The sequence below is a fragment of the Microtus pennsylvanicus genome, chromosome 1 (assembly GCF_037038515.1).
Source record: "Microtus pennsylvanicus isolate mMicPen1 chromosome 1, mMicPen1.hap1, whole genome shotgun sequence".
NCBI lineage: Eukaryota > Metazoa > Chordata > Mammalia > Rodentia > Cricetidae > Microtus > Microtus pennsylvanicus.
In genome coordinates, this window is record NC_134579.1 from 86,720,355 (window position 1) to 86,864,087 (window position 143,733).

The following is a 143,733-nucleotide window of genomic DNA, read 5'->3' on the forward strand; positions in this document are numbered from 1 at the left end:
TTTTTTTTAAAGTTTATTTTGGCATACCTAGGAAACATTTTACATTCTTACCATGGGAGACAGTTCTCTTCATGGAGAACGTATGGCTGGGTTTTGTCTCTGGCAGGCAGAAGAATAGGCACGGTGTGAGGCAGAGCACAATTTTCATTTTGATTGGATAAGGCAGAAATGCAGGAACGAGGCGTTGGGCTGTGCATTCCTTCCTCTTGTCTGTTCTTCTCATAATGGCCACAAGAAGCCGTAGTGCTGGAGACAAAGCTGCCATTGTAGACATCTCCTTGGTGCATTGTGGGGTGGGTGTGGAGGTCTGAGGAAAGCTTTCAGGAGGCGGCACTCTCCTTCCGCCTTGCTTTGAGGCAGGACCTCTCTTGCTCCTGCTGTTGTGTGGCGCACACAACCTTCTGGTAGATTTTCCCAGCGCCACCTTCTGTCTGGCTACGGGAGTGCTGGGATTACAGGCATACACCACTGTGTCCAGCTTTTTGATATGGATACCAGGAACTGAAAAAGCACCTTTTCCCCCCGAGTCAGCCCCTGGCCCTCCTTAGCATTTGAAGTCCATCTCCTGCATCCATCATGTCTCCTCCCCCCCCCCCCGCACTCACCCCCCCCCCGGGTGCCTGGCTTTCCTGGTTTTCTTCTTTGTTCTATTCTTCCTATCCGAAGAGTCAGGATGCTGAGTGTAACACGAGTGAGGCAAGTCAGGCTCCACAAGAGTCTCAGAGTTAGTCCAGGCTGGACCACACCTGGGGTCCAACGGTGTTGGATTATCACAGGACTGGGTCTCATTTGTCATAAATCTGAAGTCTAAAGTGGTCCCCCATGCCAGTTATGGCCCCCTGTCTGTCTAAGACACGCTCCATACTGTGTTGGAACTGCTTAGACCATTTGGTCTCATGGCATAGAAGAAACCAGAGGATTTTAATAGAGAATTTTGTGTAAGGAGTTGAGTGAACATGGAAGCTTTGGAAAGGAAGCTAGCTGTATGTAATAATCTCAAGAGGCAGCTGCAGCCTCCAAGGTTGCAGAACCAAGACTGGGAAGGAGGCTGGGTCATCAGAGCACAGAAGCTTGGAGGAGGGGACGAGGCTATGGGAGTGGACTGTAGAAAGGGACACTGCCTGGTTGAGCTGATAGCTTGGGGCCAAGGGTGGAGATAAATGATTGTGCTGCAGCTAGGAGACCTGCCACCAGGTTCCCAGGCCCGCCTGGTGGGGTGATGCACACTGCTCCCACACCCAGGACCTGCTCTACCAATGGGGAGGGGGTTTGAAGAGGAAAGTACCAAATGGCCCTGTAACCTTTGAGGATGTGCTCTGCACCTTCATCGCACGTCTTTCTGTTTAACTTTACCATGTTTGCAACGTTTGAACTATTAAGATGCTGGGACAGTTGCACATGCTTGTAATCCCATTCTTCATGGAGACGGAGGCAGGAGGACCACAAGTTTGAGGCTAGTCTGGTTCACATAGTTCCAGGCCAGCTACATGAGCTCCATCACATTGATGATCTGTGAGCCATGGGCAGGCCATGTCCCAGTGAGGAAACTGCTCCAGCATGGGAAGACACGAAGCTCCAGCATGGGATGCTTCTTCCTACTGCCTCCTCTCACAGAAACTTGACTTGCCAGGGACCCCTCTGCTGAATGCATGTGGGGACCTATGTCTCCAAGCTCCAGGGATATTTATATTAAAAGGTCACTGATGTTTTGAATACAGTTAGTTCCATTTATTCCTGAGTTTGCTTTCTTACATACAGTCAACAAAGGTTCACAATGTTAAGTGGAAAATTCCAGAGACAAAAAAGGGGGGGGGCGGTATCTCACTATGTAACCCTAGCTTTCCTGGAACTCACTCTGTGGACCAGGCTGGTCTCAAAGGCATAGAGATCTGCCTGCTTCTGCCTCCTAAGGATTAATGGTGTGGCTCACCAAACCCCATATCATTTCTAAGTTTTAGGTAACTTCATTACAATACCATTATTCTAGTCTATACTTATGGTTAACCTCTTTGCATGGCTAATTTATCATCACACTGTGTCTTTGGGGAAAGACAGCACACATGATTCATCACTATCCACTGACGGCCTTTGCACACAATCTTCCACAAACAAAGGGAACTGTCATAATCCCAGGGGAAGGTAGTAGAGGAAAAGTGAGGGACCATGGGTAAAAATATCCATTGATAAAATGTTTGCTGAACAAGCACAAAGATACAGTTTGAGGTCCCAGAACCCAATAAAGAAAGCTGGGCCTGGTGGTATCCTTGTGATCAGTTCTAAGAGGCAGAGACAAGCAGATCTCTGGGGCTCACAGGCTAGCCAGTCCAAACTGCTTGATGAGTTCCAGGCCAGTGAGAGACAAGAGACCCTGCCACAAATAAACAAGGTGTATGGTACCTGAGGAATGATACTTGAGGGTGAATTTTGGCCCTCTATATGCATGTATGCACATGTGCACCCCAATACATGTCATCTATCTGTCTATCTATCTATCTATCTATCTATCTATCTATCTATCTATCATCTATCTACCTACCTGCCCATCTCTGATGGCATTGGGGAATACCTAGAAATACACAGAAAAATATGAAATATAGCAGGAAGAAAGTACAAAAGCCAATCGATAAGAAAGAGATGAGCTATCACCAGACAGCAGGTTTTTTGATAGGTGAGCGAGTGGCGGGAGATACTGTGAGTAGAGAGAAGGGGGAGATGATTAGGAACAGAAGTGATACCTGGGAAGAGTTCCTGGGAAGCCCCAGTTAACGTTTGCAGGACAGGTAGGAGGCCAATGGTGGCCACACAGGTGAACAGAAGCAAAAGAATCCATCATGGATGCACAAGGCCTGCTTGGTGGGACCCTGAGAGTTGGGTGTTAGAATCAGAAAGAGAAATCTGTGCGGCCGCTAGAGTTGGGAGGTGAAACCCTGGGAATGGGATGGGTGTGGAGATGAGACCTTTGGAACTGGTAGAGGAGTTGGAGAATAATACAATGGGAAGATAGGAAGCTCGGAAGAGGACAAGGGTCATGGGTCACCACAATGGGTGACTAGCAACATCAAACATCAGAGGCCAAGAAGACCAAGACCCCAAGGGAAACACAGGACTGCATCAGACATGTTATATCTCCTTGTAAGAGTGTTAGATTAATTAACATTAACTTTCCAACTCCAGTTTGGGGTTTGGTTTTGTACAATGTTAATTATCACTTTAATGACACAGACTGTGGTGGTTTGAATGAAAACGGCCTTCATAGGCTCAGATATTTGAATAGTTGGTTCCCAGTTGGTGGAACTGTTTGGGAAGGATTAGGAGGTGTGGCTGCTATGCTTCTAGTGGTGATGATCATGAACTAGTAGCCCCTGAAGCTGTAAGCAAGCCTCCAGTTAAATGTTTTCTTTTATAAGTAACCTTGGTCATGGCATCTCTTCACAGCAATAGAATAGTAACTGAGACATAAAATATCCAGGGAAAATATGAAAAAGTTTCTTGTTGGTTGTTGTTCCTCCAAAGCTCTTTGGGGCCCTTGAGGGTGCTTTTGGCTAAGCCTCAGTGGCGAAGGGGCTTCATGATCACCCACCCTAGTCCACATGAGCAGCTGTCTGCTGTCTCTGCTGTCACCTGTTCTCAAATGGCTTGTCCCACTAAGCCAATTTTTCTGGGATGCTGGCACCAAAAATCAAGGCACCAGGCATCAGAATCTTGTCTTTGGTGTCCTTTTCATGGCTGCAGGTTGCACTACAACCCTGGCCAGCTGCCTTGCAGAGACAAGTGACGGTCATAAGGAAAATTATATGAGGGATGGATGGATCAAGTGACCCTCAGTCTTACTACAAAACCATGTGTTCAGCTGGAAGCAGATCAGTATCACTTTCTCTAGTAAAAAGAATACACATGCTCATTGCATATGCAGAGCCGTGGAGAAAATGTGACAGGTGACAGGTTCAAGTGCTGCTCTCTAAAGATGTCATTCTGCTTCAGATTCTGTCCTGGATTTTATGAATTAATGTTGTCACTTCTCCTCTACAAGCTAAACATGTACAGAGTTCTGATTTCATTTCTTTCTCTTTAGAATATATTCTAGTTATTTTCATCTGCTTTCACACTTTTTAAAAATAATTTTTATGTACATTGGTGTTTTGCTGCACATATGTCTGTGTGAGGGTGTCGGATTCCCTGGAACAGAAGTTACAGTTGTGAGCTACCATATATGTGCTGGGAATTGAACCCAGGTCCTCTGCAAGAGCAATTAGTGCTCTTAACCGTTGAGCCATCTCTCCAGGCCGACTTCACACTTTGATTAGATAAAGCACTCTCACAGATATTGTAAAAGTATTAATAATTGGAACCACTCTGAAGATAGATAGGTCATATGCATATGGACTAAATCAAACCAATAGGGGGATAAAGACTATGAGGTGAAAACACGGTGTGCATGTGTGCATGTGTGTGTGTGTGCACGTGTGTGCGTGTGTGTGTGTGTACAAATGCATATGGAGGCCAGAGGTACCAAAACTGCTGCGGCCCAGAACTCACCGAGTAGGCTAGGCTTGGCCTCCCCTGTGCTGGGATTACAAATTACATTGCCACACCTGGCTTTTTTCTGCCCTATTGTCTGGGTATTGAATTGAAGACTTTGTCTTGTGTTGTCAAGACAAACACTTTATGGACTGTGCCATCTCCACAGCCCCTGGGGGCAGAGGGAGAAAAACCCTGTAATTCCTGGCACTAGAGTTCCTTTGGGGAGGGAATTTTCTCTGTGTAGGAAAATACTTTGGTAAGCAGGTTAGCCATGGTAGGTGGTCATGAAAACACTGGCTGGGAGATGGAAAAATACCGCATAGAGAGAGGACACGGATTTCTTCAGAAACGGTACTACATAAATGGGGGACAAGGGCAAGTTGTGGCTTCTGCTGAAGGGCTAGGAGTTGGTGGATGAAAATGTCATGGGAGGAAACAAAGGACCTTTAAGGGGAAGGATTTCTAATTTTATGTGTGTGTGTGTTTCATTAAAAACTACCTACTCCAGACCTTCAGAAAAATGTGCTTTGCCAATAAGCAAAGAGAGGAGATTGATTTTCAAGAGGAAGGGGAAGAGAGAGAGAGAGAGAGAGAGAGAAGGGGGGGGTAAGATGCGAGGAAGCTTTAAGTGCTCAGAGAAAGAACTCTGAACTAGAGGTGACCCCGAGACTGTGTACCCCATGGACAGTACAGTCTTAGACTGGGTGTCCCCACAGAGGTGGGCAACGGACTTGAACCAGTTTTAACAAGGCCTCTGTGACAGGCGACTCTGACAAACAGTATTGTGTTTTTTCAACCCCCCCCCCTTTCCTTCCTCACCTTTTTGAGACAGTCTCACTTTGTCGTCCAGGTTGACCTCAAATTTGAGGTCGGCCTCCTCCCCCAGTCTCCCAAACTCTGAGATCACAGGGAGTTGTGAGCCACTACGCCCAGGTCCACCATGATTTATCTGTCATTTTCTCTCTGTCACAGGCTCTCACACATGCTAAGCTGGCCTTTAGCTCTGTGCAGTTGAGGTTGATCCTGAACAGCTGTCCTCCCGCCTCCAGCCTTCTGAGTGCCGGGGTTACAGGCATGTGCCACCATGCTCGGTTCTTGTGGTGCTGGGGATCAAACCCAGATTCGCGCACATTAGATAAGGGCTCTAACAAATGAGCCACACCCAGCCCTAATTTCCCAAAAGATATTATGAGAAAACATCAAGGCCAGTTATTCGTTTCCCCCTTTTATTAATTTCTTAATTTCTGCATCTATAAAAGCTGGAGACTGGGCCTAGAATACCCTACGATTTCTACCAGAGCTGTCTCGTTACATTCCCTTTGAGGTAAACTTGAGTGCCATAAAATGTGCAGATCTGAACTGTTCCATTCCATGAGTTCTGACAACTACACACACTTCCCTGACTACATCGCTAGCAAGATAAAGCACTTTTTAATCAGTGCAGGACAACTACGTCCTCGGCCAACCCACATTCAATGGCTAGCCATGTATTTTGACTGGATTAACTAGTATCTAAAAGCTACTAGTGATATGCCAGACCTTGATACTGCTTCATCAGCATTAAAGTTTCTCACAGGAACAGAGGGATATCTCCGTTTTGCAGATTACACGTCGGAGCAGATAGGTAAGGGGCCACAGTCATCAGTTACCAAGCAGTTAGCCAGGATGCTGTGTGAGAAGCCCAGGTTATTAGGCCCACACTACAGTGACGATCGTGGTGAGTGGGCAAAGGACTGCCCAAGACACGTTATAGCTTTGAATTAGATGGGTGGGGATCAGGACCATTTACGAGTTACAAACGAGTCCCGAGTATTCCTGCAGGCTGTGTGCACACGCCATCTTTTGCAAAGGCTCGCTCCAACCCCACTACTTGGAAAACGGCAGGAGAGGGCTGCGAGCGGTCCACAAGGCTGGCTCTCAGCGAGGTCGTGTCCTTAGACCGAGGAGCCGCTCGAACGGCCCCCGCACACGTCCGGTGAGAATGTGGTAGGTGCAGCACGCCCTGCACCGGGTCTCCGGGCTCGTCATCTTGCCAGGTGAGGTCTCTGTGCTCGCAACACCGGCCCCTGAGCATCCTTCCCCACAGCCCGTCTTCCCAGGCTCCTCCCAGAGCTGACTCAGCCACACGCCCTTCCCGCAGCGCTGCCACCGCTGCCATGGCAACCGTGAGCCGTCGCCTCTCCGCCCAGGCAGCGAACTAACGGACTCCGGTTGGCAGCTGGCTGGGTACCGCCCCGCCCCACCCCTTTTGACAGCCCTGACCTGCAGGATTTAGGTGGTGAGCCTGAGGGGCCGGCGTAACCGGGAGAGCAGGGCTGCGGCGCCCAGGTGGGCTGTCCCTATCCGCATCCCTTTGGTGGCCCTACACTAGGCCGCTCCTCCGAGGAAAAGTCCTGAGAGTCGCGGGGACAGTGGTCCCTATCGCAGGGCATCATGGGACTTGTAGTTCGATGGCTTCTCAGGCTCGCCGCCTGGGTTGGGTGACTCGGTCCCGAGAACTACAAAGCCCAGCGGTTCTGAGCGCGGTGACCGACTGCTAAACTGGGAGCGGACCCGAGAGCGTTAATGGGGCTCTTTGTCTGCAGGGGGTTTCGGGGTGGTCGCTGAACCGGACGGGGTGCGTTGTGCTGGGGAAGCTCAGGTGAGCCGCGGGCCTCAGTGCTGCGCTCGGGCTAGGCAGCCACAGCACTCGCGGCCCCGCCCCATCGCCACCGTGCGGGGCCTGGGCCTCCTAGGGCGCTGCCCCTTGGTGCAGAACTGTGTACGGCACAAGGTCTTTGAGAGACCCGACGAACCCGTCATTAAAAGGCCTTTTGCCTTTCCCGTGAATCTCTAGGTATTTCTGCTTATTTTCAAGTAGCTCAGAGCTGTTGGCATATTAAACCCATTCATTAGTGTGCGTTCAGAGGACAGTAATATTTAAAAGGATAAGCGTGAGAGCGGATGAACGATGATACTGTTATCTGGCGGTGTCTTTTTTTTTTTAAAACCGTTTTGCATTATAAGGTTCAGTATTGTGGAATAACGACCGCCCCTTCCCCCCCTCTGCTCCCCATTCATCAGCCTGAACGTTTGTACTTTGAAGTCTAGTTAAACTTTAAATGATTAGTTAACTTTTAAAGCAAATAGTTAAAATTTTAAAGACCATATGTGGTATTATTTTCCTTAGTTATCCTAAATATTTTTTTCCTAGAATTTCCGAGGGCCATGTTTTTAAAATAAAACATGCTATGCCACATCTTTTTAAAAAGTATTACTGTTTTAAATGTCGTGCTGTGGAATACAGCTCAGCCACAAGAACCGAGTCAAAGGCCTAGTGGGAAGAAAGCTGACAGATCTGGAAAGTGGCCCTCAGCGCATCCTTTAAATTAAGGTTTTTACTAGATAGATAACCTCACATTTGCTATTATATGGGGTAAGTTGGGACGTTCTTGACACTGTTGTAGACTTATTATTATTTTTTTGTATGTATATTTTTGTATGTTAGAAATAACAGCAAAAATAAGACCAGGAGCACTAAACTTATTTTCTCTCAATTGTGCTGACATACTTACATTTTAAAGTAGTGGGTTTTTTTCTTTTCTTTTGTTTTTTGGATAAGGAGGTAAATAGTAAGGCTGTAGGGGTGGAGGAGAGGTCTTATATAGTGTAGAGATTTGAGGTATTATATATTTATTCATTAAAATACATGTAAGACTATTCTTACTGCTAGCTAATATGTTAAGTGGTGGAGCTAAGGAGGTGACTAGAAGGTGACCATCTCGTCCGTGGCATGCATTCATTTCCTCACGGGTGTGCGATGGGAACAGTAATTTCAAGAATGATCCCGTTTAGTGAATGCTTATACACAGTGGTTTGTATTGAGGTCCTTATTTAAGCCCTACAAAGAAAATGGGAAGCAGTTTTTGTTACTTAGCGATGACGAAAGGGGTTTAGAGAGCTTGTCCAAAGTCGTGAACTGGAGACTTCAACCAAGTGTGTCTAACTCATAATCCAACCACTGGTGTGCTTTCCACAACCTCTTAGAAGAGCTTGGTCTCCATGGAGACCAGGGGAGACCTTTGGTATACAGTGCAGAACTGGCTCAAATGTAAACATTTTGTATCCACAATCATGAGGAATAGTGGCATGGAGTTTTCTTATGTCTGGTTTTAGAATCGATGACAGTCTTCAAACATGAGTTGAAAATATTTTTGCCTCTTTCTGGAGAGTGTCTTTTGCTGTGGAATATTAGTTGAAGATGTGTTACATTCATTTATGCGGTGGAACATTTGTTTAATGCTGCAAAGATGTGTTGCATTCTTTTATGCTGTGTTTGTTTAACCCTATGAAACTGTGTTACTTTGCCTGTCTAAAACACCTGATTGCCGTAATAAATGGCTAAATGGCCAATAGCTAGGCAGGAGAGAGAAATAGGTGGGGCTGACTGGCAGAGAGAATATATGGGGGCGGGGGAGCAAGAGGGATCAAGGAAGGAGGCCAACCAGTCAGCCACTCATGGAGTAAGAGTGAAAGGAAGATACAGAGGAGAAAAGGAAAAAGCCCAGGGGCAAAAGGTAGCTGGTATAATTTGGGAAAAGCTGACTAGAAACAAGCCAAGCAAGACTGGGCATCCATAAGAAAAACTAATGATCTGTTTGGGTTCTGGGTGGCAGGCCCCCCAGAGAACAAAGAGCAAAGAGTGAAAACAACCACCTGTAGGACTCTCTAGGGCTTGCGTGTAGCTGCTGGGTCTGGAGTGGTTTGAGGAGGTCTTAACAGACTCTGTTTCCCCGACTGATACAGGATAGGTGAGGTTACGCTCAGGTTCTCTGGAGTGGGTTTGGTGCGTTGTGACCTCACAGATTTGTCTATTTCAGTAAGCTGTCTGGTGAAGTTTGCAATGCTAGCCCTCCCTCAGTTCCGATTGGTAATGTTTCTCCCTTTTCCTAGCTAGTTTCACTAGAAGCTGACGAATTTTATTGAACTTTCTGAAAAATATTCTTTTGGCCACACTGAAGTGTTTTGTATTTTTTTCTGTTTTTTTTAAAGTTTTGATTGATATATTCACATTTTATTTTAAAGACAGGGTCTCACTCCAGCTTTGGCTAGCTAGAACCCACTGTGTAGATCAGGCTGTCCTTGAGACCCAGCTGCTTTAGCCTCAGACGCTGGGATTAAAGTCATTACCCAGCTCCTTTGGCACAATTCCGTCTCTTTATTATGTTTTCCCTTTCTGCCTCTTTGGGGTTTAACCCCTTCTGCCCTAAAATGAAAGATGGGTTGCTCTGAGCAGGCACCAGCAAACTGCATTCCAGGGGCCAGTACCCAGCAGGCTATTCTTGAATGACCCAAGAACTAGGGATCACTTTTGCCCTTTTCTAGTAGTTGAAGGAAAAAAATGATATATTGATCACTCATAGAAATGGAAGGAAATTCAGATTTCAGTATCTATACAGAAGACCCTGCACTGCGATGCAGCCCCACTCCGCTGTTTATGTACCACTTATGGCTGCCTTTCTCTGCAATGGCAGAGTTGAGTCCTTGTGTCAGAGATCAAGTGGTATTTGCACAGGCCTGATACAAGTACTTGATAGGCTGCCAGCCGAGTCTTGGTGCTGAACTGGACACCTAAATTATTAGTGCATACTCATTTCAGAACAAGGAAAGGTGGAAAAATGCACTCGGAACATTTAGATGGCAGCGAGTCAGAGGACGAAGCAGTCTGCTTATGCAGTGACCCGGGGGCCATCAGTACACAGCACTGTCACTAGAGTAAGCCAGCCCAACATAGCCAAGCTGCATAAGATAGCCAAGGCCGGTCAAACCAGCAGGCTTTCACACGGGTGCCCGCTTCCAGGAGAATCTCTTTGCGGAATTGCAAAGTGGAAATGAAGCCGCGCTGCCGGTCATTTACAAATGGCGCATTTGTTAGCCAAGTAAGAAAATCAGGGACCATTGGGGAGCTGGATTGCAGTAGGCATAGAATTGTGTCTGGAGAAAATAAACTTGTTTAAAATGATTAGCCTTTTGGCATGAACGGTTGCTCGAAGCATTGAGGGCACCATTAATCAATTAAAAACCCAAGGAAATGATTTTGAGTGGTTTTCCTTGGCTCTTGATGAGATGGCAGATGTTAGCAATATTGCTCCATTGTTTATTTTGGAAGTCAACACTGAACTTGAAGTGATTAAAAAGTGAGTTTACACAAACGTTGTGTGTTGGGGGGCATCGAGGACACATACAGAGTTTTCAAGACATCAAAACATTTCCATACAACCTGGATCTTTGAAGATACATTATTGGAAGGGTGATTGTGAACAGCTGTGTCGAATGGCGATGAACTCAGGTGGACATGGTTATGAGGCAGGAAAATGTGCGCTAGATTAAGCTTGTGGTCATCTGTCATTCATTCTTTGGTGTTTCACAGATAATATTTATATCTTCCCATAGTCAAGGTCCATGCAGGGTCAGTATTTGGAATTCCATTATGGAATTAGCTGTTGTCCTTAAGTTTGTGTCAAGAGTAGGAGCAACACCTTCCCTTGCCTTAGCCGCACAGCCGCCTGCTGGCTTAGCAATAGTTAGGTTTTGAGCTTTGGGTGGAGGTGGGAAGTTGTCAGAATGAGAGGGACTACCCTCAGCCATCTTACTGAATGCCAAGTGGCTTGCTTTTTGCCATAAATTCAGTAATATTTCTTAGTGAGTTCACCCTACACGTTCTAAGACAGAGCAGGTGCTTATATTAAAACCAAGACCGCAATAAAAATTATTGCTGTGCCAGTTAGTGTTTCTGCACTCTCTCCGTGTTGTTCAGCTCTCCATATAGTCAGAAGACAAACAAGTACAGCTCCGTTCTGCTCTCCTACCCCAAGTTTCTCCCTGTAGTTTTGGCTGTCCTGGAACTCTCTCAGTAGACCAGGGGGCTGGCCTTGAACTCAGAGATCCATCTGCCTCCACCTCCTGAGTGTTGGGATAAAGGCATGTGCCACCACTGCCCAGCTGACATCTCCATTCTTACAGTGGCTGTCAGTATTCTTCTGAGCTCAGACGGGTTTTAGCATCGTTTTCCAGACTGAGGCAAATTTTCATATTAGATATCCATTTAACTATGATATTGAAGTTCCTTTCAGCTTCCTCTTTAATCGGTCTTGAATAATCTGCAGAATGCATTGTTTAAATACTCTCTGAACAGTGCCTGTGCTGACTGGAAGTCACGTGACTGCAGTTGCTAGCGCGATGTGGGAGGACCACGCTGTCTTCCACCGAGTCGTTTAAGAACAGATGAAACACACGCAGCAGTATTAAAAACCGGTGCTAGTGGCATGCTGCTTGTGATTGATGGCGGGGAGCACTAACTCGGTTCTAAGCTTTGAAGACGGTTGATCCTTTTCATTAGGAGGCCTGCTTTACAGAGTCACTGCTATCTATAGGTTTTAGTTTTATCACCAGAGAATATAGAAAGTTTTACCTTATAATTCTTTGCATAGTGTCCTCTATTTTGCTTGCTAGTCCTTAGAACTTAAATGCTTGTTTGAACCTTTACAAAAAGGGATGCCAGGCCTTTTGTTATATCAAAATGTTTTCCCTACAAAATGGTATGTCTGTACATATTAGCAGAAATAATATAATTTGCCAGACAGCAACCTTAGAAGATCATAATTTATGGAGGACTTTCTGTGTACAGGTTTATTCACTGAGGCTAAGCTAGCCATAAAGCAAGAGTCTAGACTGTTGTGACGGATAGGAGTGACTCATAGCCAAAAAGAAGAAGCCTCTGTTTGACTCTCATGGTTTTGGAGTTCGGTCAATGGTAGGCTGGCTCCATGCTTCCGGTCCTTCTTGAGGTAGTTAGTGAATTAGGGCCGAGGGGCATGGTGACAGAGCTGTGGCACCCAGAGAGCAAAGAGAAGACGTGTGATTTTCTGTCTGGGTCCCCAGCCTATGAGATGCTGCTACCCACATTCTGAGCAGGCCTTATTTCCAAGGATGATTTTTCTTTGGAAGCATTCTCCTGGATAGACGGAGAGAAGTAATTTACTGATCTTCTGGAACTTCTTAAGTTTTTTTTAAATGTATGTATGTGGTGTGTATGCATGTTTGTGGGTGCGCATGTGTGTGTCGGTGCACTGGCATGGCTGTGAACAAATCGTCGTGGTCAGAGAGTGACATCAAGTTTCCCCTCCTTTGCTTTTTATCTTAAATGTTGAGGCATGGTCTCTCACTTGGGCCCAGAGCTTGCTGATTCCACTGTCAACTTTGGGAAAGTCAGGCTACCCAAACCAAAGCGTAATTTCCTAGGAAGGCAAGAAGAAATATTTCTATTTCCGCTATTAGACATTTAATTCGCTTGCTGTTCCAGAGATAATAGGGTAATTTGTACTCTTTCTAGGGCCCCTCCTCTGTCTTTCAGGAGTTTCTGTGCTTATGGTCTTGAGTAGAAAGTGTCTTTGCTAAGAAGCCTTGGGTGACTAGGAGACTTTGGGAAAGTCTAGAGAAAAGCCAGCATTGCTGAGGTGAAGGACTGGCCTAGAAACCAGAGGCTCAGAGGTCATTCCCAGCATCCGAAGGATGGACCTAATAGGATAGCATCAAACAGGATGGAGAGACGGCTCAATGGTGCAAGTAGAGTCAACTCATGAAAGTTATCTGGCCTCCTCTTCCTTATACAAAACAGACACACGTTGAAGGAGAAGGACAGATTGAGATGCAGAAATCTCTCACAGTTTAATTTATACCTTGCTCTGTTGAGCGACACAGTCACGGCACCCGGATGATGATGGACTTCATAGGCTGTCCTCCGAAGTATAACCCAAAGTGGGGCTCTTTCCTCCTGGGGGCCGAGGGTCTCAGCAAAACAGCAAAAGTTAAGCTACTTCACAGTATTCACATACATTATAAAGAAGTAGTGGGCAGAAGAGAATCTCATGGATATATGGGACTGAGTTGGTGGCAGTTAGGAATGAGCTAGGAGCAGCACCCAGGTCCTCATCTCCAGTTGTCTGTCACCTCGGTGGTGCTCCCTGTTATCCCCTGGATGTTCTGTGGCCTCCTGAGTACTTAGAGAACTGGAAATGTAGTGCAGTCTCAAGACTGTTTGACTCTGAACCAGTTTGGTGCACATGTTACAAAATTGATAACTGTTTTAAAACTTTAAAAAACGCATTGCATTTTATTGTTCAGGTATCTGAAGGAAGATGAATTTGGCAGAGATCTGCGACAATGCCAAGAAAGGGCGTGAGTACGCGCTTCTGGGAAATTACGACTCTTCGATGGTGTACTACCAGGGGGTGATCCAGCAGATCCAGAGACACTGCCAGTCAGTGAGAGACCCGGCCGTCAAAGGGAAGTGGCATCAGGTAGGACGGCGCGCGACTGTTCCCTGCGCCATGGCGGCCGTGTTAAGTTGAGGCAGCAGAGTTGGGAAATTACCAGAGAATTCACACGTTCTTTTCTTGGTCTGAATACTGAACTACATCTCCCATATAATTCTATGTGCAGTTCTGATATCTACTCAATAGTCTGTGTGTTTCTGACCACGCATTTTAATCTTTGTAGCTGAAGGTTTTCTTTTTTTGAAAATGTTTGTGCTCAATTGTATCTGCCAGCAAATTTTTAGAAGTAGGTGTTTCTTGTTGCTGTCTATCCTTTCATTTTTTTTCTTTGTAGTTTTGACCTATTTCATAAAAGTTTTCCTTGAAAGTGCCCTTACAAACACAAATGAGTTGGTAATCTAATCAAGGCATTAACATCGTTTCTGTCTTTTTGACTGTACAACTTGATTATATAATAGTACAGTTAATGCAAACTTGAATTATAATTTCCCCAATTACTGTTGTAACTTAAAATCCTTTTAAAATTAAAAGTACAAAGTCTGACAGCACTTTGAAGTTTCCATTTCCTTTGGTGTGTTTCCAGGGCCTCCCCTCATTTCTCTACCCGTCAGAAGTTAGTGCTCCCTAAGTTTTGAGGGAAAATGGGCTTGTTTTCCAACAGAAGATTCACCAGTTGCATTGAGTAAGAACGCCACACTAGCTGTGACTTGGGCTGAAATTCTTGGGTCTCAGGTTTTCTTGCCTCTCCCAGGCAGGGTGCTTGTGTTTTGTGGTGGGGAGTGTTTCCCTGGAGATTTCCGTGTGCACTTTATGCGGGTCCAGCATGTAATGTCCTGTATGTGGTGTCTTATGGCCACACATGCTGGTGGTCCCCTCCACTCGGGGTCTGCCTTTGTTCTGCAGCTCCTCGTGGCTCTTTGCAGTATACTGTTCCAGGGAATTTTTTTCTGCTCCGCTTTGGAGTTAAGTGTGCTTTCTGGTTAAAAATTGCTCTAATTGTTAAAAAGGAGTTTATCGGTACAACTTTTCCAGTCGTTTGCTCTTGACGGTTAGCATGGGTGCCAAGTTTGAAGACAGGACTTTCCACATGGTAGGTACTTAGTTATGTTTTTCAAATGTAGGGAAAGTCTTAAGATCAACTTTATCCAGGACTCAGAAGAGGTGAGGCCAAAAGAGGCTGAGGTGGAGGGGGTCATAAATAAGAGTAGGTGCTGTGTGGTCCTTAGCAGTGTCCCCTAGAGACCAGTCTCTCGGGGCAAGCATTTCATACTTGGTGACAGTGGCGATGGCGAGTGGGGGTGACAATTTTGACCAATTTTATTTTAGTCTCTAAGAATATTGAAAGATTTAGCATAGTATCTTCAATGTCTGGGGTGAAGAACTTGTTCCTGATACAAATGCTCGATTTAAGTTATATTAATAATCAGCACATGCTTTACTAGACAGTCTTCCCTTCTGTGAAGGGGTGCGCAGTGCAGCCTCGGCTCTCACCGCGCTCTGCGCCTGCCACTCTGAATAGCTGTTTATAAGGTATCTGTGACTCATTTGCACACTTTGACTAGCGCTAAGGAAGTTTACCTCTGCAGTAATTTATTTGCACTTTATGTGAACTTTGAACGGCTTCTAATGTAACGGCTCCTTTCTTAAGGTCCGGCAGGAACTGTTGGAAGAATACGAACAAGTTAAGAGTATTGTCAGCACGTTAGAAAGCTTTAAAGTCGACAAGCCCCCGGACTTCCCTGTGTCTTGTCAAGATGAGCCATTTAGAGATCCAGCAGTTTGGCCACCCCCTGTCCCTGCAGAACACAGGTAAGTGAGACTCGGTCTATAGGAGCTTCTAGATAACCATGCTCAGAGTGAAGCTTTATTTGAACAGTTTTGCAGAAGCATTTTGGGGGCTTATAGACTTAATATGCTTATCATGTTTGTTCCTTGTAGGGGTCCAGAGTTTGTGTTGGTAAAAGAAGAGGCAAATCCGTGTCATGCCCTTGCTTTCCATGGCCTTACGGTTGTCACTGTAACAGGTGCCTGACAGCGGTTAAGAGACGTCTTTTAGATTAGCACCACACCTTGGTGTTTGTTTGAGAGGATTGACCCCTTCCAGTGAGTGTGGGAAGACTGGATTCATCTGGTTTGACTGCCAGAGTCTTAGTGTGGATGGGACACCTGTAATTTTCAGTGGCCTATCATTGCTTAAAGTTCAGACTCCTCAGGGTGGCAAGGAAGGCTTCTGTTCCCACCAAAAGTTTTGTTTTGCTTCTCTGACCCTCTCCATCTGATTGCTCTCCTCCTCCTGTCTCCTGTCTGCTGTCTCTGTGTGGGTTCTTTCTCCAAGGAACCCAGTAATTCACACCTCTAAGCTGCTCCTGGTCCTCAGGGCCCTGTCAACTGGCTGCAGCATGGGCTTGCAGCTGTCATGTTGCATTTGCTTGTCTCCTCAGGATTAGAGAGCAAGTGATGGAAGGCAAGGGCCAAGACTGCGTTTGCTTCAAAACCACACAGCAAATGTCCTTTGCTAACACAGAGGCTTGCCCATGGTAGGAGTTCAACGCTGGCTGAGGAACTCCATTAAGTTCAGCAGTTAGGAGACTGAGCCCTGGGGAACTGGATGTGTGAGTTAGGTTAGATGGGGATCTGAGATCAGGTTTTGGGCTTTCCTTCTGTCTCTTGCCTTGTGACATGGTTCTGTGGGCAAAGTGTTGTTCTATAGGAAACACATCTTCCTTTTGCTGGTAGCTGGGGTCATCTGTTCAACTAACTGCTCTCTTGAAGTTTTCTAAAACGTTTAAAGGATTCTGAAAAATGGCTAATATTTTGTTGTTTTGTTTTAAGACAAATATTTTGTTGTTTTGCTACGTAGACCAGGCTGTCCTAGAACTTGTCATGTAGCCCAGGCCGTCCTCTATCTGTGAATCTTTTGAATTAACCTCCCAAGTGCCAGGATTGCATTCTGCACCATCTCAACCACCTAAATTCTTCTAGAATTTCTTCTACTGAGTTCCGGGTGTTTGTGATTTCCCTAGTAAAGGCAGGCACTAGATGAAAATTTATTTTTCAGGACAGTGATGCATTTTTGGCTTAGGTAGCCCTCACCCCTCAGAGCGCACCATTTGAGGAGTCATGACTGTTCTCTGGGAAACTCCAGAGTAAATACTGAAAAGAAAGGAGGGAAGGAAAGGAAGGAAGGAAGGAAGGAAGGAAAGAAGGGAGGAAACAAGGGAGGAAAGAAGGAAGGGACGGTCGTCTGTCAGAGCATCACATTGTTCCTGTACGTGCAGTTAATGGAATGCTTCATTTTTTTTTCCTGGAAATCATTAATTCCAAAATCTACTTCTGGCTTAAAGCTAAGAATTATTAGTAAATTGATATTTTAGAGCGCATGTTCTGAATTGTTAGATTGCCTTCATTAATTTCAGGAGGCAACTCTAATATTTGTGACTCAAATGATGAAAATTGTGGCTAACATTCTCCCGTTGATGATTGCCGGCCTGGAAACCGTCACTTATTACTGGCTCCTCACTCAGCTTTCTCCTGCTGTTTGTCCTTCTGACATGCCTATGACTTAGACTGCATTTATGTCTATACTTATTTTCAATCCTATTTTTTAAATGATGAAAGTAAAAGATAAACACACAGCAGACTTTCTCCACACTAAATTAATTTTTTTTCCTATGTGGGTGCTGGAGAGATGGCTCAGTGGGTGCTGTCTTGCCGAGGACCCAGCTGGTGCCCAACATCCACACTGAGCGACTCACAGTCACTTCTAAACTGCAGCTCCAGGGGATCTTTTGGCCTCTCTGGCACATGCACACATAAAGGAAAACGAAGTCTAAAGCAGTTCCGCCACGTATAGCCCTTGTTCGTGGCATGTGCTCTGCTTCTCTGTGGATTAGAGACAGTGAATATGAACGTGATAATTGGAGCATGCGTGCCACCTGGGAGAGAGGCTCTCGTTTCCACATTGTGAAAGACCCTCAGAGTGGTCCTTCCCTCAGGAGGAGACCCCTAACCCAAGGAACAGTCGAGACCACTGGCTGCAACTGCAAGAGGTTAGTTATTGAGCGATGCACGATGCACAGGTACCTGCGGGCGTCAGAGTCTCTTTGGAAGACTTGCACGCCCTCAGGCTGGGCAGGGGGTCTTTTATATGGAAACAGGCGGGTGGATGGGGTGATGGGTTCACTTGGGGACAAGCTCCTCGGGGACATGAAGATATGATAATAGCTGACTTGGCTCTATCTAGGACACATGTAGTTTTTCCCAGAACTGTCCGTTCCCCTCCTAGGCCTGGTGTCTGACCACAGATATCCTGTTTTGGCCACCTAGGAGTACCGACTTTACCTTGAACTTACATTGGTTTGTGTGAAAGCTTTGCAAAATGGCATTACAGCAGCTAAGCTGGGGTCTTTCAGTTGTATTACTTTTGTGTCAGTACAAGTACCTGATGGGAACAGTGAAGAAAGGCTCAGTGCTCAGGGCTTCGGGGGCTGGAGTCCAAGACCCCTGGGCACTGTGTTTTGGGCAGAAGGCCTGTGTGAAGGAAGCACCTGGCTTGAGACAGGAAGCAGAGGGGCAGCAGAGGCGCCAGGGGCAAGATCACAGTACACACTCCAAGATCACAGTACACACTCCAAGATCACAGTACACGCTCCAAGATCACAGTACACGCTCCAAGATCACAGTACACGCTCCAAGATCACAGTACACGCTCCAAGATCACAGTACACGCTCCAAGATCACAGTACATGCTGGCCCTACTGGTGAAGGGTCCACATGGCCCTGTCCCTGGGACCCAGTGTATAACACATGAACCCGTGGGGATATTTCACGTTCAGACCTTTATCACACCTGTCAGTGACCACGGGAAAACACGGGACAACTCAAGAGGTTGTATGGTGAGGTTGGAGGTTGGGGGTGTGGAATGTCTAATTCCTAAGTACTAATGCGGGTCATAGTTTAAGACTGCCTGTAAACAAGTGGCAGTGACCTGCCACGGTGGAGAATGCTTTAGTGACACACACGCAAGGCACACGTTACTGAACCAACTCAGTCTGGTGCATTGAACGTGTGCAAAGATGACCAGGTCATCGTGTGCTCTCAGTTACAGGCCGTGGGAAGCTGGAATTGAACACCATTTTACTACTTTAAACCTTGTGTTTCTTCTGCAAGTCATGAAACAAAAACTCCACCTGGAGATGATGGCTGCCTGGCAAGGTTCTTTACAAAGACAGCTGCCGTCCCCACCTGGGTCTGAGCGGCGTGACTGATGCCCACCTGCTCTGGCGCCATAGCTATTTTAACTCTGGACATTGACTTCAGCCTCTTCTATAGCGGAGTCTCTCCCTCGCGGGATCAAATAAGAGAACTCAGTGATGATGACCAAGAGGTATAGTTAAAATCAATGGTCAGCTTTGGAAAAAGGAGCTACGGTATTCTTTCAGATAAATAATAAAAGAATGATGTAATTAACAATTATCTCATTCAGAAAAACTTCTAGTAATTATATTTTCTCCTTGAAAATTCTGCATAAATCTTTAGTTTCTGGACCATGTTGGATAACGCCAGCAGAGAACATGCTGGGCTTTCACTGTTGACCCATGAAGTTGGTGTTCATTTTCAGGGGACTGTGTCTACTAAGTAAGCACTGGCCACTTGTATCTCTAAGTGGTCTATGATTTAAGTCCTCCAGCGACCCCACCACATATGGACTGTTCTAGCATGTTCAATTAATGCTGAGACCCTGATGTCCAGACAATGATAGTGATGCTAAGCTTGTTATTTTTCCAGAGTCGGGATTTGAACCTAGACTCTCCCAATGCCAGCGGTCATATTTGTATCCATTTTGCTCTGTGATTTTAGCACACACATCCAGTGGCATTTGTGGCTACATTTTGATATATAGTCTGTGCCCTAATGTCTACTTGTTAAATTCTTACTAGTAGTGCTAGAATGAAGAAATTGAAAATGCTTAATGAAATAAAAATTAATAATTTAAATGTAATTAAAACATGTCCCTGTGGGAGCACCACACTGAAATAATTATTTTAGTCAATAGAGAAATATAATTTACTGTTTTCCTACAAAGCCTTTCAGAGTTGAAGTTGATGAGCTTGGCCTTGGCTGCTAAGCTGGCCAGCCGGTCTGACTTGGGTCTGGTTCAGTTTATGAACTGCAGTCCAGAACTCCTCTCCGCTTCCAGTTTCGCGTCACAGTCGTGCGCACACGGCAGCTTCTGTCGGTGGTTTTACCATGTTTTCTGCAGTTAGACGCTATGTGTCATGGATTTGCTGAGATTAATCATGATCATGTTTTAACTCACCGGCAGCTGCTTAGATAAATCAAAGCAGTCTTTTGAATAAATTAGATACATGGCCTTAAATCTGAGAAAATTGAGTTGAGAAAGTAGGGTCATGATGGGAGGTCAAAGCAATGGTAGAGTTGAACTCTAAAAAAGAGAAGCCTTCAGATTATGTCCTTTGTAAGTAAGTTTCTTATATTAGTGAAATGATTCCAATAACATTTTACATCTAGGCTTAGTGAGTGCATCCTCTTTAAAAAGGTTTTCTCTTCTTGTGAGGCCTTAGACTGAGGTTGTCTGTAGCTAGGACTGATATAGTCAGTAAAATACATTTTATTTCTTTTTGTGTATATGTCCATGTGTGTGAGTGAATATGCATGCGTATGTCCGTGTGTGTGTGTGTGTGTGTGTGTGTGTGCGTGAATGTGTGTGTGAGTGTGTGTATGAGAATGTGTGTGTGAGTGTGTGTATGTGAGTGTGTGTGTGTGAATGTGTGTGCCCATGTCTGTATGAGTGCAGGTATAGTGTGTGTGTATGTGTGTGTGTGTGAATGTGTGTGCCCATGTCTGTATGAGTGCAGGTATAGTGTGTGTGTGTGTGAATGTGTGTGCCCATGTCTGTATGAGTGCAGGCATAGAGGTGAGACAAGGACACTGCTCCCCCACTCTGCCTTACTCCTGTGAGACAAGGTCTTTCACTGAAGCTGGAGCTGGGCTGGGGGCCAGCGAGCCCCAGTGATGCTCCTGCCTCTGTTACATGACTACAGTTGCAGGCACACACAGAACCTCCATGGGGTTCAAACTCAGGTCCTCTTGCTTACATAGCAGATGTTCCCCTCAGACCCACTGCTCTAGCCCTTAAATATTCTCTATTCATCTTAAAAAGTGAATATGGCAGATCTTCCTCCCAGCCTACCTGAAGCAGAATTTGTATTTATTTATAATGATTGGATTCCATTGTGAAAACTGACCATAGTTAACCTCACCTCACTTCACCTCACATAATTTGCCTTTCCCCCCCCTTTTTGTAGTGAGAACACAAGGCTCTGCCTTAGCAGAATTCAAGTATGTAGTACAGATGGCTGGCTGTGGTCACCTTCATATATGCTAACTGTCCAGAATTGATTCTCGTGTGACTGGAACTTGGCACAGTGTCAGCTGTGCTGTGGTCTGGGCATCTTCCAGAGCTCGTGTGTTGGCAGCGTATTCCCCAGGGCAGCATACTGGGAGGCTGGATCCCTGAGGAGGGATTGGGTCCTGAGGTGGGGCCCCGGGGTGGAAGGTGGAGTGCCCCCCTGGCACGGCCGCTCATGCTGCACCTTCCTTCAGGGAGCCATGCCACGCGAATGTCCTTGCAGGTGTGGGCCGCTCAGACTTAGCCTCTCAGCGCCCAGCTATGGAGAAAGCCATGTCTGCTCATTCTGAATTATCCAGTCTTAGACATTCTGTCAAGTGGAACCTACTGGGCTGAGAAACCGTCTCCCTGTCCTTCAGCCCCCGGAGCCGCCATTCTCTTCCGCAGTCCTGTGATCTGACTGTTTTAGATGGCGTATGTGCATGAGATCCCACACTTGTCTTTCTGCACAACGTCCTCTAAGTTCATCTATGTTTTTGCAAATAAAAGAACGCTCTGTTTTTATTAAATTTTTTCATTTGCTTTACATACCAATGGTAGTTTCCTGTTCCCCTTTTCTCTTCTGTCCCCCTACCTCCCATCCATCTCCCCTGGCCTCTCCTCCTCCTCCTCCTCCTCCCCAGTCCTCTCTTTGTTAAAGCTGGATAACAGTCCACCGTTTGCTCAGCACGTTTCCTGACCATCCCTCTGAGCTGTGTGCGTGTCCTGCTGCTATGAGGAGGGTTGAGGCAGACACAGGACTTCATGTCCCTTCAACGCCCCCATCCAGTTTCCTTAGATACAGGCTCACAAGTGGGACTCTTTGGTCATACAGTAGTTCTAGTTTTAATTTTTAAAATTTTAATTTTATTGTTTGTGTGTAGATGTTTTGTGCTGTAGGAAGACCTGCAGCTTGTAAGTACCCGCCTTTTGGGGTGTGGCCCCTTATACTACATATGCAGATGCAAAATCTGCGTCTGTCCCTTTTTTCCTTTCTCCTTTTCGCCGGATGCTCATTTTGGATTGCAGGATTCAACTGGTCAAAAGGAGGATTGTGATTTGTGAGTTTACCCCCAAATAAATAACTATCTATTTCTCAATTCTGAGCTAGTGTGGGATTTCTGTTCATGGCTTCACTTGGTGGGTTCCCCGTGACACCTGGAGCCCACGTGGGTTTAAACTCCACACCCACTGGGTGAACGGCTTGGTCCTTCCACGGCCCAGACAGGCTTGTGGTTGTCTAAGCAGGTTTTGTAAAATCCCTGTCACAGCGGCGTTTGTAGCCATTCTATTTTACCAATTAAAACATTTGGCAGTTTGATGTCTCCTCAGTACTTTGGAAATTGCTTCTCCTACCCAAGATTCAGCATTGTAGTCAAATGTCTCAGCATTCATTGTATGCAGAATCCATTCATCTATAGGTGCTGATCTAAACCTTAAAAGCCCAGTTATCTTTTTGCATTCTAAGTTTGCATTTTCAAAAGCCAAAGATTCAAGAATTATTCGTCTAGCTTCTGGGTCTGCTACTCCCCTTGATCACATATGCAGTGCCCGCAGAAGTCAAAAGAGGGTGCTGGATTCTCTGGAACTAGAGTTAAAGACAATTGTGAGCCACATGTCAATGCTGGGACTCAAACCCAGTCCTCTACAATACCTGCCAGTGCTTTTAACAGCTGAGCCATCTCCAGCCACTATTTTTAATTTTTGAGTGTCTATTGGTGTTGTTTATGATGGAATACAGATTATACGTCCATGTGGTAGATTTTAACCAGCCATGCCTTGTGGGGGAAGGGCAAATGACATTGTATATGTGACTCTGAAGTTACTGAGTCAGTTTGTTCTGTATAGTAGCCCTAGTAGACCTTCTAATGCTATTTCCTCAAGACCTGGAGGGAGGGGCTGGGAAGAGAGCTATGTGTAAAGTGCTTGCTTTGTAAGGATGGCAACATGAGATTGGATCCCCAGCTCCTACCTAAGACCTGGGTTCAGAGGAAGTACCCACAATCCAGTGCTGGGAGCAGAGGTAGAAGAGCCAGCTGGCCTAGCTCAGTCAGTGAGCCACTGCGGAATCCGCTGGACCCCTGGTGTGTGTGTGTGTGTGTGTGTGTGTGTGTGTGTGTGTGTGTGTGTGTGTGCATGAGCTTGGGGAGACGGCACAATATGTCTCCATGCACACTTAGGAGACTAGTTTTCTTTAAGTCCCTGCCCGAGTTCTTACAGATTTAATGTCAAGGCTGTTAGCACGTTCCCCTGGGTTCCCTGCTAGCTTAAGTAATTGTCAGCATTCAAAACAAAAGAAAAGAAAAAGCCCAGTTAATAATGGAAAGGCTCCGCTAAGGCCACAGTCAAGAACTGAGAGGAAACTGCTGTTTCCTGTTGGCAAGTCCTTTGCCTCTGCTCTGACTCAGTTGTTTTCCTGGCATGGGGTGGAAGAGGCAGTTTGCTGTAGCACTGATCCGGTCATCCTCCAAGCTCGCCCAGTGTGAGGGGTGTATCGCAGTGAGCACGCTCTGCAGCCCTGCATCAAACCTCGGGAAGGAGAGGGCTGCAGGAGCCATCTGCCACGAGCTTTGTAAACGTCCCTTGTTTGCCAGACATTTATCTTTGGCCTGCAGGCAGTATAGTGGCGATTGCTAACTCTCAGAGCCTGGCCTCAGGGAGGCTGGCATCTGCAGCAGGGCTGCACCAGGCCCTGTGCACACCGGATGGAATGCGCGAGTGGGTATGGCTCCTGCCCTGGAAGCATTTGGTCTTGTAGGTGGGTGTAGAGCATGCTTGGTAAAATGGTGACTGAGGTGACGGGGAGAATGAGAGCAAATGGACTCTATAATTGAGGGTCCAGGCAAGGCTATTGACTAGGAGCTAGAGGGAAGAACAGACCATGGGAGAAGAATGGCGGTTACCCGAGAGTGTCAGCCAAGGTGAACACAGACAATTTAAGGTTGTTCTTCATATGATGAAGTAGGTTATTGCCTAACGCTGGGCCCAGCCTGGGATGGAGTTACACTATCGGCTGGAATATGGGACAACCCCTGATTTCAGATTGTGAGGAGAATGTAGGGAGCAGGGTGATTTGTCTCTGTAATAAATGGCATTTACTGAGTTCTTTCCCTGGCTTAGAACTTAGTCTTCACAACCTCCCATGACCGCAGCCACTGTAAGACAAGGGCTGGGAGTCAGATGGAATTTACCAGCAGGAGCTCACCTGTGGCTTAGCGCACAGCTTCAAAAACACATATCCTAAAATGTTATTTGGATAGCTGAAGCAGGCTCTGCTCTGGAGCCTGGGATGATCTCAAGCTCGTGGCCTGTCAGGCTCGGTTTTCCAGGCCTGAGACTTCAGCTTGTCCCACTGCTGCACGGTAAGAGTAGACCGGCAGAGAGTGAGAGACAGGGCCCAGGAGGGAGACAGCGGATGTCCCTCTCTCAGGGGAGCGGCAATGAGTGGTGGTTGGGGGAAGCCCTAGAGTATTTGCAGAGGGCAGAGGGCAGATGCCTGGGCTGCCTGCAGCGTTGTGCTGGAGGTTGTGTGGACAGACGATGCTTGGCTGAGAAGCACTGCTGCAGGGCCAGTGTTGGGTCTCAGGAGCAGTGGCGTTGGTGCAGTGGTGGGGACAGAAAGCTCAGTGGGAGCAGGCTGGCAGGTGTTGAAAAAGGGTTCCCTCCTGCGGGTACTGTGGTCACTTCACGGGAAGGGAGCACCTAGGAAGGCTGTGTGAATGTGAGGGGCCAGGTGTCTTAAGGGGGAGGGCATTCTGTTGGGCTTTGTTCTTGATTTTTAGAGTTTCATTCTTCCTCTTATATATATAAGCGCTCTGTAGAAAACATCTGTCTCTTGCTACAAAATACAGTGGTCACCTGAATTTTGAATTTTGGAATTCCAGGTATTTACTACAGTGACTGTCTAAAATATTTATATCAAGATTTATTGTAGAGATAGATATGGGGGTTTAACCTGAAGGTCAGAAAAGTAAAACAGCCAGCCACTGGCTCTTACCTCTACCTCAGTCTGAAATGGTGATCCTACCTCCAGGAATCTCAGAATGAGTGTGTGTGTGTGTGAGAGCTGTCTCCTCCCGTTTTATATTCCTCTCTAGTACTGGGATTAAAGGCGTGTACCACTACCACCCAGTTTCTATGGCAAACTAGTGTGGCTAGTGGGATTAAAGGTGTGTGCACCACCACCACTCGGTTTCTATGGCAAACTAGTGTGGCTAGTGGGATTAAAGGTGTATGTCACCATTGCCTGGTCTATAAGGCTGATCAGTGCGACTGCTTTATTCTCTGAACTTATTTATTAAAATACAAATGAAATATCACTGCAATTTATTTTATGTGTGTGAATGCTTTGCCTACTTGTATGTCTGTGTACCACATGCATGCCTCTTGCCTGTGGTGGCCAGAAGAGGGCATCAGATCTCCTGAAACTGGAGTTACAGATGGTTGCAGGCTGCCTTGTGTGCTGGGAACTGAACCCAGGTCCTCTGCAAGAGCAGCTGTTCTCTTAACCACTCGCTGAGCCATCTCTCCAGCCCCCCAAACTTGGTATTTCTATGTTTTAGAAAAGGCAGCTGAAAGTGGACACTGCACTTTCTTAGAGACCAATGAAGGCTTGAAGACAAGATGGCAGTGTCAGAACGAAACCATAACACATTTACACTTGGGCTGAAAAACCTTTGTCTTGCTGTCCTTTTCCTGGCAAGCTGCTGTCTGCTGTAGAGTGTAACCATCTCCCCTTCTCCTTAGTTACCACATCCCAGTCAGTGCAGCGCTGGGGCTGAACTCTCCACTGCTGTGAGCAGCCCACCCGTGTGATAATGCCATCTGCCCCTTCTAGACTCACTCCTCCCGCTTTGTGACACTTACTGCTTACCATTTCTGTTGGGACTCTTCCCCTCTTCTAGCGCCTGTGACTTTTACACTGCCCCGCCCTTCTCCCTAGTTCGTCTCTAGTCCCCAGTTCCTGTGCCCCCGATGCAGTTCTCTTGACCGCACTGGTACCCTCTGGAAGCTGACAAGCAAGACTGGCTCCTTGCCTTGCAGCATCTTCAGCTCTAGGAAGGCTGCTCCCTTTGCAGAGACCGGTTGCCAGCTCTGGGGGAGAGGGTGTTTCCTCTCAGCTCTGCCACCCAGTGGCCCCAGGGAAGCTAGCAGCTTCCTCCTCATTTTCCTTCCCTGTAATTGAGATCAGTGTGGCAGTTGCCTCTTGTGGTACTTGTGAGATTGAAGCCTAGTAGTTGTATGGAGAGTATGTAGAGCAGCTTGGCCCTGCAGGGTGTGCGGCCAGGTTTGCAGCTTCCACCTGACTCCAGTGACTGACCCTTACCTGTCTTTATCGCGTGACTCCGAGAGGCCAACCTTGGACTTTATCCGCTTGTACTTACTGCTACCAGACTGCACACCTGCTTATTGTTCACGGCCCCAGGTCATGTGATCTGAAGAACTGGGGCCTTGGACTTGATCAGTGCCACACCCCCAGCACCAAGAAGAACGTGTGCAGTGTAGGTGTTCCAGAAGCGTTTCTTGAAGGAATGAACAGACCCCTGCTTACACCTCTCTGTTCCCTGTTCGTCTTTCTGCTTCACTTTCATCCTGGCTGATGTGTATTTAGTGGGTCTCACAGTGAAGGTCCCTTTAGTGGTAAGCTGCCAGATTTTATTTTAGAACATCTGTCTCTTCCTGACGCTCTTAAATGGTAGTCCAGGGCAGAATAGCCAGCTGGTATTTAGTCACTGTGCTCTGATGACTAGCTAGCTGCTCCCCGCGTTTGTACAGCTGTATATGAGCACAGTGTAAGTCTCTGTTTGACCGTCAGGGCCAAGGGCAGTGGTGCTGCGCGCCCCACTGAAGTCTCGTGAGCTTGCTGCTCACACAGCCTGGAAGCTGTCACAGCCCCCACAGTGAAGCATGACATTGTGCAGTGATGTGACAGCGGACAAAGAAGCACAGAGCAGAATCAAGGCTGTCCTCGGGGACACCAACAGAGTCTGCTACACATGTCCTATCCAGCTGCAGTGAGGTGGAACTGAAGACGGAGAGCACAGGCCTCCTTCCCAAAGGCCATCTCCAGCTTGTTGAGCACTTCATTCAGTTCCTCTAGGAGCCCATCTGAATAGTGCGCAGCAGGATGAGCTGGGAGCAGCCCCGGAATGCAGCCTGCGAGCCAGCTTAGAAGGAATCCTATGACATAGTCACCAAGCCAGATGTGTGCACGGAGTGGACTGCGGTAGGGCGAGAGCCGGTGCTGAGTAGCAAGTTGAGGGTCAGGACTGTCTCAGGATTCATGGCCAGGCCTCACGGGCGAGTCTGGCGATTGCTGAGGGCCTGCGCACAGCTGTAAGGGCTAGCCTTGGGGATGGTGAGCAGAGGCCTCCTGCTGGAGTAGAGACTGAAAAGCTGGACCACGATGACAGTCATCTAAATAGCAAGCACAGCTGCTAGCAACAGGAGAAACTCGATGTGTGCTAAGCGGAGAGGTAGTCTCAACTCATTTTCTCCGCCTGTGCCCTTGACTGCTGCAGGAAAGACATTTCTGCACGCACAAACACACAAATCGATAAAGCAGAACTGCGCTCAACCACTGTCTGTTTCTTCCTCAAAACAGAAACCTAAGTAAAACAGACCTGCCCTGTCCCAACAACGGCAGAAGCACTGCACTGGGAGACTAAAGGTTTGAGCTTTTATCTTCTGTGCTAGATAGTGGACCCAGGTCTTGGAGAGTGCTGGGAAAGTGGTCTACTACTGAGCCGCGGCCCCAGACCTGTGTGCTCTAGACAGCAATTGACCGTGTTAGTGCTATTCTTCACTGTCTCTTCATGTTTTTATTTCATGAACGTTTAAATGACTAAGAATGCCCTAGAACCAATAATGTGATAAAACCAGTTTCCAAAGTGTCTGCTGGTCATTTTGCAGTGATCTCTCTTCCTCAGTTCCTTTCCCGTGGACCCCTGTCCCACTATTGTTTGCTTCTCTCTGTCTTCTCCTGGGGCCGGTGTTGTCATTAGCTGTATGCTAAAAATGGCTGCTCAGTGACTGCTGAGCTGGACCACACTCTGAGGATGAAGATGTGCGTCTGAGAAGCCGACAGACTGCTGTGCGGCTCTAGCAGCCGTTCCTCGTCCTAGCAGGTCCCACAATGTGAATATGCTGTATGCAGCGGCCGCTCTTCTCGCGGCTGTGACAGAATCCTGATGAGGAAGGCCTGATTTTGACTCAGTGATGTCACTCCATCATGAAAGTAAAACGTGGCAGCGGGAGGGGAAGAGGTAGGCAGACGTACGAGGTGGCTGCTCATTTGGCTGAACAAGAAGCAGAGATGGCACAGGGCTGGGCTCTACCCCATCAAACCACTGCGTCAGCCAGACCTCACTTCTTAAAGGTCCACAACCTTCCGAAACTGAACCGCCAACCAGAGACTGAGTGAGACGGCAACCCGTGGGTGTCATTTTACATCAAACCACAGCACTAGAGTGGAACTACAACATCACAGGATTCCACTGTTTCCCCGAGTGTATGGATCCTCAGCCGTTTTCCTATCTTGCCAAATTCGCTATTATTGCTAGCCTCTATGGTACCAGGAAGGAAACTCTGGTGAGCAGGTGAATTCAAACCCCAAGCCTGCAGGGTACATTGCAGACGAAAGGTAGGAAGGTAGGAAGAATGCGAGAGCTGAAGGGAGGACGGGAGCCCTGTGGAATGCTCACTTCCAGGTGTGGCGTGTGCCCGTGAACTCATAGCATCCGTGATTCTGTGCACAAGATCTTCACAAAGTTGACCCTGTGGCACCTTGTCATGAAAGGGGGTGCTCATAGGGCTCCACATTTTCCTGAGTTGATGGGGGACAAAGAGGCCTTTTCAGTGGTGTTAACAGGCGGATGCAGGCTGTGTTGCCCGCTGTTGGTGGTTAATAGTTACCTTCGTCAGAGTAATGGCTCTGAATGTGTCGCCTGTATTGAATAATTGTACCAGCCATTACACATTAGGGAAAACGGTGGCAACTTCTTGAGTAAGATGGTATTGAACTACTTGTCTTTGATTAGTTCTTGTTTTCCTGTCTTTCTGTTGTCAGAGCTCCACCTCAGATCAGACGTCCCAACCGAGAAGTGAGGCCTCTGAGGAAAGACATGGGAGCCGGAGCCCGAGGACTTATGGGCCGAGCACACCCGATATCCAAGAGCGACAAGCCTGCAAGTAGGGACAAGGACTGTAGAGCCCGAGGGAGAGATGACAAGGCAAGGCTGCGATTCGTGCGCTCAGTTGAGGCTTTGGCGGATGTTGTAATTGGTGTTGAGTTTGCAGGGTTCCTTAGGGTTTTTATATTCCGAAAGCCAGGTGTAGTAAATGTACACAAACACATACACACACACACACACACACACACACGCACACACATAGACACACACGCGCAGGGAGGGTGGTATAGACGCATTAGTAAATTAGACCTTATACAGTTGCACCAAAGAAAGGAACACCAGGAGTAACCCGAGCTGTGGGTTACTGGAAGGCTCTAGGCACCTACTCCCCTTTTCAAAGTAAGAACCTAAGGGACAGGGCGCTTCAGTTCTCTCAGGGTAAAGGGTGGCATCTGAAGGCCTCCCCTTCCCCTACCCCACTCACCATTAAAGTCTGGATTTGATTTGAGGAAAAAACCCACAGCTGAATAAATCTCAGGTTGGAAACGTGAGGACACCGTGATCAAGCCACAGTTGTCAGACATCCACCCTGCTCCCCCAGATGTTATATATGGCTTTTCATCTGCAGCGTTTCTGAGTAACTGCCTAAGTCTTACCCTGCCACTGACATGCTAAGTACTCAGCCTATCCCTGAAGCGCTAGCCTTTCTCATTTCTGTGCTTGGTGAGGAGGTGGAAGAGAGACTCCGAGTCTCTGCCGAAGTAAAAGGAACTACTGTTTGTTAAAGAGACAAATATGAACGTGTCAGGATAGCTCTCAGTTGTCTCTGACCCGATCGCCATGCCGTGCAAGCTTTAGCAGAGACGAGTTCTCTGGACTAAGGCTGACTTGACAGTGGTGACAGAGGATCACTAGGGTATTTAGACTCCTTTGGAAAACATTTGGTTGGTGTATTGCAACATGCTTGGAAAAAAAAAGAAATAAAGTAGTTCAGAAAAATCAGACTGTATGCCCATAATAAAGGTAGTAATTATCTTGAAAATATTTAGTTAAGTAAGTGTATAAGCATTCAGTTAGAGGCGTTCCTATTTGGCAAGGAGACTGGCCTTGTGACCTGATGAGGTGTCTTATGACAAAGCTGTTTAAAGAACTTGTAACGAGGAGGTGAAGGGCCCAGAGTGTATCTGCTTTTTGTTCCTTTGTGTTGGTTCCTACCTATCTCTCCATTAATATCCCAGTTTTAGGCTCAGTGTGGTGGCACACACCTTTGGTCCGGCACTCGGGAGGCAGAGGCAGGCAGATCTCTATGAGTTCAAGGCCAGCCTCATCTACATAGTAACTTGAGACTCTGCCACAAAAATAAAATTATTTATAAATATGTGCTTGTGCGTTCTCATAATCTAGTAGATTTATTACTTTGTGTATAGAATTCTGAAAGCCTTTTATATCCCAGACTTCATTGATATAAAAAATGAGAATAAGAGGAATTTATTTGGGGCCCATGAAATGGCTCAGCAGCTAAAGGAATTTGTAATAAAGGCTTGGCAAGGGTTCCTAGTGTATTTGCCTTTTAGCTTTGTGTGTAGGACTGAGGGATGGACAGCACATAGCAGTAGGAGAAACAGTGCTCTCCCTGAGTGCCGGGAGCTTTGTTGTTGCCTCTGATGCCTTTGCAGCCTGTGTTGGTTTCTTCGATCCTGTCTGAGTATAGCCCCACCTCCTGCTCAGTCTGAAGGTGTGTGGGACTGGGCTGCAGAGGCTCAGGACTGTGCACCCGAGCTTTAAATCATGATGTGAACAGTGTCGAAGTCTTCCTTATTTTTAAAAATTTTTAATTAATTTTTCTGTAATAAGAAAACACTTTATAAAAAAATTCTGGTAAAATTTGTCAGAGACTACACCCCCCCCCCCCATCTCTTTTAAAGCTGATAGGCTTCAGACTAGGTCTGAGTTTAAAATGCTGGTTTTAAGCAAGCACCAATGATTTTGCATAATAATTTGTTGTTGAGGCTGTGTTTCTTTTTAATCCTGAAGGTCATTGGTTTGGATGGCAGCGTGTACCTTACTTTATTTAGTACACCTTTACTAGGTATGTGCTTTGTGTTAGCCATAAATATAAACTAATAAAGTGTACCTGCTATAATGCTGACACTCAGGAGGTTGAGACAGGATAGTCACGAGTTTGGTGCCATCGGGCTTCATAGTGAGAGTTTGTCTTAAAAAAAAAGGACCCCTGACATCTGGCTATTTCTCATTGCTGACAGGAATGGCAGGAACAGCTAAGCCATGCTGTTGACATTATTTAAATGTACCAGGTGTCAGTCTGTTTGGGATGCCGTCCCAAACACCAGGTCATTTTCTCGACAGTGGAACCTCAGGCAGTGTCTGGTGAAGGCATCTCCAAGGCCCCACCTCTTAATGGCAGTATACCCGGGCCTGGCTTTTGATGTGACGTTGGGAGGAACCCATGTGTTCAGACTATAGCCCATGAAAAATGGAATTTACTACTTTGCCATTTAAGCATAGAGTCAGTATAGAAATGTGCTGAGAAACATAAGCTGCCCTGCTCTAACCTGAATTCTGTTGGAAAGGATGTGTAGCGTTAGTCATGAGACAGGAACACTGGTCTCCAAGAGCTAACTAACCATACTCGAGAACTAGAGGTTTATGTAGAAATAATAAGTGCTTTTTAAAAAAAAATTAGAGAGGATATACTGAAAGTAAATATGAGGGAGTATAAGGAATGGTTTTATATTATAATAAAAATAAGTTTAAGTCAGAAAATGACGATTCTCAAATGTGTTAGGCTACCTGTGTTGGCTTAACTAATTTGTGGTTAATGAGCAGTTTCTGCATGACCCCTTTATTCTGGCTACATGTGATTCTAAATAGAGGGCAGGTTCTACTCCTGAACTCACTGCTCAGTTCTCCAGCCTGAGTGCTTTGTCTCATTCCACATAGTAAATGGCCGTGGCGAATGCTGTCCTCATGGTTAGCCCAGACGCAGGAATGCAGAGGTGTGGGAAGGAGGACTGGGATATTCTGCTGATGCCTGTGGCCGATGACTGCACAGATGAGCAGGGACTTCAGAGAGTGCATAAATCATAATGGAGTTGTATTACGAATGATAATCTCACATGGGATACTGATGTGTGCTTAAGAATCCCTTTTCCGGAAAAATATATGTTCACATGTAATTCATGCACATGGGCAGATTTGAATATCAACATAAGGCATGCTCATAATTTAGAAATAACAATTCTCCAATGCTCCTTATAGACTTCGTAGAACGCTTCCGCCAATTCGGGCCCACTCTCTTCTGTTTGGCCTGTGATTGCACCGATGGAGGAATGCACTGTAGACGTGAATGGTGGTTGATAATTGTTTCCATTAGTAAGACAGTAGTAAGACCGTGAAAAATAAAACATTGTGGAATTTTACTAATTTGCCCATGACTTGTGTGACATTGACAAAGGATAATTTTCAAATATTGGAAGAATATTCACTTTTTGTGTTTTTATAATGTAAAACAACAGAAATGACATATGTGTAAGCGTGCATGTATGTGTATGATGTATGCACATATATACATACACATGTGTTTGTCTAGGTGTGTGTGCCTATGCACGTTTGCACCAGTGCATGCATGTATGGAGGCTAGAGGTTGACAGCAGGTGTCTCTGTCATTCTTCACCTTATCTTTTGAGACAGGCTTGTGTGGAATATTACTTTATGGAAAGATGTATTTCCAGCACGCAGAGGTTTGATTTTTAGTATTAAATGTGTTTCACAACTGACTTATAAAGTTCTTGAAAATTTAATAATTGTCTATCATAAGCCAAAAAGGAGCAGTTTCTGTAGTGACCCTTGTAGCTTCCTCGCCATGAGTGTGTCCATCCCAGGTCAGGAAGGAACACTGGCCCCTCGGAAGTCAGATGTTGTGGTCCTTCTCTCTCAGTCTCTGACACTCCCCCATTCCTCAGAGGAACCAGCATTCTGCCTTAGGATGCCCATTTAGTAGCTCCTTGTTTGCAGCCACCTGTTCTTTTGAATGGGATTTTTGTTTTTAGCCTCCTTCCTTCCTTCCTTCCTTCCTTCCTTCCTTCCTTCCTTCCTTCCTTCCTTCCTTCCTTCCTTCCTTCCTTCCTCTCTCTCTCTCTTCCTTCCTTCCTCTCTCTCTCTTCCTTCCTTCCTCTCTCTTTCTTCCTTCCTTCCTCTCTCTCTCTTCCTTCCTTCTTTCCTCTCTCTTTCTCTTTCTCCTTCCTTCCCTCCCTCCCTCCCTCCTTCCCTCCCTCCTTCCCTTACTTATTCTTTTCTTCCTCTGATTAATGTATGTTTGTGGGATTCCCCCATGTTTTTGCAGATACTGGAAGTTATTCTCATAGTTACATGCCATTGTGTACAGTTAAATATGTTTCCTTATAAGTAGATTTTTGGGCTATCTAGTCGGGAATTGTTGAATAGTGCCAGTCTGGGTAGATTTTCTTTGTCTTCTTTGTGTATGGGCATCCGTTTTTAATGAGTGCACACTGGGGATGGAGGGTGGGCTCATAGGAGATTGTAGGTTAGACATTGGGAGGTCATGTCAGATAGTTTTGCAAGCAGGTGTTAGCAGTTTGCACTGTAATTGGCAGAATGGGAATTGCAGGTCTCCACTGGTGCCTGTACTCAGCGTGGCTGGTCTCTTGAAGGTGTGTTGTATAAATACTTTGCAACTTTGGAGACCAAATCCGTTCTTATGTGTATTGGCTACATTTTGGTCAGTGATAAGTTCTTATTATATAACTGTCTTATTCTAGCTGTCAGATATTAAACCATCCATCCATTTTTCAGTCTCACATCAGCTAATATGTAGTGCTGTAGAGTTTCATTTTTGTAATCTTGCAACATTTTTATCTGTATAACTGTGACTGAATTGCACATATGTAGGAATTGGTGCTATCTTTTTTAAATCCACAGTGGTTTTCTTTACCCATTTGTTATCATCTTAGTCTATGAGAGATGAGCCCTTACAGTATGGGAAGGGTGTATCTCATCAGTGGGCTTTCCTCAGGGTGAGTTCATTTCTGTACTTCAGCCTTGAATGTGTGCATTCTTATTGAGCTAAATTTTTCTCAGTGTCAAGGCCATCAAGTTGCCAAGGTTTGTGAGCTCTTGTTTAAATGTGGTATTTTATAAATAGGAAAATTGAATGTGGAATCTTAGTAACCATACTTATTTTTTTCCTCCTTTGTCAGAGACCCCTACTCAGGCTACCCGTTCTGTACACTACAGAAAGTGTAAGCCAGAACCAGGGAAGCTATTGCTCCTGGTCTGTTGGTCCTCAGCAGTCCAGGACACAGCTCATATTATGTTCTCTGCTCAAAACCTTCCACTGACTTCCTCCCTTAGATTAGCAGCCAGTGTCCTTCTCCCAGCGCATACAAGCCCCGGACGACCTGACTGCTGTTAGGACCTCTGTGACGTGTCCTCAGCCTACTGCATACCATGCTTCTGTCTGCCCCTGTTCTTGGACTTTGTGAACACAACCCTTGCCCATCTTCTGTGAATGTTCTAGCCCTAAATACTTAACTATGTTCGTGTCCTGTATTCTTTGTGCCCAGAATCGAGTCTGGCACACTAAACATTGTAGTATGAGGAGTGGGCTGCTTCCCGCCGCCAGGCTGGCTTATACCCGGGCTGGCAGGCTGCTTGTCGTCCTGGCCACCTGGCTAGCTTATGCCCGAAATAATCACACGGAGGTCTGTATTAATTAAATTACTGCCTGGCCCATTATTTCTAGCCTCTTATTGGCTAACTCTCACATCTTGATTAACCCATTTCTATTAATTTGTATTTCACCACGATGTTGTGGTTTACCAAGAAAGATTCAGCATGTCTGACCTGGCGGCTGGCTCCATGGCGGCTCTCTCTGACTCTGCTTTCTTCTTTCCAGAATTCTGTTCTGTTTACTCCGCCCACATAATTTTCTGCCCTATCAAAAGGCCAAGGCAGTCTCTTTATTTAACCAATGAAAGTAACATATAGATAGAAGACCCTCCTACACCAAAACATGCTCATGAATATCATGTAAAGAAATGAATATTGGTAAGCCTACAGCTTGCTGTGGATTTATTGTTATGATCTTAGTGTCCTGATAGCACAGGCAGGGCACAGTGAGTGCTATTTTGCATTTATCTGCCTGCCTTACTTTGTGGAACAGTAGGGCTGGGTGGGCTGCAGCTTGGGGGACTTGTCTAACATTTCCTGTGTTTGCTTCTGCTGCGGGCTGCAAGCAGCCCCCATGTGCAGCAGCATGCCCGGTGAACAAAGTGACACAAGCACTGGCCTGCAGCTGGAGTGCCCAGGCTGCTGTTCACGTGTAGACAGGCTACCGATTCTGTTTCTCAGCTTTCTTATCTGGGAGACGGAAGAAAGAATACTTCATACTTCTTTCGGAATGAATATGCCGATCTGTGCTAAGTCCCCAGGACACTGACACAGAGAACAGAGGCTGGCTGTTAAGTTAACACGACAGTGGTAGGCTAGAAACGACACGAAAAAGATTGTACAACATTCGTATTTTATAGAAGAGATACAGGGCTGAGAGATGACTCAGTGGCTAAGAACACATATTACTCTCCTAAAGGACTTGGGTTTGGGAACTTCAACTCGAAGAGGATCTGATGCCTCTGGCTTCCTCGAGCATCCATGCACCTGCGCACCACATTTAAAAATAAAAATTTATAATTTAAAAATAAAAATATATAGTTGGCTGGGCAATAGTGGCACACACCTTTAATCCCAGCCTTTGGAGGCAGAGGCAGGCATATTGCTGTGACTTCGAGGCCAACCTGGTCTACAGAATGAGTGCCAGGACAAGCTTCAAAACTACACAGAGGAACACTGTCTTGAAAAAAAAACCAATATGTATGTATGTATGTATATATGTATGTATATATTTGATATATCGAGACTGAGACTATAGTTCTGTGTTAGGAGTGCTTGCCCAGCATTTATAAGGCCATGGATTTGACCCTCAGATCCAAAAGAAAGAGGGAGGGAGAGAGGGGGAAGGAAGAAAGGAAAAAAGGAAAGAAGGAAAGGAATAATGAAGTATTCAAGAAATTCTGCACCTGTTTTTTACCCTTGGAGCCAGGCAGTTGAGCAGGGTAAACTGGACATGGGATCAATCATAACATTACAGAACGAACCACAGGCCATCTACAGCCCAACTAAGATGTCCTCTGACTGTATGTCGTTCACTGCTTGACAAAATGTCAGTGTCTTTGTTGAACAGGACCCATTGTTAGAAACTCCTGTGCTGGTCTGAAATCCACCTCCCCCATGGCTCCATGCTGGTCCTGGCTTCTTGCCTGCAGAACAGCTGGTGGGTGGTATTGCTCCAGTAGCGTCTCCTCAGATTACGTGGCACACGTTTCCTGGATCCTCCATACGGCATGACGTGCGAGGCATTTATCATCTGGTCTTCGTTCAGTGTGTCTCTGTAAAACAGCACAGACGCGTGACCTCAGTCTCTTAGTCCCACAGCGTGAGGCGCTGCAAAGGCCAAAGCAGGCACTGTTTGCGTTTGAGGACGGCGGCATCAGTCACTGACTGTGAGCTATGAATACTTGATTCATCACCTGGAGCCTTGTTTTCTTCAGATGGAATGACGAGGCATTGCTCAGAAAAATCCTCAAGGAAGTTGTCTTGATATGAATAATGTAGAAATCAGTAAAAAGAAGCCGTTTTGCTTATTGAAAAAAATGTGTATGCCAGCCTCCACACTGTCAGTCTTGTTAATTCTGAGCTTAACGACGAGTGTGCACGTCTAAGGAAGAGTTCAGAGCCCGCCCTGTGACAGTCCAGCCTAGTAGTCCGCATAAGTCACAACATCCCAAGTGATGCACCGTCCATTTCATTAAAGTAGGGCAGTTAATTGGCTACTCCTACTCAGGCACACAGTGTTTATATTGCCTACCCTATTCGAATTCATGTTTGTTATGTGGACAGTTGTCCGCTTTTCCAGGTGATTGCATTGTGGCTTCACTAGGTTTCCCTTTCTCTCACTTCAGCATCTTGACTTGATTCGGTCCTCACTGGGGGAGCTGATCTCTGTGGTCCTCCCTGGGGGAGTCGATCTCTGTGGTCCTCCCTGGAGGAGTTGATCTCTGTGCTCCTCACTGGGGAGTCAATCTCTGTGGTCCTCCCTGGGGAGTCGATCCCTGTGGTCCTCCCTGGGAGCTGATCTCTGTGGTCCTCCCTGGGGAGTCGATCTCTGTGGTCCTCCCTGGGGAGTCGATCCCTGTGGTCCTCCCTGGGGAGCTGATCTCTGTGGTCCTCCCTGGGGAGTCGATCTCTGTGGTCCTCACTGGAGGAGTCAATCCCTGTGGTCCTCCCTGGGGAGTCGATTTCTGTGGTCCTCCCCGGGCAGTCGATCTCTGTGGGGATGTGCCGGGCAGGTCCTTCTGTGTCTCATACCCATGCTTCCTCCTCTGTAGTGGAAGGCATTTACCTCCATGGCTCCTTTCCTCTACCCCAGCATTCTTCCCCACAGTAGCAGGTAGGGTCATCTAAAATGCGGGCCATATTATGCTATCCCATGCTTTTTTTTTAAAATATAAAAACCAAACTCACTGCTGGTCATTTTTCCAGCCTCTTCATTCAGTCACATTGATGACTTATCCCCCCTCCCCTGGCCTAGAGGCTCAGTGAGGGCAACACGTGCATCTTCATCCGTGCCCTGAAGCCACACTGCTCAGAGCTCCTTTCTTAGGATTCTGCTATTCCTGTTTCTTTGGGACAGTGATGGGACATTCCCTTGCTTGTGTGTGTGTGTGTGTGTGTGTGTGTGTGTGTGAAGTCTCCCTGTCATGTGGACACTCATGTGAAATTAAAATTTGAACTGAATTTTAATTTGGCAAGTCTTAAATACAAAGGCTTGTGAAGGTTTGGTGGGAGCCAGATAGGTTGGTTTCTGTTGATGCCTGTTGCTGATTTGTTTCTAGAATACTCTGAAATGATCAGAGAGTTCCTGGGGATTGGCTTGAATGTGGCTTGTAGCTGTGGCCTAGCTGTGTCGTAAAATGTGATCTGAGACAGAGCTTGTTTGAAAGTCGTTGAGGTTGTTTGCTGTGTCGGTATGCCAGAAGTTTGCTCATTCTCAGAGGCAGTTTTAACACATGCCATTTGAACTGCAGGGATATTACTAAGATTCATCCTAGCCTTGCTGTTAGACTGCCCAAGTAAGTAAATCTTTGTGATCAGGTCACCAGAACACTGTTTGGCTGTTTACCTAGTGGCTGAAAGGCCAGAGCATCTGCCAAAGGAGCCATTTGGTTCCCTTTTGGTACTGACTGTGCCTTTCTGTTTTTCTCTGAAGTGGAATCTGAGAAGTCCATCATGTTCTGTTGTCTCCTCACCATGACCCTTCGCCTTTCATTTCTAGATCAGATGGAAAGGGGTATGGCTCTACTTGTTAAAGCTGTTCTTGTGGGTGAAGTTTGAGAAATGAGAGCATTTCCACATTCACCTCCTCAGCAGCTGGCAGAGCCCAGTAGAGCTCTAACCTGGAATTCTTACTTTTTTTTTTTAAGCTACAACATTAGTAAAAGAATTTAAGATAGATCAAACATTTTCTTAGGTCTCAATACTATGATCGAAATGGGTCCTCTGGGCAGTGTGTCTGATAGGTACTGAGCAGGAGGAAGAGGCAGAGAGATGAGAGGGAGTTCGGATGTTGTAACAGTGTGGGGTGCCTTGGTGAGTAATTCTGTGACAGGGCCAAGAGAGCTGTACTGAAGGAGACCATCGAGTCCTGAGTGGCGACCTACAGTGACCAGGGAAAGCTCTGGAAGCGCAAAAGCCCCAGGTCCATCTTGCCTGGCCCCTCTGTCCTGGCTGCTTGGGGATCAGCACTGACGTGTTAAGCTGCTCAGTCAACTGTGAGATGGGAGAGCCATGGAAAGGCATTGTTGTAGGGAGACAGGAAGGCTTGAGCTGCGCTTCCTTTCCCCACATTTGCTGGTAAATTGAGTCTGACTTAACCTTTACACTTAACTAGCCAAAAGGCCGAGACACATTTAACTACTTGGCTTTTCTGAGGCCCATTTTCCTTATCCATAAAAAAGGAAAAGCAGTCTGTGATGTGGGGCTGGTACATCCAGTGAGATACTGTGTGAGATATTCTATCATAAGGCAAGCTCGCTAATTAATTCTCTTCTTGCAAATCAGTTATCTGTTTTCTAGCAGAGGGGCAAATCCTTTGTATCCAGTAAGTCAAAGGCAGGCTTCTCCAGACCGCCGGATCCAGTAAGGGTTAGCGGAGTCTTCCCTGCAGCTGTCCCTCAAGAACGGAGATGTGAGGGTGGCCACATAGGTTGACCAGTTGATCTGCTTCTGGTGAATTAATTAGGGTAGGATGGCATCCAATCAACCAGAAGATATGGCTTTAAATAGTAAGATATGTATGTATGTGTGTATGTATGTATGTATGTATGTATAAGACAGAGTTTCTCTATATAATAGCCCTGGCTCTGCTGGAACTCGCTCAGTAGACCAGGCTGGCCTTGAACTCACAGAGATCTGCCTGCCTCTGCTTCCTGAGTGCCGGGATTATAAGTGTGCACCACCCTGCCCTTCATAAGAAAATATTTTAAAAGAGATTACTCTGGACTGGGAAGATAGCTCAGTCCTAAGGTGCTTGCCCAGCATGTATAGGTTCTGAATTTCATCCCTGCTTCCTGCTCTATGCTTATATAGACACCTAAACACATGGACACACGTGCACATGTGCATATACACATATACACACATATACACGTGTACACACAGACAATTCTATGTTGACAACTTAATGATATCAATTAAAGTTGTTTTGTTGCTAACCATCTTTTTTTTATTCATACCTCCAGGGAAGGAAAAATGTGCAGGATAGTGCGAGTGATGGTGAGATCCCCAAATTTGATGGCGCTGGATACGATAAGGATCTGGTGGAAGCCCTGGAGAGGGACATTGTGTCTAGGAACCCTAGCATTCACTGGTGAGAGTCTTGAATTATAGTAGAGAAGAAAAGAAATCATAAGAGCGGGTTACTATGATTTGTCTCACCCTGCCCCTATTTCCCGATAATGCCTTTGTCTGCAATAACAGCTCTGTCAGAATATAACAAAGGAAACTTTACATGTTAATTTATTGTTGACATGCTGACAAAGTTTGCTAACCGCATAGCATGTCCAAATTAATAGCCCAGTATGCTTTCACTGGTCATTTTTAATAGTAAGTATTAGAATACAGTTTTAATATAAAAATAATTTTGTAAGTAAATGAATTTGAAGTAATTTAGCTTTGACCATAAATCAGAGGTGTCCCTCGAGTAATCATGCAACTGTTCTCTTCTCTCAAAGGGATGATATAGCAGATCTGGAGGAAGCTAAGAAATTGCTCCGGGAAGCTGTTGTCCTTCCTATGTGGATGCCTGACTTTTTCAAGGGGATTAGAAGGCCATGGAAGGTGAGTTGTCTGACAGACTTGAAGTAGGGATGCTTGCGTACCAAAGGGCAGCTCTGCTGTGGATCAGTGTGCATTGGACAGCTCACATTCCCCTCCACTCCTGGGTGTGAATTTGTGTTAAGATGCGCTGCAGCCACATGGAAAGAGAGATGGGCTTAGAGCTGCCACACTGCCACCTTCAAAGTCCTGCTTCAGGTGCTGAGCTCGAGGTTAATTTTAAGAACTTTTGGATGTATCTTTCTGTAAATAAGTTAAGCAAATTGTCTCTCTCTCTCTCTCTCTCTCTCTCTCTCTCTCTCTCTCTGTGTGTGTGTGTGTGTGTGTGTGTGTACAGGTATGTGCATGTGAGTGCAGGTGCTTCTAGAGGTCAGAAGAGGCACTGGATCCCCTGGAGCTGGAGATAAAGGGGGTTGTGAGATGCCCTCTGTGGACGCTGGGAACTGAGCTCAGGTCCTCTGCAAGAGTACCACATTCTCTTTATCACTGAGCCATCTTCCCAACCCAGAAGGGTCACTCCACAGAATTACAAGAATGGCTCCCGTTGGGTTCAAGAAAGGCTCTTTCTGAATGTATGAGAAGGCTCTTTGCTGCCAGGGCAATCATTTTCTCCTCCCTTTCTTCCTTCTCCTTCTTCCTTGTTCCTTACCTTTTGTTTTAGCAGACAGTGTCTTCTCTGTCGTCCAAGCTAGTCTCCAACTGTGCACACTGCCCATGTGCCAGGATTATGGGCGTGAGCCACCGTAGCTGCTCAGCCTGTCTTTCATGAGCTTATCTCTGGCCACTGCTGACCTGAAACACCTGGAGAAATCATTTTCATCATTTTCTTGTTCCTCTTGCTAAGTGCACTGATCTCACCATGACAACTGAGTTTATATTTTAGGGGTATCCTTGTGTACAGCTGCATTGACAGTTGATGCTAGTTATTGGGAAACATTTAAATCTAGTATGTTGCTTACTTTGCCTTTGGATTTTCAGGGTGTGCTGATGGTTGGACCTCCAGGGACTGGGAAGACTATGCTAGCCAAAGCAGTTGCCACTGAATGTGGGACAACCTTTTTCAACGTCTCCTCCTCTACCCTGACATCTAAATATAGAGGCGAATCAGAGAAGTTGGTCCGTCTGTTGTTTGAAATGGTAAATATATCATGTTTTGATTTCCAAATGCTGTTTGTCCGTCTGGGCCTATGATTCCTCATAGCCAGGTCTTTGCACCTTGTGATCTGAATGAGCAGTGTGGGTATTGTACTGGCTGGGATCCTTGGTGTGTCTTCAACATAGCTTTCTCTATGAGATGAAAACAGGCCCTTTGGTACCCTGTCCAGGGAAGGTGATTGGCAGTTTGGATGTCTAGTGTACTGATGGGATAGAAGACTTGAAGAAACCTAGCTAGAGACAGATCTGACATTAGATACTGATTTATTTAAAATTGCTTCCAATAAAGACCACACACCCCCGTGAAAATTTCTAATCATAAAACTAGAAAGAATAGTCAGGTGTGGTAGTGTATGCCTTGGGAGGCAGACAGGTGGATCACTTGAGCTTGAGGCCAGTCTGGTCTATATTGCTAGTTCCAGGTCAGTCAGGGCTACATAGTGAAATCTGTCTCAAAATAATAATAAATAAAAAGTAGAAAAAGCAATAACTATCTATGTATCTTTCACCCAGCATCACCAGCTATGTGAATTTTATCTTTGGACTGCCTTTCCCTGAAATGTTTGTCAGCAATAAGATTGTGGGAACAATTTGATGGACAAAAATTGCTGTTTTCATTTGCCATTGTCTTAGAATACAACAGTTTCTTTAAAAATACAGAGTGCTTTATGAGCTCGCTGAATGATCACTTTAAAATGTTTCCACCAAGGCTAGGTTCTACGCCCCCACCACGATCTTCATTGATGAAATAGATTCCATCTGCAGTCGAAGAGGAACGTCTGACGAGCATGAAGCGAGTCGCAGAGTCAAGTCTGAGCTCCTCGTCCAGATGGATGGTAACTGACATTAAGGACTGTCCCCACTGTCACCCCCTTTCAGCCATGGATGACTCAGTGAGCCAGCAGGAGGCAGCTGGGGTTTATCTTTAATCACTTGCTTTTCACCCACTTGTTCGTGCTTCTTAAGGACTCGTTAACTGTGCACCAGTCCAGGTTCTAGGTTATGGAGCAAAGGACTACTCTGGCCACCAAGGAGTTTGCTGGTAGAGTCCCTGGGCCTTTAGACCACTGGAGGGCTCTACAAGGGCCACACAGTTTCAACAATAACAAGGCATATTTACTGGTTTTTGCTTTAATTTTCTCACAAGTATGTAGTAGGGCCCACAAGCCCTGGGAGAATGCAGATATTCTCTTATCTACTCATTTACTTACTTATAAGTCTTCTAGGCCAGGCAGTAGTGGCCCACGTCTTGAATCCCAGTACTCAGGAGGCAGAGGCAAGCGGATCTCTGAGTTTGCCAGTCTGGTCTGTAAAGTGAATTCTAGGACAGCCAGGGCTACACAGAGAAACCGTGTCCAGAAGAACCAAAACAAAAGTCTTCTAACTAAGACTTGGGAGGTTTTGAAAACTATGCTTATTTTTTCATTAAGCAAATCATTTATCTTAATTTGATGAGTCATGGAGTCTTATGTTTACAATGAATTAATACTTTAAACATTCTGTCTACCGATATATCTACTTATGGTGCTGAGACCAGAACTTGGAGCCTTGTGTCTGATAGATGAGCACAGCTGAGCCAATATCCCGGCCTTTCTGTGTTTTGATTTCTAATGGAAAACGCTGATGGACATACTGCACACAATGATGGCTCTTTAGAGTTCCAGGAATTTCTAAGAGCATCAAAGGTCTTGAGACCAAAACCTTTGAGATCAGCTGCTACACCAGAGGCAGAGTGCTGACCAGAAGTCACACAGTGGTCCTTCTGCAGCAGATGGTCCTTCTGCAGCAGAAGGGAACTGTGGGTGTGGAGTCACAGTGGTCAAGGTGGGAGAGCTGCAAAGATGGAGGCAGAGAGGCTTGGACACATGGCTAGAATTGCCCAGACAAAGAGGAAAAGCATTTGGGAAGCCATGAAGAAGAGTTAGGGGCCAGCTCAGTCTGGTATTTGTGTGGCAGACAACAGGCAATTTAAGCAATCCACAGGAGAAGATAAAAATGTATCTAAAATGTCCAGCAAGTGTTGTTTCTTATCATTTACCAGCTATGGACTCAGTGGCTTAGTCACTGTTCTGTTGCTGCGAAGAGACACCACTATCAAGGCAACTTACAGAAGAAAGCATCTGACTGTGGGCTTGCTTACAGTGCCACAGGGCTAATCAGTATCATCATGGTGGGGAATCTGACAGACATAGTGCTGGGGAAACAGAGAGGGAGAGAGAGAGAGAGAGAGAGAGAGAGAGAGAGAGAGAGAGAGAGAGAGAGAGAGAGAGAGAGAAGGGAGGGAGGGAGGGAGGGAGGGAGGGAGTTATTGTAGGGGGAAGGCTAGCTTACACCCAAAATAACCACACAGAAACTGTATAAATTAAAACACTGCTTGGCCATTAGCTCTAACTTCTTATTGGCTAACTCTTACAGATTAGTTTAACCTGTCTCCATTAATCTGTGTATCGCCACGTGGCTGTGGCTTACCGGCAAGATTCTAACTGGTGTCCTCCTGAGGCAGAGGAAGATCCATGGCTTCTCTGACTCTGCTTTTCTTCCTCCCAGCATTCAGTTCTCTTTTCTCCGCCTACCTATGTTCTGCCCTATCAACTAGGCCAAAGCAGTTTCTTTATTCATTAACCAATGAAAGCAACACACAGAAGGAACTCCTACACCAGGGAGTGGCTGAGACTGCCTGGGGTGGGCTTTGGAAACCTCAAAGCCCACCCCCAGTGACACATCTTCTCTAGCAAGGACACACCTCCTAATCCTTCCCCAAAAATTCCACTAACTGAGACCCAAGCATTCAAACATAGGAGCTTATGGGGGCCATTTTCATTCAAAGCACTACACTTAGGATAGGTCCTTAACATCACATGGTGCACAATGCTAGGCACTGAGAGACCAATAATGGCACTGTGTGCGAGGAGACCTGTCCCTCAGTCGGTGCACCATTTCATCTCTCACTTATATATGAAAGGAAGGAATATGTATTACTTGGGAGGAAAGCACAGCACACAACATTAAGTGTTTAAAATTGGGGCCAGGGCATCACTAAATACACATTCAGCCAGCAGGAGTTCATTGAACAGTATCATGACTGCTTGTTAGTTGGACAGCTTTATTCCTCCTAAGAATGATTTAAAAAGGCATTTAGTAATGATTTATTTATTATGCATGTGAACTGGGTTGCTCAAATTATGCTACTTTGATAGCCAATCATGTTTGTGAGCTCATGCATCAATGATATTTCACGGTGTATTGCCCAGAGCCAGTTACACACTCTCAAAGGTTTTGTTGTCATTGTTTTGCTTTTTTGAGACAGGTTCTCTTTATTTTGTAATTCCTGCTGTTCTTGAGCTCATTACATGGATCAGGCTAGCCTTGAACTCACAGTGATTCACCCGCCCCTGCCCACCACGTGCTAGGATTAAAAGTGTGCACCATCATGCCCAGATACAGTTTTTAATCTTTTTAATCCTATCATTTTCATTGTGAAGAAGCAAAACACTACAGTGTGCCAGCTGGCCTCACTTCCTCAGAAAGCCAACTAAGTTAAACCCAAAACTAAGAGGAAGAAAACAGCAGAGGCAGTTTACGGTGGGAACATCAACAGACTAAGTGGACTGCAGTCTAAATTTCAGAAGCAATGTGCACTCTGTCCTTACATAAAGATGGGAAGATCCCTGCCCTAGGTTGTCAAATTTCTAGCTCCTCTGTTTTCTTCTGTGTTGCTGTCTGGGTTTACCACTCCATCAAGGTTGCAGAGATGGTGAAGTTGCTTGAGTGAGGTCCATCAAGAGCTGTGGCTGATACTTCGAGAGGCTGACTGAGGGAAAGGATCGAAGTGTCCATCACAGCACTGACAACCTGTTCCCTGCTCCTTGTGCCCAGGAGTTGGAGGAGCCTTAGAAAATGATGATCCGTCCAAAATGGTGATGGTTCTGGCGGCCACTAACTTCCCGTGGGACATCGATGAAGCTTTGCGAAGGAGACTAGAGAAGAGGATCTACATCCCCCTCCCGACAGGTAAGATGTCCTCCCTTTACTGAACCCTGAACTCTGTCATTTCCTGTTAACCCTTTCCTATTTATTTATCTCTGTCTCACTGTCGCTTTGTTTGAAGGGCTCAGTGGCATTAGGAGGCCAAGCTGAGTGATGGAGGTAGAGGCCTTGCGAAGTCCTTTGCATTTCAGAGAAACCTTTAGCCCAGAGTAGTATCTGTGCTAAGTTTGGTGGTGCTTGGGTTCTTACTCTAAAAACTGCATTTCATAATCCCTGTTTTAAAAATTATGATTTTTCACATGAGTGTTGAGATTCTCTTAAGTTGTTTTCATCTTTTTCCTTTGAGATGAATGTATACGTAGTGAGAGGTGTGTATGTCGAGTATATTTTGACTGGATGAGTTCTCTGAAGTGTGAGGATCAGTGTAGTATCCTAGACAGGATGTGGGAACTTTCTGCCACCTCAGAAGGCTTCTGGGTGCCTTAGCAGTTCATCAAAATCTCTACTGCGTAAGTGATTTGCCTGGTTCTCCACCACCACAGACCAGTTTTCTCTCCTGCTAAGCTTTGTGTAAACAGCACTGTGACAGTATAGAGTCAGTGTCTGGTGACGCTCGCCCTGCAGAATGTCTTTCTCCATGCGATGAGGTGACTGTGCGTTGATGCCCCTGCTGATGGGGACAGGAGTTGCTTCTAGTTTTGGGCTACTATAAGTAGAGCTATATGCCTTATAAATATTTTTATAGTTGATGTTGTTATGTCTTTAGCTAGTATGAATAGGATAGATAGGGAAGGTATGTGTTTAACTTTATGAGTCTGATACTCTGCCCACTTCTAACAAGGCACCTGTACTTAACTTTATAAGAAATACTCACTGTCTTCCTGAGTGGTTGTACATGTTATATTGTCACCGTCACCATCAATAAATGGGAAGACCAACGCAGCAGACTTGCCTATAGTTGCTGTTGTCAGTGTTTCCATCTTACTTGCTCTGGTTGGAGTGAAATGACATCTCATTATGGTTAATCTGCTTTCCTCTGATGACTTCTATCTTGAGCACCTTTTCATGAACTTATGTAGTATGTCCCTCACTTTGTAATATTTAATGTTTTATTAATGCTGTATATAAACTCTCTTTACTTACATTTTTATAATTTTTCCTTCCAGTTTGTAGTTTAGTTTTCAATTTCCTTACTGTTCTTTCTTGATAGTCAGAGTATTTTAAGTTGTAAAGAGCTTTTCCCCAGGTTTTTTTTTTTCTTGGTAGGAGTTCCTGTATCTTAGGAAATATCTGCTTACCCCTAGGCTGTAAGGCTTTTTCTTCTGTTTACTTTTAGGAACTCTATTTAGCTCTGTGATTTTCCTTGAATTAATTGTATGCATGGTAGTGGGGTGGGCTTTTATTTTTCCCATATGTATATTCAGTTCTAGCACCATTTGCTGAAAGGAATTTTCTTCATTCAATAAAAATGTTAAGGGGCTGGAGAAATGGCTCAGTGGTTAAGAGCACTGACTGCTCTTCCAGAGCACCCGGGTTCAATTCCCAGCACCCACATGGCAGCTCACAACTGTCTGAAGATCCAGTTGCAGGGGATCTGACACCTTCACACCAATGCACATAAAATAAAGTTAAATAAACCATAAAAAATAAAAAAATGTTAAAACCTGGCATCTTGCAGAATATATTCTTGATAGTAATGGAATTGAGTTAGGAACCAACAATGCGGTATCTAGACCATCTCCAATATTTTGCTACTAAACAAATTAACTCTGAATAACAGAAGGGCCAAAGAAAATTGGAAAAATTAAAAATATTTTTATCCTGGTAGAGAAATATGTCACACTAAATATTGTGATATGAAGCAAACATAGTGTTTTAAGGTACATAGTGTTTTGTGTACATTAAAAAGACTTGAGTAGCTACTATTTTAGCTTTTGAAACAGAAATTAGTCTCAGTATGTAGGGGAAATAAATTAGGAAACAAGTGAAATATGAAATAGAATATTAATAAGGAAATATTTGTTTTTTAAATTAATATAACCAAGAACAGGAGATAAATTACCAATATTAGGAATGAAGGAGTGACCACTACAGCTCCTACAGACAGTAAAGGAAGATGAAGCGTGTAACTCTAGAGGACCTCAACTAGGTGAAGTGGAGTCTCCCTAAATTTTCTTCATTGCAAATTTCTGATCAGTGCAAACCATGGAAGTCATTGTGTGTTAGATATTCACAGCTGCTAACATTTGCACTTAAAAGGGAAGAAAGGCCTCAACTCGGTCCTCTGTCTCTCCTTTCAGAAAAGGAGAAAGTTAAACTCAAAGGATAAACTTTATCTGCACCACAGTCTAGTGAGCTGGACATTAGTGCCCCAGGCAGTTTTCCTGAGTGCCAGAGTGTTAGACACAGACACTTGCTCCACTTTCCTCTTTCCTCCCAGGGGAATCGCTGGACACTTTCTCCAGCCCTGAGGGGTGGGCAAGCTTTTATTCAAGGTGCCATAGGTTCTGGCGCAGGAGCTGCTGCTGAGATCTGTTCCTGGCAGCCCTCAGGCCAAGGTGTGCTGATTGGTCCTCTGTGCTTGGAGTCTGAGCCAGCAGAGTCAAGTCCCTTGGCAGTGCTATAGAAGCTGGAATGTTGGGCACATGCCTCCCTCTTCTCATTCCCTCCCAAGGGGAAGCTACTAGTTGGCCTTTTCCTGCCGGTCTCTAGGAGCTGTGTCAACTTGGCAAAGAAGTGACTACAGAGCCAGGCAGCTTTTCTTACCCATTTCCACGAAGTTCACAGGATGAGCATACCTGCTTCTGTGACTTGCTAGGGGACTTCTGAGCCATGGTGAGGTTACACCATTGTCTTCCCACCACCAGGAGGAACAGCATCAGGGGCCTCCTACTCCCTGTGCTGCTGCCGCCACTCTGAGCCTCTCTTTTATGTGATGTCATCTGTCATTAATATCATTGTCCCCTTGTGTGTTGAGGTATGTCCTCTCTGGTTAATTCTTTGTTTTTAAAATCAGTTTTGCTGAGGAATAACTTAGACACAATAAACTTCGTCCATGTAAGAGTCTGAGCTCTGGCAGCTGTATAGCACCGTGAGACCACACACCAAGAAGCAAACATACATTTTCCTCCTGAAGAGGCTTCTGGAGTGCCTTGCCAGTCTGTCCCCCACACCTGAGCTGATTTGTTGTTTGTTTGTTTATTTGATTGTGTGAACATGTCACAGACTGTTTCTCCACTCCCCATTGGTTGTTATTAGACTGTTTCTAGTTTAAGGCCATTGTGGATGAGGCTGCTCTGAGCACTGATGGTGGTTTGTGTGGCAGATGCTCCAGTGTCTCCTGCATCAATGCTGAAAAGTGACATGGTGACATATGTTTAGCTATAGTGTCTGGCTAGTCACTGACTTCCCTGTTGTTTTTAAGATGGTGCACTTTGGCTGTCACGTGGGGTTCCCCTTTTTTATTCTGCGTGCGTGTTGGACATCTTGGTCCTACTGTAACCATCACCGGGGTGCTATTCACTCCATCTATCCCTTTTTCCTGATAGGCATCATCTGTCTTTGTTCACTGACCCCTGCCTCTGCCATCTCTTTTCTGCTTTATATCTGTCCTGTGAGTTTTCATTTTAGGTCTGTTTTGCAAATCTGTCATTTCCAGTTTTCAAATAGTTTCAATGAGTTGCTTCTAGAATGACTGGTGTAGCCCTGGAGTACAATCTCATGAGATGCTTTCTGCCTACTTAGCTTCACCTGTCAACTTGACACAGCCTAGAGGTGCCTGAGAAGGGAGTCTTTATTTATTATTGTTTTTATTGAGCTATATATTTTTCTTTACCCCTCCTCCCTCCCCATTCTCCTATTATCCCCACGTTCCCAATTTACTCAGGAGATCTTGTCTTTTTCTACTTCCCATGTAGATTAGATCCATCTATGTCTCTCTTAGGGTTCTCTTTGTTGTCTTTGTTTGATGGAGGAAGTCCTTCTGTATATATGTGTTGCTTTTATTGGTGCTCCATCATGTGCTTGCTAAATCCACATAAAACCTGAGAGAGTTTGAAAAGGAATTCTAGACACAAAAAAGCTCAGAGTTTAAAACAGCTTCTTGCTGTTTGCTGGTAGCATGCTGCAGCTCCTTTAAGAGAGGTTCTCCTGATTCAGTGGTAGCAGAAAAAAGCCATGTGGTTTTGAAACGGCAGTTTTCTGGGCTATGCTGCCAGCGCAAACTGGCTCCTTCAGGAGGTGGGACATTTAAATGGGGTTTCCGGGCAGCATGCTGCAAGTTACTTAGTGGCAGGTTGGGCCAACTGGTTATCAGAGTTGAGGTGGTGAGGAGGCTTCCACCCGGCAGTCTCAGAGGCAGTGAATGGACTTCCTCCATGTTGGACTGGGTGGAGCAGGCAGGCAGGACCATATTTGCTCTAGCAGTGCTGCAGCTTAGGTTTTTAAGAAGTGCTTAGCACTTTAAGAAGAGCTCCTGGATAGAAGATAATTACAGATACATACACAATAAAGACAGATTCAGATTTTTTTTAAAAAAAAAAACCTCTAAATTGTTGGATAAATGTACATAGACTTGGGAGAGAAAAGAAAAAGAGTATAGAGAGTTATAAAAAGAAGTAAATGGTTTAAAAAAAGGCAAAGTCTTTAAAGAGAGTACAGACAGCCACAGATTAGCCTGGATTATGTATATTATTGTGTTTTCTTTGAAGTTTTTGACTGTGAAGGAGCTAAGTAACCAACATATATACTTTAAAGGTATCTTGTCTTCAAAATTTGGATCTAAGGACATGTTGCTTTGGAAAAGAGCTTCTGCTTTTGTTTCCACAGAAGATGAGAACCTGTGAATTAATTCTAGACTAATGTGGTTTGATGGACCAAGATCCCTCAAAAGGTTGCCGTGAACACCCCCTAAAAATTACTTTGCCCAACAAAACGCAGGAAGCAATTTGGAGAAAACTATGTTCAAATTCCCTAAAAGATTGTTTATAAATGTTTGTTTACATTTAAAGGGGGATATGCTATAGAGATTTGCATTGGTTTGGATATTGGTTTATTGATACAAATTATATGTATATATATATATTCCTGCTCTTGATTAAGGTATTGGGTTTGTACAGCTCATTTAAAAAATGTAATGTATAATTAAGAAATATAGGTTAATAAAGAGTCATCTATAATAGTCAAGCTCGTAGTCATTTTAATTAGATTTTCTAGATGTACATAGATGTATTTCAGATGGATAGGCATTCTTCAAACCTTTCAAAGACTACAGAATATGGCATTTAAAATGTTTAAGAACTTAGAACTTTTCATGACATGAGACACATCTGCTCCTGGCAGCACCAAGCTACTTCAAGAGGAAGGTGGGCATTGAAAAGGCTCCTCATGAAGTTTGTTAGCCATTTGGGCAAGAAACTGCTCTTGCTTGGACTGCTTGATATTATGCTGAGTAAACTGGATATGCAGGACCCACAGAGAAATGACTGCTGAAGTTACCTAAAGAAGGTGAAACAGTCTTTCAGGGTTCCTGCTTCATGAAAGAGCCTGCCAGATATTCTGCAGGACACAGAAGAAAATGACTGACAAACTATCATTATAGGCAGAACTGTCTTTGAAATTTCCTGCTTCATGAAAAGGTCTGCTGGATACTATGGGCCTGTAGGCTGAAGGTGGATGCTCCAATGATACAGAAGAACCTTGGGTGACTGTCCAGACAGTGAGATGTTTCTGTCAACTGTAGAGTTTTGGAATTTGCTTACAGTGCACTTCCTGTTTACTTAGGAAATATTATATCCTTCTGTAGTCTTTGATGAAGTTGAAGAATAGATACTTATAATTATAGTTCTCCTTAGTTATGATAAAAGATAACGTAGATGTAAATATTGTAACTATAATTCTTGCTTGATACCTGTTTTGTTATATGTAATTTTTCTGTGTTAAAGTTAAAACCTTACTTTTGTATATGTGTTGCTTTTATTGGTTAATGAATAAAGAAACTGGATTGGCCTGATAGGGAAAACTAAACTGAATGCTGGGAGAAAGAAGGCAGAGTCAGAGAGAAGCCATGTAGCCCTGTTGGAGACATATGCTGGAACTTTACCCGCTAAGCCACAGCCTCATGGTGATACACAGATTAATGGAGATGGGTTAATTTACGATATGAGTTAGCCAAAAATAACGCTTAAGCTATTGGCCAAACAGTATTGCAAATAATATAGTTTCTGTGTGATTATTTCAGGGCTGAGCAGCCATGAACAAACAAGCACCTCCTACAACATAGGTTCTCTGGGGTTATGAATTGTAGGCTTGTTTTCTTTGCTTTATGTCTAAAAGCCACTTGTGAGTGAGTACATGTTATATTTGTCTTTCTGGGTCTGGGTTACCTCACTCAATATGATTTTTTTTCTGGATCCATCCATTTGCCCACAGATTTCAAGATGTCATTGTTTTTTTCTGCTGTGCAGTACTCCATTGTGTAAATGTACCTCATTTTCTATATCCATTCTTCAGTTGAGGGGCATTTATATTGTTTTCAGGTTATGGCTATAAAAAATAATGCTGTTATGAACATAGTTGAGCACATGCCCTTGTGATATGATGAGCATCCTTTGGGTATATACCCAAAAGTGGTATTCCTGGGCCTTGAGGTAGGTTGTTTCCTAATTTTCTGAGAAATCGCCATACTGATTTCCAAAGTGGCTGTACCAGTTTGTATTACCACCAACAATGAAGGAGTGTTCTCTTTACCTCACATCCTCTCCAGCATAAGCTGTCATCAGTGTTTTTGATCTTGGCCATTCTGACAGGTGTAAGATAGAATCTCAGAGTTATTTTGATTTGCATTTGACAAGGGAGTCTTAATGGATGCCTACATCAGATTGGCCCATGAGCATGTCCATGGAGAATTGTCTTATTAGTTGATGTGGAGGGGGCAGTCTACTGTGCGTAGCATCATCCTATTTATTTGGGCCTGAACTATATAGGAAAGCTAGCTAAGCAGGAGTCTGTGAGCCAGCAAGCAGCATCCTCCATCTACTGCTCTACTTCCTCGGCTGTGAGTGAGTTCACAGGTTAGAGGTGGAGTCACAGAGGTGCATGGAGTGGCCAGCAGTCCTGCCTGCAGGTTCCTGCTTGAGTTCCTGCTTTGACTTTCCTCAGTGATGGATGTGAGCCAAATAAACCCATCATCCTGATAAGTCACTTCGGCCAGATTATGTTATCACAGCAGCAGAAAGAAACCAAGTCATCTTCTATTAGGGCTGGACAGAGAGAAAGAACCTTTAGAGTACATCTGTCTGTGTGTGTGTGGTGGAGGCACGAAAGGAGAAAGAAGAGGAGACAGGAAGAGAGAGAGATACTGATGGATGGAATAATTTCAGGGTATGGCTCCTGTAACCACGGAGGCTGGCAAGTCATGGTGTGCAGGGTTAGCTGCCACGGTAGAGACCCAGGAGGAACTGATGTCACAGGCAGTTAAGTCAGACAGCTGCCGGCCTCCAGGTTCCCTTTTCCTGGGGGAGGCTCAGCCACATCGTGGGGCAGCTGGTCTGCTGTCCTCAAAGTCCACCAGTTTAAATACTGAGCTCCAGGATATAGTTGGACATAAAATTTGGGCACCGTGTTCCAGCCAAGTTGAACAAATGAATTAGCCAGCGAGACCCCAAGCCAGAACTCTCTAGATAAGCTGCTTCCAGATTTTGATTCTCAGAAACTGTGGGACTAAAACATTACTTTAAGCCTCTGAACTTTAATGTTTTCTCAGAAACAGACTGCTACTTCTCACTTAATTAACCCATGCTAGCTTTTAGACCACCTGTTTCTATTGTCTAGTTTTTCTTGATTTATTTGCATTTTCTGTTTATTAATATGTCTAGTGATTTATATCATATGCTTTATATTCTAGGCAGTCTGGGTATTGCTTTCCTCTAAAGGGTAAAACTCAGAAAAACCTATTTTAAAATTCTTGGGTCTGGATGATGGCCAGAGGTTAAGAGTGTTGGCTGCTTTTGAGAGGGCCCAGCACCAACATGGCAGCTCACAACCATTTGTAACTTGAGTCCCAGGGGCTCCAGCGCCATCTTCCGGCTATGTAGGCATTGCATGCACAGCGTGCATAGCCTTACATGCCGGCAAATGCCCATGCATGAAAACACTTGACTTCGTGATTTTATCTAAGTTTATAGTTGTTTGCCACAGGAGGGCTGGTCTGGTATCAGTTACTTCTCTGTGCCTAGAAAGGGAAGCCTTGCCTATAAATTTTGAAGCTGTATTTTATAGTGTATGACTTGATCGCTCTTGTGGCTTGGCCTCCAGGCTATGTAAGATAATTAATTGGTAGAATCTCAGCTTTAGGCTCTGCCTCGTGGCACCTTTGCTGGCTGTTCCTCTCCGTTCTGCCGCTTTGACAGTCCCATGGCTCACAAATATTGCTTTTTCATACAGTGGTTCTTAATTACTAGCTGAGCAGTGAAACGGTCTCAGCTACAACAGTAGCTGAAGTGACTCAACCGTCCTGCACTGTCGCACCATGTCGCAGCTCTGCGCCAGTGACTCGAACACGTCTGTCCCAAAGGCCGCAGGCTCATTTTCATCTCGAGAACACTCTATCTTCAGGGGAAGATTTCCAAGTTGTGCGCTTCTTTTTTTTCTGGAAAACTTCAAACAATGCCTGCCCATTGTCTTCACGCTGTAACTACTCTTCTGTGTTGTGCGCATGAACAGCTGGGGCAGGCTTGTTTATTAGCATTCTCGGTTTAGTCAATAGCTGGCAAGTCAGTTACTCTTGTCCCTACTTCTAGGAAAGAGACAGGACGTCCTCAGAACGCAGCAGCTCCACAGAGTCCTCGTTAGCACATTCTCTTCCTGACTGACTGCTAACCGCTGTCCTTCCTTTTATAGAAGTCATTTATTGTTTTTCCTTGTAATTTTATCACTTAATGTATTTCCAAACAGCTTTATTTCTTTGGAAATTTTATATAAATTCATTCACAAAATGGTGTCTCTTTGCCTTGCTGCTTTTTCTCAGTGTGTTTTTAGAGACTCTGCATTACCACATACAGATAGTTACAGTTCCTTCCTGGTGCTCTACTGTGCTTGAATTTTTAGAGGTGCTACTGCAAGCATCAAAACCTAGTTGCATCTAACAACAGAAATGCGCTGGCTCATAGCTGTGTAAGTCACAAAGTTCAGGCTGCAGGTGTAATGGACCCGGGTGTGGGGCACGTGACAATCTCTCTGATACGTCAGTGCTGGGCATACAGAAGAGTGTCATCAGCAATGGGGGGATGGGGAAGAGGAAACTGCCTGCAGCCAGCTTCTGTGCGACAGAGAGATGGTTCTGGACACAGGAAGGAGTGACAAAGGAGAGGAACATCCGTGCTCCTCCTGGGCACAGGCAAAGGCTATCCAGAGCACAGGTGCCACCTTCCTCCTCCCATTGATGGTCAGTGTGCCTTTACCTTGAAGGGATGAGAGACTAGGCGCCTCAGTCAGATTAACCCTGAATTATAGTTCCAGACAAAATATTTTTCTAGAAATCAACCTGCTTCTGTGCAGGGTGAGTGGAATCTGCCCAGAAGGGAAGCCAGCCAGGAGGACAGACACAGGATGCCAGGCCTTCTCATCCTATCCTAGCCATGGGCCATCTGTGGAGCCAAGGGAAAACAGTGTTTCCTTCGAAGGTGGCTGTCGAGTCTCTGGGAGAGGAGCCGAAGCCACTGACCTCAGAGCACAGAGCACAGGGGCTCTCCAGCAAGGCTGCTGTCACCTGAGCAAGTGAGGAGAAAGGGCTCTGATTCCTTAGGATCAAGGCTGTGAAGGCATCTTTCACTCTGAGGCCTCTCTCTTTGCCTGGTAGATGCCATCTCCGCTGGTGTCAACACATGGCCTTTCTCCCGAATACGTGTGTGTCCTAACCTTTTAATGAGGACATTGGTGATACGTGTGTGTCCTAACCTTTTAATGAGAACATTGGTGATACTGGGTCAGGGCAGACTCATGTGACCTCATTGTGTCTTTTTAAAAACCTGTCACCAAGTGCAGTCACATTCCAAAGGACTTCAGCGTAAGAATATTTGGGGACATGGTTCTTGTGATAATTAGGACTAATTATTCCAGCATTATCTTTTCCTCCACACCTTCATTGTGTGTAGTGTGTGTGTCACGTGTGGCATGCATGTGGACCTGTGTGCAGGAGTGCTGTGCACCAGATCAGTGTTGGGGTCCTCATCTCTCTCTCCTGTCTCCTACTAACCTGAGCTCATTGACTGAGTAGACTTGCTGGACAATGCACCTTCAGGACCCCGGTTCTGCCCCCTCCTTCAAGACCCCAGTTCTTTCCCCTCCTTTAGGACCCCGGTTCTGCCTCCCAGTTCTGCCTCCTTTCCAGTTCAGGAATTAAGGATTCCATGTGTTCACTTCCAGATTTTGATGTGTGCTAGGGATCCAAGCTCAGGTCCTGAAGATTTAACAGCAAGCGGTTTATCATCTCTCCAGCCCGAGTACTCCTCTTTAAAAAATATCTACCTTGAGAATTCTCCCTAAGATCGTGAACTCTTTTCCTAGTTCTGTTCTAAAATGCTTATAATTTTACGTTTATTTTACTTGTATTGGCCCTGATTTTTGTACATAGTATGAGGGGAAACTGGATTTCATTTTCCATGAGGATAGATTTACATTTCCGTATTGCCTGACCCACCTGTTATAACCCGGAGTCTGATGTCCCCTCACTCCTGTTTCTGTCCATTGATGTGTTTGTCTCCACAGCATCCCACTGGCAGAAACTGTGGCTTTGCAGGCCGTTTTATAAACTGTTAGCGGCTATTCTCCCACCTTGCTGTTCCTCTAGAACATCTCGGTGGTGCTTGGTTCTTCCCGTATGCATTCGAGTTGTAGAATCTGCCACGAGATTCTGCAAACAGACCTCTTCAAACATTCGTGCGCATGCTTTGATGTTGTGATTGGGGAAAGAATTGTGTCATGAAAGATAAAACTAACAAAACAGACTTGTAGGGTCTGACTTGAAGGGGAGACGCGGAGGATACAGGGTGTGAGTGCAGGATGCAACGGTCAGCAGCCACGAGGCCAGGCAGACAGGGACAGTGCAGGATGTGACGGTTAGCAGCCAGGAGGCCGGGCAGACAGGGACAGTCACCTTGAGTAGTGCTTCAGCTACTGCTTAGGTCCTGCTGCTGTCTTTCCGAGTTAGTGAAGAATATGGATCTGTCTTTGTTCTCAGGAGATGCTGCTCATGAGTGTGTGGGTATGATGTTACCTGCATCCAGCTCGCAATTCACAAGTGTCCGTGGAGGGGAGAAAGAAGCTAGAGCGGTGCTGCTAGCAACCAGTGGATTAAAATAGCAGTTGAGGAAAATTAAATTTCTTTTGCGTCTTAGGGAACAGAGATCAAGGCAAACCTGTTATGGTCTGTCATAGCACCTGTTCAAGCAGGTCCGCCACCAAGTGCTGCAGTAACATGCCAAGTAGCTCAGTAGGCAGCCCCATCAGCACCAGCACTGGAGGAAATCGTGGTGGCAGCAAGTGGCACTGGACTAACTTTCTAAGTAGCAACTTCACTAATGAGCCGTTTGTGCTCACCGCTAAGTCCTAGGAGCCACTGACAAGGGTTCCGTAAATCTGTCATCCTAACATGTGAGCCGAGCCACTTAGAGGAGTTACTTCGTTCAGTTGTATTTGATAAAGTAGGCCAAACCGTTTTCAATTGTAAAATGAACTTTATGTGTATAGTATTTTGTCAGCATGTATTATACCACATGCAGGCAGTGTCTATGGAGCCCAGAATATGGTGTCAGATCCCCTGGAACTGGAGATAGTTACAGATGGTGTGAGCCCCCTGTGGGTGCTGGGAACTGAACTCAATTCTTCTGCAAGAGCAGCCATTGCTCTAGACTGCTGAGCCCCCCACCCCCGCCCCACCACCACCACCGCACCATGCTTTACTCAGAAGCAGTTCTGGCGTTTGAATACAGTGTTTGTCTATCATGGAGAGCTCAGGTCTTCAGATCACATAGCAGGCCTTGGATCTATAATGGGAATGAAGTCCCTGCAGTTCTCAGTGGTGGCATAGAGAGGAGAATGCCTCTGCATTGTGTGGCAGATTCGGAGCGCAGGGAGACTATCTGGAGAGCGGGGGAACTGTCCGGAGCATTGGGGGACTATCAGGAGTACTGGGGGACTATCCGGAGTACTGGGGGACTATCAGGAGTACTGGGGGACTATCCGGAGCACTGGGGGACTATCAGGAGTACTGGGGGACTATCCGGAGAGCTGGGGACTTTGACTCTTCTTCTTCTCTTGGCCTGGATGTTGTATGGGATTCCTCAGCAAAATGATCTGTAAATTTACACAAACCATTTTGTCTTCCAACAGCAAAAGGAAGAGCCGAGCTTCTGAAGATCAGCCTTCGGGAGGTGGAGCTGGATCCTGACATTCGCCTGGAGGACATCGCGGACAAGATTGAGGGCTATTCCGGTGCCGATATAACTAACGTCTGCAGGTGTGTCTTTGTGACCTGTGACTGCATCAGCTTTAGTTTTATAGGACAGCTAGTCTCTAGGTCAGTAGAATAGTCCCAGACAGAAGGCAGCAGCCCCTTCCCTTGAGAGGCTTTCCCGCTGGTGCACTAGCTTCTTCTTTTTAACGAGCTTTACTTTCTTCTACAAAAACAAAAAACCTTTTGAGGCTATTCTTCCCCAGTGACTGCCAAACCATGAACTATCTAACAGGGATAGATAGATGCTGATAGGGAGGTGGCCAAGCTCAGGAGGCCTCAACCCTAGACAAGGAACTGTAGGAAAGGAATGCTAAGAGCAGGAGAAATCTTCTTCCCCATGGTGCAGCTACCAGTTAGCTATCCAGTGCCGAATGGTCAGCCCTGGAAACCTGCATCCACCTAACACTACACAGAAGCTGTCCCCTTAACACATGCCTTCGTTGGTTGTTAGACAATCAAGTATATAGTATGATGATTTTTGCTTTCTTCTGCTCTTGATACCAGATCCTCTGTTGCCCAGAGTATGAATTCATGTTCCTCCTGCCTCCATCTCAGGAGTGCTAGGATTACATTCGCTCACTTAGGGTTTGGGATTTCCCCCTTGTGGTACTGGACACAAACACAGGGTGTTGTACATGCCGGGCAAGCGCTCTCTACTCAGGTGAGCCCCAGCCCCGCTCCTCACTTAGACTTGATTATGCCGAGAACCGCTCTGTCTTACTTGGCAATAACAGCCGAGCAGCCTCTGGCTAGTTAACTCTAGGCTGGAGCCCAGCTATTCTGCTGGAGGCAATGTTGTGTGCTTTATCAGGCAGATTTGGACCACATGCAGATGAATGAAGTTGACCCGTTTCATTGGTGGAAGAAACACACGTTTTCTTTCCCTTTCACTTTAGGGTTTCATAATTTTTAGACACATCACCCGATAAAGAGAATTTTTTGTTCTTATATGGAGAAGTCTGCGTAATTGGTCTCAGCAGTTTTTCCTGGAAGCGCTGGCGCCTGTTTTTCCCATGTTTTCTGCTAGTGTTTTTCTAGGTGTGTCTGAGTCCAAAGGCCCAACGCCCACTATCGTTTTCACAGTCTCCAGTAAAACCCTGGCAATCCTGAAGGTGTGGCTGGCTTGTCCTTCCAAGTAGGTCTTGATGAGAACTTAGCCGCTTCTTCTAAACCTTCCTTTTTATTTATAGTTGGGCAAAGGGGCTGAATGAAGTCAGAAGCCCGAGTTTCTACTGTTGGCTTCCCACAAACATCCCATGTAGGGCACTTTCTCCAGTGTGTGGATATGTGCATGCCCCGCCTTTCACTCCTGCTTCACACGCTGTGGACTGACTCACACAGCTTGAATTATTTTCACATTAGCCATATGCTCATTCCAAGTATGCAGCTCTGGATTCCAAAATTGGACTTCCTCTTCCTAAACTTCCTGGCTGGTTTTGAGGCACAGAGAATATACCCAGCCTTTTTGGGGGTGGGGTGGGAATTGAACCCCTGGTCCTTTGTGCTTACATAGTCAGCACCATTCCAACAGAGCCACCTCCCCAGCTATGTATGAGTTTTTAACCTCTTCTGAAATTTCAGGGTGAAGGGTAACTTTCTGAGTGGCATCGTAAGAGCACATATACAATAGCCGTGGGCACGTTTGTCATAACTTTGTAATAGCTAGACGTGTGGAGAGCGCGTGCGGGTCCGGCTACTGACTGCTCTGCTGGTTCCAGGGACGCGTCTTTGATGGCAATGAGGCGGCGCATCAGCGGCTTGAGTCCAGAAGAGATCAGGGCCCTGTCCAAGGAGGAGCTGCAGATGCCTGTCACCAGAGGGGACTTTGAGCTGGCACTGAAGAAAATTGCCAAGTCTGTCTCCGCCGCGGACTTGGAGAAGTACGAGAAGTGGATGGTTGAATTTGGATCTGCGTGATTTTTGTCAGCTCTTTCATTTCTGGTATTTTTGCCTATAAAGTGTGAAGAAATTCCTTAAATTTAAAAAAATCTGGAATTTTTCATCAGAGAAAATTTCACTTAAACGCCAAAGCAAAGCAAAATGTCTAGAGCTACAGAGAAAGGCAGTTGAGAAATGAGGCATCTGTAATCTGCTGGCTTCCAGCTAAAAACCTTGTCCTCAGGCCACAGAGCTCTCAAGCCGGTGGGCGGGGCTGAGGGGTGGGGCTGCGCTGGAGGCCCTGCCTACAGAGCCTTGGCAAATGTTCTTGCTTACTTGCATTCATTGTCTGTTTTCCCAGTTCTGTGTTCTCTGATCATAAAAGACACATATGTTTACCAGGTGCGAGTGCACACACACACAGAGCAAACTCGGTTTCTGTCAGATTTATTAATTGTCATTTTGAGAATGATAGATAGTAAATTCTGAAAGAAATAATGAATTTTAAATCTGTAGAACTTAATACTTACTTACTTAACTAATACTTATTAGGATCTAATATGTAGTTAGCATTTTCACTTCTCTGCCAGTTCTTCTTAGCTGCTGGCTCTGTCTATCAAGGAATAGTCTGTGATCTATGGTTTTTCCCCTGGCGTTTAGTCATTTTTTGCTAGCGCCTCTCCTACGTCATTTGGGAAGATGGGAAGGATCTTACGTCGTTAGCAGCGCGTCTTCACCCTACTGTCCAGAGTTCTCGCTTTTCTTTCCGTATGCTCAAATCAATAGAGCGATTGTTTCTTTTCACTTCCAACACTGCTTTTTTTTGTTGAGTTTGACTTTCATGTTTAAGATAAGTACCCCGAGTTCTAAACAAGTCTAGCCTCTAGGCTAATGCAAAACAAACATTTCTTTTTCTTCCCTATGCTAGTATTTTGCCAGTTTGTATGTCTGTTTACTACATGTGTTGTAGTTCCCGAGGAGGCCAGAAGAGGGCATCGTATCCCCTGGAATTGAAGTTACAGGCAGTTGGGAGTCACCATAAGGATGGTGGGAATAGAACCCAGGTCCTCTTCAAAAGCACTCAGTGCTCTTAATGGCTGAGCCATCTCCCCAGCCCCACAAATAAAACCTCTTATGGCTCTCAGACAGCTTGTTTTGCAAACAGTATACAATACTCATTAAAAACAGTGAACAATACTCAATAATTAGAAAGTTTTCCTTCTACGAACCTGTGTATGCAATGGGATTAGAATGGGAATCCGACATGCTCATTAGACGTGGAATTAGTAGGAAAGTCCAAGAAAGGGAGCTGCATGGATCTAGTCACAGTCCCGGGTCCTCATGTTGATTCTCTGTAATTAATTATGTCCATCCATTTGATCATCAGGCAATCCATGCTTTCAGAGTCAACTTAAAAAGTGTGTCTGTGCTAACATGCTGAAATCTTGATTCTCAAGCCTACTGTTTTAAAACTATGTACATCCTATAGGCACATTCAAAATCTCTCACTGTGATGCTTAAGATATTTGATCTCTTTTCCTTACTCAGACCTGTTGTGCTCTTTCAGGCCATCTAAATCTGACTTTCCAAACTCCTGGCTCCATCTCATTCCTAGAAAGTGTCCTCTTTCTTCTGAGACACCCACTATGCATATCAAATGGGAAGCCATGGTCTTATCATGATGGGACTAATTATTGAAGAGTTAGGATGAGAGACAGATGAGCAAACTTGCGTTTACTTGTGTATCTTAAGGAAGGGTCTCATGTGGCTGTCTGAGCTGCTCTTCCGCTCTTGGGCTCACATGATCTTCCCGTTTCAGCTTCATAAGCAGCTGGGACTCCAGCCCCACCCCCAGGTTATTTATTTATTTATCTATTTATTTATTTATTGGCTTGCGAATAGTTTTGTTTGTTTAATGTCATTTGAAAAGAATTTCTCTACAAAGAAATGAGACAGAAGGAAGCATTGGTTCAGCGCTGATGAATGCACACAGTTAGGACTGCGGAAGGCATAGACCACCTAAACATTTTTAAAAATTGGAACCTGCAAACAAAATAATCTGATAAAATCTATTAACACTTCTGGAGAGTTATACGACTCTTGCCTTTTTCTTGAATGAGAGAGCTCCAGCCAGTTGTTCAAGGGTTCCTCATAGGCATGGGGAAAAAAAAAGGCGATAGCCTGACTGGTCCCTGTGTTGGTTAAGTATGCTCCCCAGCCCACATGTCATAGCATCTTACTGAAGCAGGCCTGTGACCGCATCACCCGCAGGGAGATGGCAGCCGTCAGTAACCATGGCCTCTAGCACCATCCCTTAGGGAAGCCTACGCACCAGCGCTTCAGCTGAATCTAGGAACGTTACAGTGACTGTGAATCCGGGCTAAGCTTGTGAGAAATGACTGCGGGGCAAAAGAACTTCTTCTTTTTAATTAGTAACTCGATCCATTCAGTGTACTTCACGAGGTGCAATGCGTTTTATCATTTATCAATGAAAGAAGTTAGAAACCCACCCCCAAATCAGCAAACGGCAAACAAACACCCTTGAAGGTCACAGTCACACACGTAGTGGATCCTAGAACGGGGGCAGGACAGCCTCCGTCCACCTTTGTGAGTTTCCCCCAAGTCCAATCCACTCAAGGGTGGAGAGAAACGGCAGCTTCCGAGGAGCATGTTACTAAACGAGGCGTTTCTACGGACTTCCTAAGAGCTCGGGGGCGGGGGACACATTGTAGAATGTAGGAATAACCGGTCTTCCGCCTTAAGTGCTGTCCACTGGCTAAGAACCCCCCACACACTCCAAAAGGAGAGAAGGGCTGGGGGTGAGGGGGTTCCTAAGATGCCCTGATAACTCTCCAAAATGGAACCAGGGAGCAGCATGACAACCAGATGAGTCGGTCACAAAGTCAGCACAGGCATGCCTTGTCTTCAAACAAAACAAAACGGTGGTGGGCTTTCGTTGTTGTTTTAAAAAAACAGGAAACAAAAACTAGCTCTCATCACTTTTCAGACAATACACAATTACTCAAAATTAACTCACAGGAAAGGGGGGCATACCCAAGGGCCTTGTCTCACCTGAGTGCGCGTGGGGAGGTGCAGGGCGTCTGTCGTTATTGCAGAAGTGACTTTTGATTTTTAACCCTTAGTTTGATTAGACATTGCCCTTAGTGTGATGACAGCAGCGGCTGTGTGGAAAGGCTCTGGAGAGGCCTGGCGTGGCCTGAGGCTGCAGGACAGCCAAGAGTGCTCATCACACAGTTCCTTAGGCCTTTCCATGTGAGGGCGGAGCCTTCGCCTACAGCCTTCCAATCCCGGGCCAGCTCTTCAGCAGTCCCTCAGTGATAGGCTTCTGTGGCATGTTTCCCAATAATAGAGGGGTCATCTCTGGGATCAGTTTGGGTTCCAACAAGCATGAAAGGAGTCTGGACAGTCGTGAGCTATCTCAGGCCCTGCTTTTCTTTCACAGTTTCAAATGAGGATGGAGAAACCACTGGAAAACATACCAGAGAAATGTCTGTCTGTGGGTGACTCAGCGGTCACAGTCTGTCACAATCCACTTGCCCTTGCAGTATCAAAAAGTCTAAGAGCACATGGCTCTCCACCAGTTCTGTGACTGCACAGCTGTCGAAACAGCTGGACCCGCTCCAGTGGAGACTTCGTTGTATAGGCCATCAGGAGGCATGTTCTATCATCAGCACCATCGCCGGCAACAACGCACTTAGTATCTGCGCTGTGGAAATCGTTTAATATTTCAGATTAGATGTTGACCTCAGCTTCTCCATCAGGGCATTGGCAGCACTCTCCAGATAATTTATAAACGTTTAAAATGAGCAGCTAACGTGGAGGGCAAGGCAGGAGGATCACTAGGAAATGGAAAGACCCAGTGTCCCCCAGCCGATGAATGCGTAGTGAAAATGCGGCACGTCTGACTTCCGTAGCCCCAGGCACGCAAACATACATGTAGTCGGAACCAGCCTGCGCAGCATAGCAAGGCCTTATCTCCCAAAACAAACAGAAATAAACAACCCCACTCAAATTCTCTAGCAAACCATCACCATCTAATAGTGTTGTTCATAAACAAACAAACAAACAAACACAAAGAGACCTCTCTGTAACCCCGGGTCAGTAGGCCTTGTCTGGATTTTGCATTACTTCCCTTTGCATCAGTCTAATTTTTCTTAATCCTTCATATAATTCCGCGCAGCATTTGCGCATCCATCCTAGGGTAGGTGGTGTTTGCTGCAGCTGAGTTAGGTAGGAGAGTCAGGTGTCTCTACAGCCCTCCTGTCCCTTTTTGCTGTCAATGGACTGCAAAGGCTTTGCATGGCTTAAACCCTTGGAAGGTTCTGGCACAGGTCCCTCCAGATGTCTCTCATCCCTGTCTTGGCCGCAGGAGACCTTTGTTTGCTCCTCAGTTGTAAGGCAGGTGTGTTATCCCAGCAGAGGTGGTTGGTTCTGTCCTTTGAAAGCAGGAACATTTGGGGGCCATAGCACAGTGACTGGTGTATGTAGGGTTCCTTCACGGGAGCCATGGTCAGTCCCTTCCTGGGCACACTGTGCTGGTCACTCTCTGTGCACAGGACAGTGGACGGAGGCTGTGCAGCTTGCAAAGCTGCTTCAGACATTGAAGCTCTGGCTGGACATTATTTTTGGTAACTGTCACTCCTGGCTTCTGCGGCTAAAGCACAGTTTAGCTCATGAGTGGAGAGACACAGTGATCTCTGTGTTTGGGGAAGAGAATATACAAAAAGGCTTTCCTTCCTTTGATTTGTTTTAAAATGAAAAGTTCGAAATAGTAGAAAGGAATTAAAGATCTATTGCAATGTACCCATTTTCATTTTTCCATGCCACAGTTACACATGTAATTATGATAAGATGTGCACATGAAATGTGTTGCTATAAATGTTTTGCTTCCATAATTCTTTTTTTATTAAAAAGAAAGTAAATTAATATTGGTGAACTGCCCCAGACAAATGGCTTGGGAAGCTCCAGCCTGGAAACGCAGTGACATCACAGCCCTTTCAGCGGTAACCCAGACACACTGGGCTCTGACTTCTGTCATCAGAAATCCTCAGACACCGCAGGGCACCCTGCCATGGGCGTCCCAGGAGCACCTGTGTCACAGTTTCCTCAAATAGCTGTTTAACCTCCAGACAGCTCAGAGAGCGGAGGGGTGGGGCAGCACCCAGAAGGCGGGCAATGCCCGGGCTCTAAAACCAGCAGCTGTCCGGGAAGGTTCACTCAGGGCCAGCTCACAATGTTGCCTGTTGCTCGTCTGTCTTTCCGTGTCATGGCTCTGTAGGGGTCAGAGGTCTCCTTAGGGCAGAGGTATCTAAGGCCATGCACTGCAGGACCCCGAATCTGCCCGAGCGTAGACAAGCTGACCTCCCCTTCCTCATCCACTAGCGGTGGAAGTGAAGAACTGGTCAAGTCATTTGCACAGTGTGTCTGCTTTGGCTTCCCTAGTGCCGTCTTCTTCAGCCTTTTTTCCCCATAATGATGCATTTCCACTGTTATGTTATTAAATATAGGTCACACTACAGTGTGCCCTGTGCTTTGGTGTAAAATGGTAGGTAGGATGCGGCCTTTTCCAAGCAAAGGTCATTTAATTCGATATGAAGAAAGAATATTCCAACTTTTTTGTATCTTTGTTTTGTCTCTTAATGTTTTGAATGTATGATATTAAGTTTGTGGTGCACACGACATTTATGTGACTCTTGGAGTCGGTCACAACAGAAGCAGGAAGACACAGTTGAAGGACACGTCAGGGTAGACTATGACACCTTACGTGGTTAATTCTCATCTTCACTAATTAGTTTGTAGTTTTCTACTTTGTTTGAATTACTACATGTTTACTTATTTATAATTTTAATTTAGGCTTTTCGTACTTATTTATTTAATTTTTATTGTTTGCTTTTGATATTGTTTCTTAACATGAAACTGAGTAAAAAATTAAATCCGTATGATAATATATTTTTGCATATTTACTTAATAGTAATTCTTTGAATTTTTATTAGTTTTTTTTCCTCTGAAAGCTCTAATTTTGATGATATTTCTCATTTCAGGTGCCTTGTTAATAAAACTGTATTAAGATGATGCTACAAAATTATTTTTGCTTTGCTTTTCTCAGGCCTTGAGAAAACTAAAAACAAAACCTAAAACCTAAATATTGGCTTATCGGTAGTGGTATGGGATTGGTACGGTTGGCACCACGTGGGGATCGATGCAGGGATTTCTGCTATGAACGGGCAAACACAAAGCCTGCTCCCCTGCCCTCAGTGAGCCGAGCATGCTCGCCCCCGGGAGGGGAGCCAAGGGCTCAGTCTCCCCACTTAGTTTCCCCTCTCCCTGCACGTCTGTTTTTCCAGGCACCATCTTCTCTGCTGCTCTGGCCTCCTCCTGTTAACTTTCAAATTTTAAACTAGAATTTTAATTTTTAAAATTTTTTAAAATTATTATTTATTATTTTGAGGGAAGATCTCGCCATGTAGCACTGGCTGTCCTGGAACTACAATGTAGACCAGGCTGGCCTTGAAATCACAGAGATCCTCCTGCCTCTGCCTCCCAAGTGCTGGGGTTAAAGGTGTGTGCCACATACCCAGTTTAACTTGAGTTTTGTTTTTAAACACATTTTGCCATTCCTCCTCTGGCAAAGCCAGGTTCTCCAAATGACCCTTCTGTGAAGCCTAGAGGTTGCTTCTCCCCTTGAGGGACTGGCCTCTTTCTTTGAGTGTTCATCCCATGGAGCAGATCCACACACAGCGCATGCTCTGCTAGCTTCTCAGATTTCTGCAAATCCAAATCCACACGCTGATCTTAAACATCTGGAGCCCCGCAGTTCCCTTCTCCCCTCTCTGAAACCTTCGGACTTTAGGAAAACCCTCCTGCTCACACGGCTGTGTGACTGGTGAGCATTCATTGTCCTCGGTGGCCACTCTGTGGACACAGTGTCCACAGGACCCCTACATGTCAGAATGGCTTGGAGGTGTGCCACTAAGATTTTGGTTCCAGTGTTTGTCATCCAGTATTTGAAACTAATTAATAAAAGAGGTTTCTCAGTCGTCGTCTTTGAATGCTGCTTCCTCCACTTTCCGCAGTGCTGTCTGCTGTGTTTGTGTGTGAGCTGTGACGTCGGGATAAACGTTTAGAGAGCTCCCTGTCGATGGTGTCTCGTGTGGCTTGCTGTGGATGGGACATGGGCTTCCTGCGGCTACAGGGACAGCATACAGCCCCCAGCTGACAGTGACCTTTGTTTGGACTTTCCTCAGGAAGTCACATGTTGGCCACTTGATATTTTGTTTTCTGTGAAATGTACTAATAAATTTAAGGTTGATGTAGTAATGTGTGTAGTTTTCCAATTCACTATTTTAATAAATATTTATGTGATGCTGTTGCATAATGGACGTTCTGTATGATGAATTTTCTAGATCGTGAGTCTTGTTTGATGACACCCCAAAAGCCATTTCCTGAATTATTGGACTTTAGTTTTAGAGACCTTTTAGGAAAACGGGAGCAGACATGGTTCTTACAGGTCCCATCCTTGCTCACCAATACTCCAGTTCTTCTAAACTGCCCTGAAACTGCTCTGGCGTGGAAGTCTGAAGCTTGCAGTGGGCTTCGCTCTGCGTAGAGTTACGGATTTTGACAAGAGTACGATGCATGTACCTACCAAAACTGTTTCATGGACAATCATTTCACTGCGCATTTTCCCCGCCACCTCCCAGACCCTTGAGCCACCCTCCTGTCTCCGTAGTTTTGCCTTTTCCAGATCTCAGACTATGAACCAGAATAAGTACCTTTTCAGACTTCTGTGCATCACCCGCGAATCAGTTGCACTTTTAACTTTTCTCTGTTTGTACCGAAAGATGTCTCAGTGACTTCTAACTTCTGCAATTATGAATAAAATGGCTATAAACTATGCTTCATATTTACAGTGTTCATGTGTGTGTGGGGGGGGGGAGGGTTTGTGTAAGGCGGTACTTAGTTCTTCAGCACTTTCGACCAAATACCTCCAGCTGTGCTCCCTGAGCATCCTAAGAGAAGGTTCTAAGAAACGACAGCACTGTCTTCCTGTGTGGCCAAGGCCATCTTGCATGTGTACTAGCAGAGAATGGTGACCCCCTTGCTCCAAACCCTTACCAGCAATTGGTGGTGGTGGTGGTTTGAATTTCAGCATTATGGTGAGTGTGTAATAGTTGCTTTAATTTCTTGTTCCCAATCACAACCGATGTTGAGCATCTTTTCATATGCTCATTAATTTTAAAACTACTATTTTATTTTTATGTAGAGAGTTTTGTCTGCGTTTCTGTATGTGTATTACAGTCATACACTCCTGCAGAGGCCAGAAGAGGGTGTTGGATCTCCTGGAACTGGAGTTATGGATGGTTGTGAGCCACCATGTGAGTGTGGAGAATTGGAAACTAAGGCCTCCGGGAGAACAACCAGGGCTCTTCACTGCGGAGCCATCTCTACAGCCCCCACCCAGTGCACACTGTTGCTCTGGGTTCCTAAGTGAGAGGTTTAATTTTTTGATTTTCTTCATGGTACACAATTATGGGCTCCAAACACCTCTTTGACATTTGTTTTCCAAATATTGCTACCGCTCTGTAGCACATGAGTGGCCTGTCTTCCTCCGCTGAGAATCATGGCGGATGAGTACAAGCTGTCTGGGGACAGGGAAGAGGGGAGTTCTGGTGTGTGAGCTGTGTTGTCTCTCTTCCCTGGATTCTCTACGATTCTTCCTAGTGGTTCGTGTTCATCGCCATCCTGACAGGATCTGCAGTCACCTAGGAGACAAGCCTCTGGCACACCCATGGGGAATGGTGATTGAGGTTAGCCTCTGAGAACGTCCGAGCCATTGTGTCCTGGCCGGGATCCTGGGCTCTGGGATGGAGAGAGCCAGTGGCAAGCGCACACCAGCAGGCATGCTTCTCTCTCTGTGACCCGTCGCATGGCGTTCCTGCCACCTCGACTTGTCACTGTGAAGGACTGTACTTTGAGCTGTAAGCCGGAATCAACCTTTCTCCTTTAAGTGGCTTTTGTCAGTATTTTAATCAAAGTCACAGAAGAGAAACTAAGACACTTGATTCCCAGAAGAGCCCTGGGTAGACCAAGCACGAAGCTGGGGTTTGCATGCAGCTACAATGCGTACACTGGGTCGTATTTGCAGCTTGGAAGGTACTTGGAAGCAGTTCAGTTTACTTCCTGTGACCACAAGTGACCTTTTGTCCTTCTGTCAAGTGATACCAAACTAGAAGAGGCCAGGGAGGGCCAGCTTGTCCCACTCCGCCCCATAAGCCCTTTGACCTTTGTCCAGGGCTGAGGGCCAGAGCAGCCTGAAGCTGTGAGGTAGATTGGGGGCAGAATGGTGTTCACTGCAGGGGTTTCCCCAGAGAAACCAGGAATTAACCAAGAAACCGAGAAAGCTGAGTGTGGCCTAGTCCTCTCGCCCGTTACATCCTCTGCTTCCTTTCCAGTGAACAGAGGAACGGGGATCCCCTGTTCCCCTGGCCGGTTCCAGCTCTCACTCCTCACAGCCCTTGCTTCTACCGCACCCCACACAGGTGGGAAAGGAAGCAATTGGACCTCTCCCAATATTACCTTCTGTGGATGTGCCAAGCGGCTCGTCATCACTCAGAGCTGAAGCCAGGAGCCGGTGACGGCACAAACATCTCTCTCTGAACTGAAAAGCTGGCCAGAGATTTTAAGTGATCTTCTGATCTAGGGACCGATGCATGTGCGCTTCTCACTGTGAAGCAGTCTGCCAAAGGTAGAAAACAAGGCAGCAAGTCAGAAAGCAAAGTGCTTGCTATATGCACAGCTTGAATATTCCTTGTCCAGTGTGCTGGGGGCCGGAAGTGCTTAAGAGTCTGGCCACTTCGGGACTTAGGAAAATTTGTGTATAGCTTAGGTCTGGGACTGAAGTCTAAACCCAGATCCTATGTTTTGTACATATTTTATAGATGGAGGCTGGGGGCAATCTTGCAGATTACAGTTCTTTTACTATACCTTTGTTTAAGCCGTGCCCTGTCACGAGGCTTGCTGTGGTGGGATCTGCCTGGGGAATCTTGTCTAGCATTCTGATTCTGGCGCATTTTGGATTGGGGATGCCCTGCTGATTCACTCAGGTGGACAATAGTTAAGAAATACAAGACACGGGCCTTGAAGAACCAAAGATGCCATCTGCAATGCGGAGTCTCTCCGAGACACGTTTATTGTCAACAGATTTCTGCTCAGCCTCCTGCAGCCGAGAACCTATAGGGCAACCTGCTGAAGGTACATGGCGCTCATGCATGAGGATCGGAACCTAGCCTAGCTCAGGTTAGGCTCTGGATTACTCTGAGCAAAGCCAAATATACACAATAGGTACTCGCCAAGTTTGCCCTCCTTTCTGAGATTCTTAACCGTTCACTTTCCCCTACCGGCAAGGCTCTTTGACCAGGACGTTTTTTTTTTTAGAAGACCATCTTAACACATCCTGTTGCTTTTCATGTTAGCGACGGGTGTGTGTGTGTGTGTGTGTGTGTGTGTGTGTGTGTGTGTGTGTGTGTGTGAAGCAGGAGCTCCAGTGTTGTGAGATGTGAATGCACCTGGGGCTGTTGCTGCCACTCGCTGTGTCTGAGGGCAGGTGGATATTTCTTGGGTTTTTTTTTTGTGTGTGTGTGTGTGTGCAAGGCTTTATGGAATATACTGAGCCTCCCGAGAGTTTCAAAGAATTGCATTTGGGGCATCATGGAGGCGGCATGCCTCTCCAGCACTCGGCCGTGCAGCCTCATTCTCCGGCTGTATGTATGGTTGTCATTAGCTACGGGGCACCATTGATGCTCTGCTCCACAGCCAGGCTTGGTGCTGCATGCTTCAGATGGCCTTCAGTTAGCACGTCTTCAATAATTCCTTACACACATAGCTGACCACAGTATGACTGTTCCTCTATAACATAAATCTTGGGTTGTGGTACTCACATTTCTTATGCAGTTAGGGGCAGATGAACTATTGTGCCCCATCTGAGGTTTGCCAGCGACCTCGGGCTAGTTTTCAAGCATTTTGAAATCTATTTCGTAACCCTTCTCAGACACACTTTGCAAACACATTCCCTCTAGTGTTTAAACTCTCGTGCATCTTTAGGGAAATAGAACCCATATGTTTCTCATTCATTCTGCACTTAACTCATCAAAGTTGTCTTTAAAGAGCAGTTTGTTTTCTAAGAAGTCGTAAGAACCCTTTCTCATGAATTCTGCTAGCCTTGAAAATCCTCCCCCCACCCCTGTCGTAACTTTTCCTCCGATGATGGATGTGGATACAGTGCATTAGTTCCGTTGCAGCTGCCAAGCCTGACATCTAAGCTAGCCCTCGACTGACGATAATGAATTAGTCTGATTTCACGGTGAGAACCGGCTTCATTCACTGTTTTTCCAAGCAAATGCCAGCGAAGGACTTACAAAATGTGCGTGTGAAGGCCCAGAACGCTCGCTGCCTTCCCACACTCAGTGGAGGTGAACTGCTCAAGCGCACACACTGAGTGTGTAACCCAACATCTCACACTGGGGTGTATTCGTCATCCCATGTACCAGAAAACAGTTCAGTTCAGCTGGAAGGGGCTGGATGCGTAGCACAGTGGGTAGACCATTTGCCTAGCATGTCTGAAGCCCCGTTTTGGTTCCCTAACACTCCAAGGAAACAGGTAACAGGTCGGAGACTCCAGAATTCAGAAGGTAGAGGAGGCGGGGGGGGGCACCCTCGGCTACAAACAAGTCTGAGCGAGGCCAGGCTACACTACCTGAGACCCTGGCTTCTAAAGAGATGATATGAATTCTGATAGGTCAACTTAGGTTTTGCCTGTATAGGTTGTCCATCCCTTACCAGAGATGCTCAGGACCAAAGGCGCTTCAGCGTTTGGAGTTGTTTGGATTTGAGGATGTTCGCAGAGATTTTACTAACTGAGCACATCCCGTCAGAAACTTTGAAATCCAAAATGGCCCAGAACCTGAGAGGAGTATCATGTCGGTGCCCTAAGTTCGTGACTTCCAAGATTTCGATGCTCAGCTTTTCCTGAGATTTTTTTCTTTTTTTAAAAAAATATTTATTTTTGTATTATGTATACAGTGTTCTGTCTGTGTGTATGTCTGCAGGCCAGAAATGGGCACCAGACCTTATTACAGATGGTTGTAAGCCACCATGTGGTTGCCGGGAATTGAACTCAGGACCTTTGGAAGAGCAGGCAATGCTCTTAACCACTGAGCCATCTCTCCGGCCCGAGATTTTTTTCTTTTACAAGATATTATTCTCAACCAAATTAACAATTTAATGAAGTTGCAATAGTTGATCTGATCTGTATTTCAGAAATATTTTCCACCGGAGATTTAGTTGAGCGGGTTCCCGTTGCCCCGCAGCGGGGTTTTGAGAACAGCTTTTTTGTGAAGCTCTGATTGAACCAGTTAATGGTCATTGCAATGAACGTAAAGAGAAGTTTGCCGACAGCTAATTGGACAGAATGTCATAAGCCACAGTGACTCGAGGAAGATCTGCAGAGGCGTAGCGACGAAGAAAGGGGCTTGCTGCAGCAGCTGGACACCACTCGGAGAAGAACCTGGAGAGCGGCACTGTCTGTCAGAGTCTGGTAGGGAATTGCAAAGTGTGTATCCACTTAGCACTAGAACGCACCCGACGCCCTCCCTGTAATAACTAGATTTCCTAGGATCTGTTTGGTCGAGGCATCTTTTCTGTGGCGGTAACTCGGCTTTTCACAGGCTCACTAGTTTGTGCCCTAAAAGGGGATCTTGATATTTCAGGGAAGCTATAGTGATAGATGAATTCAAGAATTAGCCTAACTGACACTTGGCTGAAACTAAGACAATATCAACTTTACCTTAGTTAGATTTTTTTCTTTTGCCGTTTACTATGTATTTTTCCCATGTGATTTCTTTACAAAAGAAACACACACATTTTAAGGTGTAAGAACACAGTAGAAGCCTGGTCAGCGACTTAGTCCTTTCTCGCAGCCATGGCTGTCAGTACACTCTTCCCCTCAACTGCTGGGGTTGCATCATGCCAGCCTCTTCGCTAACCTAGGACAGTCTGCCCCCAGCTTCGACGGTGCCAGCATGTGAGCTGCAGCCAGGCATGGTTGGTGTGCCCCTGTGATGTCAGCTTTCAGAGCTGGACAGAGAATCATGTGTTCAAGGCTCGCTTGCACTACATAGGAAGTTCCAGGAAAGAATACAGGACTGCATAGCAAGACCTTGGGGGGTGTAGCTCAGGAGGTGATGCTTGTCTTTAAGTGCAAGGTCCTGGGTTTGCCCACACAGCACAGCACCCGACACACACAGGCGTTTACCACCGGCCACTCTATTGATGGCTTATAGAAACATTTGTAACTGACAGCATTTGTATAAAATATCTAAAAACGCAATGTAGAACTTTTAAAGATGAGATTTGTGAACGCAGAAAACCTTATTGGCACAAAAATCTTTACAAAAATGCTGAATGATTTGTGTTGAAAGGCACGAGGTTAAATGTGTTTCACTGGCTTTTCTGGGGGGGAGGGAAGGGTAACAATTTGGGGAAACTGGTTTTGTTTCTCCTCCTTATCCTCAGTAGCTCACTGCTCACAGAGTTGTCTTACAGCAGTGCAGAGGTCCGCACGGAAATCGCTGGCTGCAATTTCAAGTTCGAAACATCATTTTTCCAGCATTTCCTTGTGTCAGGAACATCGGAATCCTCTTGGCTAGTCACCGTGAAGTCACGCAGTTAGCTGTGGTTATGCTTGCTGGCTGTATGGAACCTGCCATGCTATTCCCCTTGCCCAGCCTCGCACCCACACCCTCTAGCCGTCTTCTGCCCCCCAGGGTCTTTGCTGCACTCGCCCTCTCGGGAAAGCTGCTTCATCGGCTTCCGTGTGAGATCAACTTCTTAATGAGCTGCGTTGTGAACCGTGCCCACTAATTCTGCAGGAGTTTTTGTTTAACTTTCGAGTTTTTTCTTGAAGCTCCTCAGTCCCTTCATGTTAATTGGAAGGTCTCAGTTTTGTATTAACAGTGAGAAATCCACCAAACCTCTTCCTTTCAAACTTTTTTTTTCTAACAAATCAGAAAATTGCTTCAAATACAAGTTGCCCATATTAAGAGTTTTAACAAGAGACTCGACGCTTTTGGCAGCAAAACCCTGTAGCAATGGGGATGTTTCTCAACATCAGTCTCCGTCTGACAAATTCCTTTTAAAATGATCATTATTTCCTCATTTTAAAAGAGAATCAATTATAGATAACTGAGATGCGCATTTCATTGTACGGGAATACGTTTATATGCATAGCAAAAGTTTAATCCAAACCAGTATCTGCCTCTACCATGTGTGAGGCACAGCAATACTCTCCAGTGAATTCCTTTCTTAAAGCTGCCTGATCTGGTGTAGGAAACTGGCTACCCTTCCGGCTAGCCCCTGGATGCACACCCCGCCCCCACAGCACATCAGTGCTAGATCCTCTAGCCCATTCTAGAAGTGGGCTGGGGAGTAACAGAGACCCATGCCCCTGCCTATATGCACTATGCTGTTCCCAAGCGGCCATTAGGAACAGATTTATCATTTAAGCTCCCACAGCTTGTCAAGGTGACATCCTAGGCATCTGTCCCCTAGTCACTTGCTCTGGACTTCTTCAGCCCAGTCCTTGTTGTCTTTGGGTGGCCTGGGCAAGGTTTTTGTTCTTGTTTTTATTTATTTTTAGTTTTATGTGTATGCATGTTTTACCTGCATATGTGTAACATATGCATGCCTGGTACCTGCAGAGGGTAGAGGAGGATGTCAAATCCCTTGGAACTGGAGTTACAGACGGTTGTGAGCTGACATGTGAGTCCTCTGGAAGGGCAGCCAGTGCTCTTAACCTCTGAGCCATCTCTCCAGCCCGTACCTGGGAGAAGTTTGATTCCTGATTGAACGTCCATTTCTCCACAATCATAAACTCTTGACATCCAGACGGGACATGGAGATGTCATCAAGATCGCTTCATTGTTCAGAAACCAGTCAGCTATCGGCAATCCTTGTGCTAATGCCTGTGCTTCTCCATATCGTGCGAATGTCCCCTGGGAAGGTGGCAGCGTGGAACGTTAGACGCGTGCTTGCTGGCTTTTGCTGATCACGAACAGAAAGGGCGCTTTCGGTTGCTTAGCCTGCAGTCATTCAAGGGAATTCTGTTCATCACACCTATCAAGAATCCAACCACTACCAGAGTTTAAAGCTGAATTTGAAGCAAGCTTTAATTAAATACTGGCTAGGTGGATGGGCTCTGGCCAGGTCCATGGCCAGGTTCCTGGAAAATGGCCCAGAATCTAGTATGGCAAGGGTTTAAGAATCTGAACCCATAATTCATTGTATTTCCCACCAGGTCCAATCAGGGGCAAGCATACATCCTGACATATTTCCTGCCCCCATACCTCCCACCCACATGGGATCAAGCACATCCCGTGCAGACGGGTCAAACAAACTTGTTTAGGGGGGTGAAAACATGTGGCTGTTATCTCCCATAAACAATGGTCTCCTACATTCAGGAACTCTCTGTCCTTGGGCAGGGGGCTTGCAGGTCAGAGGTATTTTTGTTTCACAGATCTCGAAGGCATAGTAATTAAAAGTTAAAAATGTAACTTTGGCTCTTAGGAGCGGCAGAGACCTTTACTAATAGCAAACTGTGAGGGTGTCGCTGGCTGCAGAGAGAAAGGGAGTTTTCAAAGCAGGATGGTGGGATGCACTCTGTGACTGGGCGGGCAAGGTGTAAGGGACGTGTGGATGTTTGGTCTTCTGCAGGCTGCCTCCCCGTCCACAGAGCTATCTCTGCTCCTCCTTGAGATGCCTATCGCATCCGTCAGAGAGCAAGAGGCACCGGCATCGTGAGAACTTCAGCTCTGGAACCAGACCTAGATTCTAACCCCAGCTCCACCACTTCCAAGTTGTGAGGTTTTGGGCAAGTGACTTACCCTCTCTGTGCCTTTTATTTCACCTGAAAATGGAGATACACGTAACCGTCATTTCTGATATCTCTGCTGAGGTTAAGTGAGGTGCTCGACAGGCAGGAGACTGTCAGCTCTGGTGCCGCAGTGGCCTCTCATAAGAGTCCGCGGCTGTGGTGTGCTAGTCCTGGTGTGGACGAGGCCAGAGCATCCAGCATGGTGGAGCAGCTGCCGGCGCAGAGTCCCAGGAGGGCTCCTTAACCAGCATGCTGCTGTCCGCTACATCCTGACCACCTCTCGGCTCTGTCGCCTGGAACAAGCAGATGGGATAACGAACTGACTATCGCTGAACTTGGACGTGTGGATGAACGACTGCCTCGGCAGCTGCCAAAAATCAAGGGCTCCTCTGTATTTGCTGTGTCACAGAAGCTGTAGGACAAGAGTTAAGTGACCGCTCCTCCGCGTTCCCTGCCAACACTTAGGCTATCCCACACTGCTCTTGTGGTTCACAGCTGAGGCGCATGGTCTCAGCAGCCACGGGCACACACAAGTGTTCTGCTGGGCTGTTTTTCCAGCAATGGCCAGGAGGAGGCAAGAAGAGAGAATCTGCTCTCCCTGGTCCCCAGTCTCTCCTGAGCCTCAGGCAGCACGCAGCAGGGCATCAATAAAGAGGAACGGTAGGGTGATCACAGACATCACGCTTTTCCTTACTGTAGACCTGGCACCTGTCCTTTAGCGAGAATCCCGCTGATTTCTACGTACTTCGCTTAAGAGGCACACTAGAGTGACATGTCCCATTGCATGACAGCAGAGGGTCTCGGGTCCCATAAGACTTTCCCCAAAGTCTCTCACCAGGAAGTTTAGTGAGTAACTTTTGGGATGTTACACAAGAGTCTGGAGGCTTGAGCCAGGACTTATTTTCCCGTCTATTCTACTTTGAATCTTGATGTAAGGCTATAATTTGGATTTGTGTAAGATCAGTTCGATATACCGATTCCCCGACGGCTTGAGGCCTGGCCCCGGCCCTCACAGCTCGGCGAGGTAGAGAGCCATGTCAGCCAGAGGATACTGGTTGTGTTGGGTGGGTGAGCATGTGGCTGGGAGACGGTTCTGGAAGAGGACAGAGAAAGCTTCGTGTGAGAAACAGGTTACTCCAGCCATGTGAAGCCTGCAGTCAGATTACGGGCTACAGAGGGAGGGACATCCATCCAGCAGACGTTACTGATCACATCTCAATGGTTTTGTGCTATGGAGGCCTCTCAGTAGTTATGCTGGTTGTGAAGGCTGAGGCAGCCGCTTCTTACAACCCCCTGGGGTCTGAAGATCATTGGTACTTACTCACCAATCTGTCCTCGCACTTGTAAGCTAAGACACTTCCCAGCAGAAATGTCACCATAGCCAAGTCTTGGATTTGACCTTCTCTGGGGTGGAAAGCTCAGAGTTAAACCCTGGCCAGCTACAGGAATTCATTTCCTTTCATTGCGATATGGCTTACAGGGAACTTTGGGATGGCTGGCCGTGGGCTCATCAGGACACTGTGTTTATGCAGAGGGAGGGGACCACCGTCCCCAGAGCCGTGCAGACTTGCCACCGCGTAGCTTTTACATGCTGTTGGATTCTGAGCCTTCTCCACGTGTCGGGCTCTTTCCAGCTCTCTGACGCTGCCCCTCTCTCTCCCCAGTCTCCAGAGTTGTCAGTGGGGTAGAAATTTTTCCACCTGTGAACCCTGCCTACTTTGGAACGCAAAAGGCACTTCCCAATTTACAGTTGCATATTAAATTCACACATTCCAGATAGGAAATCGCACAATCTATTTTGCATTACTCACACTTAATGGTAATTTCTCTTGCCCGTTGCCCCCAGGCTGCAGAGAAAGGGAGAAAATGGATTTGAGATCTTTATTTTGACTTTGTTCCCAGATTGTAAATCTAATTATCTATATGTTGTGCCTTGTTTTCTTTTTCTGTTTTCTTCAGCATAGACACTGCTCTCCAAACACCTGCTAAGCAAGGGGTCTCCATCAAAAACCACAGTCACCTACGTTATCTGACAATTCACTTGGAAAATTCTTTTTTTTTTTGTCCGCCCTAGTTTGATGCATCAAGTTGATGCATGCTTCTAACAGACACGGCATCTGCCCATGAAGGGTGAGGCTCGTGTCCAGACTGACAAGGCTTTCATCTCCTGTTCAGTATCACACAGACTAAGCTAGAATCCATTTGTTCTGTGAGGGTGATAAACATTGCACTTTCAATGTGATGAACAACCACAAATTCTCTCTGTGTACACACACACATACATACATACACACACACACACACACACACACACACACACACACACACACGTGCAAAGCCTGGGCCATGGAAATGACCTCTGAATAAGGAATCACTATGCTTCTAAGGATACTCAGCTGATCTCCAAAGTAGACTTTGGAGGGGGTAGGAAATGAGCTGGGGCTCTGGGTGACAAGAGCAGTGTCCTCTGCCTTCACGTGGACTGCAGCTGGAGATAGCAGGGATTAGGGTATGGTCATGATGGCTTCACCATGTTGGCTCCCACTTCCCACGGCAGGCTGCTGGCACTACACCTTGGCATGGCCTTACCTCTCAGTGTTCACAGCATTATTGTTCTTGAAGATTCTGCTGCCGGGGGTGTCTGTCTGGAGGCCTGTGTTCGTCGAGGTCTGCACCTGCTGTGGGGTAACAGATCATTCCGCAATAAAAAGATGTGTTTCCTGGTTGTGTGTGTATGTGTTGGCCATGATTTCATTTCTACCCCTGCCCCCTCAGCCACAGTGAGCCATGGGGTCAAGCTTACCGTCCCCAAAGCCACAGTGCCCTCTGTGCTGTCGGCCGACAGTTCTCCCAGAGAGGGAGGCTTAACAGATGGAGACTGTGGTGGATTGAATAAGAACGTCCGTCATAAGCTCATATGTCTGAGCACTTAGTCATAGGAGTGACACCTCTTAAGAAGGATTAGGAGATGTGGCTTTGTTGGAGGAAGTGTGTCACTGGGGGTGGGCTTTGAGGTTTCAGAAGTCCAAGCCAGGCCCACTGGTTCTCTCTCTCTCTCTCTCTCTCTCTCTCTCTCTCTCTCTCTCTCTCTCTCTCTCTCTCTTTCTCTGCACATTTGGATGTAGGCCTATCAGCTTCTTCTCCAGTACCAAGTCTGCCTGCATGCAACCATGCTTCCTGCCATGAGGACAATGGACCAAACCCCTGAATTGTAAGCCAGCTCCAATTAAATACTTTCTTTTATAAGAGTTGCCATGGTCCTGGTGTCTCTTCACAGCAACAGAACACCAAGACAGGCAGAATAGCACACTCGGCCGCAGGAGATGCCCATCTCTCCATGCAATAGTGCTCCTTATGTAGGACCCTGAAAACTGGGATGATTCTGTGTAACTTCAAGTTTTCTTTTATGTTTAGTGCAGTGTCCTCAAGTGTGTGTGTGGAGATCAGAGAACAATTGAGGGGAGTCAGTTTTCTGTTCGGTTACCATGTTGGACCCTGGGGATCAAACTCAGGTTAGCAGGTGTAGGTGGAGTTTTCCTGTGCTGGCTACTGCTCCCAAATAATCACTCAAAAACTTAATAGTAACTGTTGAATGCTCAGCCAATAGCTCAGGCTTGTGACTGGCTAACTCTTACACTTAAATCAACCCATATTTCATATCTATGCTTTGCCACCTGGCTTGATACCTTTTCTCAGCACGGCATGCCCATCTTGCTTCTCTCTGCATCTTCAGGGGACTCCCCAGCTCCACCCTTCTTTCTCCCCAGCTCCACCCTTCTTTCTCCCAGCTCCTCACTTCTTCCTTCCAGCATTCTCAGTTTGGATTCCCTGTCTAACCTTATCCTGTTCAGCTGCTGGCCAGTTGATTTCTTTATTAAACCAGTCTGAGTGGCCAGTCTTCAAAGTGGCAAGAGCAACCAGGCTTGAATGGCAAACCCCTGCACTGACTGAGCTGCTGCCCCAGCTCCCATGACTTTGTTTCTCAAAGTCACGTTTTCTTCTTTGAGAGTTTAAAGGCTGGAACATCAGAAAGTTCTAGAGCTGGGTGCAGTGACATTTTGTTTATGTTTTAACAAATGAGGCTTGTCTGAAGATCAGAGAGCAGCGCTTAATCCCAGCACTAGGGAGGTGGAGACAGGAGTGATGCGACTGGACAGGGAGCAGAGTATGGGGCAGAAAGAGACAGGAGCTCAGTGCAGTCTGAGGCTTGGTGGAGACAGATGGAGTCTGGAGATGCAGTCTGAGAACAGGATCACCCCTTCCGTCTGAGCACTGGTAGAGGTAAAAGAACTCTCTAATAGCTGGTCTCTTCTGTTTCTCTGATCTTCAGCATTAACCCCTATACTGACTCTGGGTTTTATTATTAAGACCAACTAGAATTTGTGCTCCAGCTGGGTGAACATTGTTGTGTTTCTACAAGGACATGTGAGGTCACGGGAGCAAATGTGTCCTTCATCATATCAACTTGGGGAAGTGTCACCAAAGAACATGGGTTGTTGTTCCTGAAGCTACACCTTTCTGGGAGACAGAGACAGAAAACAGAAGCTGCAGGGTCCCTTTGGGAATGAAGCCTAGCCTGGTTTTCTATCCACACCCCCGCTCCCAGTCACATTTGTGTGACAAGAAACTCACGTAAAGGTAGTGTGTTGCATCAGCACGGAGCCAGGAACTGTTTCATACTTTAAGAAGGTCACAGTTCATGCCAGGGCAGATTGCAGCATTATTTTGCAAATAACTAGCACAGTGTGCCAATTTGACTTCAAATATAACGTGTACAGAGCTTGGGCTGTTTCCCCCCCAGTTTCCAGGAGATGGGGGTGGCGACACTGGTGATGTTAGTCGGTGGGAGCTACTCAGGCGTCTACTATGAGCTGCTACTCTTTTCATGGTCTTCATCTGAAAGAAACAGTAAGAATGACATAACCTTACACGGCCAGCGTGAAATATGGCTGCCTTTGATCCAGTCTCTGACTTTGCCAACGCCCTACCTGGTGGTTGCCACAGAGTTCAAATTCTGAGGTTACTGACTGATGGAAAAGGGTGGGTACCGCAGAGTGGAAGACAGCCAGAGTCAACGTGGGAGCCATCACTGCTATGGGAGGGGGTGGCAGATGGAGAAGCGCCTGACACTGGGATGTGAGGCCTCCAGGTAAGAAGAAACGTGAGTGGTGATTACCACATGTCTCAACAGCAGCATGATCTCTTCCTCTGAGGGAAGCCCCTGGACGAGCACTCACTGATACCTCTTAGCTACTAAATGTGACGTTTTAAGGTCTGTCACTGTGGTGGTTTGAATGGAAATGGTCCCCATAGACTCATGTTTGAAGGCTTGGCCGTAGAGCAGGGCACTGTTAGGAGGTGTGACCTTGTTGGAATAGGTGTGGCCTTTGGGAGGAAGTGTGTCACTGTGGCAGCACTGGCTTAAACATTTTGCATGCATGCATGTCTGTGCACACGTGTGTCCAGAGCCACTCCACATTGGGCTGCCATATGTCAGGAGCCACCTTTTTGGGGGGTACTTCTGCCACGATCCTAGCTGCAGCAGGTTCACACATTCCAGGGTAGGTAGGGGTGTGAGGGTTAGAAAAGTCAGGCAGGAGGAACAAAGACAAGAAAGAATCAGAGACATAGGACAGGATCAGGAGGGTCACTCAGTGCCTTCCCACATACTGAGTTCACCTGCATTTACTTTTCCATATGCTTTTATACAAATGGGGGGAAGAAGGCAAAAGACTGTTTTAACAGGATACAAAGGACAACCTGAATACTTACTTGCCCCAATACTGAGACATTAAGCCATTATCTCTTGAGAAAAGCATTTTGTTGTTCAGGCAGTGAAGCCATCCTAGACCAAGTATCCATCCTGGGGGCAGTCACTCCCTAGGTCAAACCTCCTGTTTCAAAATGAGGAGCGGGAGTATGTTTGAATTCCCTGACCTTTGGTCAAGGTGATCCACCTCCATGGCCCACCTTAATGTCTAAAACATCAGGTAACCACACTCTAGGTCAGGGTGTATAGCCACAATTGTTAATAACGTTGAATAAGCTCAGACTCCCTGACCTTCAGACAAGGTGGAATAGGCTCACATTTTTGGGCCTCCACACATGTGTATGCAGTACCCACAAAGGCCAGAAGAGGGCATTTGATATCCTGGAACTGGTGGTAGAGATGGATGTGAGCCACCACGTGTGGTTGCTGGGAACTGAATCTAGGTCCTTTGGAAGAGCAGCTGGTGCACTTAACTGTCTGACATTTTGGCTGACATCCCCCTCTCCCCGGAAGATTTGATGACTTCCTTGACAAGAGCTCCTGTCTAAGGTGCCCCCCTCTCTTCCCCTAATCTAACATCTTCCCCCTCTTAGATGAGGGGGAAGAGGGGGGCTACTTGCTCTGCATGTGAACGCCTTGAGAACATCAGACCCAGCTTCCCGGAAAGTAGTTCCTGCTTCCAGGATTCCCAGCAGCTGTCCCCAGACTTCTCCCCTGGTCAGGTTCCTTGGTTTTCAGTTCCACCGCCTCCAGGGACTGGAAGCCCTTGGTCAGCAGGGTTTATGGTGGCCCTTGGAGATGCTTGGCTTCAGGAAGTACAAATGGCACCTGTAAAAGGTGATCATGTCTATGTCCCTAGTTTGGTTTCCTAGACCTTGATCCCTTCTTTCTCATTCCTCTCCTCACCCAGGTTGTGCCCTGGGGCCTTTGACTGAAGGACTTCAGCTTCTGTTGAGTCTGGTACCCATGCTATCTGATTACCACACGGCACCATCATGACTGTGCGCGTCATTAATATGGATTAGGTTCATGTCGTTCTAGGTTTTATCAATTACTAACATTGGACATGGATATCATGCCCGTCTGCTCACAGATGAACAAAACAGGGACAACTGCCTAGCCCTGTTTCACTTGTGTTGGACAATTTGGTATCACACTGCAAAGCCCACCGTAAAGCTCAGAGAGCCAGGGAGTGTGATTTTGTAGCTTTGATTTTAAAGCTATTGTGATTTTTCTTGACTTTTAGAAAAGGGATATTCATTTTTATTTTATGTGTATGGAGCCTATAAGTGTTTCGCCTGCATGTATGTATGTGCGTCATGTATGTGCCTCATGCTCAAGGAGGCAAGAAGAAGGGATTGCATGATCTGGAACTGGAATTACGTATGATGTGAGTCTGCTCAGTCACCTCTCTCACCTTCCGGGTTTTTTTTTTCCTCAAGATCTTTGCGTGCACACATATGTGCATGTATTTATGTATGTACATGTATGTGTGCATGCACATGTGTGTGCATATGGGTATGCATGCATGTGTGTGAACATGTGTACGTGCATATGTGTGTGCATGTATGTGTGCGTGTGTGCACGTATGCATGATGTGGAGACCAGAGGAGAACCTTGGGAATGATGTCCACCTTATTTTTTGAGACATGGCCTGTCATTAGCCTGGAGCGATTGGGCTAGACTGGGGTCAGTAAGCCCCAGGGACCCTCCTGTCTCTGCTTCCTCCTCCGTTGGTGTAAGTCCTTGTGCTTGCACGGCAATGACTGAGCCGCCCACTGCCCCAGCCTCCGAGGATGGTGTTTTCCTTGCAGATGGCTCTATAGGGTCAGGGAAAAGCTGAGTTGGGATGAGTAAAGCAAAGTGTAAGGGAATGAAATGGGGTGGGGGGAACCACTGAATGTGCTAGATTGGGAACCCGGTCTTATAACAAAGGTGTCCCTCCCGTGTGTCACCAGAGAAGCCCTGGGAGGCCAACAGAACTGGAAGGGGCCACAGTGAGGGGCAGCCGGGTCACCCACAGCCGCCCTGTCAGCCACCAGCCACAGCACTTGGACGTCTGCCTCCCCAGTGCAGCAGTCAAGCACTGTGCTCTACAGTTGGATAATTTATGGCTTCGTCTCGACGCCTAAATTGTCGGCAGCTCTAGAGTTTGAACCGTTTCCTGCTTATACTCCCGGGGACACGGCACCAGCCCAGAGAGGAGTCCCCATGGGCAGCCGCTTTTGTCCAGCTGCTTACTCACGGCTGTACCCACACACAGAGGACAATGCTCGGCTTGAGTCAGTCCCAATGCTTATTTGCTCAAAGAATGAGTGACACGAAGACGCTCGGAAAATCTCAGCCCTTCCCTCTCAGGACCGCACACGTCCTGTTAACAGGCGACGGCAGCGTGGCTGCTCCACAGGCAGCTGCTTCGCATCCACTTTCCTCTGGATTTAGGCCCTTACTGTGCTCCCTGCTATGATGAAGGCATGGGTTTAGACAAAGCCACAGTGGTTTGGTTTAGGTAACAACTCATCCGACTTGAGCGGGAAATTAACAACTGTCAGCTGATGGTTCTGGATTCGGATCCTGGCTTGGACAGAGAGTTACAACTCAGGGACACGTCTCACTTTTTTTTTTTTTATGAAAGTTTTTGATTTCCTCATAAACAGCTAAAACACTCCTGTGTCTGTGTGTAACACAAAGACCTGTCTCTGTAGATGTAAATATGATTACCCCGCTAAGGCCCTGCCAGCAGAGCTACAGGTCCAGAGGGCACAAACTCTCCTGGAAAACTCAAGGAAAAAGAGATCAGAAATTGCTGGAGGCTTGCCCTCAAGGCTTAATTCTCTTGCTCGTCAAAGCACAGGCTCTTATTAGCCAGGCAAGCTCCTCAGAGCAGGGAGGTAGAAGCCCTGCACTGTGGAAGGAGCGCTGGTCTCCATGGCAACGGCACATTAGCTTTTGATGCAGGCGCACCTGGCATTCTCAGGTTACCTCACCATATGGTATCTCATCTATTTCATCAAGAAAAAAAATCTTTACGTTGACCTCCCCACTACCACGTGCAAAAATTCACAGCACACATATGTGCACGCGCACGCGCACACACACGCCTCATGCAATTCACAACCCACTCAAGCTATGCAAGCTTCTGACAGAGACCAGAAACAGCACCGAAGCTGATCAGTCAATGGATCACGGGTTGTTTTTATCCCTCAAAGTGGGTGCCCAGAAGAGGCAGTGCCCAACAGATACTCCAATCCTTCGTCACGGGACAAAGTGGGAGTCCGATCTTTGAGTAGGACTCATGACACCATTTGTAAAAGTTGCCCTGCAGATTCGCCCCCACATTTAAATGCTTGGCTTTGAACTTGTTTAAAAGGCAAAAAAAAAAAAAAAAGGAGAGAGAAGCTGCAGCTGCCCACGTGACACCCCAGAAGCGCCATGGCTGCTCAGAGACTTCCTGCTCAGCCTCAGAAATAGATGCTTAGAAATTTCATGTTGAAAGAGATGTCAGAAACTGGGGACAAAAGTCATTTATTTCTTGAAGTACATCAAAGCTCGCCTTATTGACTTGGTCTCCCCCCGACCCCTGCCCGCCCATATTTCCCAGAAAGCCCGTTAGAATTACCCATGCTCGCTGCTCTGGCATGCTCGAGTGTTGCCGTGGTGCCCTGTGTGTGTTATGTTCCGTGAAGAGCCTTTGAGGACAATGACTTGAAAGCCCATAGTGAGGAAATGGTAGAGGCAGGCAAGGGTCTAGAGGGCTCGCCTTACCTTTGACACCAAGGGTGGTTTTCTTTGCAGCACCTTAAGTAGCTCTTAAGGAATGAATAATAATAACTAAACATGTCTGCCCAGCATGAGCAAAGCTGTTGGGTCCTGGGATTGCACAAATAACGGGGAGCAGACCCCCGAAGTCTATTAACAGGAAGCAACTTTATTAAAAACACCATGGGGATTAAAAAAGGAAAGAGTGATTTGGCTCTCGGACCCCGAAAAGGGGCTAGGCTATAGGCATATAATTCCTCCTATTCCTGGTCTCTTCAAAGCGAGCCATGTCCTGCGAAGTTCATACATTATGTTTTGAAATGGGGTCCTCATATAAGTTCCCAGATCAGCGTTTGTGGAAAAGACCCTCTGCTGAGAGCAATTTAAAAAAACCAGAATCTCTTCCCTCCACATCATAGCAGCTTTTGGGCCAGCTCATTGATGGTTCTCTCAGCCCCTTCTCCATCCCATTCCATCATAAGGAAACTCGGCGATGTCCCTGTAACCCCAAAAGGTCTCCTGAAGCACCTCCTGCCTTCTCTAGACATGCCAAGCAGAGTCAGACTTTGGGTTCCAATTCTTAGAAGAGGCAAGGTGACACAAGAAAGAAACACTAGTCAGCTCTGAAGGGAGGAACGAGCTCAATGTCTTTCCTAGAGGACATCTAGGGGACCGTGGTGGCGACTCCTGGGCATTTCTTATTCTCGAGAGGACTCCAGCAGAACCTCTGACAAGTGTGTCCAAGCAGCCAGTACGTCCACTCACACCCTCATTGGCCTCACCACAGAAACTCTTCCTGGTCCCTCTTGACAGCCTCCAAACAGTGGTTCTCAACCTGTGGGTCCTGACCATGTTGGGGGATGAATGACCCTTTTGCAGCCTAACACGGGAAGCACAGATATTTACATGACTGTTGCAGGCTGTTTGCTCACACTGTGAACCCTGAGATTGGACTAATTAAATAAAAACCTGAGGTCGGAGAGGTTGAGGAGCAGCCAGTTGACCTTCCTCCTCAGCCAGCATCTCAGAGAGAGAGAGAGAGAGAGAGAGAGAGAGAGAGAGAGAGAGAGAGAGCTCTTTTGCCGCTGTTCCACGTGTTCCAATTCAAAAGAACTCCCAAATTCCCCGTCCCTCCCTTCTATTTCCGGTGTGCGTCTCTGTTTTTCCTGACTCCCTCGTTGCACTCTATGGCTACTTCCTGTCAGCTAGCTGCTGGCTCTGCCTCCTGATCTCAGGTTTTTCTTTAGTTGACACAATCTCAGGTTCACAGTGAGATCAAATATTCCACAATGCATTACGATTCATGACAGTAACAAAATTACAGTTATGAGGTAGCAACAAAAATAATTTCATAGTCGGGGTCATCACAACATGCGGAGCTGTATTAAAGGGCCGCAGTGTTAGGATGGTTGAGAAGCCCGCTCACCTGAAGAACAATCGCATCCCTTGCATCTCCATGGAGATGAGGAGGGCACAAGGCCAGTCGAGGCTTCCTCTCTCCCCTCTGGCGTGGCGAGCTAAGTGATGGTCACAGTGGTCAACTGTCCCACCCTCTGCTCCATAGAACCCAGGAATGCTCTGATGACCCTGCCAGGGGATGTTTATGGAATACAGAGGTATGGTAGTTTTCTTGTTGCTGTGACCAAATACCGCGGAAGCAGCTTAAGGAAGGAGAGGGTAGTTTCTGTTCACAGTTCTGGAAGGTCTAGCCAGCCCACCATGGTTGGGGAGGCGTGCCAGCCGGTGCTGCTAAGTCTGTGGCAGCGGCGCTAGCTTGCAGCCCAGTTCATTCACAGATATGAAGATCAGGAAGAGAGGAGGAGTAGATCCCTCAAAGGGCCCTGTGACCCCCTGACCCTGTGACACCCCCTCACCTGCTGAACCTCTTAAGGGTTTCACGACCTACCCGACTGCATCATGATCTGGGACCAGGTGTCCGGACACACCAGCCTGTGGGGGCATCTCGGACCAAGTCACAGAGAGGAGCTCTCCAAGTCGTATACTTAGCTGGCGTCAGAGGCCAAGGAAGGAGCTGAGCACCCGTCCTAACCCTGCAGCAGGAAACGGTATGAGCAATCCCCCCCCCCGCCCCCACCCCACTCCTGGATGTCAATGGGAGGGGGAGTTGGGGGTGCTGAGTTCACACCCACCCTTGTCAGCAGTGAGGCCCTGTAGATGGATGATCCTGCTTTTCCTAGGGAGGTATTCGTGGAGTCGAGAAAGAAATATGAAGCGACTTAGAGAAATGCAGAAGAGTTAAACCCAGAGGATGTGTGATCCATACCAAAACACAGCAGCACTGAGCTTTTTGAAGTCATAGACTACAAACCAAAACAAAACCAAAACAAGTACTCTCTCTCTCTCTCTCTCTCTTTTTTTTTTTTAGCAGGAGGCAGCTACAAAGATACCTCAGTGAAGGGAAACTCAGGTTTGAGTGGCAGGAGACTTTCCATCTGAAACCACACCAGGCGGAGCTCGTAAGCCTTTTCAAGTACTGGAAGAAAAGACCAACCAGGCTGGAGAGATGGTTCACCAGTTAACAGCACTCACATCTTTTGCAGAGAACCCAAGTCCAGTTCCCAGCACTCACATCAGGTTTCCAAATGCCTGTAACTCCAGTTCCAGGGCGGCATCTGATGCCCCCTTCTGGCCTTTCTAAGTACTGCATGAGCACATACCTACATACACACATAAAAATGCAACAAAAAAAAATCTGTTAGAAATGAATGGCTTACCACAGATTCCATAGCCAGCAGAAATACCTTTCTGCTGTGAAGGGGGAAGGTAAATAAAGACATATCAGACACATTAAAAAGGCAAATGTCTAGCCAGCAAACCTGTCTCTTTAGAACAGCTCAGTGGTTCTGAGCCTTCCTAACACTGTGACCCTTTAACACAGTTCTTCATGTTGTGGTGACCCCCAACCATAAAGTTACTTTCGCTGCCACTTCATAGCTGTAACTTTGATATTGTTATGAATTGTAATGTGAATGTCTGATATGAAAGGATTGTTCGATCTCAAGGTGATCGTCACCCACAGATTTAGAACCACCGGGCTAAGGGATGTTCTTTATTTATAGATATACCATCTAAATGTTTAAAGAGAGATGAGAATCTGCTACTAAGTGATAGAGACCAGAGCAAAGAAAATTACTGGAGATAAAGTGGGCTTTTCATAAGTCAAGAATACAAAAGAATCTGCTTGAAAAGAAGAATTATATTCTTAATTTACATGTATGAGTGTTTTGCCCGCGTGTAAGCAAGTGTACGTGTACTGAAAGACCCCCAGTGCAGGGAGACTCTCACTCAAGTCTCGGGATAACATGACCCCCCCCCCCCCCAGTAACTCACGAGAGACCGTCCTTGCTGCAGTTACACGAGGCTTTAATGATGAGATGAGACGGGAACCAGTGCACTGGGGCCGAGACTCATAACTCACGCAGGGGAAGAGTTCGACCCCGAGTGACCGATTTTTAAGGGAAGAAACCACAGCCCAGTGATCCGGAATTGGCAGTGAGTGTGTCACAGAAAATTCCGAAAATCCCAGTGAAGTCACAAGGGGGCAACTCCCTGCCTCTCACGACCACTCCCAAGGTCATAATCAGCTAGTTCCTAAAACACTTTGCGATGACAATCACAAGGGGGAAACTACCTGTTTCTCAAGATTATTCTCAAGATTACAATCTAACTTTATCTTTAGCTAGTTCCTGAAACACAGTCACTGAACCGGCTAATCCTAGATTTTGATTCTTCTCTTCCTGCTTGGATTTTTGGCTATTTTCTTCCTGCTGGGGAGGTCTGGATTTATCCAGGTCTTTCAGTACCTTGTTTACTCATTGCTCGCAGCGCTCAAGGCAGCCAGCAGAGAGGTTTCACGTGGTGGTGAGTCCCCACGTGGGTACTGGGAACTGAGCCTGGGTCCTCTGCAAGAGCAGCCATCTCTCCAGCACCCGCTGCTCTGGTTTTGATGGTATTTCTCTTCCTCTTTGGACTATGGGTTTTTGTGGGCACAGGGAGCTTGCTCTCCCATACTGCCTGCCCCATGAAATGCTCAGGGGGAGGAGTGGGCATTCATGGCACCGTGCTAGACTAATAACTGAGAGGCCCTCAGACATGGAGCCAGCAGCAACCGGCTCACTCTTGACTTGAGGTGCGGTGAAGATGGGGTTCCCCAGTATCCAGAGTGCTTTAGACAGAGTCCCCAGAGCTTTGGGTAACTTAGTCCTCCCCGTGGAGAGTCTGCCCTATTATCTTTATAATCCTCTAAATGACCCGACCAGTTCTTATGCAAATAACCACCCAGCTCTTCTGAGAACCATATGCAGATTAGGCCCCACGGTGACCCTACCCAAGAAACCACATCCATAAATAACCCCACTTTAAGACCCACTGGGGTCAACCGGCCAACCGTCTGATTAAGTACTCACTGAAGCTCCGTGAGAGGTCCCTGTGACAAGGGGATGTAAATCTAAGCGCCTGGTTAGGAACACGGAAAGCTTCCCTGGTCACATTGCTCCTCGGTGGCAGAGGAAGAAGTTCTTTATTTGGAAAATAGCAGGGACATGAAATTCTTGGAAGTTGGTGGCGATTTCTTTGTTCTCACCCTCTAGTTATGATGGCGTTCAGTGCCCCAGATTGGCAGGCTGTGGCGTGATGTGGCGTTAGGTGTGTGACCCAGTGACCCTAAGGCCAGACTGTGCACACGCATAGAGCAGGCCAACTAGCGAGGCCAGCCCAGACCAGGAGTGACTGCAGAAGGAGGTTTTCCTCAGGGACTTTTAGGCAAAGTGCTGGATCCCAACTTCCCAGGCCGGCAGGAAGTCAGAGGCCCCCTCAAACATTTCCTCTCATCATGCTCCCACGAGTCCACCCTGGTTCAGCTTTCTAGGGAGCTTAGACCTCTGAAGTCTTTTCACCCTGACTCCCCCTCCCCAAACCCAGACCTCCCCATCATCGCCGGCCTCACCCCAAGGCCTCAGGTGGCTGCATCGTCCCTGCAGCAGGAGTCTGTGTTGGAGCCCCCCATACCTTTCCACGTGGGACGTCTCCTTGCTTGTTACCCAGGGTTCCCTCGGCCCTGTACCAGTTCACACCATTGTCAAACCCTTCATGACTTCCACTTGTCTCATTTATTATATTTAGTTCTTACTATTTTTTTAAAATTATTGATGTGACAGAAGTAACTTAACGGCTCATGGTATCAGAGGGTGTAGTCCATCACGACAGGAAGGTGTGGAGTGGCCCGCTGGGAGCTTGTGGCAGGGCTCTGCTTGTGACAGACAGACCAGGAAGTAGACAGAGCTAGACTCTGTCCAGAAGTGGGTGTGGCCTCCAAAGTTGTGTCTCTTGTGGCCTTCAGACCCTAAAACAGCCCTGCCAACTGGGGACGAGGGAGTACTTAAAACTTAAGTCTGGAAGGGACGGTCCAGCATCAAATGGTAACATCTGCCTTTGCCAGCCTGTTGGGTGATGCTAGCTGCCCAGTTATCCCTGGTCTTCAGCTACCCTTAGACCTGGTCCCCACTGGATACCCCAGCTTCTGCCTCATCATTCCTTCTCATCACTCATCCTCCGTCATCCATGGTTACTCCCAAATCCAATCTAACCTTTGTGTAGCCCCAGAAGATAGGGGCCGTGACCCTTTCTGACCTTCATGTCTTCCTATGTGGTCCTTACACGGAGGGACACGAGATGAAAGGTAGAGCCCAGTGCCACCCAGTTCATCCTCAGCCTTCCTCCTTCCTCCCCATGTGATCGGGGCAAATTAGCAAGCCAGTCTGCTGACTTGTGCATCAGGATTGTTATTGTATTTGAGACAGGGTCTCACCATGCCGTCCTGACTGACAGGAAACTCACTGTGCTGAGCAGTGGTTCGCAGCCTTCCTGACGCTGCAGCTCTTGAATACAGTTCCTCGTGTTGTGCTGAGCCCAACCATAAAATGGTTTCATTGCTACTCCATAACCATAATTTTGCTACAGTTATGAATTATAATGTAAATATCTGATATGCAACATATCTGATGCATGACCCCTGTGGGAATCATGACCTACCCGCTGTAAACTGCTGACATAGACCAAACTGGCTTTGAACTCACAGAACTCCACCTGCCTCTGCATCCCGAGCGCTGGGAATAAAGGTGTGCGCTGCCAAGCCTAAAACTAGGATCTTAACGAAGAGACAGGTAGGAACCAACACAGAGGGACGAAAAGCAGATACACTCTGGGCCCTTTGAACAGCTTTGTCATAAGACACCTGTTTAGACCACATGGCCGGAATATTTATCAAGTGTCTGTAACTAGGGCCAAGTGAAAATCGATGGGGTTCATGACGGCAACACAAACAACAAGGGAGAATTGCCACCAAAGACAAACCTAAATAAGTCTCCTAGCTTGGCTTGGTCTCCATTACCTTAAAAATCACTGCCTTGAGGGCCACTGTCCCCCCCACCCCACCCCCACCAGCTTGCTGGAGGCCGCACCCGTGGGTAATGAAAACACTTGCTCAGGTCAGTTGGCAAACTCTCATGGCCGCTTTTGCTGAAAACAGTAACTCATGTCAGCTCCCAGATGCCTGATGAGTAATTGACATGGGGTAAAAGTCTTGTCATACTGTGCCTGTCCTAGCCCTTGGTTAGATTCTCCCTGCTTCTGCATGTAGACATGTTAGTCTTTTAAGAAATGTTTTCTCCAAGACACAAGGAGTTGGGCTTTTGGCCGATGAGCTGCAGGTTGGGCCGTGGCTGGTGGGACTGGCATATTCCTCCTGCCCCATCCTGTGCTTCCTCGTAGCTCAAGCACCTACAGCCACTTGTCCTTTTCAGACTCACACCTTCTCAGGGACCTGAGGGTTTCTGCAAGGCCATGAGTCGAGTAGCTCGTGGCCTATGGGTTGTTTCTGCCTGCTAGTCTGCAATGCCAGAATGCTTGTGTGGAGATTTCATTGCCCAATGTACCCATAGGACCTGCTATTTGAATATTTGGACCTTAGTTTGTGGTGCTGTTTGGGCAGGTTTAGGAGGTGTGGCCTAGCTGGAGGAAATGTGTCACTGGGGCGGGATATGGGAACTTAAAGCCTCATCCTATTACCAGTGTGCGCTCTCAGCTTTGGACTTGTGGTTGAGGATGTGAGCTCTCAGCTTCCTATTCCTGCAGCCATGCCTGTTGCATGCCATGCCTGCTCCTACCACCATGCCTGCTGCATGCCATGCCTGCTGCTTGCCTTGCCTGTTGCACGCCATGCCTACTTTTTACCATGCCTGCTGCATGCCATGAATCATGGTGGGATTAGGGGCCTTAGATACTCCTCTAAGTTCTGAAAAGTAAGTTCTGTGAAATAGTTGAACTCAACAAAGGTTAGGAGACAAATGACCCCTGAATGACTTTTAATGGCAGGAACACTTTGCCAAGGTAGGTGTCGCACTGTCTAACTCTGTTTCCCTTAGTCGGCTCCGCAGGGACCTTAGCGCGGATGCTCTTCCATGCTGCACCATTTCCACAGCTCTGAGCTCCTTGTTCCCTGGGATGAACCTTCGTATCTTCTTCCTAGCCAAGGGAGGCTCTTCCATCCGCCAAGGCCGCTGGGTGTTCCTTGCAGGGGAGACTTCCCCTTTCTCTCGCTGAAGTGGGGACAAAGAAATGGTTCAAAGTTGTCTGTCATCTTGGGGAACGGACTTATCCCCAGAGAGTATTGGAAGCCACAGCAGGTGGCCACCGCACCTGGTTGCCACTCCCTGCTTCCTTGATGACCTAGACTTCGTGGGGCCACACGGTTCTCCCTCCAAGTGCAAGCTGCGCTGTGCCCTGACGGCGCTGCCTCTGGCCAGGCTTAGGATGAACTGTTTTGTGCGATACTGAAAGAGCCTGCTCCTTATCCTGAGTGTCCCGGGATCACTGTGGAATGATGGATTCTGGGATGGAATCCAGGAAGGGGTGGGCAGAGCTCCTAGGAACTGTGGGCAGTGAGACATAGTCAAAGAAAGTGTCTCCAGAAAACTAAGACCTGACCCCAGTTTCCACATTGACGTGTTTGTGTATGTATTTATGTGTGTAGGTGTGTGTGTGCATATGTGTGTATGTATGTTTGTATGTATGTGTGTATTGTGTATATGTGTGTATTTATGTGTGTAGGTGTGTGTGCATATGTGTGTATGAGTATGTGCATTGTGTGTGTGTACGTATGTGTGTGTATTTATGTGTGTATGAGCATGTGTATTGTGTGTGTTTGTGTACGTATGTGTGTGTGTTTATGTTTGTAGGTGTGTGTGCATATATGTGTGTATGTATGTGTGTGTATGAGTATGTGTGTGTGTGTAATTGTAACTAGGAACAAGCACCTGCAGAGGTGTGGAGAAGCTCAGGCTAGGGCAGAGGAAAGGAATCAGGAAGAACTCAGTAAGCAGCACCCAGGGTTCCCAGCTGTCCCCAGGGGCTCATCCTAATCCTAAAGTAAGTCCAGCCCTGAGAGAAAGCTGATTTGCTCTGATTGGTCCAATAGCCAAGCATCTCTTGGTAAAGCTCAAGGAGTGTCCTCCATGGGGCTGAGCTCTTAGCCCCCAGGCTCTAGAGAGACTTTGGCTAGTATCCTCAGAGGCAGCCTGTCCTGGGGAGGAGCCCGGAGGCCCTTTCAAGGGACAGCTAGGAACTAGAAAAGGCAGAGCTCTGGAAGGACATGTGACAAGGGTCACTGACCTGACCCTAGAGTAGGCTAGACCCAACTAGAGGTAGCTTCTCCCACACGGGGTTTCCAGTGTCATCCTGAATATTCTCTGGCAGTGGAAAATTACCCATTGTAATTAGTTAGGCATTCATATTTGATTTAATTAATTAAGCATTTTTAGGTGGCCTTTCTGTGGCATTTCACACCCACAGGGAATGTAAAGCCGCGGAAACCCCGACCCGGCCCTCCAGGAACTCGTGGCAGGACAGGCAGGTTCATAAATCAGTTCCACAGGCGCAGCGTGAAACGTGCTTTCCGTGGCTAGAGTGTCCACCGTGGCTGAGTGTGGTGGTACGCGCCTTTAATCCCAGCCCTCTTGAGGCTGAGGCACATGGCTGCTATAAGTTCAAGGCCAGCCAGGGTACGATGATGATGATGGTGATGATGGTGGTGGTGATGATGATGATGGTGGTGGTGGTCGTGGTGATGATGATGATGATGGTGATGGTGGTGATGGTGGTGATGGTGATGGTGGTGATGATGATGATGGTGATGATGATGATAATGGTGGTCATGGTGATGATGATGGTGATGATGATAATGATGATGATGATGGTGGTGGTGGTGGTGGTCGTGGTGATGATGATGAAGATGATGATGGTGATGATGGTGGTGATGGTGATGGTGGTCATGGTGATGATGATGGTGATGGTGGTGATGATGACAATGGTGATGATGATGATGATAATGGTGATGATGGTGGTGATGGTGATGATGGTGGTGATGGTGATGATGGTGGTGATGGTGATGGTGGTGATGATGATGATGGTGGTGGTGGTGGTCGTGGTGATGATGATGATGAAGATGATGATGGTGGTGATGGTGGTCATGGTGATGATGGTGGTGATGATGATGATGGTGGTGGTGGTGATGATGATGATGATGATGGTGGTGATGATGACGATGTGAGGATGGTGGTGATGATGATGATGGTGGTGATGGTGATGATGATGATGATGGTGGTGATGATGACGATGGTGATGATGGTGGTGATGGTGATGATGGTGGTGATGGTGATGATGATGATGATGGTGATGATGGTGGTGATGATGATGATGATGGTGGTGATGATGACGATGGTGATGATGGTGGTGATGGTGATGATGGTGGTGATGGTGATGGTGGCCATGGTGATGATGATGGTGATGATGATAATGATGATGATGATGATGGTGGTGGTGGTGGTGGTCGTGGTGATGATGGTGATGATGACGATGGTGATGATGGTGGTGATGGTGATGATGGTGGTGATGGTGATGATAATGATGGTGATGATGATGATGGTGATGATGATAGACGAAAGAAAGGAAATAGCTCTTACTGGCCAGTGGCCATGGTTGGGAAAATTCCATGGCCCTTCTTGTCAGTTTGATTGGATTGTGAGGTCTGGGATATTAGTAACACATAGCTTGATGGGGGTGGATACTCTGCAAACCTTTCCAGGAAGTTCAGGCCATAAGAGTTTATTTAGTACAGCAGAACTGGGGACTGTCATTCCCACGACTTGGTTTCTTGTTCCTTGGTTGAGCAGGAGTTCCCAACAGTTCCGAGGCAGCGTAGGAGAACTGTGGGGGTCAGACTAGAGCTCCCTTCCTCTATAGCCTCTTCTGGCTGTATGCCAACATGACTGTCTAGCAGTCAACACAACACACCTTACTGACATCTGTTGGGGGTGGGGGCCCTCAGAGTTTCCACACACCCTCTCCTGTATTAATTCCCTCTTCAGATCCAGACACACTTCTCTCGCACACTGGCAATTTCTCCACAAGTGACTCTGGGCAAGTCTGCATGCTCTCATCAACACCATCGCCTCTCTCCATTAAGCACAGCCCTAAAACTCATAGTTTGATTGATCATGTGAAAAGCAAGTCATTGGAGGCATAATTATTCTAGGATGTGCCACTGCTACACTCAGCTGAACTTATGGAACCTTTGCAATACCAAAACCTTTAATCTCAACACTCGGGGAGGCAGAGACAGGAGGATCTCTGTGGGTTTGAGGCCAGCCTGGTCTACAGAGAGAGTTTCAGGACAGTTAGCACTACATGAGAAACCCTGTCTCAGAAAAAAGAAAAAGAAAAAAAAAGAAAGGAAGAAAGGAAGAAGGAAGGAGGAAGGAAAGGAAGGAAGAAGGAAGGAGGAAAGGAGGAAGGAAGGAAGAAGGAAGGAGGAAGGAAAGGAAGGAAGGAGAAAGGAAGGAAGAAGGAAGGAGGAAGGAAAGGAAGGAAGGAAGGAAGGAAGGAAGGAAGGAAGGAAGGAAGGAAGGAAGAAGGAAGGAGATGTAGTAAAAGCTTTAAGGCACAATGAGGGAAAGATGGGCTCCCAAGAGAACAAGTTCAGCTCCGGGTGGCCCAACACCAGCTGTTTTAGTGTTCCTTTTGTCCTTCTGACTTAATTAACATTACAGGAGACGTGACACCACAGTAAGTTCAGCCTTTGCTCTGCCAGAACACCTGGCTTTGGATAGCCCATTATTCCTTTGCTCACGCCCACAATAGTCTCAGGGAGAAATCAAGTATCTGGTTACAGCCCGAAAGCAAAGCTCCAAGTTCATACCACTAGTGACCACTTTGCCAAATACTGTCTTTGACAATTCTCTTTAGTACCTACGTGTGTGGTGACAGATTCCAGTGAGCAGGTTAGCGACCCAGAGTGTATTTGTCACTACTTCACCTTGTCAGGCTCCTCGGAACCTAGTGGTTTGTTGTTTGGGAACTGAGTCTCACTATATAGCCCCCAGCTTCCCTGAAACTTGCTATGCAGACCAGGCTGGCCTTGAACTCACAGCCACCCTTCTGTGTCTGCCCCTTGAGTGCCGAGAACCCAGTGTTTTAAGATGGGATTTGGTGATTGGAGCCTGTAGTCCAAGCTACTTGGGACACTATGGGAGGACTTGAGACTGTGAGTTCAAGGTCAATCTGGACAACATAGTGAGATCCCATCTCACAAACAAACAAACAAACAAACCCACTCTAGACCCCCAACACTTCCCTGGGACCCAGGGAATTCTTCTGCCTTTGGACATACCCCAGACATTATTTCTTGGGTATAGTCTTGCCTCTATTTCCAGCCTTCTTCTAGTCCAAACTGAGTGGAGTATATATATGGTCTCCAAAAATATAAAATTCCCTCTTTAATTTTCATCAAGAAGCCACCGTTGTGCTTCCTACCATTCTAGCTGGCAAAGCTTGGGGTTTTCTTACCAACCAGCTACCAGGACCCTGAGGTCAGACTCCATGCACCAATGTCTCTCTTGCTCTGTAGCCCCTGCTGGATAAATAATACATGAAATGATGAAAGCAGTTTCTAGAAAGACCCTAAGATCTTTCTGTCATAGAGGAAATGGAGCCTGGAAGAACGGAGCCTAAAAATGAGGCAGACTAAAGTCTCATGCAGTAGCCAACTTTATTCAGAGCTTTGGAGAAGAGGAATCATGTTAGTAATGTGTTCAGTCACAAGGACAAGCTGAGCACGCTTTCCCATAGCGGCATATAACCAAATAACAATCACTGGTTGTAATGAGTGACCTAAAGTGAACTCACTCCTATCCGCTAAACCTGGGAAGGGCACGTAAACATTCCAGGAACAATCCTGTGCTTTTGAAGAAACTGAGGTCATAAGATTCTTGTCTGAGTTTTCTCACAAGCACTGGGGTATCTTCTTCCACGACTTCATTCTTGGACCCTGTTGTGACACAGCTGACCTCCCTCTGATGTGGGATTCCCCTCTGTATGCTATGAACTCTGTTAATGAATAAAGAAAGCTGGCTTGGCCTTATAGGGTAGAACAGAGCTAGGCGGGGTGGGGGGGTTGAGTGAACTAAACTGAATGCTGGGAGAAGGAAGGTGGAGTCAGAGAGAAGCCATGTAGCCCCACCAGAGACAGATGCTGGGAACTTTACCTGGTAAGCCACGGCCTCGTGGCGATACACAGATTCATAGAAATGGGTTAAATTAAGATATAAGTGTTAGCCAATAAAAAGCTAGAGCTAATGGGCCAAGCAGTGATTTAATTAATACAGTTTCTGTGTGATTATTTCGGGGCTTAGGGGCTGAGCAGCCAGGAACCAATAAGCAGCCTCCTTGCAACATTCCTCCCTTGATGGCTCTTGGAAGTAAGGGTGCATATTCCTCCACAGTGCTGGATTCCACCAATCCTGTGCTGTGAAAAGCAGCTCTCAAGTTCATCATCTAAATCCGTTTCTGCAAAAATGGAAACTATTCTGCCACTTCTTTTAAAAAAGTGTGTATTGTGTTTTTATGTGTATGAGTGTTTGGCTGAATGTATGTGTGTGCACCACACCTGCAGTACCTGCAGAGGCCAGAAAATTGTCCGACGCCCTGGAGCTGGAATGACAGGCAATTGTCAGCAACCATGTGGGTTTCTGGGAATGGGACCTTGGCCCCTGGCAAATGCAGCCAGAGCTCTTACCCGCTGAGCTGGGTATCATTCACATCCATAATCCCAATCTTTGGGAATTCAGGGTTACTGAGAGTTCAAGGCCAGTCTAGCTACAACATGGGCACCTGTCTCAAAACAAAACACAAACAAACAGACAAACAAAAACAACCAAATCAATAAAACCAATTAATGAATATTTTATGCACTTTTTTAAAAAAAAAATTAAAGGTATATTCCCACCACATGCAACTTACATTCTTTTCTCCCTTTTCTTCTCTCTCTCTCTCTCTCTCTCTCTCTCTCTCTCTCTCTCTCTCTCTCTCTCCTTCCCTCTCTCCCTTCCTTCCCTCCTTTTTTTTCTTTTGTTGTTGGTGATGTATGTGGTATGTGTTTGAATATAGCATTAAGGGGTGTATACACATGCATAGAATCTTATGTTTTTGAGACAGGGTCTGTCATGGAACTTAGATCAAGTCACTTTGACTGAGCTGTCTGTCCAGGATCTGAGATTAGAGACCTGGGCCACACATGAACTGACCTGCTTGTACAGCAAGCACTTCGTTGACTGAGCCATCTCCCCAGCCCACTAATCATTAAAAAACATGCTAATTTTCTTCACCTGCGTCCTTCTTTGGAGTAGGAAGTGGATGACATTTCCTATTAATGATTTTCCGGGAATAATTTCACACTCTGGCTTCTGTCTTATTACATAATGAATTATCAAAAGGTACCCTTTAATCATGAAATTTCAGGACATTTATAATAACTTTAAAAACAGCTGTGCATGCAGATCTCATTACCCCACCCCAACAAAGCAGCAACCTTAAAATAGCCAAAGAGACTGGCTGTTCGGGCAATATTTTAAAGAAAATGTGCTCTCACACAGAGGCAGTACTTTTTAAAGGAACCTTGACATTCATTCCTTTGCATACAGTATTTCCACACTAATCACAAATATCCTAATCGGCTTTCTGCTTCTGGGATAAACAGCCTGACTAAAAGCAGCCTGGGGAGAAGAGGATTCACTTGGCTTCCGGACATCCAGATCAGGGTCCATCACCCTGGCAAGCGAGGACAGGAACTCAGGCAGAAGCAGAGAAGGAACTATGGGGGAATGGAATGCTGCTCACTGGCTTGTGTCTCCACGGCTCACTCACTCGCTTGCCTTGTTACACAACACAGGACCACCTCTCCAAGGGTTGGATGGCCCTTCCATCAATCAGCATTCAAGAAAATACCCACAGACTTGTGTCCAGGCCAGTTGGACGGAGGCAGCTATGCAGCTGTGGTTCCTTCTTCCTAGAGAACCTTGATTTGTAATAAGTTAACAAAAACCAGCCAGTGCTATAAAGAAGAGCCGAAACCACGGTGATCAGGGCTCAACACCGGGGGCTGCTGTGCTTCTGTGCCAGGCCTCATCACCAAACCTTCCTACAAGGATTAATTTGTAAAGAAATTGTTTAACCTGTTTCATGGATGAAGAAACTGGGGTTCATGAAGATCAGACGCCTTGGCTATAGAAAATTATTTATGTCGAGTGTCCCAGCAAGGTTTCCATTGCTGTGATGAGCACCAAGATCAAAAGCCTATGACTTATAGCCCAACATCAGGCGAAGTCAGGCAGGGACTGGAAGCAGCAACCAAAGCAAAGATGTCAGAGGAAAGCCGCTTGCTGCTTATTCCCTCTGCTTTGCCCAGCCACAGGTCCACCTCCACAGGGATGGCACTGCCCACAATGGGCTGGGCCCTGCCCTATAAATTAACATCCTAGAAAATACCCCACAGGCTGATCTGATGGAAGCCCATCCTCAGCTGAGGTTCCCTCCTCCTAGACGTCTCTAGTTTGTGCCAAGCTGATAAAACCAAATTAGCACACTGGGCAATTGTAGCGCTAGAGAGGCCGAGGCGGGAGAATTCAGAGTTGGAAACCAGCATGGACTAACATAGGCGAGGCCCTGTGTCAAACAAATGAACGCATAAATAAAGTCCTTTAGGAGCCTAATAATAACATTTTACATCACTTTTGCAAACCTCACCCATTGGGTCTGAGAGGAGGCTTAGTAGTCAAGTGACCTTTGCAAACATTGGTAGACTTGCAGGGTGCACGTGCGTGTGTGTGTGTGTGTGTGTGTGTGTGTGTCACATGTGTGTGTGTGTGTACATTGTAAGATAACTTCAGAAGATCTACTCAGTCTCTCTTGGTTCAGGGTCCTACTCCAAACTGTTTCCCTAACCTTCTTGTCTAAACTTCGAATGAGGCGGTAGGAGCTCAGACTATCTGCCGCGCCCATCTCCCTTCCTCTCACCTGGCCCTTTTGTACCTTTGGTGTTGGCCTTCCCGACGGAGGGTGTCTTGTTTCTAGGCGGCATTCTTGGGTTAAGAGCAGACCGACAAACATGTGAGTTTCTCATGAGGCAAGAAGTTGCTTGCTTTTAATTTTGGGGCGTGGGGGTAGCTTAGCCCTGTGTTTAACCATCCTAACCTAATTGTCTTTTTCAGCCCAAATAACCTATTTCCTCTCAGACCCGAGACCTCTCAGGCTTTGAAGATAAAACGACAAGCTGTCCCTCATCTCAGATCTTTCCACACGCTGCTGAGACCGGAAGGGAATTTGTAATCCTCCCTGTGTCCTAAGACATTCATGCTGGAGAGAGGTTCCACCTCGGCAGCTGCCACCTGCTTTCCCGATGGGTGAGAGACCCAGAGGGGAGCACACAATGGGGGTCTGCAGGGGACCCTAGCTCTTCCACTGGATGAGGCCACATGGAGGCTGCCAGGATACCACGCACTGCCCAGCCTCCCTGACCTCTTCAAACCAAGGGCAGCATCTGGCTGGAAAATGAACACTCATACTGGCCAACGAAAAAGCACCAATTAAAGACCTCATGTGGGAAAACTTGATTAAAACACAAAATTTAATATATCGATGTTTTATCTTCCGGATGAGGAGCGAGAAGTGACGGCCTGCTCATTTGTCACGCTCAGCAGAGCCTCGAGGGAGGTCAACGCAGAGCAGTAAACTTCATTTGTTAGCCGCATTTCACAACATCAAGCAGAGGGAAGCATTAGCAAACAAAGAGAGTGGGCTCCCCCACCCCCCACCAGTTTATTTTCATAATCAAACTACACTGTAGCTCCTGCAAGGGCAAAGAGACAAAGTTAAAGGCTCTTAAAACACACTTAGGCTACAAAGAGCTTTGCTTCTTGCGAAACCGAGTCTTAGGTCAGGTTGGAATACCACTACAAGACTGTGAAGCCTAATGGTCAAGCCAGGTCAGGTCCTTCAGAACCTTCTGGAGGCCTGCAGAGATACGACGGGATGGAAGATTTGAGTTTTTGAGGGCTATTGACCATCAGCAAGAACTTAGTTACAAGCGAGCCACTTTGAAAATGGTCGTCGAGGCTGCTTCCAAGGGAGGCCTGCTGTCTGACTCAGGAGGACAGACAGACCCAGATCCTGGCCCTGTATGCTAAAAAACAACCCTCCCAGCCCCTCCTAACCCCTCCCATGCCCTCATTATTTTCCTGTCCATGGTCTGTACCCTCCGCTGCTCTGTCCTAGCTCCTCCTGCAGGGCCACCTCTCCCTCTTTGCAGGGTCCCCTGTCCGAAGCCCTTAGCCCCCTGGAGCACCTGGGCTGCTTCCTTGACCTGACTGGAGGCTCCAGGAGGTGACAGGTGTCTGCTTCTTCGTGCCCCTGCCACTCATCTCACCCGATTCCCGAGTTCCTTAGGGACAGGGGCTGTGTTCAAAGCCTCTCCGAAGTTTTAGTGCCAATCTGGGGCTCAAGGCAAGAGCAGAGGCAGGCTCCATTCCTGAGAGGCGCCCAGGAGCAGATTGCAGCTGGACTACACGGACAGGAAGGGACTGCTTGTTCACTTTCCTTCCTGAGCATGTCTGTTGTAATTGGGAGCTGCACGGCTGCGTCCCCAGCACCCCAGCCGCCTGGCTAGCTTATGCCCAAAATAACAACACACAAACTGTATTCATTTAAACACTGCTTGGCCCATTTCTATCTAGCCTCTTCTAGGCTAATTCTCACATATTAATTTAGCCCATTTCTAATCATCTGTGTAGCACCACTAGGTGCACTTACCGGGAAGATTCTAGCCTACATCCATCCTGGGTGGGAGCTGAATCGCATGTCTGCCCGGGAGAGGGGAGCGTGACCTCTCTGAGCTCACTTCCTCTTCCTCCCAGCATTCTGTTCTGTTTACTCCTCCCCCCTATGTTTTAACCTATCAGGGCCAAGCAGTTTCTTTATTGCTTAACCAATGAAATCAACAGATTGATAGATGACACTCCCACATCACATGTCTGAAATGGAACATTCTCCTTTTTCTTTAGATTCATTTCACTATAAATGCTGTTTTTACACAGGGGGCGTCCCCGTCAGGATTCAGGTGAGATGATCAAATTTAGCTCTGGAATCGATCACAATTCAGGAATGGCCCTCTCCCATCCCCTTCAGCAACAGCTGATATGTCCTGAGAGTAAGAGAACCCAGGTAGGTGCTGGAACCACAGTCCCCATCTTCCAGGACAGGAGAGAGGCAGACATGAAGTAGACAGTCCCCTCTCCAACCCCTGAGCTGAAGGCTGGTGGAGGCCGCTGGTGATTTTCCAGGGAAGTCATCCGGTGGGAATTTTCCAGGATGAGGTTGCACAGGCAGAAGAGAAGTGCAGCAAAGGCTGGCAGAGAAAGGTGTGGCTTCTTCTTAAAGATGGAACTGATAGCTGAATTCAAAACCCTTCACAACGGTGGGGTGGAGGTCAGAGCCCAGGTTACAAAAGACCTTAATCCCACAAGGGAAGTTTTTGCAGGCGGCTTCTGAGAGAGAATTGTGTTGAGCAGAATCGCTTTTTTCGTTTGCTGGAAGCGTGTCTGAAGGATTCATGGTAATTTTTCAAACTCTTTTCATCACAAATACGATATCTTTATTTACCGCAGGCTTACTCAGGTTTTTCTTTCTTCTTGAGTCAGTTCACTAGCTTGTTTCTTCAAATTCGTGCTTTTCATCTGGCTTATGAATTTGTCAGCACGCCACGCTTGGCACTGTTTCCTGGTAAGTCTTTCTGCTGTTGGAAGTTCAGTACCTGATTGAATAACTACAATTTTCTCTTTTCTCCTGGTGGGCTGGATGAAATGTTTCCCAATCGTTGATCCTTTGGTTTTATTTGTTTGTTTGCTTTCTTATTCTTGGGTTCATTTTCTGCATTCTTTGTTCGTTTCTTTCTTCTGCTCAATTTTGGATTTCTTTCCCTTCCTTCAACTTTCTTAATGTGGAATGCTAAGTTATTGGTCTGAGATTTTTTTTTTAAAAAAAGTGTGTGTGTGTGTGTGAGAGAGAGAGAGAGAGAGAGAGAGAGGGATAGTATGTGTATGCATGTAGACAACTTGAAGGTTTCCCTGAAGGTACTAAGTTTGTGTTTTTAGTTCCATTTATTTCAAAGTATGTATCTTGGGGGTTTGTATATTATTGTACTTATTTTATGTTGTAAGAGGTGCGGGCTGCTTTTCATCCCTCCTGGCTAGCTTATACCCTAAAGTAACAACACACAAATTATATTCATTTAAACACTGGCTGGCCATTAGTTCTAGCATCTTTTTGGCTAACTCTCACATCTTGATTCAACCTATTTCTAATAATCTGTATGTCACCACGAGCTCGTGGCTTATGGGGAAAGATTCAGCATGTCTGACCTGGCAGCTTCATGTGGGGCGGCTCTCTGCCTGCCTTCTTCCTCCCAGAATTCAAGTCGTTTTTCACCTGAAAAAAGGCCAAGGCAGTTTCTTTATTTGACCAATGAAAGCAACACATAGAAAGAAGACCCTCCCACACCAATTTTAAAGATGTTAAAACCACGTTTATAAAACCCCAGTGCCTTGTTGAAGGTCACATAGCTAAACTGGGGTCTGAGCTGACTAGTCTCTGTTGTCAGCTTGACATAGCCTCCCGTCATCTGGGGTGAGAACTGCATCTGTCAGGTTAGACTGTCTCTCCATTGGTGACTGATATAGGAGGACTGGCTCACCGTGGGCAGTATCATTCCTAGGAGGGTTTGGGCTATATAAGAAAGGCAGCTGGGCAGGAGCCAGAGAGTCAGAAATCACCAGTCTTCCGCGGTCTCTGCCGTATTCCTGCCCTGACTTTTGATGGACTGTGACCTGGAAGTATAAGCCACACGAACCCTTTCCTTCCTATAGCGGTCTGAATGAAAATGGCCCCCATGGGCTCATAGGGAGTGGCACTATTGGGAGGTGTGAACTTATTGGGGTAGGCGTGGCCTCATTAGAGGAAGTATGCCATTGGGGGTGGGCTTTGAGGTTTCAAATCTCTAGACAGGCCCAGTGCCACTCTCTCTTCCTGCTGCCTTCTGATTCAGATATAAAACTCTTGACCACCTCTCCAGCACAGGGTCTGCCTGTGTGCCACCATGCTTCCTGCCATGATGACAATGAACTGTCGACCGCCTCAGCGGGTTACTCTATCTAGGGATGTAACCCGCCTGGCTGATCAGTTATTCCAGGGTCACAGAGAGGCACTATCTGGAAGATAATGGGCGAGAGAGAGGAAGGAGGCCAAGCGGGGTTCTTGTCAAAGCCTCCATTTATTAGAAACAAGGTTACAGCTTATATAGGATAAGGAATGGGGGGGGGGAGCACAGGGGCCTGGACTCTTGCCGTGTAGTTCACGTTGGTCATGTAGGCCAGGAGGTTACGTTCAGTCAGGTCACGGAGGCCAGGAAGTCACAAGTTGACACACCTAGTTCTCTAGATAATTTGGAATGTGAGGCGGGTTCCGCTAACAGATAGCTCTCTATTAACAGCTAATTGGGTGTGGGGTAGGCTCTGTCAATAGAACTGTTCTCAATACAATTGGGGGTGTGGGGTTCTCTGCAGACTCCCCAGGGTGATGGTTCCTGTAATAATTTCAGGAGGAAAACGGCTCCTGACAATGAACTAGACTTCTGAACTGTAAGTCAGCTTCAATTAAATGTCTTCCTTTGTAAGAGTGGCTGTGGTCATGGGGTCTCTCCACAGCAATAGAAACCCTAACTAAGACTCCCTACGCTGCCTTTGATCAGAATGTGTTAATACATCATCGATGGCACCTTTGTCACCAGCCAGGATCTGATCATGCTCTCACTAGCCCAGGTCCACCCTCCATTGAGAGCTACCCAGTGTTCCCCTAATGCCAACGTACAACTGATTATAAAGTCTATGATCCTACTTGTCCCATGTAATGTTTGATCCTGATTGTCACCCCAACAAGATCTAGAGTCACTCAGGGGACACACTTCCAGGCCTGTCTGCTGGGATGGGGAGTCTCCATTGGAATGGCTGAGGTAGGAAGAACCAGCCTTTAAGGTGGGCAGCACCAGTCTGTGAGGCGAGGTCTCAGACTGAATAAAAAGGGAGGGAGGGAGCTGAGAGGCGGCATTGATGCAGATGTGGTGAGCTGCCTCACGTCCTTGCCGCCATGTCTTCCCTGCCATGAAGAACTGCACTCTCAAACTGCGGACTGTGAACAGAAACCCTCGTTCTCTCCTGAAGTTGCTGGTGTTAGGCGTTTTGTTATGACACCGAGTAATAAATCCAGCCTACAGTTCTAGAAGCCGGCCATGACTGCAGTAAAGGTGCAGTATTCCTTCATGAGGTCTTTATTGTTGACCTCCTAGGTGCCGGCTACTCTTCTAGGGGCTAGAGATCAATAGTGAACAAGACAGAAAATGTCATAGAATGGGTGTGGGTTCAGGCGGGTCCACAGGGAGAAGCCAGGGGTGCTCTAGGGATGAATCTAGCCTTCCAGCTGCAGGGGCTCAACCTCACAGCCACTGAGACACTCTCCCTTAGTCAAGGGCTTTTTGTTGGTATCCATTTTACACCTTTAGCAAGCTCGTTTCTATATCCCCAAACCACTGACCTAAGCTTCTCAAAAGGAGAATGGCAAATACAAAGTCGCCATCCAGGCAGACCGGGGTTTTCCCAAACAAGTCTGGCAAAGGCTTGGACCTTTGGGAAACGCTCAGACATGATTTACGTATGTCAAAGAGAAGGTATTGAAGACAGAGGGCAGATTAAAGCTAGGAGCCAACATTCTAGAATCAAGCCTGCCACAGCTCTGTAGTTCTCCCTGCAAGGAAATTCCCATTTTCACGGAACTGCTGTGCTCACTGGTGAAGACAGAAAAGGACATATGAACAAACTATCATGTTTGGGTAGTGTTTTAAGACAGGGTAAAAACAGAAAGAAGGGGGGGATTGGGTAGGTGGTATGGGGTGCACCCTGGTTGTTAACTTGACTGCTTCTGGAATCAACCAAAAGCCAAGTAGCTAGGTACACCTCAGGCAGGTTTTGTTGACTGAACCGTTTGAGGAGGGAACCCACCCCAAATCTGGTGGCAACTTACATGAAGGACATGGAAGAAGGAATCATTGCTTGTGCCTGCTTGTCCTCCCTCTCCCTGGCAAGGTCATTTGACCTGCTCACGGGGCAGCGGCCTGAGAACCGACTCTTTGGGATGCAAATATAGACAGAACACAGCAGCTGGAGGGCTTCAGCCTCGTGGAGGGAACAACTGTGGGATTCTCGGCCTTTCTTTGGTTTGGTGGGGAGCAGCCACGGTTGGACCCACGCACGCACGCAAGCAAACAAGCAAGCAAGCAAGCAAGCAGGCACGCATGCACAAGGAGCAATGATTCGACCAGGTCTGTTCCTTTAGAGAAGCCCGATACAGGTAGGTAGTGAGGAAGATGCTTAAACAAAGTGCCCAAGAAATTGCTCAGGAGAGAAATGACACCCGAGTGGCACCCGGAGCCCAGGTGGGATCTGGAGCTAATCCAGGTGGGCGCCACTGTAAACAGAGGAAAGGACAATGGCAGAGCCTCTGGGGGCAGAACTACAAGTGGCCCTGAAAGCTGACTGAGATGAGGCCCGAGGAGCAAAGAGCGTCTGGCTACATACAGGATCCTTACAGGTCTGTGCCGGGAGTTTGCAGGGATTTAAGTAGCAGAGAGACAGGAGCCTGGGAAGCCTATGTAGTGTCTGGGAGCTAGTAATAGTTAAACTGGCCTCCGAGTGTATTTTAAAGGTAAGGTTACAGATCACATGGGCAAGAGCTGGAGGAGTGAAAACTCCCAGATGTGAAAAGGAAGGAGTTGCCCTTGCTGGGTTGGGTGCGAAGATTTGGGAGAGGAAGTCTGGCTTGGCAGACTTGGTGCCGAGACTGAGATCTCGTGGTTTGGATCCACTGCCCTTGTGAGGTAGATAAATAAGTCTGTCTCCCATGAAAGGCCTGGGCATATGGATGGTGTTTAAAGCCACAAGCTTAGATGAACACGAGTGGGTAAAAGAAATGACCAGTAGTAACCTCGTGGTAGAGTGGTGAGGACAGAATTCACAGACACGCACAGTGGGCTGGGGGTCCACAGATCTCATGGTGTCTCTCCCTTAGCAATATCTTCACTTACCCAGCGGTAAGCTAACGAGACAACCAGCAGGGGGTGCTGCTGGGCTCCCACGCTGTGCCCCTGTGCTCTGCTCACACAGGGATGGTCTCCTGACAGAAAGGGAGCAGGGAATTATGACATTAAATTGCAAAACCTCTCTCTTACATAAATAAGCTCTAAGTGAATGGCGTTTGCAGTTTGAATGGCCAAGCTTCAGTTTTTGCTCCAATGAATTTATGTGGCTTAGCTCTTCCCCAGGGATGTTGGGCAAGCGAGTTTTCACTGTGTGTTTGTCCAAGCGAAATGAAAGAGGGGACCTGGGAGCAGAACTCACTCAAACCCTTTGTTGAAGGGATCAAGGCCACTCAGCAGTGGTGCAGACCCCAGCCCGACACTGCAGTCTGCCAGACAGAGTTCCCCCACCCACCCCTCATTTCCCATCTGCCCTCCCTCTCCCCAGCCCCACTTGCACTACCCATGGGAGAAGGCTTTGTTCCTTGAGCGCTTTTAGCACACGGGGACCCTGCCCTCCCAGAGAGAGCCAGCTCTTCAAGCAGTTGCCCAACCCAATCACGCTTTCCTGCAATCTGTGGTCACAGATTTGAAAGACTTAATAGACGGCCGGCCATGTTTGTCTCTCCTGAATAAGGAAATGAAGATTTCCACTTGGCCCCCGTTGCCGCCATGGTGTTTTTGTTGTCCTAAAGATGGAGCAGAAAAAATCGCTCCCCTCTTGCCCAACTGCCCGCGCCACTTCCAGTCCTTGGGAAGAAAATCAATTGGATTTTTTTTTTTGCAAATTTTATTCAGACATTTTGGGCTATTATTTGCTGAAACCATTCCCATCCTCCCCCTCCCTGACCAATCATGATTTTGCCATGGAAAAATAAACTATCCCCGATATCAATGAACATCAGTGGCCGTTGTCTTCCTTCCATTATACAAAAGAACCGAGTTATGAATGACGAGGTGCTCGGATGGTTTTCAATGCCTTCACTGTCCCTAGGTTTGTCCATGCACCATGCATGATGCATGCAGATATTGCTGCATCCCATCTGCACAGCAAGCCTGGGAGGAAGCTGTTTCCAATCCCAGTTGACTGATAAGGCCCCATACAAGCCTAGTTCAGGGGCTCATGCTTTCACATAGTGCTGCGGCCCTCCTAAGACCAATGTCTCCTTGTTTCTTAGAGTCTGTGCACAACAATCACAATTTCAATCAAAACACAGCACTTTCGTCAGAGTTGTAACCCAGCGTGCTCACTGTGTGAAGGAAGTGCGGCACATATGTGTGCCATTCGTTACAAGGAGAGACCCGGGCTTCCGGGGGTGGCAAGGCTTAGAACCCCTTTAAAAGGCTGATTTTGCAGACCAGAGGCCCTGACCACTTTGGAAACCCCTTGAGAATTTGGTTCCGTGCAATAACAAGTGATCTTCTTTGCCTTCCTCTTGCTTTGATAGAACACGCTGACCACAAACAGCTCTGGGAGAAGAGGTTCCATCTTACCCTTCTAAGAATCACTCCATCCTTGAGGGAAGTTGGGGCAGGAACTGAAGCAGAGAGCATGGAGGAACACTGCTTACTGACTTGCTTCCTCTGAGTAGCTCAGTGGCCCAAGACATGAGTAGCAGGTTTTAAAAAAAAGTCTCCTTTTCTCTCAAGGACGATTGCATTTCCCGTTTTATTAGCAGTTGACCCAAGCTGATCCAGTTCTGAGCCGTAGGAGCAACGTACATTAGTGGTCTTCCTAGCTGTCCTTCTGTAGTGTCCTTGGGGATAAAATATGAAAAGGAACATGTTTGTCTGTTCTCTGGGCAGATAGTGCAGGGCTCGGACTGAGGTGGAGCTGGCCTGTACCCCAGCTCTGAGTGGACTTAGAGTGACCAGAGGAATGTAGGAGCTGTTGTCATATTGAAGAGGTTCAACTTGTGCATACACGTGTGCACGCATGTACCTGTGCTCATGCGCATGCACACAAACACAAACACCACTAGCACCACCACCTCTACCACCACCACCACCTCCACCACCACCACCACCACCACCTCCACCTCCACCACCACCACCACCACCACCTCCAACACCACCACCTCCAACACCACCGCTGCCACCACCTCCACCACCACCACCACTTACACCACCACCATCTCCACCACCACCTCCACCACCACCACCTCCACCACCACCTCCACCACCTCCACCACCACCTCCACCACCACCACCTCCACCACCACCACCTCCACCACCTCCACCACCTCCAACACCACCGCTGCCATCACCTCCACCACCACCATCTCCACTACCACCTTCATCACCACCATCACCACCATTATTACCCCCACCACTATCACCTCCACCACCACCACCTCCACCACCACCACCTCCACCACCTCCACCACCACTACCAAGAACATCAACAACAAAAACTCCACTGTTTTGACCTCAGCACGGTCACTGATTATCCATGACATGACAGCCGCTGTTCTAGCTTCTTCACTTTGATCCTCACAGCCGCCGTTTCTGTGTCTCTACCTAGAGAGGTAATATCCCTGCTGTCCCACAGACCTGGTAGGCATGTGGGGAAGGTAGAGTTAGAATCTAGGACAGTCTGGTTCAGGGTGACCAAGGTTTCATATCTGGTGTGGGAGGTCCTTCTGTCTGTGTCTTCTTGGAAGGGTTACCTGAGAGAGAGGACTTTCCCCAGAGTGGGTAGCACTTTCTAGGGTGGTCCAGATATGAAGGGATCTGAGGAGAAGCCATTGTTCTGCTTGCTCATCTTTAACCCTCGCTTGTGCACCCATCTACATGTACCTACACACTGGCACATCTTTCACCGCCATTGGGATCCATCTTCTTCAGCCTTGCAAAATCAACTCTATGAATCCTCCGGGGATTAAGGAGGCCTCCAGCTTCATGGCCTGAGCAGCCCCCAGCTTCACAGACTCTCTAGCATACAAAGAACCCCGGTGAGATTCCTCAGCCCACATTGCGTAAACCCATCTAACCCATCTTCTTTGTCATAGGTTTTCATCCCATGGATTTTGTTTAAGGAAACCTGACTAATATCATGAGCCAAAAGGAGCCTCTCTCAGGTGTTGCGAGATATTTGATTACACTGTGTAAAGATATACCACTGTGATTGGTTTAATAAGAAACTAAATGGCCAATAGCTAGGCAGGAGGCATAGCAGGGACTTCTGGACAGAGAGAGCTCTGGGAAGAGGAAAGGCAGAGTCGCCAGCTGGACACAGAGGGAACAAGACATGCGGAGGAGAGGTCAACACCACAAGCCACATGGCAACGGGTAGATGAGTTGAAATGGGTTCATTTAAGTCATAAGAGCTAGGGGACAAGCCTAAGCTGTAAGCGGAGCTTTTATAATTAATAGCAAGTCTCCATATCTTATTTTGTGAGCTGGAGGCCCAAAGGAAAATCTGTCTGCACTCAGGCATACTGCCTTATTGGTAGGAAGCTGACTGGCACAGGGGCTATGTCTCACTCCACTGGGGGTGTGTGATATTTGCCAGCATGGATTTGTCCAACCACAATGTGCCAGAGTTGTTTTGGGGCTCAACATAGGCCTGTTGGGTGTTGACAGGCTTAAGACCTGACAGTACTTGGAGATTAGTATGGGCTTTGACACTTTCCATAGACCTTACCTTGGGCTACTGTGTCAGGATCACCAGTCCATCCTGGAAGATTTGTCCCTTGATGGACAAATGGAGGAGGAGTCAGGTCTCAGCTCTGTCCACCCTCCCTGTTTTAGGAGAGGAGAAACCCTTGGGTGATTTTGATTGGTATCTGAGTGAGCCTGGCTAACCAGGCTTAGCACTCCCTCAAACTCCTCCTTTGGGTTTATTTGACAACAGATAACAGCTTCTTAGCCTGGAACTGAATGCAACCAGACCCTGAAGAATCCTTCTAGACCTCCAACACAGTTATGTCCCTAATAAACCCACCATAAGAGAAACTATCAGAAGTTGAAAATTCACTTAATATGCTTGAGTTACCAAGTGTGATGGTTTGGCCTGCCTTAAATGCCTTCAGATCAGCTCCTTTAGTCAACATGTGGCCAAATGATCGATTACAGAGCCCATTTCCTAATAAAGTGTTGACTATCTTGTGTGATTTCCTGAGTACTGAGAGTGAGGAGTGGAATGGTTGCATGGGTAATCAATCCTCAGACCACTGTGTACGTGGGACCACAGTGTGTGGGGACCCCCCTCCACCCCCCCCCCCCCCCGTGCTGGGCTTTGCTCTTGCAAACCCACTGCCCTAGTTACAGTTTGTTGCTGTGATAGAGATACCATGACCAAAAGCAGCTTAGGGACGAAAAGGTTTGTTTGGCTTACACATCTCAACCACAGTCCTTCATGCTGGGAAGCCTAGGGACCTGGAACTGAAGCAGAGACCAGTAAGCAGCATGCATTACCTGAGGCGGCCAGAAGAGGGCGCTGGATCATATGGAAGTAGAGTTGCAGCAGCTATAAGCCTTCATGTGGGTGCTGGAACCAAACCAGGATCCTCTGTGAGAGCAGGAAGTTTTCCTAACCGCAGAGCCATCTCTGCAGCCGCTTTATTTCTTTTGGGATAGGATCACACTGCAGCTGTCTTAGGGTTCCTTCAGTTGCAATGAAACACCATGACCAAAAAGCAGGCTGGGGAGGACCAGCAATTAGTCCAGACAAAAGCCCACGAATCTGCCCACAGGCCATTAAGATGGAGGCATCTTCTCAACTGAGGCTCCTCTTCTCAGATGACTCTTGTTTGTGTCAAGTTGGCAGAAAACTAACTCACACACTGACCTCTGCTAAGGTTTAATTTATTAAGGCAATAAGAAATTAATAACAATAAGTAATAGGAAAAGATGGAGACATGACAGTTTGTTTGTGTTAGTGAGGGTGCCTGTTGCTGTGAAGAGACACCATGACCACAGCAACTCTTATAAAAGAAAACATTTATTTGGGGTGGCATCTTACAGTTCAGAAGTTCAGTCCATTATCGTCATGCTGGAGCTGAGAGTCCTTACATCTTGATTCACAGGCAACAGGAAGTGGTCTGAGACACTGGGTGTGGCTTGAGCATATATGAGCCCTCAAAGCCCGCCTCCACAGTGACACACTTCCTTCAACAAGGCCATGCCTACTGTAACGAAGTCACGCCTCTAACAGTGTTACTCCCTGTGAGCTTACCGGGAACTGTTGTTCATTTGGTCCCTGCCCTAGCCACGCCCACTCCTTTTAACTCCTGACCCCGCCCTGACATCGCTCTCTTTCTGCTTTTCCTCTCACACGGGGCTTTTGCCTCTCTCTCTCTTCTCTCTCTCTCTCTCCCCCTTCTCTCTCTCTCTCTCCCTCTCTCTCTCTCTCCCTCTCTCTCTCCCTCTCTCTCTCTCTCTTTCCCTTTATTTCTTTCTCTCCTTGTTAATAAATTCTTATATAGCTATTTCCTGTGTTTATATGTCTGACCCGCCGCCACCGCCACCGCCGGGACCCGCCGGAATTTGCTGCCGGGCGGGGGGACCCCAGAGATTTAATTATTTAACAACAGGAACAATTACAACAACACGCGCAACTGGACTGTGGTGTTTGGTTAGAGTCAAGACAACTACACTGATATTTTGGGCCACGCTTAATTAAGCTAATTGAAAACACAGAAAGTGAGATGGTGGAGGGAGTGGGGGGATTATTATAGGAGAAGCTGCCAGGTGAAGTGCTTTGCAGTGGGCGCATCTACGGGAGGCAGTTCTTGGAAGCAGGCCTGCGCGACGACCGTGCTAGCGGCAGTGGCTTCATGTATGGGCTTGGATACCAGGCTCTCGTTTCCTCCACACAATAGCCCCAGAGTGTATGTATTAAAGCTCTCATTTTATGTATGAGAAAATGGGCAGAAAGATTGAACCCGTGTGCCCGTGAGATGATCCCGTTCATGAAGGTTTTGGGGATCATGTGGAGGTGATATGGGCCTGTGGTTTAGTACCTGGCTTAAGGTCTAGAAGGAAACTTAGTTTTCAGGTCCTGCAAGAGGACGCTATCTATAGGTTTCGCAGACAGGGACACACAGGGACAGACAGAACATTACATCATAATTGGCTCCCAACCGTCGAGTTGGCACAAAGCTTGCTAAGTCGCGTGCTAGTCACCCCCAACGTGGGGCTGCTTTCAGCCTTCTTGGAGGCTTTCATGGAAGGTGAAGAAGTATGTCCATATTGGGGGGGGGGCTCCACAAGCAGAGCCCCACCCTACTTGGGGTCTCTGCAGCTGATTTCTTAGGTGAATGACCCGGAAGCACTAGCTAGTAGTTCAAAGAGGCCTTACTCAGCTCCTGGAGAACATCTAATTCCGGGAGCTGGAGGGTGAGCATGTTTGGGGAAAGGAGGAAGCTAGCCCTACAAAAACTTTCATATTGACACTGCCCTGGCCCCAATTTGTTGCACTTTGATTTCAACTTCAGCATTGGTGTTTAAAACAGGGTCTCATGCTAGAAAACAAAACGAAAACCTTTAAAAAACCAACCTTCTAATCTAATGCTCTCATGTGAGAGATGAGAGCGCTCAGGCCCAGGAAGAGCAGCAAGCTTCCGAGGCCACCTATAAAGGCAATGGATGCATGAAGCTGTCCCTGATGTCCCTCTTTGCACTGTCAGCTCCTGCTGATATGGCAGGCAAAGGCCCTCCACAGAGAGCGTGCTCCAATGGCTCTGTAGATGCGCATCCTTTCACCGTAGTGATTAACCAGGGACATGACACCTACCAGGAGAGCAGACGGACTCCCCCCCACCCCCTGCTTACAAGTACTCACAGTGTGGAGAATTAAAGTTCGGTCTCCAGACCAGGAAGTCAGGTGTCCTCTAGCGTGTGTGCGTGTGTGTGTGTGTGTGTGGGGGGGGGGGGTATTCCATTCAGTTCCAAGTAGCAGAAAGACCCTAGACCCCAGGGACTCTGAAGCATAACAGTGCAAATGCCTTTCTGCAAAGATGGGCGCGCCTGTGTAGGAAGCCCTAAAAACCGTTTTGGGGGGGGGGGGACTGACATAGGTTCTTGAAGCCACTGAGGGGTTGAGCATGCGCACTTGTGGCATCAGGTCATAGCGCTCCAAATTCAGGCTCTGCCCTTCACTAGGGTGGTTTGGGACAGGAAGGCTAACCTCTCTTGACCCTAGTTTCCTCAGAGCGGCTGTGGCGGTGTAATAACAGCTGTCTGTTGTCTTCACAGGGTCACTGGGGATCACATGAAGGGTAAGTGGGCTTGGCCCCAGCGACGGAAAGATTTTGTGCAGTTCAGATACGTGGCTTGCTGGCTTGCGCTGTGCTGTGGACGTGTTTGGGAGCCTTTGTTCTTGCAGGGGCTGCTTTTGTGTGGGGAAGGCCCGGCACAAGGGCAGGGGCAGGGGCTGAGCGGGGGTGATGGCACAGAGGCCGGAGAGGGGCTTGTTGTAGGTGGGGTGAGGAAAAGCCACTCTCGGGCTGTGATTTTGGAACTGGGAATGTGGCTTGCCAGGGATCGCACTGAGGTCCTTCCCATAGAGTGTTGCTGTTTCCACAGCTCCTGCCTGTTTCCTGGGACCGTTGATATGAAGGAGAATCCAGTGGCTAGGGGACCATGGAGAGAGGGGAACTTGGAGGGTGTGTCCCTCTTTCCCTCCTCCATACTTGGCCGATAGAACTCTGGTCTACACCACGAACAAACAGACCTCCCCCAAAAGTCTTTCTGAAAAGCCCTTTTCACAAAACCCAGCTTTTCTCCCACGGCCCGTCTCCTCAGGCCAGGTTATGTCTGTGGTCAAGCTCAATTAAGCCTTTGCCTCTCAGGGCAGTGAGGGCTGGAGGCCGCTTTATGGGGTGTAGCCAGCTGACCTTGAGCCCCGCGGTGGGGTAATAGAGCCTTATGTGGGCTTGCCGTGTGTCTAGCTTGGTCAAACACGGTGACTGAGGGGCACCCACGTGGCCACGGCCCTGCCTGAGCTTTTCTGTTGGTTTGCCAAGCTGACAGTGACCGTCACCGTGCGCGGCGACTGGATAGACTCAGCCACGCGCACACAGATCCGAATCCTTCATCTCGCACTTTCATCGGGTCCCAGGGACCCTCTGTCTCTGATCCGGGCGGCTGTACACACCACCTTCATCGTACCACAGGGGCCCTCTGTCCCTCCTCTGGGTGGCTGTACAGCGTGTCCTCTCTTCAGGTTGTCATGACAATCGCTGAGCTGTTTCTGGACAGGGATCAGAAAAAGAAATGGGGAGGACACTTGTTAAAGCCAGGCCACGTGACGCTCAGGACTCCAGTGGCTTTAATGTCTCTCAGGATGACATCTTATAAAAATCACGGCTTTTGTCCACCACTAGCTAGTGGCTCGAAAACATTGTCGAGAAACCACCACACGGATCATAGTCATAATTATAGAGTAATAATAATAAATAGAAGCTTTCAAAGTCAGGCCCTCTGGCACAACCCGGTAGCAGTGGGGTTAATGATTGCGGCCATAGGGGACATCTCTGTCCCAGAGGGTGGTCAGGTGCTCAGTGACTCTCTCCCTGCCTCTGCTTGTGACCTGCCATCCTCTTGATCTTGGCCATTTGTGCAGGGGCGCTCAGCAGTCATTGTAAAGATAGTAAAGACACCACCGCCCCATTTTACAGAGTGGTCGCCACCCCGGGGGAGCAGCAGAAAATGCAGGGCAGGTATTCCTTAAGTGAGTGTGTCCTTCAGAGGAGGTGCCTAGAGCTCTGTCTGGCCAGGAAAAAATGAAAAATCATATCCCTATTTTTCTCTTATCATTTAATTAAAGGCATATCCAATGTAATAAATCCAAAAATACAGAAAATTCTGAAAGCCAAATGAGCCAAACTGCCGAATCACTGAGTTTGGGGCCCCACAGAATCTGTGATGTTAACTGTGTGCCATGACTGCTCTTGGGAGATTTGTCACTTAGCATTGGACAGCAAATGCAGCACCTTTTGTGGCTTTCCTGGGGGGAAGATGCCCACAACAGCTCCATTTGCAGAAGGATTAAATCCTAGTAACAGCCAGATAGTAAGAACCATGAGGCGAGTATCATTGTCTCTTGACCCCATAGATGAAGCTGTAGGAGGAGAAGGTGTTGGTTTGGTGTCAGGGAGACAGAGGATGGCAGTGTGAACTTTTGAGCTTGGTGGAGTTCTCCCCAAAGCTCAGACTCTCAGCTACCATGTTTATTATACTTTCTTATAAATGCACCACGTGGACGTGATCCAGGTCCTGATCGATACACAGTGGTGAATGCGACCAGCCTCACGCTTCAAGGAGGGTAGGCTTCAATGCAGGTTTCAGGCTTCTTTTTATATTCACACCCCTGCTTCAAATCAGGTCCAAGGACCCACCTGCCTCCTGCCCCCTGGAAGGCTGCACTCCCTTTAGGTCTCTCCCACCCACGGGTGTCTGTCTCCACGAGCAGCAAAGACAAAGGGTTTTGAACACACCCAGGGGCCGTTCATATGGAGGGATCGCTGGCTAATCAAGGCCAGGCAGCATGCTGGTAACGTTAAAAACAACATTGGAGAAATTTTTTTTTAATTCACTTATGCTCATAATGCCTTTGGAGTTCTGGTTCTTCATGCACCAATATTAGTTATACACCTACTGTGTGCCTCTCACTGTTCTGGGCGGGTGGGCAGCTCAGTCAACAGACATGCGCAGATCCACTCCTGAAGTGGTTGAGATGGGGACAGAGGGTGAACGTGGAGAGGGACTCCAGATAAAATGGCAACTTAGAAGGCAAAGGGAGACAGCACAAGGGGATTGGGGATTTGTGAGGAGGTTGTAGCAGGCTGCAGCATGGATGGACCAGTCAGAGGAGCCCTCAGTCAGAAAGGGTGGGGGTTGCTTAAAATGAAAGGTCTGTTTCCAAGTTAATTCCTGGAAAATTCCAGGTTGGGTTGCATGAGGTGACTACGTTAGAAGTTGGCTAAATAGATAGGGAAATTTGTTCATACAGACAGCAAGATCACTGGTTCTTGTTTGCAGGTGATTTGGGTCCCAGAGGGACATTTGAATGTCCCAGGGACATTCTAGTTGCCAAACTAGAATTGGGATGTTAGGAATTGGGTGGATTGCTGAAATCTAGCACAGTTTAGGGATTGACCTAACTGGAGATAAGGAATGATGAAAGGCTAGGCAGAAAACCTGGGATTGGGCCAACTGTGCCCAATTGGAAATTTCATTTGCCTTCTGTTGTCTCTCAGGAACCTAAGCAAGGGTCTTCCCCATTGTCCCCGAGGATATTCTTCGTCCCCCCTATGTGCCCTTTCTGAATACCACAGACAAGCAAAGGGCAGCCCAGACAGGCCAGAGGGGCCTCCTTGCTGAGAGCTGTCCCCAAGTTCTGTCCCAACTACCAATGACTTGTGATTTAGTTCCTCCAAGTCTACTCAAAGTCTGTGGGCAGCCACAGCCACAGCTGGATTCTCCACCACCACAGCCTTCCTCATCTGGGCTGCATGACGGAAGGGACGATATGCCTGTGGGCATCAGCTCGGAGGCCAGACCACATGAAAGAGCGCATGCACCTAGTGCTCCATTACATCCGGGATCTGAGAAGTAGCAACACATTCCTAGGACTCACTGGTCCATCACCTGTCGAGTAGCCACAAGGTCCTGGATTCTATCCAAGTACTGCAAAACAAAACATTTCCCCGATTCTTCCTGGCATCGAGCCTTGAGATCACTGCCCTGCCCAGCACCAGCTTCCCATCCCAACAACACGGGCACACATCCTTCTGCCTGCCCCACAGCTGACTGCTGGCTGACTGAGAAGCAGGAGGAGGAGACGTGCTGAACCCCCGCCAGCCTGAGGATTTCATCTCAGAGCAATTTGTGAGGAAGAAGCTGAGTGTTGCCGAACCCTAACTTCATTGCCGCAGCCTGGGGTCAAGAAGGGTAAAAAGGTACCCAGCTTTCAGATTTCAGGGGTCTGAAGGTGAGGCCACCAAGGGCTGAGATCATTACTGTGTTCATCCTGCTGCCCCTGCTTCCTCGACCTGGGCAAATCCAAAGCACAGGGTTGGTAAGAACTTCTGGTAACGAGACAGATATGACAGCCAGCACACAGCTGTGTAAGAGGCAGAGGTAGGAGGATTGTGAGTTCAAGGTCAGCTTGGCTTTGTAGACTATCTCAAAAGAAGATCACTGTGGAAATGAATGTCACGAAGAGGCTGCTCCCCCTCGTAGGATGCTCTGTCCTTACACACATGAAGGGTCAGGAAGCTGACCCCTCTCCTGGCTTCCATGACTGGCTCTTCATCCCATCCAGTGCCCGCTCCCATTCCTTCATATTTTTGTGCCATTGGAGCCAAACACAGCTTCTCACACATAACAGATGCCCAGTAAGTGCCAATTTATTGATTGAAGAAAAGGACGAATGAATAGGCTTTACTCGAACAGTTTGGCTTTCTACCCATGGAGAGAGCCAGTCAGAGCAAGCAGAGGTCATAGTTCCTCCCTCCCTCTCTCCTTCCCTCCTTCCCGACACACACACATACACACACACACACACACACACACACACACAGAGAGAGAGAGAGAGAGAGAGAGAGAGAGAGAGAGAGAGAGAGAGAGGCCAAGGACAGCCTCCGATGTTACCTTCAGGAATGATCTCTGCCTCCTTTGGAGACAGGATCTCTCATTGGCCTGAAGCTCACTAATTAGACTAGGCTGGCTGGCCAGGGATCTCTAGCGACCCCCCAGTCTCTGTGTCCCCACAGCTGGGATTACAAGCCTGTCCCGAGAACCCTGGGTTTGAACTCAGGTCCTCTGGCTTGCAAGACAAGTGCTTCACTACTGCATGGCTCTTTAGGTGAATCTAGAGAGACAGCGGCCGTCGATTCCATCTATTTTTTACCGGTCTTACTGGAATGTGGTTCCCCACCCTTTAGTTTCTTCCATTTGCCAAGCAGGGAATTGCTGCTTCTGACGAACGCTGAACGGCCTGGCTGACAAGCTGGTCTCGTGCACACGAGGCCCTGGCAGTGCTAAGTACCAGACTTTCGCTCCTGTGCCTGAAAAGCTGTGCCTTTGGAGAGGGTCCTCCACTTGTCAGAGCGAGCAGCGGCCACGAGCCAGGCGTGCCTTCCGGCCCAAAGCGTATGGTGCGTGTCCGCGGGCTCTCAAGGCACCTGAAGCTGTGCCAATTTGCAATAATTAAACAGCAAGACCCAAGTGAATGGTTCGCTGTGGCTGTGAGACAGCCAGATGCCTGGAGTGCCGACCAAGCCCGGCTCCCAGCTCACTGCCTAGCCCTGAAAACTGTCTTGAAAAAGATAAAATCCCCAGTGATGCTGAGAGAGTTGGTGATGGTGAAATGATGCCGATGTGAGGGCCAAATCGAGGGCTCCTGTCGTCGGCACCTTCCCTTCTGCCACATCTGCCTTCTGTCACTCAGACCTTAGAGTTTGCACATACAGCCAAGGACTCTTCCGTGTCACACTGCTCAAGTGCTTTGGGGGACCCGTGGATGTCAATCACCGGGGAAGCGCTTCCCAGATAACACGTTTCAACTCTCCTAATGATTTTAGGAAGTTGGGTCTTATCCCTGTTCCTCCACATGACATAGGTAGTGAGAACAGAGAAGGGGCAGATCTCAGCCCCCCCTTCCTTAAACCAGCAAAAGACACTATTAGCTGTGTATTGAAATAGTTTCAGAGGCCGTGCCCTGACAAGGCAACACAGATGAGAAGGCTAGGCAGAGATGACTCTCTCACAGTCCCAGGGTAGACATTCCATATCAAGAGGGCGGCAAAGCCATGTTTCCGTGAAGGTTCTAAATAATTTGTTCTGGGTCTCTTCTGGGCACTTCTGCTAATTTCCTCGATGTGTCTCATCTCATGGCTGCCTCCCCCACCTCCATTTTTATGTGGCTTTTATCGGGGTTAGTCTGTCTTCAAAGGGCTGGTTCTAACCCAGTCATGGCCATTGGGCTATTTTGATGTGATTGGTGACATTTGGGGCAATCTTATTTTCAGAGGAGGACACATCAGAAAGAGCTTAGTCTTCCGTGTGTCTATTTCAGAAGGACACAGTTCACCCTATTACAGATGTTACAGTGGTTTTGGGTTCACACTGAATATTCAAGAATGTAGGAATAACTGAGTATTCACCACCCCGAGGAGAAGGTGCCAGGGAGGCCCAACAGTGCCTCCACATTAACAAGCCAGACAAAGGCAGCCCCGTGCACGGACTTCAAACACCAATATCAGCCTCTTGCTTGTGGCTGCCTGGGGTGTCCTGCCCAGTGCTGATCTCCGGACTAGGGACTTCCAGAAGAACTGTATTCTCTGAGGTCATCTTGGATTGTATTTAATGAATTGGCCGTCAGCTGTCACCCTGGCAGACTTCATCCTGCCCTCAACAAACAAAAAGGCAGCAACAGCAACTGCACATCCAGGCCAGCACTGGACTCAAACCAAACCAATAAAGAACCCGCACTGAAAACCACCTTTGGTGGCTGGGACGCCTTTATCACAATAATTGTCTGAAGGGAATAGCGGATGGCGCCAGAGACCCGTCGGGAGTGGAAGGGAGGCAGAGGCTGGGTGACTCCTTGGCGGTGACACGGATTCATCTTATTAAGGAGCAATGGATGGGTTAGCTGGGCAATTAATCACCAATGCCTTCTCCCAGGAGCCGGAAGACACAGCACGCGTGGAGATGAAGACGGTAGGAAAGCTGTCACAGAGCGTCCTGGTGGAACCACGCGTTGTGGTCACCTGGAGGGGTGTGTGTGTCAGAAACCCTGGAGCTGAGGCCACGCATCCTGACCCATGCCATCAAGTCTTTGAGGTCAGAACCCAGAAATCTGCCTTTTTCTAAAGCCCCTGAGATGATTCATTGTGGTGTATTGTAGGGACACTGAGGTGCAGTGTCTGTCATCTTGTCTTGGGCACCACCGGGAGCCAGCGAGAGTGAGGTTAGAGCACACCCCCACAGCACCCCCCACTGCACCCCACCTCAACCCCCACCTCAGCCCCCACCTCATCCCCCACCTTACCCCCCACTGCACCCCACCTCACCCTCCACCTCGTCCCCCACTTCATCCCCACTGCACCCCCACCTCACCCTCACTGCACCCCCCACCTCATCCCCTACCACACCCCCACCGCACCTCCACAGCACCCCCACCTCACCCCCACTGCACCCCCACCTCACCCCCACCGCACCCTCACCTCATCCCCTACCGCACCCCCACCAACACCAGGGCAACCTGCTCATCCTGGGCAAGCAAGCAACGCACCACACAGAGAGCTTCCATTTCATAACCCTACTGCCTCCTGTCAGGCAGGTAATTCTGAGAAAATACATTTTGATGAGGTCGTTTGGGGTGACTGTTTTCTACAAAGAGACCTTCAACAAAGCATGAGAATGCAGTTTGTGGCTGGGAAATTAGTATGGCAGACTCCCTGAGCCTTCGGCACCCCACTTCCCAGAGACAGAGTGACCTGGGCATGGGCAGAGTGTATTGCTTTCATTTGTGACTTGGGTAGGAAATAGTTGAGAGCTGGGCGGTTTTTTTCCCTGTAATGAAACGTCCTTGGGTCAGAACAAACACAAGCATGTCACACTGTTCCCTGTTTCGGGCAGTAACAGAGTATCTGAGGCTGCGTGATTCATACAGAGCAGATGTTGTTGCATCAGGGAGCCGGGGAAGGCAAGGTCCGGCACTTGTATCAGAGAGGGCCTTCGCTCCGGTCTCCACAGCTGAGGTGTAGGCAGGGCAGCCCAAGACAGCAAATGGGCTGAGCTAAGAGCGGATAGGATATAAGGGTAAATTATTGAAGCTACTCTGCAAAGAAAAAGGGGGCTGGTGAGATGGCTCAGGGTTGAGAGCACTGGCTGTTTTTCCAGAGGTCCTGAGTTCGATCCCCAGCAACCACATGGTTGCTCACAACCCTTTATAATGGGATCTACATATGCAGACAGAACACTTGCATGTTGTGTGTGTGTGTGTGTGTGTGTGTGTGTGTGTGTGTGTGTGTGATGAAGCCATTCCATGAAAACAACGGTGCTCCATTTGGATTTAATTGCTTCCCAAAGATCTCACTTCTGAATATATTTGTACTGGGGTCGGAATTCCCAATATGTGGACTTGGGGGAGGTACCTTCAACCATAGTCCCTTGGCGATAAAGCAGCAGAGCCAAATTACCAAGAACCGTCCAAAGAGAGGAGGTTCTGGACTCTGGGAGTGGAACCTCAAATCTTGCCTGTCTATCGGCTCATGCCCAAGTTCAATCTTGGGACCCCACCCAGTGGTGCTGCATGGGAAAGCATGGCCTATACTTTCCGAGAGTTGGTTCTGCCCCCACATGGCAGCAGAGAAAACTCAATGCAGCCACCAGACTGTCCAGAGTCTGAACAGGGTGAGATTTAGCCCCTCAGGGAAACTCACAGGTGACCAGTTTGTATCCAGAAAAACTCCTGTCGCCATCCGGCAGACATTGTCCCTGTGTTTGCTTTGATGACAAATATTTAATAATTTTTTTGGTATTCCCTTGAGATTAGGTTGTAGATTAAGACAAAATCAAAACAAAACACAAAGGTTGGGTTTAGAGTTCTTGTCTCGCCTTGGGTTTGAATCCTAGCACAATGAATGGATGAATGAATGAAGTAATATATTATTCTAATGTATATAAACTGAAGGAAGGTAGATGTGGTTGCTTTTATCTGTAATCTCAGCACTTGGAAAGCTTGGAATTCCCTCCAAGTTTGAGACGAGCCTGGTCTACATAGTGAGTTCCAAGTCAACCAGAGCTACAGAGTGAGACCCTGTGTTGAAAAACACAGTAACACAAAACAGCAACAACAAAACACCCCAAACAACCACCATCATCATAATAAATCAAAACGAAAAATCTTACACATGTAGCAATTTATAACAAAACATTACATCATTTAAAGCAATGTGTTGCAGGTAGTGATGGCACACGCCTTTAATTTCAGCACTCAGGAGGCAGAGGCAGGTGGATCTCTTGAGTTCAAAGGCAGCCTGGTCTACAAAGAAAATCCCAGGATAGCCAGGGCTACAGAGAAAAACCCAACCAACCAACCAGTGTGAGTTCTCAGCCTTGTCCAACCTAAACAACTTGACAAGAGTTTATGAATCTTGGACATATTTGTGAAGTCAAGGTGAATCTGGCCAGCGCAGCCCGGATGTTTCCGAAGTTTCCGTCAGATACCGTGAGGGAGCTGCCACCGTCACAGGCTTCATAGCTGTCTTCAGGGAACTCCACAATCATCACCGATGCAGAGTGGCCATGGCGACGACCTACACAAGACCTTGGTCCATAGTCATGGCAACAAATTCAGCAGAGCCCTGCGAAGGCTACTTCTGAGGACTGCTGGGAAGGAGGTGTTGTGATATGCAGATTGAGTGGGAGGGAGATGTAGCTGTCACCCATGCTGGGGTGGGACTTCGGGGTGATGCAGCTGTCTTTGGGGCACCCATGCTCCTGTAAACGCATTGATTTGTCAAGCCGCATTTGGGTGGGGTTGCGTCCTTGGTCCTGGGGTCAGAAAGCATTCCTTTACATCCAGGTCACAACTGAAAACCAGGTACTTGCGGTTTAGGACCTTTCCCATGGGCATGCTGCTTCCAGCAGCTGAGGGTCTGAACAGGGCTCCCACTTATCCCAGCAAGTGTGCCTGTGGCTACAGTATCGCCGGGCCCCTTTACATGTTACACATCACAGATTTGGGCAGAGTCTACTCGGGGCCTAAATTATAAACCCAGGCGGCAGGGGGGGAGGGGTGGGCTATGCTGGCTCAGGGTGTGGTGTTATCCCTAACGCACAGGCAGAGTCCAAAGTGGGACTCTGTTAATGGGAAAGGCATTTCCCACCAGGGTCCCCAGGAGGACCCTGTGCCTTGATGCCTAGTTTAGGATTCCAGGCAGCTCCTATCAGACAGGAGCCCTGAGGAGCCATCAGAGGCCAGCAGGCCAGCTCCCGAAAACACTGCAGGCAGGGAAGCAAGAAACATAGCCAAAGTCCCAGGACCGTGGCTTGGAGAATTTAGGCTGTGGGGAGACCTTCCCTGTCGTCTAGGAGACCCTCTACACATAGTGCATCCCCTGTGGAACAGGTTCCCATGGCAGGTCAAGGCTCAGAATATAACTCCCCACCCCCACCCCGTGTGCACAAACTTCTGGCTGGCAGTGGGACCCCGGAGGAACATGACTCACGGAGGCATGCGATTGGAAGGCTTCATGAACGGGGACCTTAGAGCACAGAAGCCTCTGGGGTCACCATCTAGACCTCCAGAAAAGAATCCCAAGGCTGAGTTCAAGTGAAGGTGGAGGAGTCCTGGCTGTGTGGGTCTGGGCTGATGCCTCTGCAGAAGGGTTGAGAGTCGGGAGGTTCTTTGCATAGTTTCAGGAACCACCGAAAGGGTGGGCCTCAAGGCTCCTTGTGCGGCTTTGGCTGAGAGTAACTTGAGCCTGGGTTTATGGGGCAGAATGTTGGTGACCATGTAGCCAAACTGTGCTCGGCTTCCAGACCACAGACATCTCTTTCCACAGCTTGAAATGAAAAAATCTGTTCTAGGTAGGTGGTGGCACATGCCTTTTAATCCCAGCACTCGGGAGGCAGAGGCAGGAGGATCTCAGCCAGCCTGGTCTACAGAGAGAACCAGGGCAGCCAGAGCTACACAGAGAACACCTACCCCCTCCAGTCTTGAAAAACAAACAAGGATCTCTGTTGACTTGAGGCCTCTCCTCCCCTCCCCTTCCCTCCCACTGGCTGTCTTAGAAATGGCCCAGTGAGAACTGCTCTGCCCTTCCTTCCCAAGGCTGAATTACCCAGAAGGGGCCCTCAGGTTGCCTGGGTTACCAAATGGCTTAATTACCTGGCCCAAATGGACATCCTGCTCACAAAGCTGCCTAGCCCAGTCCAGCCCTGCCCAGTCCCAGCCCTTCCCAGCCCTGCCCAGCCCAGCCCAGCCCCACCCATCCCTGCCCTGCCCAGCCCTGCCCAGCCCAGCCCTGCCCAGCCCAGCCCTGCCCAGCCCAGTCCAGCCCTGCCCAGTCCCAGCCCTTCCCAGCCCTGCCCAGCCCAGCCCAGCCCCACCCAGCCCCGCCCAGTCCAGCCCTTCCCAGCCCTGCCCTGCCCAGCCCTGCCCAGCCCTGCTCAGTTCAGTCCTGCCCAGCCCTGCCCTACCCTGCCCAGTCCAGCCCTGCCCTGCTCTGCCCAGCCCAGCCCTGCCCTGCCCAGCCCAGCCTATCCCAGTCTAGTCTTGGGGTCAGCCCAGCCCATTATAGCAGTCTTTTTGCCACTGTCCTGTTTTTCACTCCTCCTCCTCCTCCTCCTCCTCCTCCTCCTCCTCCTCCTCCTCCTCCTCCTCCTCCTCCTCCTCCTCCTCCTTCTCCTCTTCCTCCTCTCTTCCTCTTTCTCCCCCGCATCCCTTCCTCCTTGGAGTGGTCTCTCTTCATAGCCCAGGCTGGCCCCAAATTCCAGGACCCTCTTGCTTCAGCTTCCCTAGTGTGAGAAACAAGATCCCTCACTCCATAATAACAAATTCAAGAGACCAGGAAAGCAAAGCAGTTCTCTATTTCACAATTCTGCAGAAATGAAGGTCAGCTTTGCAAAGAATGGCTAGTGTACCTATTTGGCGAAAAGGGGTGGATTTTTTTTTTTAAAAAAGTCCCTGATTGCAAGAAATTCCTGTCCCCACCCTCAGGCTGGCTCTCCAGGGAGCTGCAACCTTCATCTAGCAAAGCCTTCTTTTCAATCCCGCCATTCTATCAGGACAGGAGGCAAAGCCTCTGAAATGTAGCCTTATTTGCTGTATCCTGAGCCCGAGACATCCTCCTTTCTGACTGTGAGCTTAGCCATGCAGCAAACTGCCTGTAACTTCTCCACTCTGGGATGCACCTAGGGCACCCAGGTGCCCCCTCACGGCCAGGGAAGATGGGTACCCGGTGCCTCTCACATCTCTGTAGTTTTCTGGTGAGCCCTAAATACAACCCAAACTCAGAGAGTCCTAATGATTTATGTCTTGAAAGAGCACTGGATTGCAGCATGCACAACCATACCGGGCTGCCACATTTCCCGCCCACTCCCTTAATCTCGTTCACTTATGGACTGACTCGTTGTGCTGGGCAGTTTTCTGTTACTGACAAAACACGGAGAAAACCAGCTGGATAAAGGCTTCAGGCTTGAGCCTGCGGCCATTTGGCGCTTTGCTGAGATAAACACCAGGACCCAAAGCAACTTGGAGAAGGAAAGTATTTCCTCTTGCAAGTTACAGTCTACCCTCGAGGGAAGCCAACCAAGGAGGAAGCTTGAAGCAGCAACCGTGGATGAATGCTGTGTCCTGGCTTGCTCTCTCTGGTCTGCTCAACCAGAGACCCATCTGCATAAGGGTGCACAGTGGGCTGGCCCCTCCTATATCAATCAAGACAGCTCCCTAGACGCCAATCTAATAGAGGCAGGTCTTCAGGTAAGGTTCCCTCTTCCCTGGGGACTCGGGTTCCCATCAAGTGACAGCAAAGAGTAGCTAGTCCTCTTGCCGTGAGACTGTGGCGTTGCAGTGCCTGAGTGGGTGGTGGATGGTACCAGATAATCCCACAGTGTTTCCTGCATCCCCTAGCTCTGAGGCTTGCTAGGCCCCAGGGGGCTTACCCTTTTAATTGTCTCCTGCTCCTTGAATGTCTCATGAGGAACTTCACAGAGCTGTGACTATGCAATAAGATGATGTTCGCAGAGAATTCGTCACAGGGCCCGCACCGATCGGCGCTGTGTGTGGCAGCCGCTGGCTCCCCACGGGACCACTGGACATTCTCGAATTCTTCCACACATTCTCCTTTGGCCTCTGGCCTGTGCAGTTCCCTGCTAGGGTTGATGAATTCAAGACTTCCCATGAGGTTCCTTCATGCCTCAGAGCTGGTTCCAGGGATCCAGAGCTCCAGAAGGGGTCACAGAGATCAGCCTCCACAGGCTCCAGGACCTCTGTCCCCAGGGAGAGCACTTGATCCCTGGAGTCCTTCAGCCACTGCCTGGTGGCTGTTCCCTTGGCGTTGGCTCCTTCAAGATAGAGAGCTGCCGTCCGTCTCCTGGGCTGAGTGAAAACTAATTTTAGATTTCTGGTTTCATGTCAAGCCTGGAATTTCCTCCTCCCTCCCCTCTCAAGCAAGTCAACATAACCCCCCAGAGACTCCGTACTATAACAGGGCTGGCCAAACCCTACATGTTCATTCTCCGGGGCAAAAATACCTATGTGGTTACGACCCAGAACACCAGCTTCTGCCTTACAGGACCCAGCCCAGGCTTCGGGGGGCTGGAGCTAAGCACTGGGTGACAAGCTGGACGGAACTGGGTCATCTGGGCATGCATAGTTCTGCGGTCACACACAAGTGGGGAGAAATGGGGGGCTCCCCAGTAGGTGTGTACATGGGTACACGGTCCTCATCAGACAGGCATACTGCCATTCCCCAGAGGATGACAAGGGTCGCTTCCTTCACCAGGAGAGGACTGTGGACCCAGAACCATTGGAGCAGTTACCACGCACCAGGGCCTTTTGCTCCCATTCCTGAAAGACAAAATGGCGTGGAGCAAAATCCTCAGTCCTGAAGTCAACAGCCAAACAGCAAAGCTGGGGTCCCTGGGCTGTAGGATGGACGGAGACAACCTCAGGAGACTCCCTGGCTAGTGACGGAGGCAGACTTACAGAAAACATCCTTTTCATGAAGGAAGGCAGAGGCGTGGCCCTACAGGAATGAGGAGAGGGCCAGCATGGCCGGACTCTCAGGCTCCAGGCTCTGCACAGGAGATAGGGGCAGGCTGCAGGAGCAGACCAATGGACGACCATCCAGATGCCAACTGCCTCTTCTTGCTGTTTGTCCTGGTCCCCAATTCTCCCTGTTGGGAGGCCAGGGATGGTTAATTCACCTTTGTGGTGCTGACACCGAGCTCTGTGTTCAGGTCCTGGAGAGAGAGCACCACCAGAACTGAGCAGAGGATCTTGGGAGTGAACTGTAGCTTCTTTACCAGTGCTTTCTACACTGTCAAAGGCTACAAAGAGCATTATTTCCAGCTTGTGGGGGAGGGTCCACTCTCAGTCAAGCTCCTTCAAGTCTGCATTCTCAAAGAAAACAGTAGTGGAGGGTTTTTTGGCTTAAACAGGGAGAAGCTGCCCTCTGCTGGCCACATCTGGAAACACCACGGGTGGTTGGACAGTTGTTCAGAATTTTAGTGTCCCCACCCCCACTCGGTCAGGTCGCTAGCCCTGCTCCCCTAAATTCTATCTCTGAACTCTGTGAGTACCAGGTGAATTCTAATTACCTGTGTTGGGCAGAATTCCACCGCAGAAGAAACAGTTAACTAAGAGAGGAAAGATGTTCATTCAACACTGGCACTCACTGCCAAAACTTACAAAGTTTTAGAACTATTTATTCTCATAATCAGAAATGATGATCTTGGGGGGTAATTATTCTTCTCCCACTCAAAATGAGTGTTTAGGAGCTGGTCCGGTCGCGGAGTGAATTGGATGTCTGAGGGGAGGGCTTGCAGCCATGCTGAACTCTTGGGACAAGGATATGTGTACCCGAGCTCCCACGCTGCACACCGGCTCCCTTGCCACAAACCTCACTCCCCAACCCCCTGGCCTAGTTTATGAAGACCTTCGATCTCGTCGTGGACCGGCCCATGACCCTTGCGAGAGAATTTATTGAGCGACAGCATGCCAAGAACCGAACCTACTACGATCATCGGCAGTACCAAGGTGAGCCAGATATCACGGGGTGCAAAGAAGGTGATGTCCTGTGTATCTTTGAGGCTAAGAGCAATGGAAAAGGGAGTACAAAGTTAACCAGGAAACTGTGAGCATCATCCAGGAGAGACCTGAGGCTTGTCAACAGAGAGAAGGGGAGAGCTCAAAGCAGAATTGTGCCAAGGAACTGGAGCAGTGCACCGAGGTACCGAAAGCCTTCTATGACCACCATTATGACCAGAGAGCCTATTCTTCAGCCAGAGAGTGCTTGGCAAAGCAGAAGCAGAGGGTGCTAGGAGAGAGAAAGGCTGCCAAGCAAAAGGCTGCTGCCTAAGACTCCAAGAACTCGTTACATTGCTGAAAAAAAAGTGAGTGTTTAACACTAATTGAGAGCTGACAAGATTGTGTATTGTGTTTGTGAGTGTGGTCGGTTGAGTCTTCAGACAAAAATCTGCTCTTGGGCTGGAGAGATGGCTCAGTGGCTAAGAGCGTTTACTGCTTTTTCAGAAGATTCAGGTTCTTTCCCCAGCACCCACATGGAGGCTCACCTTCATCTGTTAGCTCTAGGATGCAGGTTACCTGATGCCCTCTTCTGGTCTCAGTGGGTACTACATGCATCTGGCACCCATACATCCCTGTAGTCAAATACTCCCATACACCAAACGAAAATAAATCTTCTTAAAAGCCTGCTCTTGCATCGAGCCATGTAGCTGGCATAGCCATGAGGGATCTGAGGTCTTGGAGAAGCTGAACTGTGCCTCGTGGGTCCTTCCAGAATCAGATCAAGGTTCTCAATGTCTTTTTGTATTCTGTTCGTGCTAATCAGTTTGTGCCACAAACACCACGCTGTCCCTGCAAAGTCACTTCAACAAACAGGGCAGCCTGACCTCTGAGGACAAGTCTCAACGACGTGGGACGGTGGTTCTCAACCTGTGGGTCATGACCCCTTCGGGGATTGAATGACCCTTCCCCAGGGGCCACATATCAGATATCCTGCATATCAGATATTTATATTATGATTCATAACAGTAGCAAAGTTACAGTTATGAAGTAATTTTATGGTTGGGGGTCACCACAACATGAGGAGCTGTATTAAAGGGGTCACAGTGTTAGGAAGGTTGAGAACCACGGTTGTAGGGACAGAAATCCTCTCATCATTCAGCTGTACGGTTATCTGAGCAGCTGTAGAAACTGTGGACGTTGGAGTCTGGCCTCTGTCCAGATCTCAGGTTTGCCATTCTCTGGCTTGGCCTAAAGCCACTGCTTTAGCCCGTGGGAGGCCAGTCACTCTGCTGTCAAATCGAAGCACTTCTGCAAACCTTGCATGGTGTCCTTGGGAATCTGCTGCCAGCTTGCAGAGACAGCGGTCACCCTGGTGGGTGGAAGCTGGACACTGTTATCAGTGGTCAGCCACTGTCATTGCATGGTCAGGGATGTCAATGGTGAAGGGGACGAGGCCTCTTTAGCCTGAAAACTCTACCAAAGTTTGAAGTCCTCAGATTCTTCCATCCTGGCCTACAAACAGTGAGTGTGGATCTGAGGTGTGCCTCGAAACTTCCCCCAGCAAACTGATGTGGCTGCCCCTCCCTAAATGAGGAGTCTTCAAACTGTTCTATACGTCTTTACCATTAAAAGTTTTGAACGTGTATACTGTTCGTAGATGTATATATTTATTTGAAATTGTAGCTGGTCATCCATAACCACAGGACCTCATCTTCAGACTCAATTAAACACAGGTCATATATATATATATATATATATATATATATATATATATATATATATATGGAAATTTGTCTGAAGGGGCTGTGGAGATCGCTCAGTGGGTAAGATTATTTACAGTGTTTCTTAGTCAGTGTTCTCTGGAGGAACGAAGCTCACAGAATGGATCTATAGAAGAAAAGGGGATTTATTAGAGTAGCTTACAGACTGTGGTACAGCTAGCGCAACAACGGCTGTTTCTCATTGGAAAGGCCAAGGATCTGCAGTCATTTGTGGCAGCAGGCTGGATGCCTCAGATGGTCTTCAGGGACATTAGCATCCCAAGGAAGTAGATCCTAAGCCCAGGGAAGGGAAGCCTTGGCAGCAGGACTGATGAGCTTGCCAGCAAGAGTGAGTGAAAGCAGGCAAGGGTGAAACTCCCTTCTTCCTTCCTTTCATGTGGGCTGCCAGCAGGTGTGGCTCAGCCTTAGGGTGGGTCTTTCCACCTCAAACGATCCAGTCAAGAAAAGCCCTCAGTCCACTGCTTGGGCTTTAACAGATTCCGGATGTAGTCGGGCTGACAGCAAGATGAGCCTGTGTAGATAGAAGCTGAGTCTGAGTTAGCAGTGCCTGCTGTAGAAATTAGCCCCATTTGGGAAACATCCAGGTTAGCTAAAGGATAAAACACTTATATTTTTATTTATTATAAGGGGAAAACACACAGAATAGGAATGAGAAGTCCAAGCTCAGCTGTGCCCCGTGGGAATCACACAGAGAGAGCACATCTGGGTTATGCACCCGTTTTTTTCTCTCTTGGTTCGAAAGCCATGCTTTAACTTGAATCCACTTCTTAAAGATAATAGGCTAACAAGACTTTCCCATCATCTCCCCCTTTCGTCTAAACAAGAGCAATTCAAATCCAACACAAAACTATGTACAGTAGGAACAGATATCAAGTATAAAATTACAAAACAACATAAGCAATATTAAACTAGGAACACAAGACAAACATTTTAATAAACATTCTATTTCAGAGAGTCTAAATCTTGCATCAGAAATAAGCTTGGCTAAATTGTGAGAGGAAGGTAACTATGACTATCTAATCTTCAACCCCATCGAAGGCCTGAGAAGGGAGATAATGTCCTATTCTACCACAATTAAAACATTTGGTATTTTGATGTTTCCTCAGACATTGGAAATTGCTTCTCCTACCCAAGCTTCAGTACTATAGTCAAGTGTTTCAACATTCATTGTATGCAAGATCCATTCATCCACTGGTGCTGATCTGACCTTTTAAGGCCCAAGAATATTTTTGCATTCTAAGTTGGCATTCTCAAGAGCCAAAGATTCAATTGGTACACGTCTAACTTCTGGGTCGGTTACCCCTATTTGTACAGCCTTAGTTAATCTGTGTAAAAAGCCACTACAAGGTTCTCTCTGAGCCTCTTTAACCCTAATATATGATTCAACTCTCTTTCTTAGTTTCTGAATCCTGTCCCAAGCATTTAAAGCTATTGTGCTTCATATGGACAAGGTGTATTCATCATAAAGAGATTGATCCTGAGGATCAGAGTAAAGTCCCTCACCCAGAATTTGATCTAGAGAAATCTCAAGTCCTTTTCCTTTTCCCTGTTGCTCTAAAATTTTTGCCTCTTCTCTCCAGTAGCACCACCAAAGCAACTGCGGCCCATTTTCTAGGACTGCTGAGATTAACTAAATCCTGTCTTGTGGTGTTGCTTTGTTGCTTGAAGCCCATGTTTTGACCATTTCCCTAAAGAAGGATGTATGTATTCCATAAGATACAATTGCTTGTTTAATTTCCTTTAGATCAGTCATATATATGGACTCCCATGTATATTCTTTGACTACCTTAGGGTATTTGGTGCCAGAAGCTCTTTCTGATGATATCACTGGAAATGCAGGTAGAACTCTGGGTAAGATATCCTGGAGTTTGGTACATACTGATAAGGCTAAATTTTGTCTTTGCACTTTTTGTCCCTGGTCATCAAATTTGATAACTTCCTTAATCTTTTTTTTAAATTTTTTATTTATTTTATTGAAAAAAAATTTCTGCCTCCTCCCAGCCTCCCATTTCCTTCCCCCTCCTCCCACTCCTCTCCCCCTCCCCCCACTCCTCTCCCCCTCCCCCTACTCCTCTCCCCCTCCCTCTCCAGTCTGAAGAGCAGTCAGGGTTCTCTGCCCTGTGGAAAGTCCAAAGTCCTCCCCCCTCCATCCTGGTCTAGGAAGGTGAACATTCAAACTGGCTAGGCTCCCACAAAGCCAGAACATGAAGTGCCATTGTCCTTGGCTTCTCAGCAGCCCTCATTGTCCGCCATATTCAGAGAGTCCGGTTTTATCCCATGCTTTTTCAGTCCTAGTCCAGCTGGCCTTGGTGAGCTCCCAATAGATCAGCCCCACTTTCCTTAATCTTTTAAAATCTTTTTTACCATTGCCTTTTGTAAAGTCTGGATCTCCTGTTCTGTTCTGATGGCCTCATTAAAGATTTCAAGGTGTGAAGTCTGTCAAGTAGAGATAGTGTTTCATCCTTGGACATAATTTTTATAGCATGCATACTACCTTGCTGGAGAGACACTTTTCAGTCAATCTATTATAACCCTTCAATAGAGTCCGAGTAATACATTCAACAGTATGAATTCTCTCTGACAATGTCTCAGCACCCTCTGGCCATTGAATGGGTTTTGTTTGTCAAATTGGCCGTATTCTTCTCCAGAGTGTAGAATTTTCCTTTTAGTAGATTATTATCAGCATGCAAAGACTATATTATTTCTAAAAGTACCTTATTCAACTGAGTTTTGTTAGTCAAATTGTTTGTATGCTTCTCTAGAGTTTTGAATTTTCCTTTCAGTAGATTATTATCAGCCTGTAAAGACTGTGTCATTTCTAAAAGTGCCTCATTCTTGGCCCTATTGTCACACCATGTTTTTAAGGAGAACCTATGAAGGACAAAGCTGGTCCCCAGAATCAAATAGAAAGATGTAGGAGGGAAATCATATAAACCTTGCATGACATTGTACATAATATAGGTAAATACGCTAGTGAACTCCTGGATTGTTAAGTTGTCCATAATTTTTCCCTTTTAAATTATAAATTTATAATTTATATTTCAAATTATAAATCTTACCGGTGGTTGATTTTGAGCTGGAGTAGGTGCAATAACTGTTACCTGCCAGTAGGTGTCGCGGCACGCTTGGAGCCGCATGGCTGCTTTGAATCTGATTTAGCGTTAAATGATAAAAGATATGCTCAGATTAAAAACAGTTATTTAGTGTAAATCACGGGCTGTGTGCTCCGCGGAAGTCCCTGACTGGTTGGTGGCAACACAGCTCTAGAATAGCAAGGTAGTGATGCAGAACAGAGGCATTCAGGGAAACCCAGGGAAGCCCGCATCTCTCCTGAGTTTCCACAGCGCAGAAAAACTGGACCGAGAGCGGCTCCAAGTCCTCAGACACCTTGGTCCTCCGAGACTGTATGGCTCTGAGGTGTTTAATGAGGAAATACGAAGGACCTCAGCTAGCGGCTACTCAGGGCCAATGCGCGGGAATTCTATACCCAAAATGAACGGCGTGGAGCCTGACCCGTGTCTGGTCAGAGCCGCTGGAGACTCTAGCCCCACAATGTGGGTGCCAGCTGTAGAAATTAGCTTGATTCGGGAAATACCCAGTGTAGCTAAAAGATAAAACAATTATATTTTTGTTTATTATAAGGGGGAAAACTCACAGACCAGGAACGAGAAGTCCAAGCTCAGCTGTGCGCCACGGGAATCACACACAGAGCACACCTGGGTCGGGTGCCCGTTTTTTCTCTCTAGGTCCCAGAAAGCCTCGCCTTAACTTGGATCCACCTCTTTTTTTATTTTTATTTTTTATTTTTTTATTTTTTATTTATTTATTAAAGATTTCTGCCTCCTCCCCGCCACCGCCTCCCATTTCCCCCTCCCCCCATCAAGTCCCCCTCCCTCGTCAGCCCAAAGAGCAATCAGGGTTCCCTGCCCTGTGGGAAGTCCAAGGACCACCCACCTCCATCCAGGTCTAGTAAGGTGAGCATCCAAACTGCCTAGGCTCCCACAAAGCCAGTACGTGCAGTAGGATCAAAAACCCATTGCCATTGTTCTTGAGTTCTCAGTAGTCCTCATTGTCCGCTATGTTCAGCGAGTCCGGTTTTATCCCATGATTTTTCAGACCCGGGCCAGCTGGCCAAAGAAAAACATATAGACATCCTCCTGAATATTAACCTTCATCAGGCGGTGAAAGGAGACAGAGACAGAGACCCACATTGGAGCACCGGACAGAAATCTCAAGGTCCAAATCAGGAGCAGATGGAGAGAGAGCACGAGCAAGGAACTCAGGACCGGGAGGGGTGCACCCACACAATGAGACAATGGGGATGTTCTATTGGATCCACCTCTTAACAAGTTTTTTTCATCAGCCTATGTCAAAAGCCAGGCAGAGCCGAGTACTTAACAGTCCTTGGAGGGCAGAGGCCAGTATAGTTCTACATTCAAAGAGAGATCCTGTCTCAAAGCAGTAATGCAGATTTGTAGAGCCGACATTGGAGTCTTCCTTCGGCCCCTGCTCCTGTGCTCATGGGTACCCACGGACACCACAGGTATGCACTGCTCCCCACTGGGCCTGTACTGAATGAACCTACATGGGCTTTTGGCTTTCTTCTGTTAATATAGCGTAACGATTTTCCTAGCATTCTTATCTTAATGGCTATAAGTCACCTAGAGGGGCTTTAAGTCTCTGGAGAGTATGTGTAGGTGGGGGATGGAGCTCCTGTGTAAATGCCATACAATGCCGTGTAAAGGAGTGGAGCATCTTTGGATTGGGGGTTCGTTAGGGGGTCCTGGAAGCAATCCCGGCAGACACCAAGGGATGAGCTTGCACACACACACCCTCTGCCGTCAGTCTAGAGACAAACGCCACACAACTCGAGATTTGCTTCTTTGAAACAATCACAAGCAGAAAGTGTAGCTACATTTTCACATTTGCGAATCTGCTCGGGTACCTGCCAAAGAGACCGCATCTCCCCAGGGTCTGAGAAGGAGCGACCCATCCAGACGTGTTAACCCCCTTCTCCCTGCCACACCCACTGCAGACCCAAGGACACTGGTCCTCCCACATCCTCTAATCCATGCTGTGAAAGAAACTGTTAGGTCGTATCATTTCAAGACTAATGACAAAGGAGAAAGACTGTACAAACACCAGGTGCTTTCTGAATACCGCAGCCCACTGGCTTGTTGAACAGGTGGATTTAGAACCAGCTGATCCACAGTCACTCCCAGCATCCAGCTTACCTGGCATCCTAGTGGGAACAGTTGGGTCCCCGGTGTCTAAGTTTCTATGCCATGGATGGGCTGTCACTCATTCGCTAATTACTTCAGGTCTGCCCTCTGCTGGGAGGAAAGGGTAGGGAAGAGGAGAAGGGGAACAGACAGCCTCCCTGACTGACCTGGGACGGACTGCTTCCTCAGAGGACCCTTCTGGGGCACATGCTGGATCCACACCACTCCACACCCACATCTGTGCCTTGTTCATCCCCCGAGGACTGCTGAGCAGGGGAGATGTGCCCAGCCTCACCAATGCACATTCAGGGGATTCACAATGACAAAGGCTACACATGGTTAAAGTTCTAATCTTGGGGCTGGAGAGATGGCCCAGCACATGACTGCTTTCTCAGAAGACCCAGGCTCAGTCCCCAGCACTCACCAGGCATCTTACAATGATCTGTAACTCCAGTAACAGGGGATATGGTACCCTCTTCTGACCTCTGGGGCCCCTGCTCTCACGTGTTGCACAGACGCACACCCAGGTGAAACACTCATACACATAAAAGTAAGTAATAAAAACATTAATTTTTTTATCTTTATGACACCTTTTAGTGATTTTTTTTAGCAATCATATACTTTTCTAGGTTTTAGGTAAAACTGAAAGCTTTAAATAATTCGAAGAAGCTGAATTTTGTGGAAGAAGTCATAGAGGGGTAAGAGTGACCATCAGACATTACACGAGAGATCAAAAAAAAAAAACCCGAAGAACAAAATACAACTTCATGAAGATGCACCATCGACATGGAGAAGAGGAGAAAGATCAGGGTCAAGGGTGGAAGAAGCTGGGGAGCAGGCAGGGAGCACAGACCGGATGGGGGTGGGAGCACTGATCTAGAGGCTCTCCATAGTGATGTGGGTTTCACGGACAAGCAAAGCAGGACCCCCGATAGAATCTTTATCTGCTAAGAAAACGTAGGATCTTCGCTAAGCATTGTCTGGGTGGCAGTACCTAGTGGAGTGATACCAGGTACGGCCCGCATCACCGTCATCGGCTGGAGAACCTCAGGTTCCGGGTGGGAAGATGTACCTAAGGAAGTCACGCTGTCTTACGTGCTTTAGCATGGTAGACATTGGATAAGGACTGTGTGATGTGTAACAGCGACATCTCTCGGGGATCAGGGAAGGTTCTGGGGCAGAGGGTCATGTGAGTTGGTCCTTGAGTGCAGGTCAGTCAGTGCCCTGTGGGCGGGGCAGGAGGCAGTTGAGGGACAGTTGGGGATGGAAAGGAGAGAAGGGAGCCCTTGAGGATCAGACGGGAGGGGAGATGAGGGAGACTTATGAGGGAGAGTGTTCTGGCTCTGCAGGATGACGCTGGAGAGTCAAAAGCAGGCCACAGAGGGACACCATGCACAGGCGGCTGAACATGAGGTCTGGAGCTATGGATGCACGGGCCTCACTTTGGGCTCCAGTCTCCGATCACCCGTACTGTGGAGGTGGCCCTAATGCAGTACAGTTTCTCTAGGGCTGCCTGGTTGTGGTTCCTAGTGTCACGTGACTTGCTTGGAGGAGGGTGGCTACAGAGGAACCTTCTGCAGCTCAGTTCCAGGAACTGGGATGGACCCATCGCTGGCGACAGTGAAGGCCTGAAAGCCAGAGGGCCCTGCCTCTGGCTGCATGCTCTGCCAGGTGAAGGGAAATGTCACCCTTGGGGATGCTGCTGAGTAAGATAGTGGTGCCTTCGAGGGTCATGGGAGCAGGAAAATGTCTAGGCCGCTAAATCATGGAGTCCAGCCATGGTGGGCTCTCCTGTTTCTTAATGGCCCAGCATTTGGGCCAGAGACCAGAGTGCATGCACACAGAACTGGGTTCTGGAATTCTCTTGTGTGTGAGATGGCAACAGCCATATACGCTCAAATCTGCTGTGATGATCTCTTCTGTTACTACTCCATTCTCCTTAGAGAGATCTAGCCCTCGGAGGGCTAGGGAGCATCCCAGCCTGCAGGGCTAGTGGGCATCCCAGCCTACAGAGCTAGTGGGCATCCCAGCCTGCAGGGCTAGCGAGCATCCCAGCCTGCAGGGCTAGTGGGCATCCCAGCCTGCAGGGCTAGTGGGCATCCCAGCCTGCAGGGCTAGCGAGTATCCCGGCCTGCAGGGCTAACAAGCATCCCGGCCTGCAGGGCTAACAAGCATCCCAGCCTGCAGGGCTAGTGGGCATCCCAGCCTGCAGGGCTAGTGAGCATCCTAACCATGGAGGGCTAGTGAGCATCCCAGCCTGCAGGGCTAACAAGCATCCCGGCCTGCAGGGCTAACAAGCATCCCGGCCTGCAGGACTAGTGAATATCTCAGCCTGCAGGGCTAACGAGCATCCCAGCCTGCAGGGCTAGTGGGCATCCCAGCCTGCAGGGCTAGTAAGCATCCTAACCATGGAGGGCTAGTGAGCATTCCAGCCTGGAGGACTAGCAAGCATGCCAGCCTGCAGGACTAGCGAGTATCCTGGCCTGCAGGGCTAACAAGCATCCCAGCCTGCAGGGCTAGTGGGCATCCCAGCCTGCAGGGCTAACAAGCACCCCAGCCTGGTGACTTTAGGCACCAAGGATGAATGTGTTAGAAAAGAATGTGGGGGAGTTGGACTGATTTGGTCTTTAAAACCTCTTAGACACTCTGTCTGCCCTGGTACAGGCTTGCCAGCTGCAGGCCCGCTCTCTTCTCTAACAGGTTAGGGTCCGATGGCATGGTTTTTGCAGCGCCTTCCAGCCCCTCTGATCAAGTGGAAAGACTTTGGGGGGGAAATCAGAAACAAACAAACAACAAATGTGTTCTTTTTAAATTAGGGCCTTTTGCATACAAGAAAACGAAAAACGTTGGGTCATAATTTGTTGGAATAGCCAATAAAAACCTCTCGGCTAAGTAATTTGCACATGATTCATGGTCTCTACTCTCCCAACATTTCTTTAAAATCTACAGCTAGAGGGTCTTGTGGCTCAGCTCCTTATAATTCTTGAACACAGCCCACAGACTCTGGGGCGAGATGCTTCCTGGATGTGTTTTTATTGTCCTGCCCATGGCCTTGCTTTGCTACAACTCATCACTACCAAAACTCTGAGAATGCTCCACACTCAGCAAGCATCTTTTATAGAGCTCAGCTTTCTGCCCAAGCTGTGTTTGCACTTATGAATACCTGGGGAGGGACAAGCAGTTGGCAATGGAGAACTATTAGCAGTCTCACAGGAACACACAGGCACGCACACCCAGAGAGACCCAGAGCTAAGGGCAAAATCACCCCCAAAGCAGCTGGCTACCAGCATTAATTTACAGCAAGAAAAAAAAATTTCTCCCGGGAAGTGGCTGAGAGCCGATATTTGCGGAATGTTTCCTCCATGCCAAACCCTGTTGCCACTACCCCATTGGAGGAGGGAGAGGAGGCCAATGCCAGCATATTGAGTAGGTAAAGTAAGGGGCAGGGTTGTGCAGATTAAGGATGTCTAGATGTGGGACCTTAGGAGAGTCCCCTTACTGTCTTCTGCCTCGATTTCTTCTTCTATCAGTGAAGTAGGGATGGTGGAAGTCTCAGTCAGGTGTTGATGCACACCTGAAATGCCAGCCCTTGGAGGGTTGTGGGGGGGGGCAGGAGGGTCTTAAACAAGGGCCAGCTTGGGCTATATAATGAGACGCCATTGCTACCCCCACCTTCCACTAACGAATGTTCTAGAGTTCTTTTCGGAATTGGAAACACATTCAAGGGACTTAGAAGAGCGCATGACTTGGACTACACACTCAGTGCACATTGGCTGGATTTCCTTTGGTTTTCATTTTGGAAACGGGGTCATATTATGTAGTTTTGGCTGGCCTGGACCCTAGAGCTCACTACGAAGACCAGGCTTGGCCTTGGTTCACAGAACTCTGCCCAAGCTGTGTTCTCCACAGCTGATCTCCAACCCTTGCTTCCGGGTCCTCCTCTAAGTGGCTATCAACTGTGTCTTGTTGAGGAGCACATAGCATCTCACACCCTGACCACACGTTCATGCTAGGCGCATTCCATGTTCAAAAGAAGCTATGGATGCCAAAACACTCAGTGTCCCATCCCACTGGCACTGTGACCACAGAGAGTCATGACAACAGCAGAGGTCCCTGACTGGTGTTCGGCCTATAATTGAGCGAGGTGACCCAGTGAGGATGTGGTCCTTGGGCGTGGGTGAGTGGCCTCTTCAGAGTGATGGCGGCACGTGTGAGACCTAGAGGCAGATTGGATGTGGAGTGATATAAGGCGCAGGACATCATCGTGGGCACCAGGGGTCGTGCTGGGGATTCGTTTTACTTAGGGCCCACCACAGAGGGAAGGCAAGGCAGAGACTGAAGTAACCTGGAGGCTTTTCTGCATGATGGATTATGATGTGTAAGCTAAAATCCACCCGCTCCTCCCTCAGTTGCTTTGGTTGTGGTGTTTACCGCAGCAACAGAGACCAGAGTAGAAACAGCCTGGAATGCCAAGGAGGCAGGACCGTTAGAGGCAACCCATGGCTCAGATCCATCCTTTTTCTAAAGAGGAGCAATTGATGAAGTTCAATAGTCCAGGGGAATCTTGTTTCGATGCCTGCCTTCTGCTGTTGACACTTGTGTTGTGGTTGTTTAGGGAGCCGTCCAGTCTGTGAAAAATATGTGTGAAATACAGGGTTGGAGGGAGTAGGGGTGGTATTCAGGAGAAGAGTGAGTCCCTTGAACTCAACTGACCCATCACAAGAATCATAAGTACATAACAACATTTTATTCAAAGTTCCTAAGTCACAGAGCAAAAGGCCATCCGCCCAAATCGTTTCAGTTTTATGGAGAAGGGAGCTCATGCCCAGAGCCCTTTACTGAAATCCCTGCGGTCACATAGCTAGTGACCAAGAGAGCCAGGTCTACTGTGACTGTTCTCTGTGGTGTGAGTAAGATTCTGAGAAGCCTGTGGCTTTGAGCCTCCGGTGTGGCAACACTGGGAGACCAGGGCAGGAATCTGGAGACAGAAACCGAAGCAGAGGTGACCGAAGCATCCTGCTTCCTGGCTTGTTCCTCATGGCATGCTCAGCCTGATTCCTTTTATAACCCAGGACCATCTATCTATGGGTGGCACCACCCACAGTGGGCCTGGCCCTTCTGCACAAACCATCAAGACAGTGTGCCACAGACGAATCTGAGGGAGGCATTTGAGATTCTCTCTTTCCAGGTATGTCAAGTGGACAACTAGGTTGGGCCAACATAGAGAGGCTAGCAGTTTCGGAAGGTCCTCCAGAAAGACAAACATGAAAGCTCCTTGAGGCCCAGCTACAGACAGATGCAGTCAACGAGGCCAATGGCGCCACATGTACTATGTACCTGGGGAGACAGCCCGCGGCCTTTCCTTTGGTCACACACCTTTTCTTATTTCTTAGGAACTGTTCTAATACTTTGCTTGGGGAAAAAATAATTTAACCCAGTGCCTAATGTATACCCTGATCTACTGACTCCGTACCATTTTAACTTTATAACCCATCGGAGGCTCCTCGTGAAACCATTTGCTTTTCGTGAGGCATCCACTTAATATTCAGGTCTTTGGTTGCCTTGGTAAATGATGGAGAGCTTAAGACTCTTGTTTATTTTGCTCTCGGAAGCAGAGGGCTGAGTTGATCATTCGTTCCAGTTCACGGCACTCTTTATCACCGACTCCTGCACAGCCCCAGCTCTCTCCTTCGGTCATTTATTCTTGCATGCCTTAGGTTTGTTTTTTTTTTTACTTCAATTATCTTTAGTTCTCCATTCTCATAGACGACCATCCAAGTCCATTCGGTGTATGTCATTATCAGCCATGCTCTGTCAAAAACACGGTGTTAGGGTGCTGGAGAGATGGCTCAGTGGTTAAGAGCATTGCCTGCTCTTACAAAGGTCCTGAGTTCAATTCCCGGCAACCACATGGTGGCTCACAACCATCTCTAAAGAGGTCTGGTGCCCTCTTCTGGCCTGCAGACATGCACACAGACAGAATATTGTATACATAATAAATAAATAAATATTTTAAAAAAAAACAAAAACACGGTGTTAAATGGACCTGCGATTACCTGAACACAAAAGTCCCATGGATCTGCTTGCATCTTTCCCTTTCTCTTTCCCTCCTTCTTCCTTTATTTCTTTCCCTCTTCCCCTTGCTTTTTCTGTCAGTCTAGGCTGTTCTGGGGTTGGAAGCCAGAGTTGCAGGCAGGCGGAAACCTTTCTCCCAGGACTGCGGTCACAGTCTTGATTCAGTATCTCATTTTAAGAACCGCAGTCAGGTTCCATGTGTATGTGGTGGCTGTGCCTTCTGACGCCTGGTGGGGCTGTCCCTGATCGTGCCAACCCAGCCTCTGCGACAGGACACAGATAAAAAGGCTCCACAAACAGATCCACAGCAAGCCTCTTCATGCACGGTGTCTTGGGACATGCCAAGAGACCTGTGTAGAAATGCATGCCTAGGGGTGGCATTATTGGGTCCTGGAGGTCAGGGACATTTAAGTTGACAAGGCCCGTTCTTCAAAATGGCTATGCTAACCTACGACGAAGCACCAGCAGATTCCAGTAGTCC

At 47.4% G+C, this 143,733-nt stretch overlaps 1 protein-coding gene and 2 pseudogenes across 4 annotated transcripts; 2 read left to right on the plus strand and 1 right to left on the minus strand.

Annotated features, from left to right (window-relative positions):
* Nucleotides 1-6,665: 6,665 nt before the first annotated feature.
* On the plus strand, nt 6,666-68,316 carry Katnal1 (katanin catalytic subunit A1 like 1). 4 transcript variants are annotated; one of them, XM_075971870.1, is made up of 11 exons: nt 6,666-6,849; nt 13,684-13,859; nt 15,484-15,644; nt 29,315-29,477; nt 40,274-40,401; nt 40,766-40,871; nt 41,847-42,005; nt 42,733-42,859; nt 45,900-46,034; nt 58,398-58,524; nt 60,240-68,316. In XM_075971870.1, exons 2-11 carry the CDS (start codon nt 13,698-13,700, stop codon nt 60,436-60,438), a joined length of 1,467 nt encoding a protein of 488 aa, XP_075827985.1. In that variant the 5' UTR covers nt 6,666-6,849; nt 13,684-13,697; the 3' UTR covers nt 60,439-68,316. The 4 variants fall into 4 exon arrangements, with proteins under 4 accessions (XP_075827985.1, XP_075828001.1, XP_075827975.1 ...); XM_075971886.1 differs by having other exon boundaries at nt 6,669-6,799; XM_075971860.1 differs by having other exon boundaries at nt 6,685-7,162.
* On the minus strand, nt 63,561-68,057 carry LOC142847911 (cell division control protein 42 homolog pseudogene; annotated as a pseudogene).
* Nucleotides 68,317-129,974: 61,658 nt separating the features above from the next.
* Nucleotides 129,975-130,939, plus strand: LOC142840170 (NADH dehydrogenase [ubiquinone] 1 beta subcomplex subunit 10 pseudogene; annotated as a pseudogene).
* Nucleotides 130,940-143,733: the final 12,794 nt, after the last annotated feature.

Excerpts from the sequence above, each read along its gene's own strand:
- Katnal1 (XM_075971870.1), top strand. The coding sequence starts at position 13,698 with ATGAATTTGGCAGAGATCTGCGACAATGCCAAGAAAGGGCGTGAGTAC. Across the intron at positions 13,860-15,483 it reads TCAAAGGGAAGTGGCATCAG|GTCCGGCAGGAACTGTTGGA; the intron begins GTAGGACGGCGC and ends TCCTTTCTTAAG. Across the intron at positions 42,006-42,732 it reads TCCGTCTGTTGTTTGAAATG|GCTAGGTTCTACGCCCCCAC; the intron begins GTAAATATATCA and ends GTTTCCACCAAG.